At 41.3% G+C, this 135,519-nt stretch overlaps 2 protein-coding genes across 2 annotated transcripts; one reads left to right on the forward strand and one right to left on the reverse strand.

The window, feature by feature from the left end:
• The first annotated feature begins 10,409 nt into the window (after positions 1-10,409).
• LOC109030282 (carbohydrate sulfotransferase 11) lies at positions 10,410-22,041 on the forward strand. Its single transcript, XM_019041165.2, has 4 exons — positions 10,410-10,777; positions 13,088-13,284; positions 13,821-14,218; positions 18,985-22,041. Exons 1-4 carry the CDS (start codon positions 10,666-10,668, stop codon positions 19,262-19,264), a joined length of 987 nt encoding a protein of 328 aa, XP_018896710.1. The 5' UTR covers positions 10,410-10,665; the 3' UTR covers positions 19,265-22,041.
• Positions 22,042-22,217: 176 nt separating this feature from the next.
• LOC109030281 (ribonucleoprotein PTB-binding 1) lies at positions 22,218-112,099 on the reverse strand. Its single transcript, XM_019041164.2, has 8 exons — positions 110,806-112,099; positions 34,440-34,734; positions 32,384-32,631; positions 31,504-31,686; positions 30,966-31,059; positions 30,219-30,350; positions 29,666-29,829; positions 22,218-28,828 (listed from the first exon to the last, which is right to left on the reverse strand). The coding sequence occupies exons 1-8, from the start codon at positions 111,040-111,042 to the stop codon at positions 28,049-28,051; spliced, it is 2,133 nt and encodes a 710-aa protein (XP_018896709.1). The 5' UTR covers positions 111,043-112,099; the 3' UTR covers positions 22,218-28,048.
• Positions 112,100-135,519: the final 23,420 nt, after the last annotated feature.

Raw genomic sequence — 135,519 nt, forward strand, 5'->3', positions numbered from 1 at the left:
CAGTAAACGCGTCTTATGCACCTCTCCCTCGCTGGCACGTTCATTTGACGGTTTTCATAGATGTTTCAAAACGAAGCGGCCCATGGGCGGCAAGTACGTAAATCCGGCCCTCTGTGAAGGTGCGAATAATTTAATCGAAAGGAACTTTGTGCATAGGATTTGCATACATCATAGTTCCTTTTGATTGTATTCATTTTTATATACTGATTACTTTCGGCGGGAAAAGAAGAAGCAGGGCTTTACTTTCCCCTCTCCAGACTTTACCGCTTCAGTAACTGGTAAAATAATAATGCATGATGCGTGCGTCGAGTCTCGCGTGCGGGTCATGCCGCACAGTGGATGGAGTCAATTCCAAAGGTCGGACATGAAATTTTTGCCCAAAACTGCAAATTTTGATCTTAAATTCGTCACATTTTAACATTCAATGGGTTTCTGAGAGAAGAAAATTTTACGAGGAAACCAACGGTTCAACTTTCAGCACCTCAAAGTTTTGTATAAACGGAGTTGTAAGCGTTTGAAGTTTCCAAATTTTGTCCGACCTCTCCTATTGACTCGATCCACTGTGTGCCGCCTGGCCCGAACCACGAGCCCTCATAATCATGACTAATAAGATTATTAAAGTCTCGCATCCACCCAATTAGTTACCCACATGCTTTTACACGAGGCTGCAAAGGAAGAGGCTACTGTAAAAATTAGAATTGAGATTTCAGGCAGTCTGATATCTCAGTTCTAATTTACGCAGTTTGCGCCCAATAACATCGAGGGGCAACCGAATTTGATGGAATGGATTCAGATCGAGTTTATTATTCACAGAGGTAGGGTCACTGGTTGAAAATTATTTGAGGGATCAAGGACATCTAAAATTACAGTTTTTCTTAATTCTTTGCAGCGGGGTTTTTTTTTTTGGTGCGTATGCATTAAATAGGGAATGGCTCCTAAGGGAATGAGGGACTTCGAAACCATGAAAGTCCGTTTCCTGGGGTCCCGAAGTAGCATTTTTCAACTGAAAAATCGCCATATATTACGATTTCATCGGCGATATATTGCGATTTTATCGGCGATAAAGTCGCTAGGATCATCAACATCTAAGCGATTAGGTATGCTCGATCTTGTTGCAGCAGAATCGCGACTTTATCACCCGGCAATTTATCACGATATTATCGAATTAAAAATCGGGATTTACGGCGATTTAATCTCGATTTTATCGACGCAAATTGATCGCAATTTTATCGAATTAAAAATTGCTATACGTAGCGATTTAATCACTGTATGTAAAATAAGAAACAAGAAAAAAGGTCTATAAATATGTTTTTTTAACTGAACAAGTTCAATATATTAGCATGTCAACATGGGATCACTTTTGAAATCAATTTTTGAAACGACTTTTGGGTAGAATAAGACACAGAGGGGCTCCTTATGCCAATATCTCAGCCAAAATTTGAGCAGCACATTCAATGATGTGGACAATAACGCCTTGATACAACTATTCGTACTCTTAGGATGCGCGTGTTGCATATATAAAAATTGAAGGCGCTACGGTCACCCTAGACCACGAAGCAGTGCACGCAGCTATGCGGTGTGTGGCGCACCGGCACAAATAAGCGTTACATGAAATTTTCGAATGAAAACTGTAAGGACAGGAGAGGAAAGGATGTTTTGGCTCAATTTCAGTTATCAGGATATTATATTTTACCGCCTCGATCACCGCGAGGCGTGACTGCGTGCGTCACTGCGAGAGTGCGAGCACTACTGCTTCATGAACCATGGGTTAGAATGCCGAAGCGCCTTCAATTTTTGGCATGCAACACGGACGTCCATAGAACCCGAATAGTTGCATCAAGACGTCAGTGCTGATATCATTGTCCTCTGCTCGTACAGCAGTATTGACGCTTTAGGTAAAACCGCCGTATGAACGCTGGCGAGTTGACGAATTTTTTCCGATGATATACGAATTTCTGGGACAACTTGTAAGCTCTTTCTTATTAAACTTTTAGAGATTTTATGCGCAGTTTAACCTAATGATTCAGAAAATTTAAAGGAAATGTATTCCAAACTTTCTTTAAAAATAGAGATTTATCAGAAGAAAAACGGCAACGTCTGGATCTTTATACGATGTTTTTCCGTCGCGGCAAACTTGCTTTGGACGGCTGTCATATAGGGCTGGCACTGGTGGTCTGGGACACCTTGCATAAACTTTGCAACGCTATATCATGCCTCTGATCGTTTATCGTAGTATCGACAACAGTCTCAATCCCGAGTAACATCAACTGATGAAATTGTGCTCCAAAATATAAAAACAGACGGATTAAAGTTATTTTTATAATGAACAACTTCAAAAGAATAGCACTTTTAACAGGAAAAAAATTCAAACGTTGCAGCAATGCATCATCGCTGCCAAGATGAGCTTTGAACTTAAGCTGAAACTGTCCCCTGGTAAAAATTGGCAGTAGAATCTGTGTTCCAAAATACCATAGACCTACAGCCGGCTGTAAGATTTCCAATAGCTTCTATAGCCGGCTACGCAATTTCTTATAGCCTTTTATGGCCGATGGCGATTAAGCAACTCACAGCCAGGCGATAAAGTGTATGCTAAATGTTACTAATTACGGATGCTAGGACTTTGTGAGTTTTTGGAATACTGCTCTCTTTTTGGGCCATAGTATCTTGATTTATTTTGCGAGGAAAGCTCCGTACTTTTGAAGGATGCCTGTCATTCTTAATATATTAGAGCGCCTTCAGTTTCGTATGATACTGTGCAATACCTCTGGTGTGAAATAGTTGCTTCAAGCGCCGTGGCACGCTGCTGCGCGACAGGCGGGCAGCCAGTGCGAAACGCGTATTGGCGCCTACAAACCTAACAGGGATACTTCACGCGTTGCGCAATGCGTGAAGTATCCCTGTTAGGTTTGTAGGCGCCAGTGCGTCGCCGCTCCGCTTTGTGTTAGGCTCTAATATTTAATCCGGCGGAGTCAGCGTTATTCAACTCATGATTTTGAAATGTTTGCACATCCTGTATGGATTATTCTCATTGTAATTGATGAAAAAAAAATATGTATTAAAGGAAAATATAACGTGTGTTTTGTCAATATTAAGGTGATTCCGTATCAAAGTTAATGATTTCCAAAGCACACGAATTTCTACACAATTTCCTATAGCCTTTTATAATCGATGGCGAAAAAGCAACAGCCAGGCGATAAAGTGTACAGCCCGGCAATAGGAACTATAGCCCGGCTGCATAATTTTTTATCGCTTCGTATAGCCCGGCCGTATGATTTTCCCCGCATTCTACAGCCAGCTATATGATTTTCTGTAGCCTTATTTAGTCGGCTATAAGAATTCCAATGGTATTTTGAAACGCAGCTCTTATCGCCAATTTTTACCAGGGTCATGGGAGTATTGTTTCATCTGTAGGTTTCGTTTGTGATGGATTTAAAGGAAATCCCCGCGTTTCAAAAAAAGAGGGCACTCTTTGAACAGGCTGTCCTCTGTCTTCTTGATTGTCAGGAGTTTTATATCCTCAGACTCCTTTTTAAAAAAAATTTCACCGAGGACTCGGACCCCATGAAAAATGCCTGTGATGCGCCACTGGGTGCAGGGTATGTTTTAAGACCACAAATAATATCTTAACTTATTTTCGATGCATTTAAAACACTTTTCCATCTAATTGCTTAATTTGATTTCTTTGAGTTTAAAAATACTCACGCATTTTGAATTCAGCAAACACTTATTTATGCAAAAATAATGAAGGCGGGTAGCGTTAATTAAAATGAGATAGAGATAACTTCTCGCAGATGTACCAACTTCGTCGGACAATCGCTTATTATCTGGACAAAGAATCTTCGCAATAATGAGACGAACATATTATAATGTATTCATCCTTCATTATTAAATCCAGTGTTTTTAATTTTAGACTCGAGCCATGCGAACTTTTTCGCAAGCTATGTAAATTTGGGGAAGGGTAAGGGGAGGGGGGAGGTTGTGCATTACCCACGGTAGTTTCAGAAACGGAGCTCCGTCCCTACCTTTTCTCATTTGTTTCCATCTCCATTTTGATGGTGGAGAACACTCACAATCAGTTGCAGGGTCCCATCAGGTTTCCGCTCCAGCCCCCTCCCATCCTCTCATTAGAGGGTCAAAATTGCTTTACGTATGTAAAACATTCGCCGATAGCTCTGGTCGAGAGAGATAAGTTTCCACAGTTTCGAGTAGTTACGACAGTTGATTTTACTAATAAGAAACTATTAGTTAGATGCATCATCAGAAAATTTGAACCGTTACCCGTTAGGTCCTTAATTGTTATTTATTTATTCATAAAATAAAACTGTGACATATCTACCAATTTTGTTGATAATGGCTTAAGTCTATATGAGGGGCTTGGAGCGCTAAGTGCATGCTAGTGCATGCTAAGTGCAGTTTTTGCTATTTTGAGAAATACGTGTTTGAAATTTCGAAATTACATGGATCCTTATGGCGGAGAGAAAGTCCAAACTGACTTTTTGATGCTTATAAATTGGAATTTGAGAGCGAATTTTTCACAGATAATGCATTAAGACTCGTTTTACTTTGAACCATTAATACCTCCATTTTTTCAACAACTGCAAGTATGCGCCTAGTCCTTTAAGCCCCTTATATATGTCAGGTCTCATCGTTGGCATAAGTACTTCTCCGAATGTGAGGAGCATCGTGAAATGACGGACCAAGTACATACTTGGGTACTCCTTAGCTGCCAAGAGGCGGAAGATTAAATTAATAAATTTTGCAGGAAACGCAAAGCCGCGACACACCCTTCCGCTTTTTTTTGCGCATGAATCGCGATCGCTGTGGTCAGCGTTGGATCCTCACCCTCTCATTTTTTCCTCAGAGTTCAATGGCCACTGCAGAGTATACTAATATGTGGAAAGATCTTTTTCCTGCAGCTAATGTCGCGGAGTAACGTCATTTCTTTGCAACTGCATTAGGCGGAGCTACATTATCACAGTTTTTGTGTCCTATGGTGTGGACCCCAGGTGGCAGAGAGCAGGGGACAGGATTAGGGGATGCCAAAGGCATGGCCGGATTAAGGGGGTGGCCACATGGGCCGCCGCCCATGGCGGCAAATCTATAGAGGGCGGTGAATTTTGCAATTTTTTTAAATGTAGGTAAAAAAAAAATACAAACGAGAAGAGGCGACAGAATCTCTAATTTTCTGAGAGTACAGTAATTTCTACTTTTGTCGTCTTTCAGTGATACAAGAGACAACAGCACCTTTAATTAGTCGAGTTAAGAGAGAAACCAAACACGCAATTTGACCTGGAACGGCGCGACTTACCTAGAGAGAAATGATGACGAGGACTTGAGATGAAAAGGAGAAGCCCTCGGCGCGGCGATCGGCATGTAACACATATTAGCGCCTACAAGACGGCACGAATACTTCACGCATTGCATCAAACACAGTGCAGTCATTGCGAACAGCGTGAAATGGATAGCGCCTACAAGAATGCATGAATACCTCACGCACTGCGGCAAACACAGTGCGGTCTGCGAGACGCGGCGGCGGAAATTAAAATCATTAATCCACATTTATGTTTGTTCTTTCATAATTTTTTCGTTCATTTCTTATGAATGGAAGGCCTTGTCCACACAGAGATAGGTTTACGAAACTTAACTTTCGCGCAAAGTTCCGTGAACTTTTGCTAGTAGTGTTGACAGGGCTTTCCCAAAAAATGTGTTCAACACCAGTAAACGCGTCTTATGCACCCATCCCCCGCTGGCACGTTCATTTGATGGTTTTCATTGATGTTTCAAAACGAGGGGGCGGCAAAATACTAGTGGCCCATGGGCGGCAAGTAGGTAACCGGCCCTGGCCAAAGGAGCACGAGATCAATTATTCGAGTATTTAGTGTCGATCACCCAGGATACCACTCCTCTCCGGAGAATCTACATCAATTTTGCAACCAAAGAGCAACTTTTGCGGAGGGGGCACCGCCCCCTATTTTTAGGGAGTTACTTTTGGGCGTTGGGTGGGTCAATTATAACTCCTAAGGGCCAATTAAGGTTTCCATTGGCTGTGCTCGCTTCAATTTGGATGCAATCAATTTGCGATTTGGAAAGGAACCCCGACTTTTAAAATTCCCTGGTAAAAATTGGCAGTAGAATCTGTGTTCCAAAATACCATAGACCTAAAGCCGGCTGTAAGATTTCCAATAGCTTCTGTAGCTGGCTGTACAATTTCTTATAGCCTTTTATAGCCTATGGCGATTAAGCAACAGCCAGACGATAAAGTTTATGCTAAACGTTACTAAATACGGATATTAGGACTGAGTTAGTTTCTGGACTACCGCTCTCTTTTTGTGCCGTAGTATCTTGATTTATTTTGCGAGGAAAGCTCCGTACTTTTGAAGGATTCCTGTCATTCTTAATATGTTTGAGCGCCTTCAATGTCTTATGATACTGTGCAATACCTCTGGTGTGAAATAGTTGCTTCAGACGCCGTGGCACGCTGCGGCGCAGCGGGCGGGCAGAACGCGCATTGGTGCCTACAAACCTAGCAGGGATACTTCACGCATTGCGCAATGCGTGAAGTATTCCTGTTAGGTTTGTAGGCGCCAGTGCGTCGCCGCTCCGCTTTGTGTTAGGCTCTAATATTTAATCTCAAGGAGTCAGCGTTTTTCAACTCATGACTTTGAAATGTTTGCACACTCTGTATGGATTATTCTCATTTTAATTGATGAAAAAAATATGTTTCAAATGAAAATATAACGTGTGTTTTGTAAATATTAAGGTAGTTCCATACCAAACTTAATGATTTCCAAAGCACAAGAATTTCTACACAATTTCTTATAGCCTTTTATAGCCAATGGCGATAAAGTGCAAAGCCCGGCGATAGGAAATATAGCCCGACTGTATAATTTTTTATAACTTCGTGTAGCCTAGGGTGCGTCAAAAAAAATGAAAGTCTGAAATGTTCCGCTCCCCAGGCGGCAATCGATGACGTTTGGTAAAAAAACATGTTTGCCAAAATTTGGGCCAATTTCAATCATTTTAAATGGTGCCAAAGGTCAATTTTGTGATGAAATTATGATATTTTGGTTTAGACCTCGATTTCGTACAAAAAACTCCATTTTACGCTGAAATCGTGCGTTTACGAGAAAAATGTCAAAGAACTCGACTTGTAGAGGATGAAATTTTACACTAGGAGGACGTCTTTGTAACCGATAAAAATCAAATTGAACTAGAAAAACTCAACTCGGTATTTATTTTTTTGGTCCTCAGAATTTCCGAGGTCTTACTAAGTAGTGGTTTAAAAGACTCATTTTTCACGAAAATAAGTCGAAAGAGGGTATAAATGAACTGTAGGCAAGTGTTGAGGATGCAAATGTCATCAGAACTTCCTCAGTTTCAAAAAAAGTTCCAACTATTTTGCACAATCCTCCAAAAAGTGTACGACTCGAGAAGCAGGATCGTGCTATAATAGTAGGGGGAAAGTGCGGTTTGACCGGGAAAAATTGCGTAACAAACTTTCCCTATGTAATCGTCATCAGTAGGTCCCCCTGAACAACTTCCTAAAAGTTAAAAATGGCCCGACCCCGGAATATCCCTCAAAAAAGTTAAAATTGAAAATGGCGGCCGTAATAAGAGGGTCCGGGAAATCGGTATTTTAAAATGCTCATTCTGTCTCATCATGTGAGGTAGCATTTCCTATGTAATTTTGGTCGTAGATTTCATAAATGAATTCCGCAAGGCCTCTTCTGAGCTTACGTTTCTCTCGGTAGTCGTATGTTTCCTTTAATTTCCTTTATTAAATACATTTATAACATCAAATTTAAGTTTCTTGGCCATAAATACATGAAAATAAAGACACTTCACTTTCCTTGTTCCTTCGGTGAATATTTAAAAAAATGCAACCTCCTGCCTTTCACATTTGGCCGCCATCTTTGATTTGGAGCGCCCCCTTTGGCCGGAGGGCCTTGCGGAATTTATTTATGAAATCTACGACCAAAATTACATAGGAAATGCTACCTCACATGATGAGACAGAATGAGCATTTTAAAATACCGATTTCCCGGACCCTCTTATTACGGCCGCCATTTTCAATTTTAACTTTTTTGAGGGATATTCCGGGGTCGGGCCATTTTTAACTTTTAGGAAGTTGTTCAGGGGGACCTACTGATGACGATTACATAGGGAAAGTTTGTTACGCAATTTTTCCCGGTCAAACCGCACTTTCCCCCTACTATTATAGCACGATCCTGCTTCTCGAGTCGTACACTTTTTGGAGGATTGTGCAAAATAGTTGGAACTTTTTTTGAAACTGAGGAAGTTCTGATGACATTTGCATCCTCAACACTTGCCTACAGTTCATTTATACCCTCTTTCGACTTATTTTCGTGAAAAATGAGTCTTTTAAACCACTACTTAGTAAGATCTCGGAAATTCTGAGGACCAAAAAAATAAATACCGAGTTGAGTTTTTCTAGTTCAATTTGATTTTTATCGGTTACAAAGACGTCCTCCTAGTGTAAAATTTCATCCTCTACAAGTCGAGTTCTTTGACATTTTTCTCGTAAACGCACGATTTCAGCGTAAAATGGAGTTTTTTGTACGAAATCGAGGTCTAAACCAAAATATCATAATTTCATCACAAAATTGACCTTTGGCACCATTTAAAATGATTGAAATTGGCCCAAATTTTGGCAAACATGTTTTTTTACCAAACGTCATCGATTGCCGCCTGGGGAGCGGAACATTTCAGACTTTAATTTTTTTTGACGCACCCTAGTGTAGCCCGGCTATATGATTTGCTCCGCTTTCTACAGCCAGCTATATGATTTTCAATAGCCTTCTTTAGTCGGCTATAAGAACTCCTATGGTATTTTGAAACGCGCAGCTCCTATCGCCAATTTTTATCAGGGTTGAGCCCCCCCCCCCCCCCCCCTGTTTATCTCTTAAGGGTGGCAAGGGAGTCCTCGGGATCACGAAATTCGGATTCCTTCGATTCCCTCCTGGTCCCTATGACTTCGTACCACCAAAAACAACCGAGAAAACAGCCTGGTACGGGTGGTCTGGTACACCCAGTCTTATCCTGTGCTCATTCGATCTGGCAACACTTCCTACAAAATACTACGCATAGTACTACGAGAAGGTCGATGACCCGAATTCTTGATCTCTCATTGGTCCGTTCCGTCTTGAATGGTTCATTCATGAATTCCATAGGGGCTCACAGCGCATGCGCAGCACGTGACGCAAGCACGCAGCACGAGTTGGTAAACAAAGTAAACGGTGATTAACGGTTTTTTTTAAAAAATAAAAAAATAATGTATCAAATCATGGGTAATGTATTCAGCAAAGGTGTGGAGATTGAATTATCTTCTTATAAATTTTAGCAAACATTTTAAGCATAGAATGTGTCGATATATTACTTAATGGTTACTTTTTCGAGTGATAGCATATTCACAGCGTATTTTAATGTCAACTAATAATGCCTTTATTGCGTCATTGCAACGTTTCAAAATATCCCATTACATATGTCTAATTTGTTTGAGGAAAACTGAGAATCTTGACCGAAAAACTTGAGAATTTCCTTGAAAAATTCATCAAAAATTTCGAAAATAAAATTCTTCGCAGTTTTCTTTAAAAAAACAACTGTAGGGATTTGCAACGATGCAAATTTTCTGCTTTCGGAACAAACGACGTATGAGCATTCGAATGTTCCCACGGTGCCTCCCAATAAATGATTAGTTTTTTTTAAAGGAAAACTGTGAATATTTTTCCTCGGATTTTCAGATCTTTTTGATTACATTGCGAAGAACACTATCGGAAAAATTGAAATAAAAATATTCATATAATTTCTAAAATTGTCTTATTCCGTCGAGGACAACTCGGCAACATCCGGAAGCTCATACGGCGTTCCTCTTCATCTTGAAATAGATGGGAGATTCGCATTTTTCGACTTTAGCCATCGATGTAAGAAAATGAAACATGCAGACTCGTAAATTTGAACTCGCACTCAGTGGTGATTCTTGTAAAGTGGGCAACACTGTTTTTTTCCATTTAAACGCATGTAAAACAATCGATTCCTGATGAATCAACTGCCATCGAGGTACGCGTTTTTGAACTTTCACCGGCGCTGAACGCGCATTATGAATGTGACGCTAGCGAGCGCTCAATCGATATCGGCAATTTCACGTCGCGAATCAATCAGCGAGCGCGAATTATTCGGAGTGGCGCCGAAAAGCCTCCGCGGTCATCGTGAGTGAAAGGAGCGAGTCGTTGACATGACTGAGCTTTTCAGCGCTGCCCCCACCACGAATCTCTTTCCACAGACCTTGAACTTGTCAAAGGAGTCCGAAGAACCCGGGGGGGGGGGGGGGGGGGGGGGCTCGGACCCGGCGCGCGGAGTCAGGAAGTGGGAGATACCAAGAGACCAGAAGACCCAGACCTTGGAAGGAGGATGATGACCTACTTCTCCACCGATTCGAGATCGTCATATGACTCGTAAGACACACATCTCCGTGGCGAGTCCTCGAATCTAGGCTATCAAATCACGGATTTCTTCGACGTGCCGGCCACTGAATTTCGATTTTGAGTGTGTGTGTGTGTCTGTGTTTTTTTTCAGTTTTTGAGTGTGTTTCGGGTGGTGTTAAAATTCGGTAATAATGACGGAGGTCAAAGTTACCCGCTACGGACGATGGCAGCTTTCACGACTTTCCTGAAATTCGTCCTGCTCAGCTTGATCTTCCTGTCGACCAGCTCGTTTTACTACATAGATCGAATCCAAAACCTCATCAGGTCCCGACAAGGTACATTTTCAAGATACAATACTATCTCGTCAAATGCGGGGGTGAGGGCTGGGTGGAGAGGGGTATAATTGCATTATGCAACGTTCCAAAGTTTCACTCGACGTGCACCCTTATTTTTTATTTAGTAACGGGTTTATGTTTAAAATTGGAAATTTCAAAGAATATTCGTCAAATCGCTGAGAAAATCGTCAAAAAACCAAGGGAAACTTTAAACTGCTTTTGAGGAGGTGAATAAATTATTTAATGCAATTTTATAACGTTACACAATCCAATTAAGCCGTTCGGACTATCGCCCCTTTGAATGCAACTTTCAGTTGACTTCTCGTTACTCGAAAAGTATCTGAAAATCCATGAACATAGGTGATAAATTGATAACGGTATAGTATAATGGAGTGCATTGAAACTGTGGGTATTGCGGGATGCTTATCATTTGATGCAACGGTACCTACTCCAAACCAGTTTACAAAACTCTCTTAGCTTTCCAACGACTGATTCCTTCCCAAAAAATGTACAATCGAGGGTATTTTGAATCTTAAAGTCAGACTCCTATAGAAACTATGATTTTTTTTTTGTTCTTTTTAAATTTCAGAAATGCTATACCTCTCGAGAGTTTTCTGCCGTTTACATATACCGGCCTTTGACGCGTGAATAGGTACCGTTAGCTCTCCTCTCTCATGGCATCTCTGAAGAATGTCACTATTCCCTAATTCAATGCTCAAAATTCCATTGCTACATCACACTCTTATTCTGTGTATTTTAGTTTGATGAAAATGAGCTACTTCCTGACCAATTGGATGCCATGCGATCGTAACCGGACACCAAATAAGCGACCTAAAAAAGTTAGTCCTCACTCCATAGAAGCGGTTCCTTCAGTTTTCTGCATCCAAGAAAATAATTTTTTTCTATGTGTATATGACCCTCCATGGCAGAAGGGACCTCAGCTCTCACAAACTCAAAATTGGATAAATTTATGCAAAACGGCCTATGTGCGAATTGATTAAATCTAATGATACTGTGAAGCGTGCGAACCCAATGAAGACGGTTTCCCTTGCTTGCGAATTCATTTTCACATATTTCCTATTAGAATTAATGTGTCCGATTGCTTTGGTATACCAGACAGGGCCGGATTAAGGGGGTGGCCACATGGGCCTTGGCCCATGGCGGGAAAATTAAGGGGCGGCAAATTTTGCAATTTTTTTAAATGCAGGTACAAAAAAATCGGATTCAGAAAAAAATTACAAACAAGAAAAGGTGACAAAATCTCTCATTTCCTGAGAGTACATTAATTTCTAATTTTGTTGTATTTATAAGCCCTCGTCGCGGCGGTCGGCATGTAACACATATTAGCGCCTACGAGACTGCATGAATACTTCACGCATTGCGCCAAACACAGTACGGTCAACAACGGTCGGCGGGGAACGCACAGCGCCTACAAGACTACATGAATACTTCACGCATTGCGCCAAACACAGTGTGGTCAGCGCGGCACGGCGGCGGAAGTTAAAATTATTAAACCACATTTATGTTTGTTCTTTCTTAATTTTTTAGTTCATTTCTTACAAATGAAAGGCCTTGTCCCCACAGAGATAGGTTTACGGAACTGAACTTCGCGCGAAGTTCCGTGAACTTTTGCCGGTAGTGTTAACAGGGCTTACGCAAAAAATGTGTCCAACACGAGTGAGCGCGTCTTATGCACCCTTCTCCCTCCGGCACGTTCACTTGATGGTTTTTATTGATGCTTCAAAATGAATTAGAGGAGGGCGGCAAAATACAGTCGGCCCATGGGCGGCAAGTAGGTAAATCCGGCCATGATACCAGAATTAGATTTCGGTCTAACTATCAAAATCCGATTTTCTACTTGACTCGGAAAAAAAAGCTGTTTGCTAAAAATTTCGTGTTCATGGACCAATAAGACCCCTTTTTCTGTGGCCGCACAGTGGATCGAGTCAATCAGAGAGGTCGGACATGAAATTTTTGACTAAAACTGCATATTTTGGTGTTCATGTAGTCACATTTTAAATTAAAAGGGGTGCTCCTAGAAGAAAATTTCACGAAGAAACCAATGGAAGCTCTTTTAGAACCTCAAAGTTATGTATAAACGGAGTTATAAGCGTTCTTTCCAAATTTTGTCCGACCTCTCCTATTGACTCGATCCACAGTTGGCCGATACCAAGCTGTTTTCTCCTACCTAAACGGTGAAATTCCTCTATTTTTCCATGTATAATTTACCGCACTTCAGCGCCACTAGCTATGTGACGACCAACTTTACGCCTTTATGTGGTTGACCTTTGTCGATGGTTCGTGTTTCAGGTGACCTGGAAGAGGAACCGCTCAACAGTTGGTTGCTCGCTCGATACGTCTACTTCGAGCGTCAAGAACACTTGAACAACATGTGCCGCCTTCACTCTAGTCATTACGCGCACACGAACATGCGGGAGGACACTCAGTTGCTCGAACACATTCTAGTCGACCGAAAACATAAACTACTCTACTGTTACGTTCCTAAGGTACCCAGATTTTTAAAGTTAAATTGCAATTTTTTACAATTTTTTGGCGATATAATCGCTAGGATCATAACATCTGAGCTTGTCGCAATTCAAATCATCGTTGAAACTTATCACGAACACTGCTACTTGCACTGCGTCAAGAAGAAAGGAACCAAGTCACATCAAATATTGCCAACTTTAATCGGGAAATTTAATTTTTTACATGAAAACGGATGAGCGGATTTTTGTGCAAATTTTAGGGAATTTTTTGCATGGTTCAAAGGAAATTCCTTAAAATTTTCAAAGGAATCCGCCTAAACGCTCTTTTGTAAAACATTAAATTATCCAGTTATATAAATGTGGCAATAGCTGCTGTGGCTTGGTTCCTGTCTGCTAAACGCGGTCCACTTGGGCACTTTAATTTCGCCTTCACATTCGCCACATAGGCAGAAAACATACCCTGGAGCGCGAATAGTTATCTGTTCGGGTGCCTTTATACTCCTTGTCCTTTCAAACTACTTGGCCACCACAATGACCGCTTCTTCGTATGTTTCCAGGTGGCATGCACAAATTGGAAGCGGGTGCTGATGGTTCTATCGGGTCTGTCGAATTCCTCGGACGCGTCGGCGATCCCGGCCGACGTGGCCCACAAACCCGGGACCATCACCCGGCTGAGCGACCTGGACCCGGAGGAGGCCCAACTCCTGCTCGACACCTACACCAAGTTCATCTTCGTCCGTCACCCGTTCGAGCGGCTCCTCTCGGCCTACCGCAACAAGCTCGAGCAGCACTGGCTCAGCTCCAAGTACTTCCAGTCCCGATTCGGACGGCACATCGTCAAGCACTACCGCCCCAACCCCACCAACCACTCCCTCCTCTGGGGGGATGACGTCACCTTCCAGGAATTCGTCACATTCCTCATCGCCAGGGAGAACATGACCGCCAACGAGCATTGGTAAGATTTCAGAATTTCATTTTTAGGACCATTAGAGAATTTGCGGGTGTCTGAAATTTGATGAATTTCGTGTTTTAGCGTTCACTTCCGAGGGAAGTGAACACGAGGATACCCTTGGTTCATGAGTTGAACAATTATTGGAGAGGATATGACAAAATGATCTAATCTGCTAAAATACGTGTGTTTAAATGGGAAATGCCGCCAGATGACGTCACTGGGCGGTGCATTTCCCCACTTTTCAATCTATTTTTATACTATTTCCCATATCAGAAAAAAAATTATAAAAAATACTGTGAAATCAGCTCTTTAAGCACTTTCAGATGAAGCAAAAGAAAAAAAAATTGCATGCAAATTCTCCATTGGACCGCGTCAAGCAGAAAGGAACCAAGCCACAGCTTGTGATACTTTGGCCGGAAGGCCAAAGTATCACAAGCGCCATGCGACGTCTCAAAATTTCCGCTGCAATTTTATTTTTTTACAGTGAAATTGAAATTAGAGTCGTCAGACATGAATTTTTTGACAAAAGCTGTAAATTTTGATGTTATTTTGTCACATTTTAAAGTTCCAAGGGTGCTACAAGAAAACAATTTTACGAGGAAACCAGTGGAACCACTTTTAGAACCTCAAAGTTTTGTTTAAACGGAGTTATGAGCGTTTAAAGTTTCCAAATTGTGTCCGACCTCTCCTACTGATTTGATCCACTGTGCGATCCACTGTGCCACTTGTGCTCGAGGCTGAACATTTCTGGAAAATTACATTGATTTAAATAGGGCGAAAATGGGCAGCTCCGCAAAGTACCTAATTCCTTTTTTGGCTATCAAATGCGCTCAAATAAAAATAACTTGACCTTTACTAACGAGAGGACCTAAACATCTATCGTGAGTGAGGAAATCACATTTCCGATCCATGGGGCGGGGGCTATTACGTGTTACTCTTATGATTTCATATAGATGGCCAAAGTGCGAGACCAAGTATCTCCATTGCGGTGTTTCAAAATTTCCGCTCCTATTCCAATTATTCGAAGAAAAATAAGTCACAATTCATAGCTTGAAATTTATGAAGAATATTTGGCTAACTGAGAAGAAAAATTAAGAAAGTTTTCTGAGAAAACAATGAAGTATGACAAGGAAGTCTGCAACGTCGCAAGCAGATATTCGTGGTTTCGTACTTTAGCCATCGACGATTATTGAATAGAGTAAGATGTGGGCAGCAGGGCGAAAGAACCCTTGATCTCCACCCCCTATCGTTCCAAAAAATTATAATTTTTCAATTAAATGAAAATTTCTCTTTAAATCTGAAATTTCGTCATTTTGAGAGGACCATCCACTTCTGGAAAAATTATCCCTTACGCCAATTACGTACGCCACGGCCCTGCAGAGTGTAGCAAGGAATAATCAGGAGAGTGATAATTTATTTTCTCTGTCATATCGGCTGCTTAAAATGAAAGGGTGCGGACATAGGAGGAGTATAGAGAAGGGGGGAGGGGAGGAGTTGATTGAGCGATCCGTTCTGGTGACACTCCAAAATCGCGAGTGGTGCAAATACTGTCGTGCTAAGTAAGAACGCCGTATCAGCCATCAGGCGTTGCCAAATTTCCTTCGACAAATCACGAATTTTCAGGTAAATTTTTGAATATTTCTCCACCGATTCTTCACAAGATTTTGTTCATAATTTGATCTAAAAAGTCTGAAAATTTCGAGGAGAAATATTCATAATTTTTTTCAAAAATAAATATTTTTAAAGAAGGAATTCGGCAACATTCGAATGCCGTACGACGTTCATACTTAGCACGGCAGAATAGTTCTGCGGTCGACCCAACGAGCCGTGCCACCCACTTGACACATTTTTTTTTTCGCGAGTGAAACGGGTGCATCGCACGGATACGCGAGCATTGCGATGTGCCAAAACTTGCCTAGAGAGAGGTAATTCCACACAGATGAGATGTACGTGCTCGTGTCGGTGTGAGCCCACTTTCACTTCGAATATTATGAGAGCGAGAGAGAGAGAAAGGGCGGACACGGGCATGCCCAACTTTTTCGGGCACACCTTACACCTAAAATCATTCACTCTGTGCGCTGAATTGAGAGACATCGAAGGCGTTAAACGATTGACACTTCGAAGAGATGGGAATGGGAGTGGGGGGGGGGGGGGGGCAAACATTTAAGGAGTCATATTTTAGTCTAATCGAAGAAGTCAACGAATGGTCCATAGCCAGAGAAATACGCGTTATGATTTACAACGCCAAAAAAAAAGGCATGAAGTTATGCTAGAAGTGCGAATGTGTATTCCGCCGTGCTAATAAGGAAGAACATCGTATGAACACTTGAAAGTTGCCAAATTTCCTTCGATAATTTTTTTTTTTTTTTTTTTTTTTTTTTTTTTTTTTTTTTAGGAAAGCTGTGAATATTTTTCCTTGAAATTTTAAGGAACTTTAAGTGAAATCAAAATTATCTGAAAAATTGGAAGAAAAATATTTTCAATTTTTCTCGAAAATTCGTGATTTACTAAAAGAAATTTGGCAACGCCATTGGTTTTTTTTCAATCAACCTGCTCTTCTTACTTAGTCTGAAAATAAAAAGCTCTTAAAGTTGATTTCACATGGCGGAATACCTCTATGCTCCATTATGAAGAGTCCACATTTGAAATACTTTACGCATTGCGTCAAACGCAGTGCGGTCAACAGCGGTCGACGTGAAACGCATAGCGCCTACAAGACTGCATGAATACTTCAGGCATTGCGTCAAACTTACAATTAGTGCAGTCAGCAGCGGTCGACGTGAAACGCATAGCGCCTGCAAGACTGTATGAATACTTCACGCATTGCGCCAAGCACAGTGCGGTCAGCGCGGCGCGGCGGCGGCGGAAGTTAAAATTAATAAAACACATTTATGTTTGTTCTTTCATAATTTTTTCGTTCATTTCCTATAAATGGAGGGCCTTGTCCACAAGGAGATAGGTTTACGAAACTTAACTTTCGCGCAAAGTTCCGTGAACTTTTGCTAGTAGTGTTGACAGGGCTTTCCCAAAAAATGTGTTCTACACCAGTAAACGCGTCTTATGCACCCCTCCCCCGCTGGCACGTTCATTTGATGGTTTTCATTGATGTTTCAAAACTAATGAGAAGGGGGCGGCAAAATACTAGCGGCCCATGGGCGGCAAGTAGGTAACCGGCCCTGATGACAAGTGCTTCAAAATGTTCACTCTTATTGGTTTTCCAAGGGAAAATGATTTACCTGATACCTAATTTTTTAAATCTAAAAATTGTCTTACAGTTCCTCTTGAAAAGGGGAGGGAAATTACCCCTTTCGGTAGGTAGCCGGCAAAGGCGGAATGCGGCTTCTTAAGAGCGTTACTCTGAAGAAGCCATTTGAATTTCGGCAACAACGCACTGAGCTATAAATTTTCTGGCTTATCCATAAAAGCACCTATCTTCATTGGAAAATCAATGGCACTCATCCTGTTTCTAAAGAGTCAAACAAGTTTGCTCCTCCTCGCGTAATGAATGCAGATCATTTGGATAGGGCGACAATGAAGAGAGAAAAGATGGGGGGGGGGGGGGTGGTCCCGGGTCCAGGGCTTCTCCCCAGGGAAATAATGCAACACTAGGTAATAATGTTTTTAGCAGCATGATTTCGGAAGTTCCTTTCACCAAGCTTATGATCCAATCCATCCGAAAATATCGTCCACGAGTAAAATTATAGTCATTCATTTAAAAAATTCGTTGGTTCCCAGCGATCCAAAGTCGTACAAAAAAAGATGAAGAATAAGAAGGGGGGGGGGGGGTTTGCTAGAATATACGAGATGGGAAGCACTTTAGTTAATTCACGGGTGTATCACTAAACAATTGTTTTGGTTGCGTAAGAAAATGATTTAGAACTGACTGAGGAAACTTCTGTGGAATTTTGAATGACAATTGAGAATTGACCTAAATTTTTCAACAATGAAGAAGCACTATCTCTGTTCCGTTCAAGAAACAACATACGTCCTCTTTATTACATATTTTTCCTATTCCAATAAAAGCTTTGAGGAATTATCCAGAAATAGTGATTCCTTAATACAAAACATGGTCGAATTTACCTCGCATCTCTGACAACTCTCACACGATTCGGCTATAAAAATTTCCTTCAATTGGGAGAATATGCAATATCACTTGCAGGTGGGGCGAAAAAGTTAATCCAATCCGATCACATAAAACCCATAATCGACCACTCATAATGAGGATGTAAGTGTCGAAAGCAGCTTTCGTCATATCGGTGGCTAAAGTCGGAGAACACGTACTGTCTCCAATTGCGATGTTGCAAATTTTATCTCCACTCATGTTTCACACTCTTTTAGTTTTTTAAAAGAAAAAATTAAATTAAAAAAAAAAAAAAAAAAAAAAAATATGGAAAAATTCCGTGAATTTTCTTAGCTGACAAAGAACTTTAAGGAGATACTTGCGTGGTTTCCTCTTAAAAGTAAACAATCAGAGAATTGTAGACATCAATGAGAATTCTCATTTTTCAACCTTGATAAGCCTCTTAGCTCTCTTCCGTTCAGATGTTTTATGTGGCAGAGATCAAAATAATTTTTTGCAAATTATAAAGACAAGATAAAATTTTAAAATTGGGTACTCTTTTCCATGATTATCATTATTGCTCTCATTCATTCATTTCTATTGGGGGGGGGGGGGGGTGGTTGGTGTTGAGAATATATATAAAGTCAGCATTACTACCTGGTGGTTCAAGTTGGGGAAAAGTTATTATCTTTTTTTTTTTTGGTTCTAGGTTGCCAATTGAAGATCTTTGCAGACCTTGCTACATTAACTACGACTTCATTGGAAAGTACGAAACGCTGTATGAGGATGCCGAGTATTTACTGAAACACATCGGAGAGCCTCTCCTGAAGTTTCCACGAGGTCCGGGCTCCAATACCTCCTCCCAACTCAATAAATACTACACAACACTGACATCGGATATGATTAAGCAGCTTTACGACATTTTCCAGATGGATTTCAAAATGTTTGCATATAATTTGCAGGACTTCCTTGGTTATGAGGTTGGCTAGGAATAATCATCAAAAAAATCTGATGCTACCAAGTACCAACCCTGATCAGAAATATATTTTTGAAAATGTTACGTGTAGGATAGATATTGAAGAGCTAAAAATCATTGATTTATTTAAGTTGGTATGAGGTTCTTCGGTTGCAAGTTACATGTTTCTTTACAATGCTTCATCAGTTTCTAGGAGGAAGCCAAAAACTTATCCTGAGGGTAGAAATAAAATTTCACTTACCTGATTGTGATCACTGAGCCATGCTTGATGTAGGTAGTTCATTAATTCATAGATTAACCACACTTAATTTTAAGTTTGAGGAGGGATTCGATAACTGAGGATGCATCAAAGATGCAAGAGAGTAAGATCATTTTTTCCTCAGTGGCGAACCTATCAGACTCTAAAGTAATTCAAATTGAATTTTTGAGAAATGTTAGAAAATCAGTCGTAACTTCCTGAAGGCTAGTTTGAACTGTCACTTTACTTACGTACAACATGTGTCGAGTTGTATGTAACTGATTCGACTTTTTGCCATTGAAAGTACTCTTTAGGAAGATCCTTGACAAAATCAGCATTTAAATTACAATGCATTTAAGACTTTTTTTTTTTAGTTTGTTCACGGAAATGCGAAAATGGCAAGAACTTCTTTTTAAGAACTTGCATGGGTATCGTTTCAGTATACTGATATACTATCGTATAAATATATTAAAAAAAACTGATTCATGGAATTCTTCTATGCAATAAGGAATTGGATCTCATACTAAATTGGCATTTTATAGATGGTCTGTCAATGAGCATTTGTCGTTAAAAACTGCGCTAAGTGACTATTTCAAACAAAAAACAATTGCACAAATTGTGCAAGTTGGAAGTTAGGGCTGATATAATTTTAGATACCATTTATGTTCAATAAAGGTGTAATCTGATAAAAAATAGAACTATGTACATAGGTATCTTCCATAGAGTTAGTTACTCATGTAATTTCTTTTTCCCTCGTAGTTTCCTCGTTTAGAATTAGAAATAGGAAGATGACTGATAACACAAGACTGCTTAATTTAAGGTTTACTCATAGATGGCAAATTGTAAATACTTATTTATAAAATGTTTTAAAACTCATTCGAGTGTTGGTATGTTATTTCTGAGCTAAGCTTAAAGCATGACCTTTTCTTAAAATATTTTTCAATAATTAATTGCCATTTGATTGACCAACAAAAGAGCTAACACCTCTTGAGACTATAGGTTTGCAGCTACCTGTATGAATGTGATAGCTTTTGTGTACTATTTTGTTGGAAACGTTCAGTTATTTATCAACGAAAATGATGGCTCAGTTCTGAAAGCACGCAACTCAGTACCTATGTCAGTCTTCAAACCGCAGCAAAATTGAATAATGAGGGTTGTTTTTTTATTTACAAACCAAAGAATATGATGAGCACCATGGTTTACGCCTGAATGCAAAATATACTCAGCCTCTTTAATCTCCTTGAAGTAAACATTTTTATGACAGGTGCTTTCAGATTTCAGCCATAGAAAAGGAAGAGAAGAGTGTTACGTGATAGATTTGGTAAGAGTTCAGCCTGAACTGGAGTTTGAGATAAGAAAAAAAGGTGTGTGATTTCAAGATTCTCTGGATTCAAGTGTTGGGTTTTTTTCAGAAACTGAATTCATGCTGCCTAAGAGTCCCGACTGCTAACCTACTTTGTTGACTAGTTAACCACAACTTTTAATTGGCGAAAGTCGAGTCAAGCTAGCTACTGGCCATGCCTGGAGTATTTCTATATTTTTTAGCTTTAACTATCTTCGGTATTCTATACGCTTGAGTAGTTGAGTTCAGCAACACAACTTTCTTAACTAGAGCTGATAGGACAAACGAAATCAGTACTCTTAGAAAAAGCGGAACACAAATTTTTCATACTCGTTTTATTCTGCATTTTTGACGCTCCCTCTACGTGACATTCGCGTTCCTGTCTGTCTGTCACTTGTGTTCCAAGAAGCAGACTACCGCTGCTTTCTCACGTAATGTGGTAAAAACAATCATTGAATTCACAAATGTAAAAGAGAACGATTTTGAAAAATTAACTTCCGCACTTTTCAAACGTAAGTACTAATTCATGAGAAGGCAAACGTACTTCAATTCAATGATGCACTCTGAAGGATCACACAGCTACGAATCAGTTGTGTGTGGTTTAGAATCAGATTTCAAAGGTTGTATCTTACTGATGAGGTAATAAAAATATGATCCATTGAAAAGCATCTACTGAACCTGATAACAATATATTTTAAAATACCCCATGCATGATGTCAAACTCTGTGTAGAAGCACACCATGAACTCATCATTGATCCACAAAATAAAGCCGGTGCTGATATCACTAATCACTGATAGATAAGATCAAGATGGGAGGGACGGACCATGCTACACAGTAACTTGATGGATGGTATTATCTCTTATGAGCCTTCACGTTCCTCATGAGAAACAAGTACAGGATTTGAGCAGATTTTGTAATTTGTTACATATTTATATGATTTGACTCTTTGTACTTGATTTCGAGACGCAAGCAACTGACCCACAGTGATAGGAGTTATTTTAATTCCACCTGCAAAAACAGTGGAGCTGAATTAATCAGCTAATAGGCTGTTAAAACTGACTTAGTAAGATTACTCAGACTTTGATGCAGAAGTCGGGCTGATAGTAACAGAGAGAGGTGCAAAAATACCATCTAGGAATGATCATTGAATTGTTGGTGCGCAATACCTGTCTCATGAAAGCTAGCTATTTTATATCCTTAAAAGAACAAAATACTTTAAAAGATGAAAGATAAAAAGTAGAAAAAGGAACAGAAAGAGAAGAGAGGGTAAAAGAGAGAAGAAAAATAGAGATACTGTCAAGAAAATTTTCTACCGTCCAATAATAACATCAAGAAGACTTGGAGACAATGAGAAGCGAGAGAACAAATAATAAAAGCGATAAAATATGATAAAGTGGCATGTATAATCCGAAAAATAAAATGATAGATGCACATTCATAAAAGTTGTCGGAGAAAGAGTTTACAAAGAAATTGAGTAAATAATTAAAAAAATATATAAAATAAGACCTTAACATCTAAGGAAAAATGAAAACATTGCTCGAAAATGAAAAGTTCACAATTAAAAAGGAGAATTAAAATCAAAGAAAAATGAAGGCTTTTGCAAATCATAAGAGACTAAAAATTCTAGTAGAACTCAATGGGTTAAGCTATATGTATACAAATGCGTTTCGCATTGAATGAACTTAATAACTAGAAAGATACAAACACAGAAGAAAAATATGTCATTACACAATGAATAAAAGTTTCGAAGGGCTTTTGTTCAAGAAGATCAAACCGCAAAAAGAACAGTTGAATGCGGAAATCTCAACTTCAAAAATGGGAAACGAACATAAAATTTTTATGAGGTTAAACCCAGTTAACAATGAAGTGAATTTCCAACTTTTCAGAAGACAAGATTTTGGAAGTTTTTACCAAAGGGGCCGGGCCGTTCATAAAATACGTAACACAAATGGCCGGTTCAAGCACGTATTACTAGTGCATTGAACGGAAAAGGGGGGCGGCATTATGTACTGCTAGAATGGGAGCGAGGCGCCGATTATTAAAAAAAAAACTAAAGTGAAAAATCAACTTGAAGTGGTAATTTTTCATCCATAATTCATCACAAAACGCTAATTTGAGTGAGAGTCAAACAGAGCGTTACATAATTTTTATGGGTGTCGCAAACCCATGTTACGGGCTGCAATTATGATGAGGAGGGGGAAAAGTCCTAATTTCAGCGTTACGTATTTGATGCACGGCTCCAAAGCGGTCGACAAAAAACACTACTGAATAAGTCAACATTAACTGTTGCCTGGTTTTAGTCACAAGAAAGTAGAAGAAATTTCTCAAAATCAAATAGTTCTTCGCAGAAAAAAGTGTCTCATCAAATAATCGAGTTAATGAATTTGCCGTAATAAAGAGTGTTCACAATAAAAAAATAAAATAAAAAAAATAGAAACTGTTCAAACGGACAGAATCTCTTGCATCATCGTATTGTGATGAAATAAAATGAAGTACTTGCATAAGATTGTGCTTGAATTAGACGATTTCTTTGTATTTTAGAAACTTAGAGCAGATCTACCTCATTGATAAAAATTGTTCTTGTGACCAGAGGAGAAAAAATATTAAGGAAAACGGACTAGAGAAATTATGATGGCGCATTCATTTTAAAAACATGAGACACACTGGAGAAGATAAAATAAAAAGAAGTATGAATTGATTCATAGCTGAAGAGCATTAAGTTGAAGTTTTTAACCCAAAAAGAGACATCTTAAACATATAAAAGGTGAGTATTGAAAAGTGATCAGAGAATGTTGGAGAGACTTGTAAGGAAATCTACTAAGTTTGATCTTAGTAAACAAAAAAGCCTCAGTCTTCAGAACATAAAACAGATACAGAAATGAAATACTTAAAATTAAATTACTGAAAAGAGAAAAGAAATTGTATGATAATATTTAAGGAAAAATCAAAGTTGAGAGAAGAGGAAAGGGAAAGCCTCCGGCATTACGATTTGAAGCTAACTGTTCCAAGGGCTCAATTCACTCTGATCGACAAAATTAAATTATATTAGCAAACAGAGGAAGAATCCTTCAGAGACATAACTTAGAAAAGATAAAAAGAGAGAAAAAGAAAGACTTGAATCGTTAACAATTGATGTAAAAAGCTCGGAGAACATACTTTTTTTTTTTTTACGAAAACACAATAAAATAAAATTTATTAATAACTCTACAACAAGTTATGAAAAATAAGGCAATTTGAACAAATAAGTCAACAAATTACATTAAAACTTAGCACTTTGATCAGACAAAGGAGAAGCAGGAAATTCCATAGTGTCTTTACAATCAATGACATTTTCTTGAGATCTTTTAAGATTTAATTGAAAAATTTTCATTGAGAGAGGTAAAGATTTTTCAGAGTCTAAGTTCAAATACAAAAACGATAAAATACGAAAAACGATGTAACAGAATTATAATCTGATGATTTTCCTTGCGGAGCTTCCTTGTTTTACAATGCAGCAATTTAGTCTATCATACTAATACATTCATAATGGGAAGTACACTTAATGTGAATTTTTCTACTATTAACTATTTTTAAAAACAAGTTTACTTGTAAGCCAACAGGAAACTTGAACATTTGACAAGTTGAGAGGTCAGACCGAAGGATCTCTTAAGTATGTATGACCTAAGTATCTCTGACCCTCGAAAATTTGCTGACCACTGGTAGTGAGAAAAACATGACTTGATATATTGTGATTTAGTTTGAAAGAGAAAAGATTTTGATACTTCTTTGAGGAGCCACTAATTCACTCTTAAATTACAGGTGTTAAATGGTCATGACCTCAATTTTTCAAGGTTGCTTGCAAGTCACTTTAAGTTCTCATAAATCAACAAAGCAAAGAATACATGAGGCTAACAACAATTTTTTGGTAATTTAAGTAAAGCTTAAGTCTAATACCAGCTTATTTTAGAAAGAAAATCGAATTTTTCAACAATGGGAATCTCTAATATTAAATTTAATTTTAAAAAAATACATAAAGTTGGTCAGGGCTAACAAAAATCAAAATTTAAAATGTTGGTGGCATTGTCTCTGGTTACTTTTTTATATAGGTACCAATAATGTTGCAAGATCATTTTCAAAATTTGGGGAAAAATTTAATGAGAATAAAAAAAAGGTTTCACTTGCAAGATGCTTGCAAATGGTATGGACTTGATCTTTCCTCGTCAATCATCATAACTGTTACTGAGCATTTGAGGACAAAAGGAATGGGCCCTCTTCATAGTTAAAAAATTGAGTCACTTAAGAGATGCAAGCAAAAAGGAGATGTGTTAATACGCAAGACCAAATAATTAAAAATTTCACAGGTCTAATACAGTAAGCACCGAAATAAAGTTTACATTTAAAGAAAAAAAAAAGAGAAAGTAACTGCCCTCTACACTGTATAAATCTACTGGCAGCTTTCATATAAACCATGGTTGTCATTAATGAGAAAAGTTTAGCGGTATTATTTTCAATAAAAGTTTAATTTTAATAAAGTAGGGTTGAGCTCTTTCACAAGTGAACTTTGGATTTGCTATGTGATGATCAAATTGAATACTATTGCAAGCTCTTCAGAGTGAAACAAGGGGTTTCTTAAAGCTTGTTACTTTTTATGGTAACTATTTGGAGATAGAGTATTATGGAAATTCATTGAGCAAATAGTTCTGCTTCCGCTGTAAAAGCGAGTCGGACAGGATTTAGTTTTTTAACTTTGACTGAAAGAGCTGTGACAATACGTAACTGCAAAACACATCTTTCAACATACATGAATAAGAATTCAGCGGAAATGAATAAAAATCATAACAGCAGTTAAGGGTCACATTTATAAACACATCGACAGCAAGTTTCATTATCAACAAGTAAAAAATTAGACAGCACTTTGCAAAAAGGAACCAGAGCTCATTGGGACTTTACTACATACCATTGATTATTTGTTTCATAGGACTGTGCAAAGCTGATTTTAAAAATAAGCTCTTTATTCAAATTGAGTTCCAAAACTTTGTACAATCTACGTTGTGCAAAATGAAGATCTCGAAAAAGTCAAACAATGATGAGAGAGATACACCAAAATAGAGCAAATTAAAATAAAAAAATTTCGTTTCCGGTATTAAGGCAGCGAAAATGCTGCTGCTCCGCTAAAAAGGTGAGATGAAGAGCTTGATTAAACGGAATCAACGCACTAGAAATAAATTAAATAAAATAAGGGTTCCTACTGAAATAACATATCGATTAATAGACACTGAGATTCTGAGGCTTTACGATTATATTCAGTCCATAAAATATTTCACCTAGATATTTCCTACTACAATGGAGATAAAATAGGGAAAATGACTATTAAGTACCCATTAAATGTTGTCTGTAATAAATAAGGCAGGTGGGAAATTAATGCAATGCTGAAAGCTGGCTTTCTGATTAGTTGAGCTTGATTTAAGGGTAGGAAAAAGTACCCTGGTTCTTCAACACAGTAAGTTAGCATATTTTTATTTAACATAACGCAAAATGCCCGAGCAAAAAAATCTCAAAAATATCCGGGAGGTTGTTCATTCAAGTTTCGTTACTAAATGAAATGGTATTTTACAGTAGTTACATTTAAAGCAAGGACATAGAGAGTTTAAGTATTTTGAACTCTAATTTACAAAGCGTGATGATAAATGTCTGGTCAAAATGAAATATAATATTCTTTTTTTAATGTGAGATTTAAGAGGTTACATTGAACCGAAAGGAAACTTGTACTGGGGATAACTTTTACAGTATGTCTGTATGATCAACAAAATCCTTAGTAAAGGAGCTACTGTACACGAAAAAAAAATGAATAAATAAAAATAAAGCGAGAAAATTTTTGAGTATTACCGAGGATATTTCTTTAACAAATCTAAAGTAACAAAAAATAGCTAACAAGTCTAAGGATTTTCAGAACAAAATTGATATTTCTTCACATCAAAAAGAAAAAAAAATGATAATAAAAAAATAGTGCCTACAATAAATTGTGATACAGGCATTCATAAAGATAATAAAAAAAGGGACGATACCCACTTGTAAAACCAAGTGTTTGGTAAGAGGCCATTGATTTTTTTTTTTAAAAAAAAGAAAAAATTAAAAATATAAGACAGAAATATTAAGAGAGAAAATTAAAAAGGACAGCGTTGAAAAGAAACAATAATCTAACAGACTTGTAAGTCTTTCGTGAAAGGACAAAATAAATTTACAGCTAAAATAGAATTCCTAAAAACAAAAAGGAACTATGTTCAATTCATTCGTCAACTGAAAATGAAAAACTTAAATTTATGAGTCAATTGAAGAACTAACGTTGAGGAGCAGAGCTACAGTATCACAATTAAACTCAGTCAGTGAGCCACAAAGTAAGGGCAGCGTTGATTCAAATGATATTTTACAAAAGATTTTAGGAAAACTACATTGATAAAGATCTTTACACATTGGGTTACTGAAGAACAGTAGAGCAAATCAATGAGTTGAAATGAGACATTGTAAAATACCACTCATTCCTCTTTCATTCGTTCTTGAACATACAAAAAACGTTCTGCATACGTACTGAGTTCAATTAACGATTGCAAAATTCAGGATGAGAAGACATTGTTCACAATTACTGCAAATGATTTAGTCATTGCAGCAATGCTCAAGAACATAGAGATAAATGGCCTGCTTTTTTCGACCACTCTCTACAAGATGAAATTATAAAAAATGTAAATTTGTGATGAGTTACATTAGATTTTCTAGGAAATTGCGACTTTAAAAATGTATGCCTCAGTTATTTGAGAATTTACAAAGTCAGAAGAAAACGCTTATAACAATTTTTACGCTGATTTTGTACTAAGAAAAGGCTACATGGATATCTGAAGACACAAATGAGTGAGGAAGAGTTTCCAGCAAGCGACTTTCGCTGAAATACTTTGGTGTACATTTTTATAAACGCTCGATTCATACTCAAGATAACAATGAAGAGAAATCTGGTTTGTGTTTGATTCCAGAATTGTACCACATTATTGATCAAAATGTGAATTTTTGGCAAAAGGCGCTCTTTTGCACATAGTTTATACAATATTTAGTACCGGGTGATTAAGACTACTGTACAGCACTGATCTTCATTCTGATGACAGATCGAAATGTTTTTCCGCAGGAAAAATAAGTTAGGAGATCACTATGCACAAATCACAATGAGGTAAAAAGTAAGTAGCTTCCGCCTCAGTTCTTCTTCTTCCTCTTAAAGTAAGAGTCAGCGTAGTGTCCACCAATGCCCTGTGAATGCTGACCAATGTAGTTACCTTCTGGACTTGGTTCAGGCGATGGTAGAAAACGCCTCTTCTGACCGATAGGCGTGGACAGCTGAGGTGGTGGGGGTGATGCAAGGACGGTCGCTGGCTGAGACCAGATTAAACCGGGGGCTCCAAAGGGGGAGAATAAAGATTGAGGGCTTGGTGAGGATAAGAAGGTAGGGGAGGCTCCCCATGAGGGAAAGAGGCTTTGACTGTGAGCCACAGGGACAGAAATAGAAGTGGGTAGAAGAGTTTGGGGTTGTAGAGTTTGAGGAGCTGACCACGTCGTATCCGACGAGGAGAATTGGAAAGGAACTGCAGGTGGGGGAGGTGTCCCGGGATAGCTCTGACCCATACTTCGTAGAGATGTCAGAAGCTGGTTCAGGGACTGGGGGTTGGTTATCACATTCATGAGGTTCTGTTGAACCTCTAGGGGCAAATTAGCGGCAAGATCTGGTACGAAACTTGATTGCGGAGGAGCCATTGGATACGCTGCTCTTGGTGCATCTTGCACCAAAGGTGGCGGAGGGAAACTCGCTGTGTGGGGTGGCATCTGACGCAATAAGCCATTCCAAAGATTAACCTGACTCTCGGCATCAGTTGTCGTTGTAACAGATAATGTATGAGGAGCAATTTCACCGACTGGCGGACTTACGCTCACAACACTGCTGGGGCCATTCGGTGGTGTTGGATTAGATGCTAATCCAATCTGAAAACAGAGGTAGAAAAACAAAGATTAAAAAGAGGTTCACTTATTTTTTGACCTTCGTAGAGTCCATTTTGTTAAGTCAAACTAGCCGCGTACCAAGATTAATTTTGACCTGAACGGATTTTTTTCTCCGTGGCTTCGCCTCTTATCACGAAATAAATGCAAAATTTTTCGGTCAGGCAGCGACATATCTGCAGGCAATCATCAAAGATTTCAATGATTTTTTCCAAATTGAATGTTTTTACTTTCCAATTCTCCCCAATTTTTCAGTACTATTTTTAGTCTTAGATCTTAATGATGTTACTGAATGAAATAGCTCAACCTTGCGAAATTTTCAAAAGCAGCAGATATTCCTAACAATAGCACAATGTTAAACCAGAATTTAGTCTCCTTGAGGAGTTGACGTGAGTCACAGTACAAGTCTCAGGAGTTTTAAAGTTTCTACTAAATAAAAAAGAAGAGAAATTTTTGTGATTTTGAAAACATTAAAGGAACCAGCAACTTTAACTCAATTTCTGAACGTTTCTTCATAGTTCCTGAAAATGCACCTGGTTTTCCAAACATCTTGCAAAAAATAATGCGGTAAATGTAATGCTGCATTTGACGAAACATTTGAATCAGAATAGAAATAACATTCTGATTTTATGATCTAATGTTACTCTGTGTATTCAATGAAATTAATTTAGTTCATTTAAATCATGTGGATAAATACAAGAAATATTCTTGCAGTAGTTACGTTTTACTTAAATATAATTTCTTCCAAAAAGATTAAAAAAAATTCTTATGATATGACACAATAAATTATAAATAGCTTCAGGAGTTTGTGAGTGTACTTACTTTCTGATTAGGTTTCAGATAGGAAATATTCTGCGGAAGAGTGGAGCCGTTTTTCCGAGGAACTGAGGGTAATGATGGTGTAGGCGTCTTATTTGAGTCAACACCATTAGTCGGAGTGAACCTATTAGGATTAGTTGAATTGGTTCCATTACGCTGAGGACCACCTGAAAGAAAAGGAGCTGTTTTTAGTCATAGGAAACTTTTCAAAAAGTTGCCTGAAAATGAAGGTTGGAGCTTTCTTTTCTTGGCATAATCCGCTGTTAAGAGCTATAGGTGCAATATTCATTTACAGTTGAGGGATGTTATCATTCCATTTTTTAGTGAAAGGAAAAGTAAGAGCAGCACCGTGTTTCATTTTACGAGAAGTATTTTTTTATTTCATTACTTAGAAATTGATGGGTGAAAATGCTGCCTTCCTGTCAAAATTATTTCTGTTGCTGTGAATCAAAGGTTACGATTAATTTATCTGGCAGTGTAGAATTATTTGATCTCCACGTTTTCTTCACAGGCGAGAAGTAATGTAAAAATTTATATGTTTTGGAAAATGTCGTACCTTTGGCTGGATTAACGGTTCCATTAGTTCCTGCAGTGGGCACTGTCGGTTTCTTGACAGTTTCAGTTTCTGACCCTCCATTCTGGGTCGCTTGGATTTGAGATAGAATAATACTTTGGAGGTTTTGAGCGACTGTAAAGAGAGAAGGAACTATTAGAAATTGGGATCATTTCAGATGGTGAAAATGTTGTGTATATAATAGCTCATGGCTGTTGCTTCATTTGAATAGACACTTCTTGTGGATACCTAAAACTAACCTCATCGGAGCTCCTGATCATGAATGCATCTTGCTGTTCACGAGAACTTAGTCAAAATTTTAGTGGAATATTTTACATCGGTACTGAATAGTTCTTTGCTCTTCTAATGAGGTATCATAATTTTGTTCTTGGCACAGTTTTGTTATGAATGAAATTGCAACAATTAAAGATTCTTTTAAGGGAAAAATACAGTGAAAGCTCGCCAAGTCGAATTGTGTAGGGACCGAAAAAAAATTCGACTGAGGCAGCATTTTGTCTTAACCGTAGTTCAACTCAGCAAGCTTTTACTATAATTTCATTGATTCTAAACCAGCAAGACAAAATACTGCTTTGGGGTAATATTTATCAGCTCAATGCATAAGCTGAAGAACATAATTATTACAGATAAAACATAATGAGACATGTTTAGGGGGCAAACTGAATCTAGGGCTGACAAGACGTGGTTTCAGAATTTCAAAGGGGGATGGAAATAAAGCTGACGAGTACTTACAGATTGGATTTTGTTTTGAAATATTTTGCAGAGACTGGACAATCGTCTGACAAGATGGCTCTGGTAACAGTCCAGCACCTTTGCCTTTTGATGACTGTAAAAATAAAAATGTGATAAAGAAAAGATATTAGACACAGAATTTAACATAAGAAAAAGAATAAAGTAGGTGAGTTAAATAATTTTGTGTACGACTGAAGGCTAAAGAACATTGGAGATGACTGATTGCATGGAGAAGGAGTATTATGTAGGTACGGGTACTAGTTAAGTGCCAATTCTCTGATTCTACATACCTCATCTTTTTACAATTTACTGTTTCTAGAAATAAATTATTTTCAAGAGATCTACAGCTTTTGGTCTGGGTTGGAAGACAAATCAATGTTAACATACTGATGTACATGTCAGTGCAAGGCATTTTGTATGTTTTCTCTGTCACATTTTTCAACCCTTAAAGAATGGTCCAATACCTGTTAAAGCTTCAGAATTTAAGTAAATAGAAAAAATAAAACTTGACATAAGAAACTGTTGGAAAGTAACTTACCGTATCATTGAGAAGCTTTAAGTACAAATTAATCGCATGTACTCCTGGTATGTAGTAACTAATCCTAATTGCCTGGCCTCTTAAAACGTATCCATTCAAAGAGACTTGAGCTACTTCGGCCTCTTCAGCATTACTGTACTCAACAAGACCCCAATCTTGAGGATAACCATTTTTTAAGGCGATCTGCAAAAAAAGAATGCGGGGAGAGAATATTAGTAATCAGAAATCGAATCATTCTTTTACTGAACTGGGATTACCCTCCAAAAAATCAGAGGATTCACTTACACAAGAGTACGGAGGCTCACAATGATGGTAGTTGTAATGCCCCCCTATTTTTTTTTTATTAACACGGAAGAAAACTCATTGAACTTAGATCTAAACTGAAGTTTTAAAATGCAATTTTTATATAGGTTCTGTCTTATAGGTTCTGTACATTGTCATTCTTTATCGCAATTAGCAATTGAAAAATATGAGTTTAAAAAACTGTGAAATAAGTGTCGAAAGGATATTGATGACAGAGTTGAAGACGGCGTACCTCCATTACAACGTATCAAAATCTCCGATGACGTTATTTTTCCAAAAATATTAACCAAACAGCTCATTTCTCAAAATTTTCTGCGAATATTTTTTCGTTAAGGAAGAGAAGTCACAGAGGATTTCACAAAAAAAAATTAGCGCAAACAAAGTTTGGTAAAAATCTCATCTAATTAAGCGAGGTGGTTCATTCGATTTTTTAAATGGCTGAAGCAGTTACAATATGAAGAGGCAGTCAAATAAAAATTGATACCTAGTTATATGAAATCAACGTATGAATTCAACTACTCAAGGATTGAAATGTTTCATTGTTGAGATATTTAATTGGTAACAAAGCAAAACTAACCTGACAATACGGAGGATTGACAACTGAGGAAAATACTTTTCGAAATTCACTCATATCCCTGAAGTCTTTGGGTAGTTTATCAACATACAAGCATTTTGAATGAAGAGATTCAAAGGTTAATAAGCGGCTATCCAGCCAGTCACAGACTAAACTCCAGCCTTCTAAGTATTTTCCGTCTAGACAACTCTTCGCTTGAAGAGCTGAGTCTTTTGAAGTGTATTCAACAAAGCCATATCCTTTGCTTTCACCTGAAAACATAGAAAATCATCGGTCAAATGAAGTATAGAAATACACGAGAGTATGTTTACTTTTATATAAATCCACACTGAAACCAGAAAAACATCGAGATCCAGCTTGCAGAATTTTAAGTCTCTGTTCCACAATCTAGACATTTGGTCTCTACGTAATCACGGTTTCGACTGCAAAAGACGAGGAAAGGGGGAAAAACTGGCTTTAAAATGCCTCTTGTGCTGCAAAATTTTGAGAAGGGTTTAGGTGCAAAATAGTTGTAAGGCGAGTTTTGCCCCATCCAACTTTTCTACTCTTCGTTAAAGTCTCTGAATCAGCCGAAAAGACTTCACATTCTCTTTCATCTTGTGGACATCCATCTTTCAGCTGATTCTTAGACGCACATTCAAATTTTTAATTTCAAAAGCGTTCCTGATGTTTATCTTATCTAGTTTGTAAAAGCTCCTCTATTATCAAGATGATTTGCAGATTTGGAAATGTCGTTCAATAACGTGTGGTCAATAACGGCGACTCAGTTGCAATAGTATAAACCTTTTTCCGCAAAATTTGGAGAAGAAACAGTCTCTCAGGTAAAAGAAGAGGTTCCTGGAACAAAGTCCTTAAATGTTTTATTTCCTGACGAATCCCGGCAGGGTTGCCACACAATTTAGAAAATGAAATTCCCTGACACATTTTGGCTAACATTTGCCCTGACAATTGAGGATACGCTAGATGGTTAAAAAGACTAAATTAGAAATAAGTTTCCAGGCAAAATTTGTTGTTCGAAACGTCAAACCCATATTAAAAAGCAAACATAGGTGACTTGATGATGTTTCGCGACATTTTCGTCATTTTTCCTGATATTTCCCAAACTTTTTCTTGACGTTTCCCAGTATTCCCGACTGTGGCAACCGCGTAGTCATTCAGAACGTCAAACCCATACTAAAAAGCAAATATAGGCGACTTGATAATTTTTCCCTGACTGTGTCACCGCTTCTGCCATGGTAAGGAAGAACGCCGTATGAACATTCGAGAGTTGCCAAAATTACTTTTATAGAATGTTTATTTTTGAGGATAGTTATGAATAATTTTCCATTACATTTTCAGAATCTTCAGGTGAAATTGCGAACAAAATTATCAGAAAATAGGGAAGAAAATATTCATAAGTTTACCAGAAAACTAGCGTTTTATGCATGGTGTCTAGTTTTCTTGGCAAAGCTCATTCCCTGATTTTTCCCTAATTTTCCTTGATTTTCAGGAGCTCATTCCCGGATGAGAAACCGAAGTTTTCTCCCACTTTCTGGGGATTTTCTTGGAAAAAAGGACATAATTTTCCAGAGTTTTAGATATGCATATCGATTTTAATTCATCTTACAGCCATTTTTTTGGCGCACGTCAGATTAGACCGCCAAATTTGAAAACGAAATGATCCCTGGGTGGTTCGAGAACAGATTCCCGGTTTCTGGAACAGATTCCCGGTTTCTGGAACAGATTCCCTGGTTTTCCCGGTAAATTTTCATTCCCTGATGGATCCCGGGTTTTCCCGGTTTTTAAAAAACTAGACACCATGGTTTTATGGAAGGGACTTTGGCAGTGGCGTGGCATGAATAATCGATCTTCGATATCTCGTCATTTGAAGCTATGGTAAAGAATCGATTACTATGGTGTTCGCTGCGAACACCCTGATAATCGATCTTTTTTCATAGGTTTAAATGGCATAATAATTGATAGATCGCAATTCACGCCACTTCACTGGACTTTGGCAACGCCTGAAGGTTGTTACGGCGTTTTTCCTTGGCACGGTGTAGAAACCATGAGTTGGACTCACCAGTCTTTTCGCTGATCATGAGGAAATGTCTCCTGATCTCGCCGAAGGGGCGGACGAGGTCCGTGAACTGGGACTCGGTCATGGTGAGGGGGAGTCGGGCGACGCAGAGCATGCCGTCGGTGGGGCCCGGGCTCACGGGGATCTTCTGGCCCCGCAGGAAGAAGTTCTTGTTCGGGTCCCACTCCTCCAGCATCTCCGGGTCTTCCAGGATCACTTTGGCTGCCTTCGAGCCGGTCCCGCCGTTTTGGATGTGCACGCACTGCACCGGGAAGTCGCACAGCATGTCGCGGATTTCCTGCAACAAAAAAGGGAACGACCACTGATTAGTTCGGAGCGTTAGAAAGCATGATAAGACGCAGTTTCCCGCAGGAAGGAACGTAACTTCATTCCAAGGTTGCAAAATTGACTCAAACAATGAAATTTTGTACGAGATTTTTTTGTACCCCAGCAATTTATGTCGAAAACTTGTCTGATTTGTGCATAAGATCATGAGAAAAATTGGTGAAATTTTCAGTTAAAAACATCTAAGTTTCTCCGGGTAAAAATGCAATTTGCAAGGAAAAAGGCAACATTGATTAAATTCGAGAGAAGCTTACTTTCGATTGCAAATTTCGTTTCAGATTTTTGGAAGAGCACGAACGAGCAATTTTTCGTGAAATTTCCTTCACCCCTCACAAGATTCATAAACAAGTCGAAGAATATATTTCGGTTAGTTTTCCTCTGGAGAACAAAACACGATCGGAGATTTTTAAACATTGCGACGAGGCTACACATATTTCAACTTAAACCATCTACACGCAGATCCTAGAGCCAAGAGAGAGTTTTCCAACTTTTCCATAATCGCAGCCAAAATGAGCCAGCTTCAGAAGTTTTTGAAGCGCGAGGAGGGGGCAAGATCGGGAAATCGTTTCTTGGTCGATCGTCCTCGGAATTGAAGTTGGTTGACGACGACAACGGTTCAACAAACGCAAAATATGCAAACCGGTTACGGTCAGCTGCCGAACTGCGCGCGCGGTGCGTTGCCGCAGCCTCCGAAAAATGAATCACTCGACGTAATAACCGAAAGAGTCCTCTCCCTTTATGAGCCGTGAACTCCATAAGAATTCATCTATTCCAGGGATCACCAGATGAAGCTTCCGCTCGTTTCCCGCATTCTCGCGATATGAAATAATTCGAGTTTTGATGCTCGATTTAAAAACTGAGACCTGAGGTGGAGAAAGGAAAGGAAAGGAAAAGAAGGGAAAAAGAGAAAGACAAAAAGTCGAAGTGTCTAAGTGTCGGAGTATGTTCGCAGGATGTTTATAGCATTAAGGAAAAAACAGTTCCTGTCTTTTTCGGTCAACGGCCGACTGGCGATCATTAAAAAAATTCGATTTTGACTGTTAGTTTTAAATTAGAGTTTAAAATCTTTAGCTTCCTTCTCCAAATTTCGAGCTCAAGGGCTAATTCCATTTTTCTAAAACTTCTTTTGACCAGGGCCGGATTTTCTTACTTGCCGCCCATGGGCCGCCTGTTTTTTGCCGCCCCCTTCTCATTCGTTTTGAAACATCAATAAAAACCATCAAGTGAACGTGCCGGAGGGGAAGAGGCGTATAAGACGCGTTTACTCGTGTTGGTCATATTTTTTGCGAAAGCCCCGTCAACACTACTAGAAAAAGTTCACGGAACTTGGCGCGAAAGTTAAGTTCCGTAAACCTATCTCTGTTTGGACAAGGCCCTCCATTTATAAGAAATGAACCAAAAAATTATGAAAGAACAAACATAAATGTGATTTAATAATTTTAACTTCCGCTGCCGCGCCGCGCTGACCGCTGCTGCACGCACTGTTTGACGCAATGCTTGCAGTATTCATGCAGTCTTGTAGGCGCTATAAGTTTCACGCTGCCGGCTGCTGACCACAGCGACCGCACTGTCTTTGGCGCAATGCGTGAAGTATTCACGCAGTCTTGTAGGCGCTAATATGTGTTACATGCCGATCGCCGCGCCGAGGGCTTCTCTTTTTCATCTCACGTTCTCGTCATCATTGCTCTCTGCACCGCGCCGCCGTTCCAGGCCGAATTCCACGTGAGATTTCTCTCTTAGTCTTAACTCGACTAATGAAAGGTGCTGTCTATTGTATCACAGAAAGACTACAAAATTAGAGATATACTCTCGGGAAATGAGAGACTTTGTCACCTTTTCTCGTTCGTATATTTTTTCTCTGAATCCGATTTTTCTTTATAGCTTAATTTAAAAAAATTGCAAAATTTGCCGCCATGGGCCCATGTGGCCACCCCCTTAATCCGTCCCTGCTTTTGACCGAGTTTTGTCCCGATTTTCGAGTATCATCTGGTATACAAAAAATACTTAAACTTCTTGACTGAAGGCGAGAATTCAAAGGTTCTGAAGCAAAATTCCCTGACCTCTTGCGAGCTTTTCACCCTTGATGGATAATGCTGTTGACCGAAGCAGGAGCGGAACTCCAGCAGTTTCGCCAAAATTTTACCGTGTGCCTTACGTTATTTCGTCTGTAAATCAACGATACGGCGTTTTACATCTCGCTGACCGCTAATTCGACTGCCAATCTCCCCATTTCGAATGTTTCGATCAACCGCGGCGTACCGAACCGATGTACTGTCGTTCTGAGGAAAAACGCAGTATGAACCCTCTGCCGTTGCCAAATTTCTTTTGACAAATCACTAATTTTCAGGAAAATTCGTCAACATTCTCCATTAAATTTTTCAGAGCATTATGTCCGTAATTTGATCTACATGGTCTGAAAAGTTCAACGCAAAATAAGCATAACTCTCTTCAAAAATAAACATTTTCAGAGTGGAAATTTGGCAACCTTCGACTGCTCATACGGCGTTTATCCTTAGCACGGGAGTGTGGCTCTGTAACGAGAGAGCTGCGGTTAATCCCTGTTGCGGAGGGATACCGCGGGGATAAGTCGCACAGTGGATCGAGTCAGTCAGAGAGGTCGGACAGGAAATTTTGAACTAAAACTGCAAATTTTCATGCTTATTTCGGCACATTTTAAATTTTAAGGGGTGCTACAGAAAGAAAATTTCACGAGGAAACCAATGAAACCACTTTCAGAACCTCAAAATTGTGTATGAACGGAGTTATAAGCGTTTGAAGTTTCCAAATTTTGTCCGACCTCCCGCATTGACTCGATCCACCGTGCGGCAGGGCCGAGCATCGGTATAACCTCTCATTAAGTCTCGCTCCGCGTCCATTAGCGTAATTGTTCCGGCCTTTGATTTCGGATCGGGCAGGTGATTCGGTCAACGTCGGACACATAAGCCTGTCTTTTGTCGCGCCGATTCCCGATTCCAATCTGCCGACCGATGTTCTAGCGGTGACTCGCCGCGGAGTGTCCCCCCGGAATAAAATTACAACTTCGGTCGGGGGTGAACGTTAACCACGAGCGCAAAATATTGGTGCGAAAATAATGCGCGATACAGTGAAGCGATTCGATCAGGGATACAGAAGACGCCCGATCGATCGGTGAGGACATTTTTGTCCAAAACGACACCGAAGAAAAAACTTTCGGAGACAATTCCGACGATTTGTCGAGCTTTTCGACTTTTCGAGAGACGTTTCGACGCGTGTTTACATGCAAGATCTTAATTTTGAAATCTTTTGAAAAAAAAGAGAAAAAAAATACAAATCCAATTTTGAAGTATCTTATAGAATTCTCGTATATTTGTTGCGGGCTACACGCGCAGCCCTTGTAAAAATCATCAAACTGTTACTTTGAATCTCTGCTCTTGCGAAGGGGCTGTTGAATGGTGGGCAGTACTAAGACCCGATCAACCGTTGACCAATCACAACAAAAATATCTGACCAGGTTATTTAACGCAAGACGCAGGGCGTTCAAACAAATTTTACTATTCAAGAATTGTTGGAATGAAGTCATCTTAACACGATCCTGCGACTAGCGCTACTAACCCATACAATTCACTTCTAATGCGAGTCAGCTTAGGAGTGAAGCAAGGGAGCTCTGAACAGTGTTCACTATCACTATCAACAAGTGATTGCATTCGTGGGCTGCGGCTGGTTTGCCTCAGATTTTTAAGGCGGGCCATAAAGCTAAACAGTTGGAAAATGCATTGCACAGGACGTGCTTTGTTCAAGATTTCAACTTCAAGACGCTCCCGCTCTATTAGGGGAGAGTGATGTTCACAACGTTGCCAAACATTTTTTTTTTTTAAAGTAAATGGGAGCGAGCTATTAATGACACTAAACAAAAAGATTTTAGAATATCTTGCGATTTTCTTGAGTCTTTGAGAATCAATAGACCGCGTGTAAACCTATTGACAGACATCGTCAACTTAAGGTCCGCCTTCAATTCCGCAACGTAGGCAACCAATCACTGCTAATCGAATAAAGCGAGAGCACTCCTATTTTTTCCTTTAAATTTTCAGTTGATTTTATTTCCGCAGTAAACCAAGGGACGAAGGGAAAGAACTGGATGTCCTTGAAATAAGTCCTGGAAGATTCTCAAAAGTTTCAAATTTTCCGTGGGTCCTTCCCTGCGTCCTTCTCTGACTTTAAGGTGTCCCTTGAGTCTTCCTCTGGAGCGCTTAATTCACTCTCACAGGTTAAAAAATCATTCAAAGCCCATAAATATCAAACTCGGACACCCTTCTTTTCTCTTTCTTCTCCAAAGAGAGTCATGAAAAAAGAGAATTTAAAAGCCCTCTTTCTGTTGTGCCTTCCTACGAAATTCAGTTCAAAATAGCAAACTGGTACACTGGAAAAAAAAAACACATTGGATCTAGAGTCCAGACTCTTTAAAAACATCGACAAGAAAAAATACTCTTGATTCAATGAGATTTAAGCTTAAATCAAGAACCAAGCCTCTTAATTTAAGCGGATTTCGTTATGATTCAAGCAAAAATCCGATTGAATCAAGAGCATTATTTCTTGTCAATGTTTTCAAGAGTCTGGACTCTAGATCCAATGTGGTTTTTTTCCAGTGATTGACTGAGGACAGTGGATTTTGGTGAGCGTATTTTTTACTCGTAAAGAACCCCGAGATCGAAACAAGTACATTTGGCAAGGGAGGGCAGCCAAGGGGTAAACAAGCGAGACCAAGGAGGTTTAATAGACGCCGCTTTAAGAAATTACCAGCGCCGGGGAAGTCAAGTGCAACCCCTGTTCCCTGTTCCTTATTAAAGCGTGAAGCTCGAAATAGAACCGGAGGAGTCCAGGACCAGCTCCTCGCCGTCGGGGGCTGCGGGGCTGGGGTCCGGGGGGGGGGAGGAGGGCGGGAGCTGAGTCATTTCGAGGCCTTCTTCGTCTGGTTCTTTGTCTCCGAATGTTTTCTCTCCCCGCGCTCTGAATCATCGTCGCGTATCTGTATCGCGACGGGAATATGAACCGCTGGGTTCTAGTCTGGCTACGCGATAGTGGGGGGTGTCCAGCTGCGGTCATTTGCGCCGGAAGTGGACATCGGGATATCGGAGGGGGCCACGGCCCCCTCTGTTCACGAGGGAGGAAAGAAGTAGTGAAATACATTTTATTTTCGAGCGGTGCATAATAGAAGGAGCTAATAAGAGGGGCCAGACATGAAACTTTTGGCTAAAATTTCAAATTCTGATGTTAATTTCGTCACAAATTCAATTTCAAGAGGTGTTCCTGACAGGCAATTTTACGAAAAAACCAATGAAACTACAATTGAACCCTTTGATTTCGTATTTCTAAAAATATGAGCTTTTAAAGTTTCCAGGTTTTGTCCAGCTTCTCCTAGTGACTCAGTCACTGTGCGGTGCTCTGGCGACTTTGGCTATAAACACCTCGAAAAGATATACAGAAAATAAAAAGGGGAGGGGGTGAAGAGGGGGATGGGGTGAAGAGGGGAGGACGAGGCGAAGGGGGAAACTTGGAAAAGGACAGTTTTAGTGTCAAAAAGAGAAATTGCCTCCACCGTAAGATGGAGGGAACCGAGGCTTGCATTAATGCGATGGATTCCAATGAGCTTTTTGAGGAGTGGAAACGCGCCTTGAAAGTCCGAACGGAAATAGGGGGGAAGAATCTTACGAGCCTACGTTTCTCTTGACTAAAATGACAAAAATTTTCCGAACTGTTTGACCAGTGATCTATCTTTGTGAATAAGAGTAAAAAAATAGTAAAATTACTATTTCATCAAATTCTGAGGGGGTCACTTTTTCAAAGTTGCACCAGTTGGCATGGAATGACCCAATTTGCATCACACATTTTGATTTAACTTTAAAAAAAGCTTGGAAATTTTAATCGAAGTTATGAGTCTCTTAATTCTTTGTCCCGGCACTCGTAAAAAACCCGAACGAAAGAGGAACAACAGAGCAAAAGGAAGAGATTTTAGTCTTCTATTGAGATCACCATTCTTCGTTCATTATTTCATCGTTTTCCGCACGAGTTAAAACATTTTTCCATTAAATTTCTCCAACTTATTAACCAACATGGAGACACCTTGTCGACAATGTACATTCAAAAAGCTCTCATTATGTTTGGTAATCTGAGAGATTAGTCTATTAAAATGCAGTTCCGAGGCTATCCGATCGGACTGAAAGTATCAGCTTGAATGTTTTCTTTCTGACGTCTGATAAGTCCCTGAGAAAAAGGGGTGATGATACAGCCGGTATGGAATGAATCTCTCTCATGACAGACCCCATGTGCGCGTGATCGCAGCAGACATCGGAGTTGACGAATCTCATGTTCAAGGATTTCTTTATCCCTGACACCATGTGGCGTGTGAGTGAATGTGAGAATTCCTTTGCAATCTAACTCCCATAGGGAGCTGAGTCAGTGTACGCAGTTGAGACTGTAGGCGGTTTCCTTGCAAAGTAAACACAGATATCACTGGCGAGACCAGAAAAACTTGTGCTAAAATAAAAGAATCTGCAAAATAAAGCGCACAAGTTGATCAATTCCAAACAGCGGAATACCTCTTTTGGAAACTTTGGGGCATTATTCCAGCAACGATAGAAGGTCGAAAAAAAATTTCCGATGTAGCTTAAGCTCTTTGTTTCAGGGTACAATAGCCACAAAGGCACGAATTAAGACTTAGATAATTATTTTTTTATAGGGATTGCCGGCAAGATATCCGGATTTTGTCAGAGATTTTCCTGCGCCGAAAAAGCCCCGATTTTTATTTTGGATAATTAATAGAATTAAACTTAAAAATCATTTTTACAACGAGTATATAACTTTCAAAGCATATAATGGCAGCGTGGTCAAAATGAGAATCTGAATCATAATTTGGCATTCATCATCGTTCAACCTTGGAGCGCTTCATTGCAAAGCCGAAACGGAGGCGATCATACTTATTTCTTGCAGTCATTTTTCAATCAGCAAAACATTCTTTGTTGAGGCAATCCGCAGGGGACATACTTCGGTCATAAAACACGGCTTGAAGTTTCGATTTTTATTTAAACTACCTCTTCGAGAATCAAACTGCCCAGCACAAGGATTGTGTGACTTACTTCGGTTGAATACGCTGAAAATTATAACCAACGTCAGGTGATCTGTCCACGTTCTCACTTATGTTTCTATCATGCAATTTCCATGGAAATGATAAATGATATCTGTAAAGTTGGTCAATGTATTTCGTCAGTCTTCTGTGGCACGAATCTGTGGGATATTTTTATGAAAAAGATCAATGATATGCCTTGTTTTTCATCCACGGTGCGTAAAACAGAAACAGAGAGGAGGCAAAGGTCAATATTTTCTTTCTCTCCTATAAATACGAAATTCATTTTGATAATGAAAATCAAAGTGAAAAGTCGTCGATCGTTTCATGACAGATTGCAGGAGTTTTGGCGGGAAAAGATCTAAAGCCTCTTTTTACGTAACTGGCCATCATTGGTCGACAAATTCTGAATCCAATTAGAATAAAAGAGCAGAGAAAAAAGGCAGTCCATTGAGGGTCACGGTCAACAGCGCCGAAAATAGCATGATACCTACATCATGCGAAATTGAAATTCTATGCAACTCATTACCACGATGCTGCAAACAATGTGGAAAAAATTATAAAATTGTGAGAATTGCTTTGCGAGCGAAATCAGCCTTCGTCACTAGATCGCCAGGGAAGGCGGAAGAGAGTATCAGAGTAAGGGTTCAAATTATATATAGAATTTGTCTATGGTCCGCGGGGCCCTTGAAATTTTCGCGTATCATCACGCCTTCTTCTAAGTTTAATTGTTTACATTTTTCTCCGGGTGTTCAAAGCCAAAGCCTCGCGTATAGAGATCTTCTTGGCGCCGAATCAATACGTCTTTCGATGTCAATGTCGATCCGTCTTTGTTTGATTACTTTCAGTTTAATTTAGTGAATCCGTCCAATTTGCGTAGTGTAGTGGTCTAGTTACACTCGAAGAGGTAACGAAATTGTGATGGTGTAATTATAAGCTTGCCGAATGGAAAAAAACCTTGCGCACTGTGTGAAAGAAAAAACTCGATGAAAACAACGTTTTTCCCCCTAAGATTCTTGCAGCAAAAAATGTTATGTTTCTCTATTATTTATACAGTATCAAAAATATAGCACGTGTATAGACATCATAAAGGCGTCCATCTGCGAGGAGAGATTGTATCAGTGGCAGCGGTTATGTCGTTTCTGAAAATGGTCAACTTTTTCGACTCCAGTCCAAGAATTTTTCAGACGGAGTAAAAAGTTCAGTTAGGTCAGCTGCTCAGCAGTCTCCGAAGAGATTGTTTTGATTCAGAACAATTTCCTTCTTAGAACACCTCAAACTCGCTCCATCGCATCATTTTTTTTTTTTTGCCTCCTCGTTTGCTGTGTCAAGTTACGTTTCAGTGGTGCAAGTATATATCTTGATACACTTGTTGAGCGGCTTATATTTACCCAACTAATTGCTCAATGGGGCCTCATAGGGACTCTTTTTATCACAGAATAAGTGCTTCAACTTCAAAATGATAAGACCTTCTCCTGAATGAGTGTCTGAATTGTAATAACAGCCAAAAAGTATTCATACCGAAATCGAAAAACGCCCGATGTTATTTAATTGAGTCTTTCCTTCTCTACAAAATTTCAAATTAAACTGCATTTTGCAATTAGGAGCCATAGTTTCTGGCTCAATTAAGAAACAACGTATGTACTATTAGTCTCCCTGTGCACATTAGTGATTTTGCGAATGAGCGAGGAATCGTAGTTCCTGATTGCAAATTTAGTCCAACGGTTTCAACAAAGAAGTGAACCTTTGACTGTTTCAAAACGTCAATCCATAGTCAACAAGTTTTTCGCAGATTCCATGACGCACAGTGGATCAAGTCAATCAGAGAGGTCGGACATGAAATTTTGAACTAAAACTGCAAATTTTATTCGTTTTGTTTGTTCATTTCGCCACATTTTAAATTTCGAGGGGTGCTTCCGGAAGAAAATTGTCCGGAAGAATCCAATGAAACCACTTAGAACCTCAAATTTTTGTATAAACGGAGTTATAAGCGTTTAACGTTCACTGGAAAAAAAACACATTGGATCTAGAGTCTTGAAAACATTGACAAGAAAAAATACTCTTGACTCAATCGGATTTTTGCTTGAATCAACAAGAAAATCCGCTTAAATTAAGAGGCTTGGTTCTTCATTTAGGCTAGATTCTGATTGAATCAAGAGTACTTTTTCTTGTCGATGTTTTTAAGAGTTTGGACCCTAGATCCAATGTGGTTTTTTTCCCCCAGTGTTTCCAAATTATGTCCGACCTCCCCCATTGACTCGATCCACCGGATGACGTTTCTTCAGGGTTTTTCTCATGCCAAAAAGTTCCCTCATAATAATTCGCGGTATTCCAGATTGCAAGACACCCTAGTATTTGACGACCATCCGAAGAACAAGCCAGACATTGACCTCTCCCTTCTCTTCTTACTCCATGCAGATTCCCATTTCCCAGCGTCCCAAACAGCCACAGAGCTCGAAAACCAGCTAATCGCCTCCATCTCTCATTTGGGTCGGAAGAGACGATGAATCATGACCTGGGGACCGGAGGGGGGCGATATTTCCCATGCGTGTTCGCCTCGCGCCCTGCGGAAGTGCCGATCCGCGACTCGAACGCCGACCGCCACCTCGACTTCGCTTCGGTTAATGGTCCGATCCGTTGTCGGGTTGGTCAACGCGCGGTGCTCAACGGTCAACAATCCACCGAAACGAAGCGGGCGCGAGCTCCGAGGCGAGACGCCGCGCCGCGTGCAAATGATGCGTCTCCTCGACTCGCTAAAAATCGGCGAGAGCGGTTAATTTTGCACCGACTTTACGACTTAACGCCGTGATGCCAGATAGGACCATAGAGATAAAAAGGAGGTGTTTGCATCTTGAGGTTTGTTTACCCTGTGACGTAGGTCGGCAGGTACAACCTGGCCAGCGAAATCCGGAATTCGAAATATGAAAAACGGACCATAATGTCCGATTTTTTCACTTAAATCAACTCATTATATAATTTCAAGCACTTTTTATAGAATGACTTTTTTCCTTAAATTACACCATTTCCAAGAAAATCGACAGGATAAACGTCGCTGTACCGACCTACGTCATCAAATCATCAAAAAAATTCCAAGATGCCCGAAATGCAAACGCAAACACCTCTTTTTTTTTCTCTATGAGATAGGTTGGGTGGCTCTCAGATGAGGGGTCGTTCATAAAATACGTGACGCCATATGAAGGAAGGGAGGGTTGAAGGATAGGGATGGACGTCATAGCAGCGTTACGCGGGGTGGGGGGGGGGGGGGGGTGGGTGGTTGTCCCGAAAATGGGGGTGGCGATGGACACTTCCGATGTAGGACACAGTTTCAACTGAATCTAGGGAAAGCACGGATTGAGAACACTGTTTGAAAGTTCAAAACTCCCCTACCTCATTTCCTCCGCCTAGAGTTCCATTATACAGTGCGATAAGACTGGTGGAGTCCACTTCTGTCTGAATGGCTCCCGTATTTTGAGCTCTCGCAGGACCAAAAAAGTCACAGGAGATTACATTTGCAAAGAGGAGGAACGGAGGAGAGAATTATGAGTGCGACAAGGAAGAGATGGAATAGAGGGAAGGGAAACGGGACTGAACTGATCAGATATTGCCGAAAACCGTAAAAACTGGGTTATCTTTTGAAAAGAGTTGTGGCTCTATAACCCGAGTTGTCGTGACTCTCCCTGAATAGAGATTCTACCCCGCGATTTTTCCACAAAAAGCCTACTCCTGCTAAAATTCCGTAACAAAACATCTCTCAGCACTAGTGCACTACAACAAAACCTGATTTCAACGGCTCTTCCGGTCTTTATCAAGTTGAGGCAAGCAGGACAGGGCCAAACCCCCTGCATTAAAAAAGGACTTAAACTCAGGTCAATTTCGGTGAATTTTGATGAATTTCAGGAAATTTCAAGAGGTTGTGTGAAGTTTTGTTGCCCCCGCCCCCTTTAGACAAAATTCGGCCTCCCACGAGCAACTTTTGCCCTCTGAATTTGACTTTGACTGAACTTGACTCCGACCACTGCAACTCGGGCGGGAAACCTTCAACTGGACCGAGTTCATCGAAAAGGAACCAACCCACATTCAGTTGAAACTGAGAAAAAGAGGATTGAAGTTTTAATCGTGCATAAGGCTCAATGTGGAAAATAAACTTTACCCCTCTTTTCACACACTAATTTCTTTTTTTCGACTTCCAGATTTTGGCAGGAGAAAATAAACGACTGGTGGAACTTAAAAACATCCATGACTGAATTTTTTCGAAAATGTGAAATGGTTCCTTTCTGATGAACTCGGTCCAACTTTTCCGGGCTCAAGCGACAACCCCGACGACTCCGAGCGCCTGGCTCGAGAACAAAAAAACCCAATCCGGACGAGATGACTCTCATTAAAACTGAAAAAAAATCCGCGGAGCCTGAAGATCACAGCGGATAAGAGGACGGCACCCCCCCCCTTCCCCCCCCCCCGGGGGGGGGTTTAAAGGTAGACATATTGTTTTTCGGGTCGCGCCGTAGCCGTCCCTTCCCATCCCGCTCGACTTGAGTTTTGATGAAGAGCTGCACGCGAGTTGGACGGCGACCAAATAAAATTAATTTTGACACAATTGTAGCATTAATCTCTCGGGGGGCGGGAGGGGGCGAGGGGCACGATCCGGGCGGGGACGGGAGCGCTGTCTATTGTTGTTTACAATCCGTCTGGGATGTTGCTGACTCGTCGCAGACGACAGGACCGTCTGTGTCTCCTGCCTGGCGACATATCTCCAGAAAGAGAGCTTAAGTGGATTTCCATATGAGCCACGGTTAGCGCATGCTCTTATTTGTTCCGAGGCTCATCTCAAAATTCACTTACTGTTAACACGGCGGATCTAGTAGGTGGTCGCGGTGCAGTGGCAGCGGTTGGAGCGCGTTCCCGGAGACAAAATATCTCAGGTCTCGCGGCTTAGCGTTCCACGCGATGAGGGAACGTCTGAATAGCGCAGTATGACGAGCAGTCAGGGGCTTATGGGCGGAACTAGTGGGGAGCTGGGGGATAGGCCTGCATGTGCCTGCCTCTCCCTGCCAGTGTGTACTGAGCCCCTACGGACAAAGCTACGGATTTTGCGAGGTAACTACGTAACATTTCCGCCATCTTTGCTATCGTAAAACGAACGATTTTTCGGTAGGGAAAGCTTAAAATCGCTTAGGGGACTATAAAGTATCAGAATTTTCCCGAGAGTGTCTTTCTGGACTCCTCTCGCGGCTGGGAGAATGCCCTGGGCTGACTTTCCATGTCCCCCACAAAAGGAAAAAGAATAATCCCTGGGTCAGCCCACGTTTATTGAAGGGGCTCAGACCCTCCCCCCCTGGAACGATGCCTTCCTGTGCCCCCCAGGCCCTCGCCATTAGGATCCTCTTTGAATAAACCCCTGATAATGGATAAAAACTGCTTCCTGGTTCCGCCGATGTATGTAAGAGGGGCGGATAGAGAGTGGGTGAATGATAGTGTTTTAAAATTTTCTGACTTCGTTAAGACGTATCATGTTTTTAGAGATCAGGTAAAACTTTTCCTTCACTGGAAAAGAACACATTGGATCTAGAGTCGAGACTCTTAAAAACATCGACAAGAAAAAGAACTCTTGATTCAATCAGAATCTAGCTTAAATCAAGAACCAAGCCTCTTGATTTAAGCGGATTTCGTTTTGATTCAAGCAAAAATCCGATTGAATCAAAAGTATTTTCTCTTGTCAATGTTTTCAAGAGTCTGGACTCTAGATCCAATGTGCTTTCTTTCCAGTGTTTTATAAACAGTCTTGGGCTTGAACACCTCGTTTGCTTACAAGTTTAATCTGCAGATAGAGGGTATAAGTGTATTTAAAGATAGTTATTGTAAGAAATACGACCAATCTGTGAAAAATCCGAGAATTTCTTCTCCAGGATCCCGACCGACAATAAACTCAAACGAAAATAAATCCTCGGTGCTCCCGCTTTTAAATCTCTCCATACGCTACGGAAGCCAGCACCATATTCATATTTGAACCGGGTTCAAAACTACAATCGGAGGCCGGCTCCAGATTTCCCGGAATGGGAGAAATCCAGCAAAGTTGGCAGCGGGCCTGGTATGCCCTGCGCGGGTGGGGGCCTCCATAAACATATAAATAATAAGAAAAGGCAATAAATAAAATTTGCGAGCCTCTATTCGGAGCAATATCCTTATCTTCAGTGGCGTGGCGAGCTTTGCGATACATCGATTGATCTGCCATTAGAACCTATTAAATAGGATCGATAAACGGGGAAGTTCGCAACGGAAACCTTAATAATCGATTCTTCACCACAACAGGGTGTCTACGGATTTAAGGATTTAAGAAAACCAATTTCAGGACTTTTTCAGGACCTTTTTAGAACTTTTTTTGGATTTTCGGAGTATTTTTGCTAAGTCAGGGTCTACACTTACAGCTAATTTTAATGGAAATCGAGTTCATCTTTCTACACTTTGACTGACGAAAACCGTGAATTTTTCAATTTTTCGGGACCTCGAGTTAAATTTCCGGACTTATTCGCGACTTCGGGACCGGTCATGCAAATTCCGGACTTTTTCAGAAATTTCGGGACTTTCGGGAACTGTACTGCCGTGCTAAGGGAGAACGCCGTATGAGCCTTCGAGCGTTGCCAAGTTTCTTCCGATAAAAGTCGAATTAACTGAGAAAATTGTGAATATTATTTTCGGCAATTTTCAGACAATTTTGTATGCAATTTCGTCCAAAATACCTAAAAATTTCGAGGAAAAATATGCATGAATGTTGTCAAAAATACATGTTTTATCAAGGAAAATTTGGCAACTCTCGAACGTTCATACGGCGTTCTTCCTTAGCACGGTAGGGTAGACACCCTGTGCTTCAAGTGGGGCAATATCGATACTCGATTATTCACGCCTCGCCCCTTCTCTTCGCCCTCCCCCGACCCATCTTCTTCTGGCACTAGTTTGATTTCCATCAAAATTCCGACAAAGAAAAAAAACCCTGGATAGAAATCTGCGCCCACGAGTCCCGTCTTCAATTGAAATAAGTGAGAATAGCTCGGATTCTGGGTCAGAGTCCCCAGGGATGGATGGGGATATTCGTTTCGATCGGACGATAATAACGCGCGACGGGCGATAGACGCCGGAGGCTGTCCGTGTCCGTGATAAACCATCAATCAAAACAACAGACTAGACGCTGGTCGCTGAATTGCCGGTTGGTTTGGACCCCCGGTAGCAGAGATTCCGAAAATCGTTCCGTGGGTGGGAATAGATAGCGTAAAGGTTGAAAAATTACGGATATCGGGCAGTTAAGGGAAAAAATAGGGGGCTGTCCATAAATGACGGGAGGATTCTTTCTCCTTCGTCAAATGTTGCGTAAATTTCGGGCAGTTTAAACCCCTGAAGAAATTTCTTATCATTCATAACTTTATTCAACTCAGTCGAATTTGTGAAATGGTGGAGGGGAGAGGGGAAGAGCACAAAAAATAACTAAAAATCCGTCTGAATATTTTCGCAGACTGCATTTATTTAGTCATTTGGACCTGCAAATTCTGGCTCATCTGAAAAAACATTTATGTGCATAGGGAAGCTAATGGCACATACGTTGTTTTTAAACCGGGCTAGAATTTGTAGTTCCAAATTGCAAAATCCAGTCCAATTATCTTTTCAGTTCTTCAGCAGAGGCAAATTCAGTAAATTAAATGATTCAACACAGTCCCAGAAAAAGTAGGAAGTGACTTTTGAAAAACAAAATTTTTACAAATATTTATAGGACGTTTGGCACGATAAACCGAACGAATCAACTGAGAGAGTTATAAGGTTACAACGTGGCAACTCCGATCGAATCAAAAAAATGTCACGTTAATATTTTATAGAAGGGGGCGGAGTTAATTTTCCTCGGTTTCCACACTCTTCGCAGCGTATTAGCGTTGTGATAAATCGGCTATCGGGTTGCGTTCGGGATTTGAATCGCGTAGCTGAGGAACGGCGCAGATCCGTAAATTAGAAACGATCGCACTTGAGAGATCTCAAAACAAAAAGGGGAACCTCCCACGTTGTCGCTTGGTGAAAAAGTCAGCTGTGCACAGCCTCGTAAGGATTAAAAAAAGGAGAAATTAATTATTGATGAAACTCTTGTTTTATCGATCCTGATCCTAATATTCTAAATTCTATTGGTAGAAATTAAAAGACAAGGAAAAACATTTGTCATAATAAAAATTTCCGACAAATCTAGCTTGAAAGACAGCATGGAGATACGCGAATGACAGATCCCACGTGGAGATTGTTCATTTTCATTTAAATACATCCAACTGCATGTAATCGCGAAAGACTGAAAAAACGACGACTGCTGAATCTCCGGGTCTAAAATTACAACTCCTCGAACTGCGCGACATTAAAGTCTCTGTTGTTATTATACTTGTGAGCGGGGCCGTTGCTTTAATGGGCTCTACGGAAGCTACTGGGACGCAAAAGTGACCCGGCCGAGGCAGACATTAGCTACTTTCAAAGAGCCCCCCTGCCTCCCCACCCCCATACCTTAGGTGACCCGGGGGGTAGAACTTTTTCGAACCCCATTGTCGAAAGTTGTACACGCTTACTCCGGAATAATATCTCGGTCGTTCGTCGTTTTTTACGACTTTCTGTTTTTGGGTCTTGGCTCCGAGGGTTTGATTACCGACTGGACAGGAGCTCAAGAGCTGGCTAACATCCAGCGAGACCCAAATTTTAGGTTCCAAGCGGTTTTCTGCGTGAGATTTTCTTGACAGCCCTGACCAACACGACAGAAATTCACCCATGATGAAGCTTAATAAGCCTCGATTTGTATTATTCTGTTTGGAGATGCGGGTTCAGACGATTGACCAATGGTTTTCAAAAAAGTCGCTCGACAAAGCAGATCGAACTCACTGTTAGTCGAAACTACTTTCAACAGCCCGGTTCAACAAATCGCGACCAGATTTTAGATTGCCTGGACAAGGTGCAATTTAAAAATAAAAAACGGAGGAAAAAATCAAAACCTCCAGCAAAATCCTCCGAAATTTTCAAGACTTTTCGGGGTTTTTTTAAACGTACTTTTCTCGGTTTTCTCGGACCATCACTACTCTGGGTACACACTAGCTTGGCGAGTGGAGTCCTACGTCGCGTTGCGTCATTCGAGGGTCAATTTCGCTGTTAACATTAAACCAAGAAAGATTGCGCTTGGAAGTATATCCGGTTATTATTTCGTCGCCTTCCGGCCAAAATATCACAAGCAGCCTGCGTCGTTTCAAAATTTCCGCCGCCATTTTATTCTTTTACAGAGAATGGTTTGTTGGTTGAATCTGTTTGAAAATTTCACTGAATTTTATCGACAGCACAGAGAAAATTCAGTGTAATTTTCGGACAACTTCATTAAGAACAATTTCTCTGTAAAAAACTAAAACGGCGACGGATATTTTTAAACGTAGCATGGCGCTTGTAATACTTTGGCCGAAAGGTGACGATTTGCTTATCCAAAATGTTTTCAACAATCAAAACACGATTCTATGACATGGGTTGAATCGACCCGACGAAGGAAATTTTAAAGGTGCAGAAGTCCCCCCATCTAAATAGAGACAACTCGAGGGACTCGCTGGAACAGACTTCAAAGGAACTTAGGCTAAATTAGAGCGGATCGAAGACATAAACAATGGGAGCCGGCGTGGCGTAACACCAGATTACTCCGGGCTTGATGCGACTTCGACACGAATAAACACGGCCCTCCGACATTAATGTTTACACACGGGAAATTTGAAATATTTCAGACTTGATGCACCGCGAACGGGGGAGGATTATAATAACTTAGAAACAACACGGCCGCGCCATGTTCGCGGCGCGGTTCCGCGCTGCGTTCGACATTTATCAATGGGATAGCATTAAGTAAATCAGTCGTATCCACGTTGAGAGTTAAGGAAAAAAGACTTACGAGCAATACTCTGCCGTGCTAAGGAAGAACGCCGTATGAACATTCGAGAGTTGCCAAATTTACTTCGATAAAATGTTCATTTTTGAAGAAAGTTATGAATATTTTTCCTTGAAATTTTCAGAATCTTCAGGTGAAATTGTGAACAAAATGATCTGAAAAATTGGGAGGAAAATATTCACAAGTTTACCAGAAAATTCGCGTTCTATGAAAGGAAATTTGGCAACGCCTGAAGGTTCATACGACTGCCGTGCTTGGGAAAAACGCCGTATCAACCTTCTTCAGTTCTTTAATTTGGCACGAATTTTTAGGAAAACTTGTCAATATTATCAGATCAATGGTTCAGAGATTTTGTTCATAATTATACCTAAATTATATTGTAATTTTAAGAGAAACTATAACTCTCCTCAAAAATGAAGATTTTAGTTGAGGAACTTTGGCGACCTTTGAATGTTCATACGGCGTTTTTCCTTGGCGCGGCAGGGTTGCTTAAGGTTCCTCATTCCTTCCTTTCCTCAAGATGGTAATAATAACTTGAAAAAAGGTGAGGGAGGAAGAAGAGGACTAAATGTTAAAGCCCAGGAGAAAAATAAAGATGGGAAAGAAATGAGAGATGAGGAAGGAGAAGAAAATGGTGATAAGAAGGATTTGGAGAAAAATTAAGGCTGAATGAGAGGAAAAAGAAGAGAGGGGGAAGAAGTAAACGAAAAGAGAGTTATATTCCTTATTTTCTTCATCTTTACATTTAGATCCTTTCTTCTTCGTCATAATATTACTTCATTCGTCGCCAAATTCTTGTTACCCTCCTCTTCCTTTCTCTTCTTTCTCTCTACCTCTGCGCCTCCCTTCCTTTCTTCGTCGTCTTCTTCTTCGTTTCTTTTTTCGTCTCCTCCCAATTTCGCATAATTCCTATTGAACATGTTAGAAGTCTTCAGCAATTGCACACGTCTAATTTCAAAATTATCAATAGAAAAATATATGAATATTAATATTAATATATATAATTATCGAATAAATATGACTGGTTTGCTCAGTTCTACCCAATTAACAAGGGGTCGCTTCTTCATATCACAATTTTTTCGCTCCCATTAATTAATAGCGTGGCCAACATGTGGGGAGAAGAAAGGAGAGACGGAAATAACACAAAGCGGTAATTGCGGCTAGATAAATAAACGCAGAATATGACGCCCGCAAAAATATTCCTTGCATGTTGCATGAGCATTAATTGCAGACAAAAAATAGCAAAAATAGAAAAACGGAAAAAAGAAAACTCGTATATTTTCGGTACCGCACGGCTGCTTTGTCTGGTTCCTTTCTTCGAGTCTTTGCAGCTGGAATTAGACCGGCTGTCTCAAGTTCAGATCTACGATACGGTTTATAACGAATGGTGTTCCGAGAAAGAAACTTAGAAGATGGAATTCTTCACAAATCAAAGTGCGGAGTCAGCGTTGTAAAATTGCTACGATCGGGAACGAACACGTCCCGCCTGCTTGGGACCTGACGTTCCCCGTGAAAAAACCTGGAAAAATGGCTTTTCTCTGCTCACATTTCGATGCACGGATAGAATACGGATTTTTGGAAAAAACATGAAAAGGTTCCTCTACGAGTCAGTTTTCCAGAGAGTTTTGACGCAACTTTATCTAATGCACGTGGAAAGTTTCAAGCAAAGAGAAGACTCATAACCATCATCAGACAGGGTAAAAAGTTCCCCTGCATTTCAAGATTTCCTGACTTTTCCATGTACAGTGTTTCTCTAGGGCAATAATTCTCATGAAAGTTCTTTATACAAAAAATTATTTCAGCGCTTCACTTAACGCCAAAGACCATTGAAACAAAAAAAACACGTAAAATTCAGGAACTTAAAAACGGTTTTAAGGTTCTGCAGCAAACTTCTCTGAAGTTTTGGGAAATTGCCACCTTTCAGAGGTTAATAATTCATCGGTGGGAATTTGGTAACTTCTGAAAGCTCACAGGGCGGGTTTTCCTCAGCGCGGCATCATCGCAATGCTCCTGCGTCGTTTTTACAAAAGAACAGCTCAATCGGTCCGGTCTGAGTAATGAATTGGATGCTCCCTTCGCGGGGTCCTGATTTGTAGGCGGCAGGCAGTTCGGACCGCGGAGCGAGTTGCCAAAGAATAGCCCGCTCATGAAGATAAATGAAAACGCGAAGAATTAGTAATTGCGGAATGCCTGGAAATTATACGGAAATAATACGGCCGACATTAGCGGCGATCTCGACAAGACATCTCAAAGCGGTCGGACAAAATGAGCGGCTTTAATACCTTGTTAACCCCCTTTGGACCCCCCCCCCTCCCCCCACCCGACAGCGCCTCGAAACTAAGATTTTATGAGGTGAAGTCTGGCTCAATGACATGTTTATCAAAGGTGAACTGCGTTGCCGATGAGACGAATTTAAAGTGTGCTTCCAACAGAAGCTCCGGAAAAGATTCGCGTGTACGACCGTGTTACGGATAAATGTCGTGGAAAAATTCGAATGGTGCCGTGATTTCGCGCCCCCCCCCCCCCCCCCCCCAAGGAAAAAAATAAAGCTCATAGCTAGTCACGAATATTTTTCTTTACTATGTTCGAACAAACAGGATGAAATTGTTCATAGATGTCCTATGCGGTATGCGATTGGCGTACAGTAGACTCTGGATTATCCGGATTAATTGGTGCCGGGCCCGATCCGGATAAAGAAAAAAAATCCGGATAATAATAGTAAACACGAACACCACCAACCAACACTACAGTATTCTTATTATATATATATATCGTGTACATACCAACACAAATTTAAAAGGTTAACGCCAAATTGAACGACTCAATGGTGATTGTGAATGGTAGCCGACAACGATAAATTCCAATACAACGATTTTCGCGCGCAATGCGTGAAGTATTCATACGGTCTTGTAGCCGCTAATGGGCGTTTTAGGCTAACTAACCGACTGCACTTCGTTTGGCGTAATGCGAGAAGTATTCATGCAATCTATTAGGCGCTGATGCGTTCCACGCCGACCTCACTGATTGGCGCAATGCGTGAAGTATTCCTTCAGCCTTGCAGGCGCCAATATGCCTTGCGACCGCTTCTCCGCGGATCCGCTCACTTATCGGAATGCGCACGTAGTTACATGGTTGCAAAATCGATCCGGATAATCCAGAGTATACTGTGTCTAGAAAAGCGAATCTAGAAAATGAAATTCCCTGACATTTCCCCGTTTTCCCTAACAAATTTTGGTGAAATTCCCTGACAGTTAAAAATATGCCAGGTGGCTTAAGAGACATAATTAGAAATAATTTTTAGGCAAAAGTTGTTGTTAGAAACGTCAAACCCACTCTAGAAAACAAATAAAGGCAACTAAAAAAATTTCCCTTGACATTTTCACCTTTTTCCTTGACGTTTCCAGGTTTTCCTGATATTTCCCGGTTTATCCTGCCTGTGGCAATCACCATAGGCGGTTCTAGACATTCATGCTTGGGGGTGCCCAGAGGTGGAAAATGTCGGAGACCGGCCCCGAAGGGGACGGTCGCTCAGGGGAGGCCTAAGTTTCGGCCCTCAAGTTTTACCCCTTTCCTACCCTCCTTTCGTTTTCTCTCTCCTTCCTTTCTACTTAAATATCTATACATTTAATGTAGAACATTTTTAGCAAAACTTTCCATCAAAACTACAGTCTTACCATAAAAAAACAGTAGATTCTTTGTAAAACACGGCTATCAACATTAATTCTGTTTAAAACATTTTTAATTAATTGCTGGGATTTTTTCTCAGTGTGCGCGAATACAGAATCTTTAAACCCTGGTAAAAATTGGCGATAGGAGCTGCGTTTCAAAATACCATAGGGGTTCTTATAGACGGCTAAAGAGGGCTATTGAAAATCATATAGCTGGCTGTAGAAAGCTGAGCAACTCATATAGCCGGGCTACACGAAGCTATAACAAAGTATACAGTCGGGCTATAGTTCCTATCGCCGGGCTAAACACATTCTCGCCATTGGCTATAAAAGACTATAAGAAATTGTGTAGAAATTCGTGTGCTTTGGAAATCATTAAGATTGATACGGAACTACCTACCTTAATATTTACAAAACACACTATTTATATTTTCCTATAAAACATATTTTTTTTCATCAATTAAAATGAGATGGTCCATACAGAGTGTGCAAACATTTCAAAATCATGAGCTGAAAAACGCCGACTCCGCGAGATTAAATATTAGAGCCTAACACAAAGCGGAGCGGCGACGCATTGGTGCCTACAAACCTAACAGGGATACTTCACGCATTGCGCGGCGACGCACTGGCGCCTACAAACCTAACAGGGATACTTCACGCATCGCGCGGCGACGCACTGGCGCCTAACAACCTAACAGGGATACTTCACGCATTGCGCAATGCGTGAAGTATCCCTGTTAGGTTTGTAGGCGCCAATGCGCGTTTCGCGCTCTCTGCCCGCCCGCCGCGCCGCAGCGTGCCGAGGCGTCTGAAGCAACTATTTCACACCAGAGGTATTGCACAGTATCATACGAAACTGAAGGCGCTCTAATATATTAGGAATGGCAGGCATCCATCAAAAGTACGGAGCACAGTGCAGTGTCCTTATGGCGCGTAGGGACAAAAATCATAGCTCGCAGACAAAAGCACATAGAGAGGTGAAATTTGGTATGAAAGGTCTTGAACATATAGACTATCGTTAGATGAGGTCAAATTTTGTTAATGACACTTTGGGGCGGGAGGAGGGGGGCGGGAGTACTGATACTTGAAGGCGAGTGTTTGGGCGGTAGAGACCGAACTCATAGCTCAAAGACAGAAAGACATAGAAAAGTGAAATTTGATATGAGACCTCCTATACATATGTGCTATTGTCGGATGGGGTCAAAATTTCATAATGACACTTGTGGCGGGGTGAGGGGGGCGGAAGCAGTGATACTTGAAGACGTGCGTTTGGGCGGTAGGGACAAACATTTTAGTCCGAAGTTGGTAGCACATACAGAAGTGAAATTTGGGTGCGACCTCTTCTACCGATAGGCCATCGTTAGATGAGGTCAAATTTTTTAAATGACACTTCCGGCGGGGAGGGGTGGAGCGGTCGCAAAGTTACTAAATAGTGAGCGTTCGGGCGGTAGGAACCGAACTCGTAGCTCAAAGACGGATGGACAGAGAGATGGAAAATTTGACATGAGACCTCCTATTCATACAGTCTATCGTTAGATGGGATTAAGTTCTTAAAGCAGCACCTGGAGGGGGGAGGGCTGTAACAATTATAGTGAGATCGATTCTGGTCGGAAAAAGACGGTCACGGCACATTCCCCATGATTTGATCTGAAATTACTGGTTAACAACAGGCCCTGTTACCTTTACCCAGATTAAACCTTTTTAACACGTATTATAATTTTTTTTTAAATTTTTGTGTGAGAAAAAAGTCGCAAGAACAAAAAATGCTCAAGCACTGTGATTATCCGAGGGAAAATCGGCTATTCCGAAAAATTGGAGGACGACGCGGAAAGACGGATAGAATTTTCGGGGGGGGGGGGGGCATGTATTAGAGTATTGTATAGAATGAACATCATGTCTAATAACCACATGTGTATGTAACTTTTTTTTTCTTTGTCGGAAAGGAATCATGAAGTTCGCCTTAAACAGAGACCGTATCATGCAGTTCAACGAGTATACCCGATTCCCGACTTGAGGTCACAAAACCGACGATTTCGTCGGTGTGTGACAATTGGAATGTGTTCTGAATCTGGAAGGTATTTTGAACAACATATCAAAAAATTACGTTGATATATTTTGATATATTATTTTAATCTATGTTTAAAGACATGATCATAAGCCAATATGCCGCTCAGTGCGCGCCTGAGCCCTGACTTGAGGTCACAAAAATGACGATTCCGTCGATTTGTGGCAGTATGTGGCTTAAAACTTAACATATTCTGAATCTGGAGGGTGTTTTGAACAACATATCAAAAGATTGCGTTGATATATTTTGATATATTTTTTTAATCTATGTTTAAAGACACGGTAATTAGCCAATATGCCGCTCACTGCGCGCCTGAGCCCTGACTTGAGGTCACAAAAATGACGATTCCGTCGATTTGTGGCAGTTTGTGGCTTAAAACTAAACATATTCTGAATCTGGAAGGTATTCTGAACAACATATCAAAAAATTGCGTTGATATATTTTGATATATTTTTTTAATCTCTGTTTAAAGATATCATCACATCTCATTTATCGATCACGTGGCTGATTTCTGACATGAAAGGGCGGACGCCATATTTGTCGTTAAATTTGAGGTCCAATTGAGTAGAAATCAAATAGATTATGGATTTGAAACATCATTTTAACAACTTATCAAAAAACACGGCTGAACTCATGCATGCACACTGGCTCTCTTTGGTTTCACGTATGGCTGTTATAAAAACAAGCCAATATGCCGCTCAGTGCGCGCCTAAGCCCTGACTTGAGGTCACAAAAATGACGATTCCGTCGATTTGTGGCAGTTTGTGGCTAAAAACTAAACATATTCTGAATCTGGAAGGTATTCTGAACAACATATCAAAAAATTGCGTTGATATATTTTGATATATTTTTTTAATCTACATTTGAAGATGCGTATATGGAATAAATCGAATTTTTGGCATCATCAACGGAAGACCGGACTGAGAGGCCCTTAATTTAAGAATTTAAAATAATCAACATAGTTTTTGTATAGACAAACATACCTTGTACCTAAACATTCTACCTTGTTCCGTTCTGATTAGGATAATATCAGTTATCACCCGTCATAACACATGATGCCCGCTGCTGGATCTCTGCTAATTGTGCATCCGCGCAGGTTCCGTGATTTCCCCTCCCCCTCCCTCCCTTTTAATAACATTTTCATGTCAAGAAACTTCGAATTTTTTCTTCCCATCCATCTATTTCTTCAATCCAACGGTCATTTTTATTATTCGACAAAGTCGAATTTTCGATTTTTGTCCATGGGACACTGCACTGTGGGAGCTTTCCTCGCAAAATAAATTAAGATACTACGGCGATAAAAGAGAGCGGTAGTTTAAAAACTAACTAAGTCTTAGTATCCGTATTTAGTAACGTTTAGCATAAACTTTATCGTCCGGCTGTTACTTAATCGCCATCGGCTATAAAAGGCTATAAGAAATTGTACAGCCGGCTACAGAAGCTATTGGAAATTTTACAGCCGGCCTTAGGTCAATGGTATTTTGGAACACAGATTTTACTGCCAATTTTTACCAGGGAAAGCAGTAATTTCACGGTTCCGATAACCGTACTTAATTTTTGCTTGGGGGTGCCCGGCACCCACTGGCACCCCCGTATGGCAATCACTGGAAAAAGAAAACACATTGGATCTAGAGTCCAGACTCTTGAAAACATTGACAAGAAAAAGGACTCTTGATTAGATCAGATTTAAGCTGAAATCTAAAGGAAATCCGCTCAAATTAAGAGGCTGCGTTCTTGATTTAGGCTTAAATCTGATTTAATCAAGAGTATTTTTTCTTGCCGATGTTTTTAAGAGTCTGGACTCTAGATCCATCAAAATGTTTTTTTCCAGTGCTGACATTTTTGCCTTTTTCCTTGACGTGTCCAGGTTTTCCTGACATTTCCCGGTTTATCCTGCCTGTGGCAATCCTGGATCTGCCAGTCCACACCTGTGCGAAAAGTTCCGAAAAAAACGGAGAGTATTGCTAAGCTTCCTTTGCGGTTTGCCCTCATGTTTGATGTTATTCATCAGTCAACAATTTTCGAATAAATTCGTTTTTGAAAGCGACAACAAAGCCGGCGGCCGGATCTTCGAGAACATATTCCAGCTCACGAGCGGCGGGGGACGCGGAGTGCATCTCGAGGAACTGCAGCTAATATTGGCAAAGGCATGGAAAACAATAAATTAGATTTATAATTGCGTCAAAAATAAACCGCGGAGGGGCTGTCCGACTCGCGTATCGCGTTTCCCGATGAACCCATCATTTTCGGGCGCCATGAAAACGTCACCGCGACTCGACTGCGGTGATCGATTATCGATATTTCCCCATTTGAAGCTATGGTAAAGAATCGATTATTAAACGAACACCCTACCTATCGATCCTTTTGCATATGTTTAAATGGTAGACCAATCGATATATCGTAAAGCACGCCGCGCTGTCCGTCCTCTCGCTCGCCGAGCGGATGTCAAAAGCTCGACGATGCACCGAAAACCCCGCTCCAAGCTCGGGAAATAATCACGTTTAGTCGGGATTGATAACTGTGGATTTATCAAATTATCGCTCTGACGGAAGATTTGATTTGCCCTATTCTTCCGAATCAAACTGGCGTCGAAAGGGAGTTATTTAGGCCACCCGCGCTGAGGGTCAGTGGCGCTAATACTAGAATTGGGTTTTCACTTTTGTCTGACAGACTTAGATTTTACGTTTGTGGAATTCCGAGCATTCTACAGACGAGGGCACTTTAAAAATCGGAAAAAGGGGAGGAAAAAGAAAAAGAATACGAGAAAAATGGAGAAACGTAGGGGTAGGAGGAAGTAGAAAGAGAAGAAAAAGAAAGAGAAAACCAAGATGACGAGGAATTGGGAGGAAACAGGAGAAAAAAGAGACGAATGTCTTTTCATGGCTTCATCTTCCTTTTCTTGATCATTTCAGTATTCTTCTTCTCCTTCATTGCCTTTTCCACTTACATTAGGGTTCTTTCTCCACTACCCCTAATTCCTGGTTCTTCATTAATTTTACGACCCTATAAAATTTAGTTTTCGACGTTTATCCTGGTCGCTGAGACCTCTGCTCTCGTATTACCGTGTTTTAGTGTATTCTCCGAAGGCAACGCACTTTTTGTTCTATTGGATTAGGTACCTAGATACAAAGATTTCTTAGTCATTTCATTACCTAATTCCCGGACTTTTCCTGGCTCCAAAATTTCCGGAAGATTTTTCCTGACCTTCGGAAAAACTTCTACTTCTACGCTGACTTTCGTTCAACGCTGCTCGCTAAAGTCAAGATGGATTTTTTCGCTGGTTCGCTCGTACATGTATGATTATTAGACAGTCCCGGAAAATTTTGATAACTTCTATTGGCCTCACAATTACGCACGGACTTCACCCGGTGGCCGTAAATTCCCTGACTTTCCAAATTTTCCGAAAACCCTGAGGATGGCCACCAGAGCATCACCGTGATTCTCCCATCTCTCACGTCAAAAGAAGTAAAGTATGAGACCGTCTTGTACTATTATCCGCGCGCAATTCATCTTGGTACCTCGGCTCAACTAGAGTACCTATATAGCGAGAGTACAGACAAATGTGAAACTCCGAAAATCCGTCAGGCCTTCACCGATGCCTCCGCAAATAAAGTTAGGGCCCAGAAAAGCAGCCAACCTATGAATTTCAATCATCCAGAGCGATTTATTAGAAAAATTGTTACGAACCATCGTTTATAAAGCACGTATTTGACTTAGTTTTTGCATAAATTCACTCATTTATGTGGGACAACGCTCATTTAGGTACTTTCTTAGCCATCTTCGTTAGAACTGGAATCTACAGACTGGCAGTGAAATTTTGTGCGTGAAGAGTTGGTTAGAAGGGTGGCTGCACTTTGGGCCCTAGGCCTTCCATGAAGTGATCTGTCCATACTCTCGCTATACAGGTGCTCAAGGCTCAACCACGGTCGCTCACCGCCGAAAAAGACGGCGTCCAGCAGCGCAGCCGGCGACAGGTTCCATTTGCCGCGAGAAAAAAATAGGACCGCCGAATCGAATCGAAATCGAGTGGGGAATCCACGACGACCACGAGGCGAGGATTAATAAATTCGGCCACGGTGGAGGAGCCGGCGCGAGGATCGAGATGCGCGAATAGTAATTGAGCCGGGGGGTCCGGGGACGGGGGGCGGGGGGCTCGGGGAGACGACCTTGAGGGGGGCACTGCCTCGGCGCGCCGGCTACGAACGCGCCACGGCCGCCCCGACACTCGCCAGCGACCCTGATCGTGATCCTGATCTTCGCAGGCCGTGGATGCGACTGCCGCGGGTTCGTCGGGGGATCAGCGGGTCACTGCGGTCAGGGTTCGTCTTCGCGCAAAAGCACAAAACTGGGATACAGTGAGTCAATAGGGTGTCTAGTATTTCTTAATTTTAAAGAATCCTGATTTTTCCTGATATTTCATAAAAAAATTCCTGATTTTTTCATTTTGAAAATTCCCGATATTTTCCTGATTTTTCGACGACTCCTGGCACGGTAGGCAAAATGCAGTAATACTTCTCCGCTGAGGAAATTCGCGTTAGAAAAATTCCTGATAAAACGTCAGATTTTTCCGATTTTCCTGATATTTTCCTGATCGGCCAAGATTCCTGATATTTTCCGGTTTTACCTGATGCTAGACACCCTGGTCAATATGTCTTTTACAAGAACATAAAGTAATTGGGATATTTTAAAAAAACCGCGGAGGGTTCAATTGTGTTCGTGTCGCAGGCAGGTAGTTGTCGCCGACAAATTGCTATCTATTTGTGTTGAATTAAAAAAATGTGAAAATTAGGAAGTAAAAAAACATGATAGGAAGTACTGGTGATAATGCTTTCCTTCTTGAAAGCACGGTACCAGCTGGCACACTCGCGAATGAGTCGGCCGGCAAATTGCATTCTGTGCATTGTGCTAAATAAAGAAATGTAAAAATTCAGAAGTAAAAAAAGAAAGATGTAAAGTACTAAAGACAATGACCGAATGAATTTTAGCAGACTTTTTTATTCAGACTTCATTTTATAGCACCGGTTGGTTACCAACTCTTGCGTGTATTGAAATCAGTGGCTTAAGTTGGGTTTGGTTGGGTCACGCAACTAAACGAACTTCCCGGCAAAGCGGAGAGTATCGTCCGGACTTGAAGGCGTTCTAATCCGAGGTCTCATTCTCAAGGGTTCTCCGCCATTCATATAGTTACTAATCGACGTAATTTATCGCACTTTGACGGGTTAACACGCATAACGCTTACAAATTGCCGGTGACACACGCATGGACTAACTACCAAGTAATTGGTTTCATCAATCAGTGGACCCGATCAGTTTTTATTTTTTTTTTTTTTTAAAAAAAACCCCGGTCTCTCTTTGCGAACAAAATGCTTTGAAGTTTCTTCAGAGGACGTCATTTGGTACGAGAAAACCCAACCCGCGAAAAAAGTTTTGAGCAAACTTTGGAAATCTACTCCCAAAATTTCTTGAGCGCTGGCACGACATTCAGACAGGTTTTTGGAGGAAAATGGCACGTCAAGGCGCAGTCAATGAGAGCGCTATTTTTCTCTCCATGCCGGATTCCTTTCCTTCTAATATTCGGCGCAGAGATTCCCGCCAAAAGAACAACGCCAGCCCAACTCCCACGCAAGACAGGTTCATCGCTGGCGTTGAATGATTTCTATACTGCAGCACAGCGGGGGAATGCTATCCAAGCACAGCACATTCCTGCGCGAACTCCGATAATGCCTCTCTTTCATACGATTGGGGTCCCACGTCAAGATTCGGCTGGTTAGCGCCGTCCGTTAAACTTGACCCTCAATGTTCTGGATGCGTCCTTGGAGCATTGAAGGTTTGACCCATACAAAGGCGAATCATCACTCAGGTAGCTAATAAAATACTTTGCTCCACGATCAGCGAGAAAGACAAATTGCTTTATGGTTAGAGTGACGTCACTTTTTCGTTTTAAAATCGTGCGTATTTCGACGCAATTCGGCAGTAAAAAATAACGTGTAAAGACGGGTAGGATTCCGAGAATATTTCTACCTCCGGACTGTGGAGACGGATACGAATGCACTTAACTTACACATAGTTAGAATACTGGAAGAAGGACGAGCTGTCGAAAATTTCCAAATAAAACCACAGTGAACTCACCTGAAACAGAAAAGAAAAGGGTAAAAATTAGTTGGGCTCATTGAAAACATCTTGCAGACAAGCAGTTTTTATGATAAATTAAATACTTTGACTTATCATGGTTAGTTCAATTTATTACTTTCCAAAAATCATACGACAAGGTCATAATGGGTCAGTTGCGCTGGTCGAAGAATTGTATTTTAATGCTTGATTCTTGTGGATTAGCTAAAAATAATAAGAGCTGTCCACACAGCAACTCCGTACGTTCGATATTAACCGAGATATCGCCCTTTGAAAAATCACGTTTTTGAAGTCATCTGCTGCGGTATTGACATCCTTGGTTTCTTCCACCTTGCTTTCATCCGAGTTTCACGTGGTGCAAATGTGCGTCACACTGACTGATGAATGCTGAGTGGAATAAACCAAGGGTGTCACTACCGCGGTGGATGACGTCAAAACCCCGACTTTTCAAAGGGCGATATATCGGTTAATATTGAACGTAGAAAGTTTCTGTTTCGACTGATCTGGTAATTTTTAGCTAATCTACAAGAATCAAGCATCAAAACACGATTCTGTGACCAGCGACACTGACACATTCAGTGCATTTTTTATTGTGATTTTTCAGCAGAGGAGTCAGTCCATACATCCCGGATCCCTACACGAACTCGACGCATGCGCCGAATGGTAATATGCACTCTGCACTTGCGGGTGTACGGTGCATAGTGCACTCCAACCACCGTGTAACTTCCTGAGCGTGCAGAACTGCAGGAGGGAGAAGTCCCGGTCGGCAAGTGCGCGAACTTGAACGTTGGAATCGGCCAAAGCATCTTGAAATACTGTTTCCCACGATTGCCAAGTCGGAACTCGCAAAAAAACCCTGCGAAGAAATCAATGTGGCGGAAAGGCTCTTTGAGATGCGGTTCCCACCCTTATCGTTGAATCAAAAGCTGAGAACAAGGCTGACAGCGAAAACGGTGCAAAGATTCCCTGGTGTCCAGGATGTTTTATGAGATCGTTCTCCAACGTTCTCCAGACAGGGAGTAAGGGTTTTCGCGTTACTTGACGACTGCATTACTCGTTTCTCTTAGAGAATCTAATTGTAACATCCCTAATAGCTAGCAAACGCTGGTAGCCGCCGCGGACGCTTTTAATTGTGACGCGCTAGAAAACTGTTCGTTCCATAAATCGAGCGACATGAGCCCAAAATTCTTCGACAGTAGTGCAGTATTCGGAAAAATTTCTTGGGTTTTCCTGGACGTTAAAAAAAAAAAAAAAAAAAAAAAAAAAAAAAAAAAAAAAAAAAAATCGCGGACTTCGAAAATTTAGATTTTTGACGATCTCTGCTGTGCTATTAAGAACGGCGTATGAACCTACAGATGTTGCCATTTTTCCTTCAGTAAAAAACGAATTATCTAAAAAAATTGTGAATACTCTTCAGAATTTTTCAGGCATTTATGTTCCCAATTGTACCTAAATATCTGAAAATGTCGAGGAAAAAGTTACTTAACTTTCCTTAGAAATAGGTACATGTTTTACAGAGGGAAATCAGGCAACTTTTTAAGGTTCATGCGGCGTTCTTCCTTTGCACGGCACACCTGACTTCAGGGTGTCCACTAAAACAGGCTGGCTCAAAATCAGTACTTTTTCGATACATTCCCAAAAAATTCAGTACTTTTTCAGCACCTCCATTTGACGAAATTCGAAAAATTTCAAAAATTACAATTTCTTGCTCAAATTGAAACAAAAATGACCAAAAAATGAAGAAAATTCCGGACTTTTTGCGGAATTTTCGCACCTTTTCAGTACTTCCAGACCCTCCTTTGAAATTCAGTTTTATTTCCGGACTTATAGACACTCTGACAATCTCGATTACCTCGATATTGCTAGTTGCCCTGGGACTCCGGAAAAACTCCAAGGTGCCCTGTCCGCGCGAATCGTGAGCTGACAACGCGGGCCGCGCTAACGGGATTCGACCGTGGTCCGTGCTATGGCCGCGCTCAGCGCCGCGATGATGCTTGGGAATCAGCGCCAGTTGAACGCTCCGGCAGTCCCACAACAAAACCATCGTCTCGCGGAAAAACGCCTTATCAACTTCCGAACGTTGCCAAATCGTCTCCAATCCAATATTCATTTCAACGAAAAGTCGTGATGATAAATCCTCGAAATTTTCAGAAACGATACATCAAAGTGCAACTGAATTTCTCTGAAAAATTCTTGAAAGAAAAGTTAGGAGGTATCCATGGTATTTTGATTAATAGAAGAGGCGATTCCGCAACTTCCGAGTATTCTTACGGCGTTTTTCCGTAGCGCGGCAGAACAGGAGCGTCTTCGCCATTTACCACTCGATTACGGCATAGAGCAACAGTGTTGCCATATCGTATTGTAAAAAATCACGATTTCGGAGAGGAGGTACTTTTAGGGAGAGTATGGACACTGATCCTATCTACCCCTACCATAAAAAAAAAAGAAAAAAGGTTTTTTGGCCAACCTGTGACGATTGAATCTCGAAATGGGCAAGCGATCAAAAATTTAAACCAAGTTCCAACTCCGGCCTTTGATATGCTATTCCCTGGTCATTGGTCATTCATTGGTCATTTTTCCTCCTTAAGGTGACCATCCCCCCCCCCCCCATTTTCTTCAGCCCCACAATAATTACTCTCTAAGGCTAAGACGGTTTGCATAGATTTAGAGAAATTACAGCACGGTATGGAAACCTTGCTGAGTACCGTCGATGCTTTTAAAGCGATTAAAAAAATTCCGTCAAAACACGGTGTAGGCAACTCAATCGCCGATTTGCTAAAAACGCGCGCGTCGCATTTTAAATTTTCACTTCAAAACTTGACTGTCTCGTGAAAAATCCAACCGCAGATTCGCTAGAGATTGATCAAACGAAAAAATGAGATCTCTCAACTCTGTGTGTGTGGGGGGGGGGGGGGGGGGACCACTTTGAGGCTATGCAAAAACAAATGCAAGTGTTAAGATAGGACTCGATCGAACAAATTTAAAAAGCGTGCCTTGCGATCAGCGTTGGAAGATGGGAGATGGGTGAATAACCCGGGGCACTGATTCGTATTTAGGTGGTCGAATATCACGATTAGTCAGCATAAAACTATACACTTAATTGGACCACATTTTGCAATTAGCGAGAACAAATTTCGGTCGCATTTTAAAAACAACAAATGTGCCATTGAATCTGATGCGCAAAAATTTTAAAATCGTACTTTATGATTCGACAACACGGTCACACGGGAGATACGTCCCCGGGGAGAATATTGTTTGGGCGGAAGTAATCGTAGGTGTAAAAGTTGCCGGCTACTTTGATGTGTGTTGCCTCCTGCGGCTGTGGGACAGGCTCGAAGACCCGCGTCGCTAATTTGTCGATTATCGCCTCACTCCCCGGTCCCCCGCCAAAATTCACCCTCGTTGCCAGCTCAAACGTAGATTGGACTGTTCTGCCGTGCTAAGGAAAAACGCCGTATGAGCCATCAGGCGTTGCTAAATTTCTCCTGGCAAATCACTAATTCTCAGGAAAATTTTTGAATGTATGTCTACAAATTCTCAGATAATTTTGGTTGTAATTTGATCTAAGTAAAATGTCTGAAAATACCAAGGAAAAATGTTCATAGTATTCCTGAAAAATAAACATTTTATCGACGGAAATTTCGCAACTCTCGAATGTTCATACGGCGTTCTTCCTTAGCACGGCAGTGTTTGCAATTGGACACTAGAATTTTGGGTTCAGTTTTTAAACAACTTACGGACCATTAGTTTCCCTACGAATTTAGGTGTTTTAAAGGATTAGCAAGAAATTGTAGTTCCTGATAACAAAATATAGTCTAATTTGAAGGAATTTGAAGTGTGCCCAGATATGCGGAGAGTTCCAAACTTCAATCCGTTGTTCACCATACTTCATGATCAGTTCGCCCTAGAGACTAAAAAAGACACTAGGGAAAAAATCAGTTTACCTGTACCCACCAAAATTAAGCCTTCCCCCGATTACACGCCCTACAACCAGAGGTTTAAGGTGGGAAAGGCACTAAAAAGTAAAAATAAAATAAAACTGTAGGTACAAGTCGAAAACGACCCATCTCCTTTTTTGTAGAAAACTCATGCATACTGATTTTGCTGAAAATTTAGTGCTTTTGGTTTATAGAATCTCTTTTAATAACGTACTCAGAATAATGTTTATATGTTATATTGAATCATTTCCCCTTGCTTTTTGATACACTCTTTCCCTGATTTTGTTCACCTTAATTCAGCGCCCATCCTTAAAATTCCCTTAAAATCCCTTCTATCGGCGATTTAAAGTGTACAATCATTTCTCCTTGCACTGGAAAAAAAAAACACATTGGATCTAGAGTCCAGACTCTTACAAACATCGACAAGAAAAAGCACTCTTGATTCAATCAGAATCTAGCTTAAATCAAGAACCAAGCCTCTTAATTTGAGCGGATTTCCTTTGGATTTAAGCAAAAATCTGATTGAATCAAGAGTATTTTTTCTTGTCAATGTTTTCAAGAGTCTGGACTCTAGATCCAATGTGTTTTTTTTTTTTCCAGTGTGGTTTTTCATACACACTTTCCTCAGTTTCATTCCACTTTCCCTGACTTTATTCACCTTAACACAGCGCACAACCTTAGAATTCCTTTACCTTGATCCCTTCAATCAGCGATAAAGGTCGTACGAGGCCACTCTTCCAACAGCCTCTTCATCAAAATTTAATTTTAAATTTAAATTCGTAGTAGTTGACCGCGGCAGCGGCAAAGTCAACGTATGCAAAGCGATGTCCTGCGGTGGGTTTAAGGCTCCGGCTCAGGGAAGCCGCGGAAATGACCTTAATTTTTCGCGCCGGCCACCGGCGAGGCGCGGCGACTCTAATCCCTGGAGAAGTGTCTAACTTTATGAATACCGTCGAAGAATTCAAGCGGGAGGCGGTGCCAAGGCAGGCGGACAGGAGCGATCCGAGAGCTGAAATTATTCGGATTCGTCAGGCGATTGGCGTGCGGCCGTACTGCGGGCGCCAAGAAAAAAATCTTTAGTTCTGAATACTAATCCTACCCGGGGAACACGCGACAAAAGCGACATGCTTGTCCCGTAAACACCACCGCGCAGGCTTCAATTAACACAGGAATGTGTGCGACGACCGCGGGTTTTGTTCCGAACTGGGGACCGTGGTTAAGTGGGTCACAAGGGATCGGGTGTGAAAATCACCTATAATTAAGACTGTTCGCGGAGGCAGGGATCGGAGCGTGGGGCCGAAAAACTCGGAATTGAGTCGGTGATAAGATTGCATTGTTGGTCGCATTCAGGGTGTCCACTGGTACACTATCATTAAACTTCCTTCAGGGTGTTTACTTAAACAGGCTGGCCAAAAATTAGTACTTTTTCGGTACATTCCAAAGAATTTCAGTACCTCCTTAACAGAAAAATTCAGTACTTTTTCAGTGCCTCCATTTAACAAAATTCCGAAAATTAAAAACATTTGAATTTCTTGCTCAAATTGCGACAAAAAATGACAAGAAAATGAAAAAATTCCAGACCTTTTTGTGGGATTTCCGTACTTTTTCAGTACTTCCGGTACATTCCAAAGAATTTCAGTACCTCCTCAGCAGAAAAATTCAGTACTTTTACAGTACCTCCAGTTGACGAAATTCAGAAGATTTAAAAAAATTGAATTTCTTATTCAAATTGCGACAAAAAATGACAAAAAGATGAAAAAATTCCGAACCTTTTTGTGGAATTTCCGTACTTATTCAGTACTTCCGGGCTACCCTTAAAAAATCAGTAATATTTCCGGAAATTACGAAATTGTAGACACCCTGCCCTTGCTTTCCAGTGCTTCTTCCTTGCTCCTTCTTTAATTTTCCCTAACTTTCCCGAAAACCGAATTTCCGGGGTTTATTTTCCCCAAAGTTCGCGTGTAGATAGGCTTGTTTCGCGTGATGCTACTCCAAGAGGGTATACTACATTACGCGAAAGGAGTCGCATATTATGGGTTTGAAACGAAAACTAAACCGAAGTTCGAGGAACTTATTAGAATTAGTTTGCTTACTTCTCACTAATTCGGAAAACAAACAATGCATGAAAGGGGGCCAAACCTCGCAGCGAATGTCAACGCGAGAAAGTTCGTCACGAGGTGACTGGTCTCTGCACGATGTTTGAACGAAGAACGACTGATCTCCAAGTTTTCTGAAGAAATACGAATTTAACAATGAGAAAATCAATCCGCAAATCTGATGAATTCTTTTGGTTCCAATGATTCTCACATGGACGGATCACAGCACTTCGAAATCCTCAACCAACATCTGAAGTGTGGGAACTGCAAAACACCTTAAGTCTAGTTAAGACGGAGCGACAGTTGCTCCCATTTTACAGACATATACGCCTTAGAACAGCGATTTTTGACGTACATAGATATCAAATTTTTGAGAAAAAATCTACGAAATCTACATACAGGCAAAGGTCGGTTCTTTAACGGTCCACATCACCATGCACAATGTAAACAATGCCTGATGGCACTTTGAATGTTTGGACATTCCATTCTTTAAGCGATCTATACAACCCTTCCACCACCAAAGCTTCGCAGAAACCCTTACGGGAACGACATTGTTTTAACCGCCGACAGTCCAGCATCCAACAGAATTGGATTCCAATGAACGCCACAGCCGAAAATCAGGTACGGGCCAGCATTCGTGGAGAAGCATATCAATAAGGAAAACCGTCACATGAACATTCAGGGGTTGCCAAACTTCCCTAGGTATAACGCGAATTTCCCGGGAGTAATTGCGAATATTTTTCTAGGAATTTTTAAAATAATTTTAGCTACAATTAATACAGTGTGTTTGAAAATTTCGGGGAAAATCATTGCTAACATAATCTGTTACTGAATATTTTGTAGGGGGTGATTTGGCAGCGTTGGGATGTCCATACGGCGTTTTTCCTCGTGGACCGGGACGGGGAAGAAGGTGCGAGTCGAGCGAGCGCAACAAAGAGCGCAGCTGGAGGAGCGAAAAAACGTGAGGAAGAAGAAGGAAAATTAGCGACGGACAATAGCACGGTCGGCCGAGTGCCATTCGGTCGCGGCCGGCGGCTGCGCGGTCCGCGGTTCGATGTCCGCTGCACGCCGCGTCGCGACGCGCCACGCGCCGCACGGTGGCCCGCCACTGTCGGCAGGTGGATCCGAAGACAAAAACAATAGTGTATTTTCTTCGGAAAATACACTAAAATAGACCGTCCAATAAGCATTCAACTTCGTGGATTCCTCGTTCCATGGTGTCGAGAATTCTTGACCATGCTCATACCCTGATTTCTCCTTGATTTTCCCCTGGGTTTCAGCTTATTCCTTGGTGACGAATGGGAATCGAACACCGTGAAAAAAATGTTCGTGCTATATAGAAATACCGCCCGTTCCGGGATCAGACACCGAAAGTTCTAGGTGCTGAAGCCGTACCTCTGACTGCTTTGGGCACCCGGAACTATCGGCCTCTGAGCCAGGGACGTGGACGGTATGTCTGTATAGCCCGTAAGTCCGTAAGTACAGTTTCCACGGCCGGAGTTTTTTTTTCAGTGAAGTTTTCGCTCACTTTGCCGAGATCTTCCTGGGGGAAAACGATAGAATTCACCGGAGTGCCAGATAAGAATATCGTTTAGGCCGATTCTTTGGCGCACATATTAAGTTTTAATTCCAAAGGCGTTCTCGTTCCTGATGTTTATACTGTATCAGAGTGCACACTCATACGTGAGTGAGTGTAGTGAAATCGGCGGCCTTAGTACTGTTGGTTTCGGATAGGCGACTAAACTAACTGCCTGGCAAAGCGGGGAGTATAGCCCGGATTTGAAGGCGCTTCTAGCAGAATTCAAGCTTTCTAAGTTTTCTCATTGACGAAACTTCTACTTTGTCGATGCAACTTATTGCAGTTTGACGAGTTAACCGTCATCCGCTTGCAAATTTTCGGGGATCCCACATGAATCTAAATTTTACAAAACGCAACGGAAAATTTTGAAGAAAAACGGATGCCACTGAGCGGCCGAACGAGGACGATTTTGCTCCTCGGCGGGCGCAGCGCAGTTCGCAGCGTGGTGCTGGAGCCAGAGCCAAGAGCACCAGCCACTCCGCACTCCAGCCAGGGCACCGGCCGTCCAGCCGACTGAAAAACCAGCTCGAGAACGCCTGTTCGCTGTTCCTATTGGCCCTTTTACCTTGATGGTAGATTGACCCCGCAGCCATCAGTTCAGTGGACCCCGCGAGCTGCGACCGAGTCGGCAATCTTCGCTATTACGCACGACTCCCCCCGCCCCCCACCACCACCATCACCCATCTCGACACACTCCTTTTACACTTCGTTCATGAATACTTGCTCGCATCCATGCGCAATTCTCTTTTCACGGGCACTGCTAGCAAGCTTTTCCATCGACCAGTTTTGGGGAAAATAGTTCGAATATCTTTCAAGAGAGTACATTTGGATTACATTTTGCAATAAGGACCCACTATTTCTGCTCATTTAGTAACGACATATATGCCATTAGTTTCCCTATGCAGATATGTGCTTTGATGGGAGAGCCAGAGATGGTGGTTCCTTATTGCAAAATGTAATCCATTTGTAGCGTATAAATGTACTCTCTTCATAAAAATTATAGAAGAAGAATGCTCACTGGGAAATTTGCTTCTGATCAACTCCTTCATTTTCGGATTTGAGGAGATATTAAACAATTGTTAAAAAATAGGGGGAGACACTGCATACAGATGATTCAAAATGACAAATTGAGGTTTAATTTCCTTACATCATCGATCATCGTAAAATCTTTGAGGCAGGGGGCTTAAGTTATTTAAAGGAGGGTATATTTCCCCGAGGGCGGAAAACTTGTCCAAAACGGGCCTATAATGATAAAATTGACCAACATTTCCCCAGATTTCGGGGATGGGAGGGCGGGGGATTGCCCTTTCTGCCCTTCCGAAATGTCGCAACGAAGACCACCAGATTTTTTTCGTCCATCGCCTCCTCCTACTCTTTCTCACTGTCTTTAACACACACCGTTTGACATTAGTGGGAAAATTGATACGGCAAACGAAAGTTTAAATGAAAATAAGACGCCGAAATGTTTCGGTGTCCCGAAAAAGGAACAAGGACCTTTATCGATTCGCGAAGAATAAATATCGGTTCTGTGGGATTCACGTGGGACGCGCGCAGCGGGGGAACACGGGTCCCGGGTCACCGGGCTGACAAAAAAAGGAACGCCTTTTGCGCGGGGCACTTTCAATTAGGATCCAGATTTGACAGGCGAGCTTCGGGGAGAGCTTCGACCCGCGAGGGTCGCTAGGACCTCGGGTCGGGTCGGGCTACGACTGGAGGTGACGTCAAAGGGACGCGGCCGATATTCGACGTTGTCGGTGTCCACGCTAAAGTGACGTAATTCGGGTACAAAAGCTCCAAGACGGAGACAATACGTCGTTCCCCGCACGAAGGAACGTAACTCCATTCCAAGGTTGCAAAATTGACTGAAACAATTCAATTTTTTACGGGAGTAAACTTGCATAATTATCTTTAAAAATTTGTCTGATTTTCGCTAAAAATCAGAAGAAAAAATTGTGAAATTTTCAGTTCGGGATTCCTAAAATTATCCTGGTAAAAGTTCACTTTGCGCGGGAAAATTGGGCAACATGGAAATGCAGTTACGTTCTTTCGTGAAAAAAAAACGTCGAATATACAGGATATCCCAAATGTCTAGCGCAGATATTTTCGGAGTCGATTTTGGGAATCAAAATAGGACTTTATATTAATATTCGATACCGTATGCTCAAAAATCCTCCCTTCAGAGATACAGCCCCACATAAATTGATCCGAGCCCCGTTTCTTCTTTATTGTTACGATAGATGTGTTATGAATAAAAATTGGCACTTCTGTGTTCTTCAACACGCTGTGTATTTTCTGGCCTGAAAAAAAACCGACATTAGAATCGAGGGGGATTTTGGGGGAGAGGCTGTAACTCTGAATGGGGACATTTTCTCGAAAAAGTCTTACTTTGATCCCACGCATCGATTCTGTAAATATTCACTTCTAACTTAGAGAAAGCCTATATTTTGGAGTCTCTGATCGCTATCTTATCAACAGTGAAAAGTTACTTCTGAAAGTCAACGCTTAGATTCCCCTGATGATGGCTGGCGACCAAAGAATTGATGAGTAGCTCGTTTCGCATTTCCGACCTGACGTAAAAAAACTCGCATAGAAAGGCGCTCATCCCGATATTCATCAGTCATCATTGGAAGAATTTCATTTGATTTCTCCTCAACAAGTTGCTTATCAACCATCCTCAGGTAAACAATAGAATTGACCTCCGAATATAACTTTAACCACATGCCGAATATAACTTTAACCTCATGCCGAATTACATGGCTTGGATTGTTAGTGCGGGATATCTAAAGTTCATTGACTGAAGATAAAATGGTACCCTCGCCCTCCTACAGAACTATTTAAAGTCATCTCTTCAAAAAATCCCAAAAGCTTACGTTCATCTGCGTTCTCTGCCCTTTCTCAAAGAGCTGGCATTTTTCCGGAGGAAATATTTTCCAATTTTACAGGCAATTCGGCAACGGTTTACTAATATTACCCGTACTCGTCTTGGTGGTGCCATCGAACAACAAAAATGTCTGCAGGAAATTGGGAACGCTCCTCCCCTCGCCCTCCCGGCGTGGCTCCGCAAAGGCTCATCTCATTCAGTGGATCATGTTTAATTTGAAATCGACGGGATAGACTGCCAAGCTGAAAATTATTGGACTTCCAAACGGTCGGAGCTGAGAAAATGCTCTGCGCAGAGCCGGAGTTTTCTTCTTTTTCTTTTCAATCATTGGCATTTTAAGGTTTCTTCGGTCTTGTAGCGCTCTCCCTTTCAAATTAAAATAAAACAAGAGATGCAAGAGATAGCGCGGATTTTCAGGAACGCTTTGAGCTTTCGGCGAGAGACTTACGAACAAAAAATAATTTTCAATACAATTTTCCTTATTTTACTTGTTACGATATAAGTTTCCTACCGTCCATTTACAAAAATTACTGAGACATTTTAACACATGTTTAAAAACATTTTAGAGCATTTGCTAAAAGTAAAATGCTATGGTGTGAGCAGAAACATTCACCGTGTCTCTGAATTCGTAAAAAATTATGAAAAGCGTCGAAATAGTTGTCGTAAAAAGTCTTGAGGAAAGATCCCCGTATCCTACCGCGAAAGCCGTGGGCAGATCTCAGATTTCGCCTGCAAAATCGAACGTATGCAACCCGGCTCACCGCGGAGTTAAAATAGTTGCATGTTGGGTTCGAACCCAACTTAGAATATTCTTCCATTTGTTCACGCTCACAGCAGATGAACTGTCTGAGTGCAAGTCTGCACGTGACCCTACGAAACTCGGCTTGGCTAGTTTGACACTTAAGAATATTCGGGGACCTCTCGCTCGATTAGAGACATTAAGCCGTCGCGACAATGTTTCATCACAAACCTCGCGCCGTTTGTCACGCGTGAATGAGCGAAAAAAGGAACGGCTACGACCTCTCTTGCCGAAAGTGTCGTCCCTACCGACGCTGCCAACAAGTGTAAAAATTAATTGTCATTTAGCTGATGAGATCAGTTTTTGATGAGCTTGTCCACGAACTCGAGAGGGAAGGATTTCCTGACTTTTTCAGGGTTTTCTTGACCAATATAATTCTCTGACGCCGGCAATTTGCACGCGTCGAACTGAAAAAAAAAAAAAAAAATGCCTGGCATCAATTCCACTCCAAAGGACAGAGCTTGGAATATTTTTTTTCGATATCAAGAAAAGTTGCAACTCTGTATTGACACTAATTCCTCTGTTCACTAATCAGATTACTCTCGGTCTGATTTGGCAAACAGCGCTGGTTTTTCAAGATTTGGAGATTTTTCTAATATCCAGCCTACAGTGTAAAATTCTCGAGCTTCTTCCTGACCTATGAAATTGCCGAATGATTCCCAGTTTTCCAGAACTGTAGGGCTCTGTATCAAGTCATTTTTGAGGAAATGCGTTTATACTTAAGCTCTAGAATTAACAGAATTCGTAGATCAATATATTCTTCCTCCTTGAATTCAACAATCGCGTATTATTTCGGACCGCTTATTTTTATTCGGTTTTCATTTTCTCATCTTTTTTTGCCTTCGTTCAGTTTTTCCACATAATATTACGATAGAAAGGGGAAACCTGAAGCGTATCAGCGATTTTTCTGCATCAAGGGTCCGGAAGAGTAGAGCGTTCCATTACGAATTTTCTACGAGTGTGCAGACCTGCATAATAAGGGGGAGATGGTATGGTAACCGAATCGATTCTTAGCATCAACTATTTTTGAGCAACCTTTAAAAAGCACTCTGAGTAATTTCATCATCAATCAAAGATACCTAACCATTCCGTCTGACACGACACAGAGTACATGCTTCTCCTTCGTTGCGAATCTTGCAATTTGGCAATACGGGTCACATGTCTCGTCATCTCCGACAGAGGGGAGACATCCCCCTCCCCCCTCTCACCCCCCTTTCGTCATACTCAGTTCTCCCGGTCGTACGACACGTTATTACACTCGCAAAATAAGAAATTGGTACGTCTCGTAATTTTTAATGGTGGCCTACCGACACCCCCTCTCCTCCCTCCACTCCACGATCTTAAAGAAACAAAAACAAAAAAAACGTCTCAGTCTAAAAGCAGATGTTAGGCGTCCTGACACAGCTAGGGATCGCTTATTTCCTCGACGCGGCATGTCATACGTCGGGTTAGGAAGGGGGAGGGGGCAAAAAAATTGGAGGGAGACTGTGCGAAAATATAAAAAAAAGAACTGCGCACCGTAAAGACAGGCGACGGTGTGTGTTAAAGTTATTTCTGCCCCTTTGGCAGATGGTTCAGACCCGACGTGCTCTGATATTTTTATGGTTTTTACTTCCACTCTTCGATAGGTAAAACTGTATCCGATACGTTAAAGGCGCAGCTGGGACCATTAAAACTGGTTTCGCACTGAACTTCGGAACAAGCGGTGTAAAGGAAGTGTTCCGAGGCAAATGTTATTTTTTTTCTCTAAAGTAGGAATTCTCGCCGATTTCATCGAGGATTGCACTGACATTTTGTGCGATACATCCGAATCGTCCATTACAGTGTCATGCACAGATATAGACAGAATTTCTTAAATGTATTTAAAATCCTTGAGTTATTATAGAAACCTCTCTCTTCAAAAGAGGATAAAGAAAGGATGATGGATTCATGAAGGATTCAAGAAGGATTCATGAAGAAGGAAAACAGGACGTTGAACCTACATGAAAATAGCGCTTTTTTGCAACATATACAAAACGTTTTGTGCCAACAAATTTAAAAGGGTGGCTACAGCTGTTAGAATCGGATCCACCGACCCACTATACGTTTTGAGTGCCCTCATAAAATACTCATTTTCTGAAAATCGATGATGAGTGCTCGGAAAAGACAAATTTTACCTTAAAACTATCTGAGCCATCATTTCACATTACAAAATAAATTCGATTTTTCAGAACTCCCTACCAGGTGCCTCGTCGAAAAATAATATACTTACTTTGAATGCACTAATTCCTCAGGAATTACAAAATGGACAGCTGAAGATTCTTAAAAACCTTGACGATAGACATTATCGGAGGTAACATCACCATAGGGATCCTCCATTGTATCGAATATGCTCCTAACAATAACAATGAAGTGATCTCTTTCAATCCTACCAATGAGAACATATGAATTTATACATAGCTTTTCAGTGACGTAACACTAAGAGCGCCTATCACGAGAATATAACTTTAATCGCCCGATGAAAAACAGATAATCCGCAACATCCATCGACATCGAACTCATGAAAAGGAAAACCGCATAACGCAAGTGTTGAACAGAAACCAGCATAAATCATTAGCGGAGTTATTAAACAGTGAAAACTCTAGGACGAATGCATTATTAATCCACTCTCGGAGCGTCTCGAGCGAGGCGCAATCACTCATACCAAAAACCGAAAACGAGCGGCAGCAGTTTACTGCCATGCTAAGGAAAAACGCCGTATGGGCCTTCAGGCGTTGCCAAATTTTCTTTGAAAAAACACGAATTTCCTTGTGAACTTATGAATATTTTTCTTCCGATTTTTTCGGGAAATTTTGTTCGCAATGTTTCCTAATGTTCCTAAAAATATCGAGGAAAAATATTCTATTTTTCCCTGTAAATACACGGAGAAAGAAATCTCGTGCGTGGGACCCGAAGTTTAGGTCATATGGATCTCTGAAGTTTTCAGATTGAGCATCTGAACACTTTTGGTCTAGCTGTCGAGGTTCGGATCACACATCTGAAACTTCAGTTCTTAAATCGGAAGTACTTCAGATGTGAGAACCGAAGTTTTTCGGTTGTGAGAACCGAAGTTTTTCGGATGTGAAAACCGAAGTACTTCAGATGTAAGAACTGAAGTTTCAGATGTATGATCCGAACCTCGACAACCAGACCTAAAGTGTTCAAATGCTCAATCTGAAAACTTCAGATATCCATATGACCTAAACTTCGGGTCCCACGCACGAGGTTTTTTTCTCCGTGTAAATATTTTATGGGAGGAAATGTGGCAACTCTCGAATGCTCATACGGCGTTTTTCCTCAGCACGGCAGTTTAGGCGGAAGAACAAGTGTAAAGATCGAGGGGCCAACCGGAACGCATCATCTCCGGAATATTTTCGACATTCCGCCTATTAAAACGAGAGCCCTGTGTTTTAAACGGCCCATATATCAAATTAATTATATCTTCATATCTTCAGTCATCTGAAGCTTTAAGCTCTGGCTGGCTCCCAAAATGCATCCCCCACCCTCTCCCCCGGACACAAGAGGAACAAGGCCTTGCCGCGGAACTGAGGTGTGCCGCATCCTGTTGCGCCAGCCTTCCCTTTTCTTCCCGGAGATGAGAGATTAGGATCGCGAAAATCCGGAGGAACTGCCGGCCGTAGTGAGGGAAAGCGCGGTAAGAAAATTCGGACGTGGCCAAATTTCCTTCAGGAAAAAATTAATTTTTTTTCATATGGTAAGCATTCATTTATGAGAATTATTCTGCCGTGCTAAGGAAAGCCGTATGAATCTTAAGGCGTTGCCAAATTTCCTCTGGCAAATCACCAATTTTCAGGAAAATTTTTGAATAATTTTCTGTCAATTTCTAATATCAATTTTGCTTGTGAATTGATCTAAATAGTCTGAAAATTTCAAGGAAAAATATTCACAATTTTCCTAAAAAATAAAAATTTTATCGTAGGAAATTTGGCTACTCTCGAATGTTCATACGGCGTTCTTCATTAGCACGGCAGTATAATGAGTTATCTCCCCTAAGAGTTTTGAGATCAGAGTTACCATGGGAATTATAGAATGAAATTCCCTGAAATTTCTCCGATTTTCCTGACACATTGTGGTGAAATTCCTTGAAAGAAGATAGCTTCCCTGACTGAAGATATGCCGGGTGGTTTAAAAGACATGATTAGAAATAAGTTTTGGGCAGAATTTGTTGTTCGAAACGTCAAATTGATTATAGAAAACAAATAATATACCTTACCCTGCCAGATACTTCAGATTAAAATGCGCATACAATGCTCAGTAAAAGATGGGACGAAAATACTCACTCGCTTCCCTGAAATTTCCTGTTTCATTAAATAGAATTTGGCAACATCGAAGAGCTTATACTGCGCTCTTCCTTAGCACGGCGGAGTAGGTCGGCCGGCGGAAACTCAGAGATGCAGCTCGAGGGGGTGAAGACAGGAGAGGGGTGACAAAAACACGGAAAACAACCCTTGGGTGATTTTCAGGGCGGAGTAAATTGATTCCGAGGATGGAGAATTGCCGTAGATAGCCCTCGGGGTCCGTAGGAGGGGAGGGGGGACGTGTTCAGCATCAAGATGCACTCACGCCCCCCCCCACCCCCCTCCAACCCCTTTAAGGCGAATATTTTCGAGAAGTATTTGGCGCTGCCCCGAGATGAGCGCTGGAAACGCGTCGATGCATAAAACCCTCCAGGACCCGTCTTTGCATTTCTATTCCTCCGCCTGCCAACTTGAAGCTCTGGAAAGGTGGGAAATTAAGTACTTCATACTTGCGGAGCATCTTGCATTGAACGAGTGTTCGCATCTTGAAGAGCTACGAATCAAAACGAGAGAAACTACTGCGAATAAATCGTGACGCAAGGTCATTCAGTACGCTAAAATACCACTAGTTCCACACTTAGGTAAAACGTCGTATGCAGTGGCGTGGCGTGAATTGCGATACATCGATTGTTATGCCATTTAAACCTATGGAAAAGGATCGATAAACAAGGTGTTCGCACTGAACACCTTAATAATAAATTCTCTATCATAGGTTTAAATAGCATAACAATCGATATATCGCAATTCACGCCACGCCACTGGTCGTACGAGATTAGCGAAATTCCTCGGACACATCACAAATCTTCGGGAAAATTCGTAAATATTTATCTTCATTTGTCAGATAATTATGTTCGTACTTTGATCTAAATGTTCTGAAAATTTCAAGGAAAAAAATTCACAACTTTCTTTAAAAAACAAGAAAAAAAATCATAACTTTCTCCCAAAATAAATATTTTCTACGAGGAAATTTGGCAACATTCGAATGCTCATATGGCGTTTTCCCACACTCAGCCTACTAACAAGCGCGATAAATAAATAGTTCCTGATATTATAGAATCGTCTAATTTCCTACGATATACCTAATTTTTAGAGACCAATCCTCGACGAAAACTCGAGTGTCTTCTCACTTGATTCTCAGATTAAGAGTCATTATTCATCTTGTTTGGAGACTCCGTTTTTCCAAGAAATGCCATTTCCACTGATCTACCGAAGTAAGTCGACGAGAAACGGTGGGAGACCGGGATCAATGGGCAAAAAGGGAGCAGGAAATGTGAATGGCGTTACGACATTACGATACTTAAACACGATGCATTTCTCGAAATGAATCATTCATGGATTCTGTAGAAGAGACTGGCACGAGGTGATTATGCGTTTGGTCGTAGTGGTGGGCGATCAATTCATCGGCACTCAACCGAGATGCATGGAAAAAGAAACCACTTCACCGATAGTTTTTCGTACAACTCTTGCAGACTGGAGGAAACTAGGGGGTACGTCCCCTGGCTGCCAGGCGACCAAACCCCCAAGGGGTGTATTATGCTCTCTGTGTTTAACTTTGCAGGTCCCTGAGGGTAAAATTTCGAAACCTAAATAAAGCAGGCTTATCTAGGGACCGTCAACTATCAATAGCTGCAAAAGTCATGGGAATCGGCCCGATGGCACGCTAGAACGAACTGCGGCAAAAAATAAAAATTAAGGGGTTCAGAGCGCTAATGGTAATCAGGGTGTTTACGACAACAGGCTAGCCAAAAATCTGTACTTTTAATGTACTTTTTCAGTATATGCCCCTCGCTCAGATTGGGACAAATATGACGAAAAAATGTCGGACCTTCTTGCGGAATTTCTGCACTTTTTCAGTACTTACGGACCGCCCTTAAAAAATCAGAACTTCTTCCGGAAATTCCGGACTTGTAGACACCCTTGTGATGACGATGATAGTAACAAACTCAGGGAATAGTTCGGCGAGATTCCAACAGTTTCATACGAAAATCAAATATACGAGTTAAAATTTAGCAACGTTGAAATTTAGATACGTCTTTTCGCTTCTTCTCGGGAACGACGCCTTGGAAAAAAACATCACTGCCCCAGACATCTCGGTCGTCCAAGGAGGGGGAATTTCAGCGCCCATGGTTCAAGGGCATACGAAGACGAGACAGGTGTCTAACACATTGCCGGGAACCGCGGCGAAGGGAGGGGGGGGGGGGGGGCTAAGTTTCGAACCATGAGGGCGCTGAAAGATAACACCAGGAATCGAGTCTCCCCCGGAAGGCTCCGGCCGGAGTGGGGTCAGAAATCAACATCCCGCGCGGGGCCGAGAAAAAACAGAACACCGGATGAGATCGCGCTTCCCTGACCCCCCCCCCCCCCCCTTCGCAGGAGCGCGCCTCCAAGAATCGAAATTTCGGCCGGATCCGATGACAGATTCCGAAGTTTGAGCGAGAGGGCGAGGAATCAGAGCGTCGGGACTTTGATTCCGGAGGCGTGAGAAATCGGAGACAAATTATTTTAGGGAGACCCCCGAACTGATGGCATCCTATACGGTAAACGTCCGTTTCCGCGGTTAACATAAATATACGTGAAACTCGTTTTTCGGAGTGGCGTGGCGTGCTTTGCGATGTATCGATTGATCGGCCATTTAAACCTATGGAAAAGGATCGATAAACAGGGTGTTCGCAGCGAACACCTTAATAATCGATTCTTCACCACTGCTTCAAATGGGGATATATCGATAGATAGCAAGGCACGCCACGCCACTGATTTTCAGCTGAAAGAACGTAACTCCTTCCAAGATGGTAAAATTGATACACCATGAGGTGCGTGTGATGGATCGAGGAATCGCGGATTCGCGATAATTCCGCAGAAAACGGAGCCGCAGCGGCTGCAAAATTTTAAGAAAATTTTGCAGCTGCGAGATCTTTTCGCAAAATTGAAGCGCTTTGTGCAGAAAGGGCCTTCTTTTGTTGCGGTGTCTTAGAATCTCCGCTAACAATACATACATTGGACTACATTTTGCAATTTGGACCTATAGATTCTAGCCCGGTTCAAAAACAACGTATGTGCCATTAGTTTTTCTATGCACATAAGTGTTTTTACAGAAGAGCCGACATTTATAGTTCCAAATTGCAAAATGCAGTCCCATTATGATTAAAGCAAATGAATGGAATTCCTCACCACTTTCAATGTATTTTCCTCGTGATTTTACGATGCTGAAAACGAAAAGCGTCAGAAAAATCACGGAATATTTTTCTCTTTAAATTAGTACCTAGTGAAGATTTCGAGACACCGCAACTAAGAAATGCCCTTTTAGCACCCAACGCCTCAGTTACGCAGCTATTTTCCTCATTTTTCCGTGCTAAGGAAAAACGCAGTATAAACCTACGGACTTAACCGAACACGTGTTCAGCCTGAATCAGTCTGACTCGGAGGAGTTTATGAAACATAAACAGACGTCGACTCACTTTCCACTGGGCTACGGTTGGATAAAATACAAATCAGTTTAACTTGGGAATATTTTCCCCCTAATATTTCAGAGAAATTTATACAAAATTTGATCCAAATAGTGTGAACATTTCACGGTGAAATATTAATAATTTCTCTAAAAAAATAATGGTTAATTATGGGCAATTTTGCGACATCCGAAGGTTTATGTAGCGTTTATCTTAGTACAGCAGTGTAGCCTTTCCTAACAATCTCAAATTTTCTGCACGAGTAGAATTTCCACCTATCGTAAAAAAAACTGCCGTTAAGAATGTTCTTATATTCCCCATTTTTTTCGTTTTTACGAAGAAAAGAACTTTATCCTCAATTTACGTGCCCGGAAATCCACTTGCATGATGTAGATGCGAAAATTAAACAGAAGATTAATCTTCCCTATAATGACTCCGGTTCTGGACCCGCTAGGCCGTTGGCAGGAGGAACCTCCTCTTTCTTTGGCGGTAGTTAACCAGAAGTCGCAGCGCCGGCCCCCTTCGCGGATGGAACAAAGAGCACGCAACAATTCGCAGGGCGTTGATCTTGGCGATTTGAGCTCTCTATGGCCTCCGCTGCTTTTATGACCACCGTCTCAATTTTGATGTATCATCTAGTCTTGAGATCTACATCATTGCACGCAGCCTTAAAATCACATTATACAACTGTGCGACCGCGGTTAGATGGGAACTTACTTTAAACTATGTGCTCATGCGAGAAATTTTTGAATGGTGGAATTTTCCTAAAATTCACCGCTTATACTTGGAGACCTAAGAGGATCTGGTTCATCGATCCGGCTAAAATGGGGGGGGGGAGGGGGAGGATTTGCTATGACGATTGGCAGAACACCCCTAAAGCGCGTGAAGACGATGTATTTTAGCAAATTAGGTTATTTTGTCATATCTTCTCCAATAATGGGCCTGTTGCATGCAAGAGATACAGCCATGCGAATAGACATTTTAGAGGTTAAATGACACGAAAATTACGATGGTCACATTAAAAAAGTCTGAAATACACTCCTTACTGCGCAATTTGCGTTGTTAGAAACGCGCTTTTTCGAATTTCCCGCGTCTGGGGGCAGTTTTCTAACGGAAACAATTAACGGCAACTCGCGGCTATTTCCGGTCAACTAAAACTGACAACAACCTAAAAATCGGAGCTCGTGATATCGTGAAATGAAATGTAGAAGGATTGCATTGGATATTTAAAAGTTGATCGATTTGGTTACCGCATAAAGCGTATATGGACCACTATAAGAGATCACGTTGGGTTTGTAAACAAACTGAAGGAAAAAATAACAACAACAACAACGATTCGGCATCTTCCGGAAATCACCTAGCCCGCCGTTTGCTCGTTTCCGGTGATTAGAAAACTGCCTCCAGACGCGGGAAAATTGAAAAAGCGCGTTCCTAACAACGCAAATTGCGCAGTAAGGAGTGTATTTCAGACTTTTTTAATGTGACCATCGTAATTTTCGTGTCATTTAACCTCTGATAAGTCTATTCGCGCGGCTGTATCTCTTGCATGCAACAGGCCCATTGTCCAATTTAGAAAGAAAGGATATCCTCGTACTCGGTTTTCCGAGCAGCATCACTTTAGAGACGAAATTCACAAAATTTAAGACACCTGCAAATTCTCTATTGCAAAGATTATAATCAATGGACCTAGGAACTACGGGTTTGGCAAGGAACAAACGGGATGAGAAAGAGGACGGAGAAAAGAATTTGAGAATGAGCCGATCAAAGATTACGAAAACTATCAATTTGAGTAATCTTCAATCCCGTTTATGACTCCATGAGGAGAGGTTGTCTTAACTCTCAATTTACACGGTGTCTAGTTTTCATGGCAAAGCTCATTCCCTGATTTTTCCCTGATTTTCAGGAGCTCATTCCTGGATGAGAAACCAAAGTTTTCTCGGGGAAAGGAAAATAATTTTCCTGAGTTTCAAATATGAATATGGATTTTAATTAATCTTACAACCATTACTTTAACGCACATTCAAAATTTTAATTCAAAAAAATGTTCCTGATGTTGATATTATCTGGTCAATGAAAGCTTCTACATTATTCCCGGTTTCTGGAACAAATTCCCAGATTTTCCCGATTTCTGGAACAAATTCCTTGATTTTCCCCTGATTTTCCCGGTAAATTTTCGTTCCCTGATGAATCCCGGCTTTGTCCAGTTTTTAAAGAACTAGACACCATGGCTTTAAAGGAACTCTACCGCTTCCTAGAGTCCCTTTATACTGAGAGTCAAGACAACACCCCCTCATGGAGTCACAAACGGGAATAAAGATTACAGAAATTGAACGTTTTTCGTAATCTTTGATCGGCCCATTCTCAAATTCCTTTCTCCGTTCCTTCTCTCATTCCGTTTGTTCCTTGCCGAACCCGTAATTCCTCGGTCCATCCCAGATTATAATCTTCGCAATTGGGGAAAAATGTAATCTTTATTCCCGTTTGTGACACTGCGAAGGCCTAAAGTACGGGAACCAATCAGAAATGGATTCACATTGTCTTGACTCTCAGTATAAAGGGACTCTACCGCTTCCTATTTCTCAGCGTGGCGGCAAGCAACGAGCAACGAGTAACGAGCGGGAGTTGTGGACGGCCTGGCGGCTGGCCGGGGCGGACGGTGGGTCTGGGTCTGGGTCGCGGCCGGTCGGGTACGGTGGGGCAGAAGAGGCAGATCCGCGGAAATCCTCCGGGGTCGTCGATCGCACTCGCACTCGCTCGAGTCTCGCCGCTCAGCGGTACCGGCCAAGGCCCGCGCTCGCCTCGCAGTTCGCCATCGCGAGCATCGCCCGCTCCACCGGCCGCCACGTAATAGCGAGCGTGAAAAAAAGGCGAAAAAAAACCGGCTCCGGGAGAGTAATAAAAACCGGCCAGGGCCCAGGACGGGGAATCGCGCCGGAAGTTTTCTACATGAGCGCGTCGCGGAAATTTTGCGCAAAAGCGAATCCGGCCGAAGATGAAGCGATAGACATGCACGCTTTAAGGGTGTCTAGAACTTTTCGAGAGCAGACTGGGAAATAAAATTCTCATTCTACGAAACAAAATTCTACGATAAAAGTAACGCATGACGCCGGCGACAGAGAAGCGAAAAGTTAAAAGGAAGGGGGGGGGGTAGTCAGGGGGTGTCGCCCCTGATCCCTGGTGATTTTGTGATTTTCATTGATAATCGGCTGTTTCTTGCAAGAGATGCGTTTTTCTTCAGACAATTATAAATTTTCCTTATTAAATGGGAGGCTTACGCAAAGCTGGACTTATGTTAGAGCGGCCTCCACTCCTCTTTAGACCCAATTAGGCCATCAACTACCCCCTCCGCCAGTGCCTTTCGTGAACAGCCACGGTGTGCGTACAGAACCAGATGCTATTTCTACACACAAAAAAAGAAGACTTTTACCGGACTATTTTCTACAACTTACTACTTCTTTCTTTTATGTCAGCTGAAATGTTGTAAATCGGTGCCTCTCTAGCGAATTGAACTATTTTCTGTATTTATTATGGGAGGGGCAAGGGGGAGGGAGGAGCGAGTAAAGGGGCTATGGACCCGCGTCTCCTAGTTACGACGCCAAAGTGTCGTCGTTGAGGCAATATCCATTTTTATGCTGCGTTCTATGATTTTTTTCTTCTCTTTCCCTAGGACGACAATTTATTTGCGCTGCTGTTTTACTGCTTGAATTAGCATTCATTTTCTTCGTCTTCCTTCGCGCCTGTCCCAGTCATGCTCTTTCCTCCTCCGAGGAGGCCGCTCTCTTCTCTTGAGTTGTTGAGCACTCTTGTTTCTTTATTTCTTCTCCCGCAGCAATCCGTGCCTTCCGAGATGCTCTATTCGCATTCTAAGTATTGCGCAATTGTTTTGCTTAGCGCGGATATTAAGATTAAGAATTTCATTCTGGTGTAATTTTGCTGGATAAACAGCTTGCTTAAGCCCGTCATTGTGAAGCTAACCCACATTACTTATTTCATTATTTTTTTTTCTTTTTATTTAAAGAAAGGAGTCGAACTATCTCATCAAATGAACCTAAATGAAATATAGCCCTCCTTCTCTGAGATAGTTATATATTCTAGCTGGTCGAAGAGGAGGTGAGAGCAGGGTGTCTTATACAATTTCATCACGATTCTCCTGATTTTTTTTCTCGTATTTTGAACAAATTGTTTCGTTTTACACGTATAAATTGACACTAAACGTATTTAATGAATTAAATCTCACTTTTACTTTTGCATGTGCTAACCGCATACAGTTCATACTTTGAATTTCCTGATCCATTATCGACTTTCCTGATACCATAAAATTTCCTGATGATTTCCGAGATTCACTGACGATAGACACCCTGGCCAGAGGTTGTCTTACGGGTGGCTTACAAAGGAAAAAGGAGGGGGTCAAAAAGTCGGTTGAAATGCTTTACGTAATACTTAAACAACCCCTTATCATTTGAAAACTGGGGCAGGAAGAGACTCCCGTGCTATGGAAAAACGCTGTAAGAACATTCTACGTCTTCTAATTTTCTCCGAGAAAATATTTTTCTTGAAGAAAGTCATGAGTATTTTTTCTTGAAACTTTCGTTAATGATAGATTATATAGTAATATAAATGTATCTGAAAACATCAAACGACAGAATTCAACAAATTTCGAGAAAATTCGTATTTTCTTTGAAGAAATTTGGCAACGCCCGAAAGTTCATACGGCGCTTTCCTTTGGCACTCCGGAGAAGGGGCGGACGTTTCCGTGAGGAAAACGGCGGAAGATCACGTACATGCACTCGTTAAATTTTTGAGATATGGTAAGAGTCTCATTTTATGCGGAGTGATGAAAGAAACTAGGGATACAAAGCTGCTGTGTGCTTTCTAAGCAGTATCACAGATCTAACGGGAGGATCGTCAAGTATTGGAAACAAACGCACAGAGACGTCGAGAACCTCTCCACCGGTGCTTTTTGAACATAGGTACTGATATCGGATATGTGCATCTGAGAATAGATTTTCCTACGTAAGGCCTTGTCCACACGAGCGCGGTTCGCGGAACTTATTCCGAGGAACTTGTTCCCGAACAAGTTCTAGCTCAGTTAAAACTTATTCCTCCAAAACCGAACTTCCCCGTACTCCGAGCTTCTTATATTTTTTCTTATGCGAATTGTTTGTTTGGTTTTTTAACGTCCTTTACATGTCTTGACATTATTTTTGTTACTTTGGCGGCCGTAATAATCTATTATTTTGCGATAATTGTATAGTTTTATGAAGTTCCGGTTCCAGTTCGGCGAACTCGTGTGACGCATCCTCGTTTCAAGGATAAGTTCCGGAATGAGCAGTTCGTCGAATAAGTTTCTCGAACCGCGCTCGTGTGGACAGGCCTAAGGTACACGTAGAAACGACGGAATAGACTACATTTTGAAATTGGGAACTAATTTCTGGCTCATCCAAAAGCCACCTAAGCGCATAGAGAAACTAATGTTACATACGTTGTTTCTGGACTGAGCCAGAAATTGTGGTTCTTAATTGCAAAATATAATTCAAGTGGTATGCCACCTGCCACCCACGCGCACTTTTCAATAAATTTCCTCATGATTTCTTTGCCCTCAGCCTCCCTCGAATCAGGGCTGCCACAGAATTTAGAAAATAAAATTCCCTGACACATATTGGTGAAATTCCCTGACGATTGAAGATATGCAAAATGGCTAGTAAGTAAGACATTATTACGAATAGTTTTGTTGGCAGACAAAATGTATTGTTCGAAACGTCAAATCCACCATTCCAGACAGCGAATAGAGGTGACCCAACAATTATCCCTGACATTTTCCTCATTTTCCCTGACAATTCCAGGTTTACACTGGATTTTTAAAATTCTCCGACATTTCCCGGTATCCCCTGCCTCCTGCCTGGCAACCCTGTCAAATGAAAAATTGATATCTTCAGATTGAGGGGTCCACACTGCCGTGCTAAGGAATAACGCCGTATGAACATTCGAGAGTTGCCAAATTTCCTTCGATAAAATGTTCAGTTTTGAGGAAAGTTATGCACATTTTTCCTCGAAATTTTCAGATATTTTAGAGTACATTGCGTACAAAATTGTCCGAAAATGTTGGGAAAAAATATTCAAAATTTTCCCAGTAAATTCGGTTTTTATTGAATGAAACTTGGCAACGCCTGAAGGCTCATACGGCGTTTATTCTTAGCACGGAAGCATAGAGCGGTTGCAAAACACGAGTCGACGAGACGATACGGTCAATCCTCGGGAGCTTTCTGGACGATTTCAAAACAAGGGGGACTCTCTGCTGGCTGTAGGGCCTGCGAAACTCGATGCGGTGTCACCCCGATAACGGTTTTGTTATCTGCTCCGATGTCGACAACGCTAATGCGCCGCAGTGTGCTGGCACTGGCTCCCGGGAGCCCGGCCCCCCTTCCCCTGGGGGGATCGCGAGTCCCTGGGCCATGTGCGCGAGGGAACTGCGAACAGGAGACTTCGCTGCGACGGACGGAGCGACGACGCCAGGCGCGGAAGAACTTCGCTGATTGAAATATCCGCGGAATGCAGAGCTATTACACAAAACTGCTCGTAAGACATAGTTGCCGGTGCTGGAGGCAGATTATTCCAGAGCCACGAGTTGGAGCTTGCCGTACGGTGGAAAATAGCACTGGAAAAAAAACACATTCGATCTAGAGTTCAGACTATTGAAAACATTGACAAGAAAAAGGCTCTTGATTCAATCAGATTTAAGCTTAAATCAAAAGGAAATCCGCTCAAATTAAGAGGCTTGGTTCTTGATTTAAGCTTAAATCTGATTGAATCAAGAGTATTTTTTCTTGTCGATGTTTTTAAGAGTCTGGACTCTAGATCCATTTTTTTTTTTTTTTTCCAGTGAGACCTTCGGGAATAGACTTTTATCCTCACCGGATGACGACCATCGGTGACGTGTTGAGTAGTCTACTCGACGGATCAAAACCAGTTTGAAAATTCCTGGGGTAAAATGTCCGATTAGAAAGCAAACACCTTCCAAAACGAACTCTTCCAAAATTAACCCGTATCCGTTACTGCTTTCAAAAATAAAAGCGGACTCCATCTAATTTTTTTTCTTTTTCGATTTTGAAATTTTTGTGGTACTGTATGTACCAGTGAATGTATTCAGTAAAATGCATACGCAAAAGAAGCGCGATACAGGTAAAACACAAACTACCCTAGCGAAACGGAACCGTAAAAATGCGTTGCGTGAAAGAATCTGAGCGCTGGAGGATATTTCTGAATAATTTTTTTATATTCATTTGTTTTTTTTTGCAAAATTTGGGAAAAACCAAACCAACTTTGCGGAGCCAGGAAAATGAGGAAATAAAGAGGAAGTGTCGAAGTTGAAATTGCGATTTACTTTCGCTGCGAGGAACAGATGACGCAGGCATTGAAGGGAATCTAGGGTTGTCCAACAAACGCCTCTAAGAAGAGAGGGAAATGGGTTGAGGACCTGATACTCGGAGAAAAAAACCTCGTGCGTGGGACCCGAAGTTTAGGTCATATGTTTCTCTGAAGTTGTAGGATTGAGCATCTGAACACTTAAGGTCTAGCTTCCGAGGTTCGGATCACCCATCTGAAACTTCAGTTCTTACATCTGAAGTACTTCAGATGTGAGAACCGAAGTTTTTCGGATGTGAGAACCAAAGTTTTTCGGATGTGAAAACCAAAGTACTTCAGATGTAAGAACTTGGTTCGGATGTGTGATCCAAACCTCAGCAGCTGGACCTAAAGTGTTCAGATGCTAAATCCGAAAGCTTCAGAGATCCATATGACCTAAACTTCGGGTCCCACGCACAAAGTTTTTTTCTCCGTGTACGGAAAAGAGGAGATGCGAAAAGACATCCTCTATAATGCGGGAAAACAGAAAGACCCACGTTTTTAAACCCATAAACGTTGTCCCAGCAGCGTCTAGCGATCCAGCTTCACGTTGAATGACAGGAGCATCGTGGAACTGCGAGCGGTGATTGACAGCGGGTTCTACGGATCGCGGTTTTAGCGGGTGGGGGGGGGGGGGGGGGGCTTCTGGAGGGCGCGCGAACGAGGGAAGTCGCGGAAGGCGAAACAAAAAGCTCAACTGTTGAATGGGAGCGGCGCAATTGAAGGGAGGGGGAGCTAGGGTGATCGGAAGAGAGGGGACGGGGGAGTTGAACAACTTGTTGCGTCTCGGATTGTTGCGGGTGTACTGGTACTGCACTGCACACTGTGCTACACTCCACTGCACCACTGCGGCCATTATGTAGACTTCCGCCGCACAATAGGGTTTTGAGCCTTTTCCACTGAGCTGAAAAGTTTTCTCAGCTTTGACAAGCTTACATTGTACTGTGAGAGCTGGTAGAGATCGGATAATGCGTGAAGCGCGAGGGGTTGAGGACAGGGAGGCGACACGGTGCATTATGAGGGGTGAAGAACCCTGCAGTTTGAATTGAGGATACAACATGACCGAGTATCTACATTTCTACATGGAGAATTTAACTGAGAATGAGGATAAACTCCTTAAGTGAGGCACCACACCAATATTGTAGTCTGAACTTACAATTAGAGAGATTCTTTAGAGCTTTTTAAGGTCGTTTGAGACAAAACTAACTCAAGTATCTTTCTCTGGGTTCTTTAGAAAGTAATTTTGGCAAACATTTTTTTTCTACATAAAAAAAAGGAAAATCTTTCAGCTACTTTTGGAAAGTTGAACCTCGCGTCTTCTCATCAAATGAAAAAGAAAAATCCTGGGTTTTTCCTGAGTTTCCGGGTTATTTAAAAAAAATTTCTGGCTTAGTTTTTTGCTGCCTATCGCTATCATAAAATGGTACATTAGCAGACTCTCCTTTAACCAAGACCTACACCTACAGCATCACTGCAATCTGAACTTGGAGAGCTTTTTCAAGGTGCCCATTATTTTTTAACTTTGAAAGATCCTGAAATTTTCCCGATTTTTTCAGATATTTCAAAAAAAATTCCTGATTTTTTTCGTTTTGAAAATCCCTGATATTTTCCTGATTTTTCTCGACTCCTGGCACGGTAGGCAAAAAGTAGTAAGACTTTCTCCGCTGAGGAGATTCGCGTACCAAAAACTCTTGATAAAACGTCCGACTTTTCCGATTTTCCTGACTTTTTTCTGATCGGCCAAAATTCCTGATATTTTCCGGTTTTTCCTGATGCTAGACACCCTGTTGATACAAACTGAGGAAATGAAACTGGTGGTAGAATCGGGCTCATATTGTCCATTTTTTTCATACACTCTCGGCCATCTTTATTTCGCCGAGGAGTGACCCATCGAGCGACGGAACGTAATCGCCCGATATGCTTCTAGTTCATTGAATGCCCCCCGCAAACCCCGCCGTCCCCCCGAGACAGAGACTATCATCCTCCGAGACGGCCGGCGTCACTGCACTACTTAATTCAAACGATACGTGTCACGCAACTTTAACAATTTAGAGGAAACACAAGTGCGGAGAGTCGTAGTTTGAGACTTAATCAGGAGGGAGGGATACGCCTTCATCAAGACGGCAGGAGCTTTTCAGTCCTCGCTGAAGTATTTTCATGTCGGATTGTCGCTGATCATCTTGAAATATTCTTACACGGAAAAAAATAGTGTGCTGATTTAAATATTGCTAAAAAAAAGTGAACTGCAATAGTTGAAAAGTGAAGTTGACTGCAATATTTCAACGTAGATTTCACAAAAAAATTGCTACTTTTACCACTAATTTAAGCTGCTTTAACCATGGGGGTGGTTAAAGTATCACTATTTTCTTGTAAAATCTACATTGAAACGTTACGTCACTTTTTTTTAGCAATTGAATTGTTAAATCAGCAATTTAATTTTTTCCGTGAAAGCATATTCGAAGTCGCATCAAGTTAAGTAAGAGTTGGTTTAAAACTTCGTGTAAATTTAGCATTGGCGGATCCAGCGAATTGGAAACATCGTTCTACTCCATTTAAATCTGCGGAAATGTATCGATTCTTGGAGAGGCCAGGTTCGCCACCAAGAATCGATTATTTAACATAGGTTTAAAGGGGAGAATCAGGTGTTGCCAAATTGCTGGATCCGCCTCTGAATTTAGGCACGAATAGTTACAGGTGTGAGGAAATCTGTTACAGAGATCAATCATCTGAAGACTTTAAATCTAAAAATATTACAAGCAAACTTACAAAATGCTGCCGTGAGCATTGATATTTTCAAAATGTCAAGACCATGAAATTGAACTCACCTGCAACAAAAAGAAAACAAAAATCATGTTAAAATTGGCATTAATTATGGTTTAACATGGAATGAAAATTTTAGCTGAACAATAAGTCAAAACAGTCGTTTCTAACTATCTTTAAAAAAGGATAAGATCCATCGCCCCTCCCATACGCGATTATAAATAACGGCATTTTTTAAAAAATATTGAAATATTTATGTGCACATAAATATTTACCGAATGCTTGTAAATCTTATCCCAATGGTGGCATTGGTTAAAATTTTCCTACTGGGGTGAAACGGACTTGAAGTGCACATTATTAATCGGAAAATGGACAAGCGAGATTATTTTGGACTTCCGTCGAATATTTTTGTCATTGACACCTGTCCGGATGAGTAAAAACTTACTTTCTACCCTGATCGTTACTTGTCGGTTAAATAGCCTCAAATATTTGCAATTTCCCAGATTAAAGATAGAAATTGTGGACGTAGCGTTTACAGGAGCATGAAACTTTATTGACCGAAGAAGATGAATTACGGTCAATCTACCGTGAAGACTGAAGACGCTCCATTTCATGATGAAAAATCTTCGACGCCCGATGAAAAACGGGGAATTCTTGAAACATTTGAGTTGTAACCTCCTGACCAAGTTATATTTTCTTCGACAGGCATAAACAGTATGAGCACCTCTTTTTACTAAAATTCAATCTGGAGAATTGTGCCGATGCCATCACTGCTAACGTGTTCATTTCAATAACCCGTAATCTTCAGCACATAGAGATCCGACCCAAACACTGAAAACAATGTATTTCAAGCGGGGAAAAAACACTTAAAGAAAAAGAAGTTCGATCGAACGAGAAGAACGTCCGATATCCCGTACTGATCGAACTTCCCGGTTTGTCAAAGCAAAATGCCGGTCCGTAGGATCAAACTTTCATCAGTTCGAATTTGATCAAGGTGATTGATCTTGAGTGCCGAACTTTCGGTTCGTCAAATTGTAAATTTGGTTGGACAAATCGAAAGTTCGGTTCCACAAACCGGTCCGACAAGTGTACGATTTCGCTTGCATATATGGTCAACGAGTATTATAGGTCCTATATTTCGGATTTTAGTTCTAGAAATCAAAAGTTCGGTTTAACAAACCGAAAATTTGGTAAACGGAGAGTTCTTCTGACTAACTGAATAGTTGGATCATTACGAAAAACGGAAAGTTCTGCTCATACAATCGGCCTTTTTTTTCCAGCACCGTCTTCAAAGATAAATATCAAATCCAGAAACATGAAAAAAGAGCGAATCACTATGTAAGGTGACGAGAATAATAGTGTTGAGTCCACATTATTTCGCGAGGAGAGCAAAGCCAAAAATTTCAAATATATTCAACTTGAGTAAAACATGTTTTAGCTCTAACAAAACTATCTAAGTACGTCCAATTGTCTAGGGGCGTACTTGGCACAGCGACCACAGCGAGAGCGTGCCGGCCGTCGCATCGCGGTAGAACCGCCTCCGAAACTCCGTTCGGGTGACAGTGATCCACACCCAACAATTTAACTCAGTAAGCTGTCATGTACCACACTCGGCGTCGTCAAGCCCGCGGTCCGGGACACGGCGTGATAATAGCATTGCCGTGGTTCGGCGTCAATCAGGAGCCATGGTCAGGGCGCTCGCGGGTGCGGGAAGATGATGGATGACGACGAGGGGGGTTGAAATTAAGGGAGGGGGCGGGGGAGCAGAGCCTCTCCAGACGAAGGTGTGGAGTCGAGGGGCCTCCGACGGCCGGTCAACAGAGGCAGCCCCCAGAGCTGCCGATTTTAGGGCATGGGAACAGGTTGCTCGTTCGAAACGAAAAAGCAGCTAAATTTCATTTTCACTCGTAGGACGCAGGTTACGCTGGGTGTCTCGCTTTTAGGGTGGAAACTTAATATTGACCGCCCCTCGCTATTCCAGGTTTGATAATAGAAGTCTCTTCCGCCCTCCACTGAAATGATGAAGAATTCTCCAATATAAGCATATGACAGCGGAGCAGAGAGTGTCATTCAGCCGAAATTTTGAAAATTTCCTCAAGTTTCACTCCGGAAAGTAGAAAAGGACAATAAACTAAAAATTTTTTGAGACGATTTTTCTTCAATGTAATATTGCTGTCATTTTTGAAATGAAATTGTAAATTCATCAATTATGAGTAGGAGCAACTAAAAATTTGACAAATTTATGTTGAAAGGAACTATGTTTCATGCAAAACCTATGCACATGGTTCCTCTTAGCATAAATACACGCCCACTGTTCCCGAGACATCACAATTTTAAAAAATTTCCCGCAGAGGCTCCCCAACCCCCCGTCACAAAGGCAGCACCCCTACAAAAATTTCCCAAATCTGCCCATAACGTGGTCCTTGACTTCGCTAACAGCGTAAGATAATAAACGATGATTTCAACATTTTCCGATCCGGCTAGGACACAAACTACAGCTTCACGACGCGACAATGCTAATTCGCTAAAATGCGTCAACGCAATTTTTTCTTGACCCTAGGGGTATTCTTTCCTGGCTTACCCTCCTTTTCTCGGACTAGTCGAGAGGTAAGGAAAGATGACCCTGTAAGACTACCTTTCTACCCTCTCTCAAAATCGACCACAAGCTACTTGCTGCGTAGCTAACAGTAGAAACCAGCCACCGTCTACTTCCTTTCCCCGACGCTGGAATCGAAGAGGCAACGCGGTAGTACCGGCGGCCGCTGCTCCTCAACTCGGCACTGCCACGGTCGGATGAACCCTCCCCTGCCCCCCATCCCCCCCGGTCCCCCCGTCTATTACGTGGCCTTCGAGTTCACGGAATCCACTCCGCGCCGCTCCGGCCGGCCGAGTGTTACGTTGAGACTCTTGGTTGCATCCCGGCGGCGGCGACGCGACGGTCGGGGACCTGTGCCCCTGCCCCGTCGCGGCGCGGCCGGTGCGGTCGGTTGCGCAACCGAAATGGGTAATTCACGGTTGCACCGCGCGCGGCACGCTTGCTCCGCGACTCCGCGCTGACCCCGGACCGGCATCGTCGACCCAGACCCAGAACGTGTCCCCCTGCCTTTTTACGGCGCGGCTCGTCATACCGTTCGGTTCGATGACGTGACCCAGGTCCGAGGCGTGTGACGTCACGGCGAGGATACCGTAAAGAGGATTCGCACGGTTTTTGACCGGTCGGTCGGACGTTGGAACCGTTTGGGATCTTGATGATGGGTACGTAATGACGCAAGATCGTCCGTTGAGTCGGACCATGAGCGAAATGGTTTCAGACTTGCTGAAGGCTGAGCATCATTGAAAAGGAGGAAATAAAGGAGGTGAATAAATCAAGAGGACTAGCAGGAGAGTTTCATAAAATGCTAAAAGAGGCGCGGCAAAATTTATCAAAGCGGTCGAAATTTTCGCCGGTAGTGCTTGGGGCCTTGCGAGCAGTTCCATCTGGAATGGGGAGAGGGGGGGGGGGGTATGGGCCCTGCCCTCGTCCGCCTCTAGTCCCCAGACTAAAAATTGCCCCATCACGAACATCGCGTATCGCTATGAGCTCGCGGCGACCAGCTGCGGAAGACACTGAGAAATTTAAAAAAAAATTGGGATTATAACTTCTAAAGATTGAAGGATAGCCTAGAGAAAACACGGACTGTTTTAAAGGCAAAACCAGTACTTGTGAATGGACATTGAATGGACTCGGTACTTAAAAGTTGCCGGAAAACAAAATGGAAAAAAAAATTTAAATAAATAAATGCATTGCTAGCATATTCCTTCGGTGTCAGGCAGGGCATCTGCAATCTAAGGTATTTGTGATGCCAAATTCTCAGACTTTTAAGGCTGCTTATGCGACCCTTCGAGTGAAAAATGATGGGATATTGCTACCTAGGTGCAAAGAATTTCGACTGTAGGGTCGGTACCTAGAGTAGAAAAGCAGGGTTGACTTGTGCTAAGGACGGAATGAGATTAACCCCCGTGGGCTTTTTTAGGTTTAAAAAGAGAAAAAAGAACGAGTGAGAGTATCTGTTTGGATGGCGCCACAGAAATATATAGTTTCCCCTAATTTATTCATCTAACTGTGCGTGGAAAGCCGAGAAGAAACTAGTGGTGCAACTGCAACGGTAAATCTTATCCAGGTTGCCGCGTTGGGGACGGAAAATGAAAATGCATCCAGAGCATTACACTCCAGTTAAAGGTGAGCCCAACACCTTTAATTTCGGGTTAGCAATGATGAAAAAGGGATGCAATGATGCATTTGCACTGTTGCCGGTCTGAGTCGATGCTTACATTTTTCCGACGAACGCAGTCGCGAACGCGAGGTCGGGATGCTTCCGCAACCCTCCGATACCACCCGCAATACGCGTGATGCGGATGGTATCACAAGCGCCGTGCGATGGTACTGCGTATTGCCTAATTTGCGCCTTGACCGATAGCGCTTACGATCGTCCGAATTTGAAGAACGATTTGAACCGCAAATCCTCTCGACTTGGCGGCCGCGCGAGAAATCGAGCAAAGATAATGGAAAATTGGTCTAGAACTTCTCATTTCCGCAAGGATTTCGCCGCGGACTGTGTGGATTATTCAATGAGAAATTAGTTTGACTACCGCGTTACGATTCAGAATCGCGGGTGAGCATACTAAAACACGCAAGTGCTTCCTTATGTAGCACCCCGTTTACAGCCCATAGTAAATATGTACATATGTTAGAAATAAAATAAATAAATTAGAAAGCACAAGAAATGAAATTCGTGAGGAAGTTGTAGAGGGTTCTTGAAATTTTTGCAACATCAAGAAAATAAGACAGGTGAGATATAATTTCTGAGTTAAGACAAGTTCAGCAACCAGTGTAAAACAATGTCTTTTAGTTTGTTATCAATTGTTCACTGGAAAAAAACACAATGGATCCGGAGTCCAGACTCTTAAAAACATCGACAAGAAAAAGTACTCTTGATTCAATCAGAATCTAGCTTAAATCAAGAACCAAGCCTCTTAATTTAAGCGGATTTCGTTTTGATTCATGCAAAAATCCGATTGAATCAAGAGTATTTTTTCTTGCCAACGTTTTCAAGAGTCAGGACTCCAGATCCAATGTGTTTTTTTTTCCAGTGTTACCACTGAAATCTGTAACCTTGTTTGAAATTAAATTATGGCTTTTGTGATATCTACTTTGTGACCCTGACGATGAAGCGTTTGCTTCGAAAAGCTTCGGTCAAAGTTTGTTAATAAAATGTAAGTTTTTTTAAAGAAAAATTTTACTTTATTTCTAGCACTCGGCTACACTCCTATAATACCATAATACCATGAAGTTAAGAACAGAATGGACAAATTACAAAGCTGTATGCAATAGCTGGAAAAATGTTCCTAATAAAATTCCACCATAGGTCTAGTCGATGTATTTACCCTCGCATCATACATACGAACAAAATCGCAATAAGCCTTTCATTCTATCCCACGTCGAACATGCGGGCCGAGAAAACCGGAGCCTCGCGAAACACGACGAAGCCGAATGGAGGTTAGAGGACCCATAAACCTAGATTAAAATACGAGCAGGTCAAAATAACCTCCATGAATCATTCGCAGCAGTCATTTTCGTATGGATATTGAGTCGTTTCAGGAGGAGGGGGAAATTTCGTCCGCGATAAGAAGAAAGCTTAAAAGCTCTTTTGCGTGGCCTTTCATCCGAGCGGAGGGGAGAGCGGGCACTGTCATAGCAGGGCTTCACCAAAGCGATTCCTGTTCTCAATGGGAAACGCAAAGGCGCCCGGACCGTGAATTTATCGTCTTGTTTCGTGTTAAAATTGTCGGGACATTTAGCGGGGAGCGGAATTTATAATAAATGTAACGGAAGTCGCCCAGCGCCGACCGGAAAGTCGCGTGGACATGGCGATTGGCATCGTATCGCATGCTGGGGAAACCGAGGGTGCCACGACCGTCCTCTACGGAAAAACGCCGTATTAACATTCCAGCGTTGCCAAATTGCCCCCAATAAAATAACTCATTTCGCGGAAAATTACGGTCATTTTTCCTTGAAAGCACTAGTCGTCAGAGTAACAATTGCGAATCAAATTCCCTGAAAATTTCGAAGAAAAACATTCGCAAGTCTGTGAAAAAATTCATGTTTCATGGGAAACAATGCGGCAACATCCAAAAGCTCATGCGGCTTTTTACTCTAGCACGGCAATACACTCATGATATGTTGAGTAGAGGGGGATTTCCTACTACGAAACTAGAGCATTATTGCTTCACAAAATAAGGGGGAAACACGAGAGCTGACTTTTCCCAAATACTTCCGGCATCCAGAACTGCCCGGGACAACAAACTGAAAGGACGGATTGAACTACATTTTGCGATGAGGAACTACATTTTCCACCTCATTCATAAAAGTCCCAATCTGCATTAGGAAACTATTAACTAATGGCACATATCGACGGTGAAACTACCAAACCACGTATCTCGGTTTGCGACGTCGCAAACTTCCTGTCATACTTTATTTTTTAAATGAAAAACTACTTAACGTCCAGTCTTGAAAATTTTTGTGATTTTTCCTCTTCGTGCGGAGAAAATTCTGTGAAAAGTTCAAGGAATGATATTGATTTGGTTTACTTCAAAAAAATAAAATGTGAGCGTAGATTTTTAAACACCGCAAACGAGATACGTGGTTTGGTAGTTTCACCGTCGATATGCTGTTTCTACAATGAGCCAGAGGTTGTAGTTCCTAATTGTTGCAGAAGGTAGCTGAATGTCAAACTGCGCAATAAACTTCGCTAACAGTAATTTCTCGTGTATTAATTGCTTTCAATACTTTATCTGCACCCCTGAGCCCTGAAAGCTAAAACGGACGCTAAATAAAATCATAAAATTCCAAATTGACATGCAACGCCTCAACTTCGGTTATAATATTAGGGATTTCCTGCGACTTTTCCAATTTTTGTTTCCTAAAATCTTGACAAGTCATTGATACCAATAAATCACATTGACGCAACTTTCTTTTTTCGGCACTTCTGCTTGAAAATCAGATTAAATACTTAGAAAACATATTAAAGCTTCTTGATGAGTTAAATTTTCCTTTTAGAATAACCCATACAGATCTTAATTTAAACGCAAATAATCGAAATGACGGAGACAAGCAGGACCCCTAACCCACCGGGTCGATTCATCGATGGTTATCGATTAACCTCGATCGATAAATCCCTATCTCATTGTTAGCCATGCTCTTTATCGATAAAATCACTTAAGAACCATACAAAAATCTAGGCGCAGATTCACCATAATAATCCGCGACCCAATACACGATCTTGGGAAACGCGCGACAGACAAATTGTGTAGTCGCAACCGAGATACGCCAAAAGCACTACACAGCGGTCCAACATCCCGGGGTCGAATCGGCAAACGCAAGACACCAGGGTAGCGCGGGTGGCCGACTGGCGCCTCGCTCGGGGGCGCGCGGGGCTCTCAAGACTCGGGCGTCGCGACGCGGTGCGCCCCGGGAGGCACCGCGACGCTTTTTCAGCCCCCTCCGACGCGACCCGACGGCCGTGTCCACGAGCGCGCCTTGATAGATTGTTAAGTTTTATTGATAGCCGCCCGTCGCCGCCAGATCGCTGCGGACCCGCTGCGGTACAGCTTCGGTTATCTCTCCCTGCGACAACCCCGTAAGCCAATCGGCTGCAGGTCTCCGTTTCACCCCCTCATCCCCCGTCTCCCTCCCTTGTCTAATCCGGGCTGATTAAATTCTGAAATCTGCTACCCGTGTCTCGTGCTCGGCCCGATCTTGTTATGTACCCATTGACCGGCCGTAATTTATGGCCGAGGAACTTGCGGGGCAGAATCGAGGCGTGAACGATCGATTATCGATACATCCCCATTTGAAGCTGTGGTAAAGAATCGATTATTAAGGGGTCCGTTGCGAACACCCCGCTTATCGACCCTTTTTCCATAGGTTTAAATGGGGATCAATCTTATATATCGCAGAACAAGGCACGGCTCCGATCTGGAGCCTCGCGGTTCGTTAAGATAGTCTGCGACAGGGATGACTAATGGAGATTTCGCAGGATCTCCATGGATTGCGGTTTGACTAACGTAACTAGTGTAGCTTCTCAGCACTTCGACTGAGAGGGAAAATGAAATTCTCTCAGTAAGATTTCATCTTACGAAGAAAGGTGCGATTCAATGAGATAACATTTACAACTGCGGAGACCAGACTGCATAATCGTCGAGAAGAAGGCGCCTTGTCTAACAGCCTCCACATTTTAAGAACTCTTTTTTTCATCCAAAATTTTTAGCTTTTTGCTGTTTTCGGGGGAAAATCAATCTGTCTCAGAAAATAATTTGAATTAAAAATTAAATTATTCTGGCATCTTCTTTCTCCAAAGAGAACTCGGCGATTTTCTGCAACGCGTAGAATGTTCACACACACACAAAAAAAAAACCAACACAATTTAAACACGATCAGTTTCCTCAAGAAGTCCAACACAATGCGCTGATTTATGCAGTTTTTATCTTTTGAACACACAAAAATTCCACAGGTAATGAGGTAAAATTGGTATCAACTCCCAAAATGGCAGTTTAAGGGGGAAAGTTAGCCTAAGTTGTAACGGCTGCAAAAACTATCATCCCGTAAGTTCAACATGTTCACACGTTCGCCAGATTTTCCATATTATTCACCTAGACTTTCTTTAAAATTTTCCACCAATTTCAAAAGTGATGACATTTCTCATGCGCCCACTCAGACGTGTGATCGGGCATCATCTCTGCCGTGCTGAGGAAGAAAGCCGTATGAACATTCGAGAGTTTCCAAATTTTCTTTGATAAAACATGTAATTTTGACGACATTCATGCATATTTTTCCTTGAAATTTTCAGATATTTCAGATTAAATTCAGTGCAAAATTGTCTGAAAATTTTAGAATAAAACATCTACAATTTTCCTAATGAATTCGATTTTCATCGGAGGAAACTTGGCGACGTCTGAAGGTTCATACGGCGTTCTTCCTTAGCACGGCAGATCTGCACCCCAGTAGAATCCAACAGGGCGCAATAAGTCTCTCCACTGGGGGGTCGTCCATAAATGACAACAGGCTTTTCCCGATTGTTTGGCCCCTCCCTCCCACCTACAAGTCATTTATGAACGACCCTTGACAGGACGAGCATTTTCCTCATCATGACGAGAAACTATCAAGGAAACGACTCTTTTTCCGGTAATGAATCCAATTTTTCTTTTCCCCGTCTATGGGTCGGTTTCCTAGCAAATCGCGAGCGATTCCCCTCGTCGGCACGGGAGCGTTCCACCGTTCCTCCATCGGCGGAATAAATGGGACGGAACGGAGGAGGCTGGCGCGGAAAACGGGATTAAAGGAATGGCATTTGGCGGAATATTAAAATCTCCATCTCTCGCGAGCTTCGGCGGTTGGCGCGCATTCCACGCCGGCGACGCGACGCAGCTTTGAGGCCGCGGCGCCCCGTGCTAAGGAAAAACGCAGTATAAACACTCAAATGTTGCCAAATTTATCTCTATACAATACGAATTTATCCGCGAAACTTGCGGGTTATTTCCTTTGAAACTTTCCAGAGAATTTTAATTGCGACTGGGTCTAACAAACCTGAAAATATCAGGGGAAAATACATAGAACTCTCTTCGAGAATAATTGATTTGCCGGGGGTGATTTGGCAACATTGGAGTGTTCAAATGACGTTTTTCCGAAATAACACGGTATAATATCCCAGTCCGGGGCCCAGAATGCTGGTGACTCGAGGCGTGGAATGCAAGGGACGGGGATTCAATCAGCAATGCCCTTCTCGGCGTTGAACCCTCGCAGCGTTCGCACCATGAAAACCGCCCGCATGTACGACCAGCTTAACAATTGAGCCATTGTGAGGACCAAGAATAAATTGAGCCACCTTTGGAACAAACAACGTATGATCTTTGCAACGGTGCTCGGATTGTATAGATTCTTTTTAAATTTGCAACTTGAGGATAAAGTGAGTTCGGTTCGAATTAGGGCCCGAAAATGTCCGATACTTAAACTCCTTTTTCTATGAAAATTATCAGTACATAAGAGCATCTGGTTTGCCGCACTTGCATATGAAGTTGCACAATCTGAGCAACGCTGCAGATCGTATACGTCGTTTCTTCAAATGGTGGCTCCGTCACACCCTAGCTGATACTATCCCTGCGACGTGGTAAGGGTAGTTGAACTGTTGTAAACTTTGCCTATTACTGAGATGAGTTTTCTGCGGCTTCAGATTACTAGAGTTTTCTTAACATTCTCGGGGTTTCCTCACATGGTTTCTCCTAAGTTTTCCCACACCTCTACGGTACGAAAAGCTAACTCGAGACACCAAAGTTGTAAAATGCTAAATTCGAGAATCTTGAATCAAATGACAGGAACCGCCGTAATTTAGATGCCTATCCGTAATCAAACTACGATTTTAAAACTGCAAACATTTATAGTTCCTCTTGGGTTCGACATTCAATGGCGTATTTCTTTCCAAAAACACCCCTTGGATTGTGGTATCAATGACCCAACTTAAGTATTTCGTTTACCAAGGTCCTCTATCCTATGGACGGGCACATTTAGATCGCATTTAGCAAAATGGAACCAGCTCGATTACAGTGTTGTAAAATTGTTGCGTCTTCATAATTATCTAAAAAAGTTCCTAGAACAGCAAGCTTTGGCATCCCACCAAAACAGTGTTAATTATATAGGAAAATAATTAAGTTAACTTTAACACTGTGCAAATATTTTGTATTTTTAAAAGAAAAGGAGTTTCACGACTTTGAAAACACCGTCATACGGCGCTGGTTCCTTTTGGCTAAATGCGATCCGTTGATCCTCAATCTTTAAACAGAGTCGCATGATACAGTCAGAAAATGCTACAAAATATGCTTCACTGGAAAAAATCACATTGGATCTAGAGTACAGACGCTTTAAAACATTGACAAGAAAAAGTACTCTTGATTCTATCAGATTTAAGCTTAAATCAAAAGGAAATCCGCTCAAATTGAGGCTTGGTTCAAGCAATTTTGATTTAGGCAAAAATCCGATTGAATAAAGAGTATTTTTTCTTTACGACGTTTTTAAGAGTCTGGACTGTGGATCCAATGGTTTTTTTTCCAATGTTCCAATCGCTGACTCCTTGATGATCCTCTTCACAGCTTCCCACAGACTCCCTGAGCGCTAACTCTGAGAGGGCGAGGCGGTGGGCTGGAAGGCTCTCCCCGCAAAAAAGATGCGCTGCGGGGGTTGCTAGACTCCGGGGGACGGGGGATGAAAAGCGAAGAAGAAGGATGATGCAGACAGGAGGAGAGGCACCTGTTGTTGCACGTCAAACGGCCCGAGGAGCGAGGGCGAAGGGTGGGAGCGCGGGGGAGGCGTTAGTCATGGTGGAAGACCAACAGGTTCCCCCGGTTCCCCGAGGGGAAACGGGAATGGCCTCGCATGCAACACTGTCACATCGAGCGTGAATACCTGGACGTCCCGCCATCCCGCCAAACCACCCTCCTATCTAGATCGACTGCCAATATAGGGCAGATTCAGATTATAAATGAAGAAGGGTCGCTCCCCACGACCCTTTTCTTCTTCAGTCTCCTGCGTGCCGATTATTGAAATTGATAGACAAAGCTATAGACAAAGATCACAAAAGCGATATGGAGGGAACCTATTGGTGGAAGCTGGTGGTTACAATGGACAAAGGCAGTAGGAATAGACTAACTAACGGCAACCCACGAGAAACCCGACAGTTAGTCTATCATTTTCTCCCTTAGTCTATAAGAACCACACATTTCAACCGATAGGATCGCTCCATACCCCCCATGTCTTCTTTGTCTATAGCTTTGTCTATCAATTTCAATAATCGGTCCGCAGCGGGCCACCGCTTCCACCGATAGGATCCCTACGCATCCCTTTTGTCCTCATTGTCTATAGCGTTGTCTATCAATTTCAATAATTGGCCCGCTGAGGTATGCGGGTACTGTGATTTTTTATTAAGAGGGTAACTCAGAACAGGGAAGCGCTTCTGCATGTCATTGAACGCAGGAGAAACGGCTGAATTTAATTTTCGTGCAACGGTTCAAATTTTTGCAATGACCCAAAAACATGAATGGAAAACTGTATGGTACGTCAGCGTGAAAAGCGGTTAAGTTCTGCTCTCTACAAACTGTCAGCGGTGCCTTAGTGCTTGCTGTTGTATGAGATTACAAAAAGTTCGGTGTTAAATAGATTTTTCAGAGACATCCTGGTTACGAGGGATGTTGCGACTTTCCTTTGAAGAGAAAACTTTCTTATGTGATTTTGGTTTAGCAACTTGATGGTGTGAATTTTACATCAGCATGACAAACTCATTTGGCAGACAGTACAAAAATAAATCCAAAGGAAGTTACACGAGCCACTACTTCGCTTAAGCGATTCTATCGAGTGCAAAGAAACTGATTCTAGGTATAGAAACATCTTAGTTAAGTTTTGGGCGCATTGAAAAATCCATCCAGAATAAACCCTCACTGGAAAAAAAAAACACATTGGATCTAGAGTCCAGACTCCTTAAAAACATCGACAAGAAAAAATACACTTGATTCAATCAGATATAAGCTTAAATCAAGAACAAAACCTCTTAATTTGAACGGATTTTCTTTTGATTAAAGCTTAAATCTGATTGAATCACGAGTCCTTTTACTGGTCAATGTTTTTAAGAGTCTGGACTCTAGATACAATGTTTTTTTTCCATTGCTCAGTACGAAAAAAGGGACCTCCAGAGGGAAAAATCAGGGGCACAGGTGCCTTTCTGAGTTCATTTGCAAAGCCTATGTTTATAACGGCTGATGGCGCTAAAGAATATACTTTTTAATTCTTATTTCAGTTGAAACATTAATTCATTCTTAACCTGGCAGAGTGCTGGATACCGTGATAATTAAATATGTACATAAAGTGGGCACGAATTCAGTACGATTTTACGGAAGAACTATGAGACAAACTTGTACTAAATCTACTTCATTGAAAATTTAGATAATAAAGTGGACAAAAAATAAATCAATGAGGTTGGTTACATTTTCTTTGCCGAGGAGAATTCGTTCAAGAGCGAAAAATTACCAAAACATGACTAAAATTCTTTCCCCGACCGACTGATAAAATTACATATTCAATTCCTCCAAGAGGTCTAGTGGCTGACCTTCCGACGATTTAAAATACATACTTTGAATCCCAATAACAAATCGTGAGATAGTTCCGACATCGCTCGTGAAAACCGCGGGTGAATTTTTGCCCGTGGCTATGTGGCAACAGTGCAAGGTATTCCGTGGAAAGAAAGAAAAGGAGTGCATGGAGAGGAATCTTTTCAAATAAAAAAAGAAGCTACTAGCCAATCCAAAAACATCACCTACGCTATTCCCGCAGCCGCCGAACAAAGAAGTGATCGCAAGTGATCGTTGCCGGGTTTCCGGTTGGAGGAAATTCCACGGCACCAAGCCCACAGCAGACACGAAATGCCAATGGTCGAAGACCTCTACAGCCAAAAAATATTTTTCAGACAATATTATTCAGACTAGGAGGGGGAGAGAAGGGAAAAATTAAATATTGATCCTGACTCTCGTTAAGATCAAACAAGACTCCCTCTTTGTTAGACCCAAATTTACAAACGGCTAAATGATCGAATTCTCGTGAGAATCAAATCGTCTCTTTCTTAAGAAAATCCCCCTCCCCCCCCCCCCGGACATCACCGAAAGATTGACAAAATGGCGAATTTACTATCATCATGATCCGAAGCTTAGCTGAACCTCGTTGCATTTATTGAAAACTGAGAATAAGTTGTCTTGCTCTTCAAAATTTTCTGAGATTTACCGGTTTAGAAGCAAAATACAATAAAATTTCACGAAAAATGGCAAGTTGAGGGAACCCACCTCCCGTGCAAACTTTCTGTTCGAAACTTTCTAAAAATTTAGTACAATCCTAAGATAACGGCCATGAAAATAAATATTCTACTTAATGAGAGACGAAGAGGAAACTCGACATTTGCCCGGTTCCTAAACCTAAGGCAATCCAACATCCTTAGACCCCCCATCCCCCACCAATTTCCGTCAAGACCGGCCACCCCACAATAAGTATGCCATCTTAAAAAATCAAACACCATTAATGACTGGGCGAATCAATGCCCGTGGAAACAGCTGAAAAGTACAAAACCGGCACCACGGTAAGCGAGGGAGGAAGCGTATAGGTGGTTGGTGGCCGTAACTTTACGCGGGTCCTTGGCCATTCCCAGCGTCCGGTGGCCCCTTCCCGTTGCGGCCGGCCCCTGCCGCATGGAATGACATTTCAAGCCGCCGATCGGCTAGCAGGGACTTTCCTGGAATGCCGCAAAAAATGCGCATCGGCTCAAAATGCATCTCGGCCATCGCTGCGCTTTAAAGGGAATTTTCCTTGAACGGCTTCTCGCCCGTGATAAAAACAAAGTCTACAAAAAGCTTGATTGAACTATTGAAGCCTCGATACTAGTATATGCGCTTATTTTCGAAAACTTTTCCGTGCCTCTAAGGAGGTTCTGTGGCTGAGGTCCATCTTATTTAGGGACCAGACTGCGGTTGAGGTATCACATCCCCTAAAGTCCTAGAAAAAAGCGAGACAAAATCAAATTCTTAGGATAACGTCCTGATCGTCCTGCCCTGCAAATTCACAACCGAAAGCCCCCCCCCCCCCCCCCTCGCCCCTTAAAAAACAAACCAAAATTTTTTTTCAAATCAAAAGAACCACATTCTGAAATTACGTAGGTGAAGCGGAGGAAGGAGGCATACTGCATCCTTTATGAAACGTCTGAACAAAGCCGCCGCCCCCCCCTTCCAGATGAAAAACATGGCCATAGCTCATTTGCTTGATACATACTTTTAAGGGATAGCGTCGGAGGGGGGGGGGGGGGGGTTTCCCTCGGAAAAATACCGAAGTAGAAATGAACCAAAATCCACACCCTCTACACGTGACGTCCCGATTTCGAAAGCTACGCGTTTCGAGTGAGATTGCGCAATCACAAAAAAAGATTTGCAAAATAATTGAATAATCCTGTTCTTATTATCTCATCACGTGACTGGTACGTGCAAACCCGCAGACTTTCCTCCTCGGAAATTTCCCGGTTCTCATTTTTCAAAAACAATCCCTTCAGACAATAGAAACGGGTCCATTGTCCCGAACTACACAAAAAGGGGTGAGCAGGTAAAGGGTCAAAGCCCATTCGGAAATTTTTCCCATTTTCAGTTGAAATCGAGCATGGGCCCCCTGCGGCTTGATATCAGTTTAACTTTAGAACAGTCTACGACTGCAAAACGCGAAAGTTCCCTGATTTACGCGACTGTAACAACGAAGATTAACATCTCTCAGACGCCCGTCTCTACCCTTACATTAAAATTTTCAAAAATTACCCAGACCGGGACTTTCGGAAGATTTCTCGAGGACGCGACAGTATGTGCGGTAAGTCTGCATTGATTTTCACCTTACTTTACAGTGAGATTATTGAAAGGACGCGAAATAGCTCGTAATACGTAAAGATCGTAAATCAAAGGTTCAAGAAACCCATTATTCACAAGCGCTAAATTCTCAATTCAACTCAGCTTATGAATACTCTCAGCTTGCTATTGAAATAATCTATTAGATACAGAAATTCAAGCCGTGGAAAAAATCGTAAAAATAGTGAGATAACCATAAAGTTCTGAGCAGTCCTGATTTTCCTGTTCTCGAATTTTTTTTTTTTTTTTGTAAATATTTCTGAATACATTTACTTACTTCTACCAACAATTTTTTTTTTTTTAAATTAACCCTAGATCAAAACCAAAGACAAGCACATAAGTTAACTTTTATTCTTAGGTGCTGGGTAAACCCCAGAAATCTTAGCAGAGTAATACGTAAGGATTCCCATGACAGACGGCGGCAATCCTACATACTTAACTTTAAAGTCTCTTGCATACACGAAAAAGCAAAACTAGACTTTCTTCAGACGGTATCAAACTAAAAATTTGTTCAAAAATAACGAATCTTTTTCGTTTTTGGCAGCAAGGGCAGTGCCCACGAACTTAAACTCATTTCCCATTTTGGACAACATTCAACCGATGAGCCCCTCGCACAAATCTAGCTCGAAGAAAATTCTGGTTTCATCTCCCAACCTGAAATCTAAACCTGGCCGTTTCGGCAGAAAATTGCCAACAATTAAGATTCGACCAAATAGACTAGTGTCAAATTCCTGCTCCTTTCTCGGTTAATTTTTAAATTGTTCATAGATTCTGATTCCAGCCTAGCACACCCAAGACAATAGAATCCCACCTCAGAAAACCTTTCGATGATGGCAGGCAAACTCCATAATTTCAAAGGACCAAGGATCAAAATTAACATAGAACCCAAAACAGGAGCTACATTTCAAGAAGTCAAGTTAGTTTTCTAACTGGCAACGGATCCTTGTGGCAAGAAATCCAACGCGGTCCTCTTCATCAGAAAGCACTCAAACTTTTTCAAAGAATAACAGAAAATCGAACGTGGTCGAATGTGGATGATTTTCAAAGTCTCGCACCTTTAGAGGCACGAATGAAAAGGGGCATAGAACAGTTTCAAATTGACGAACTAGTTGCAATATGCAATACAGGAAAAAAATCTTGACAACCATTTCATAATAATGAAAAGAGTAGTCGACTAAAAGTCAAAGGCAATTGCAAAAAGTTTAATAATAACGCGTTCCCGAGTTTAATGAATTTTTCAGCGCCAGCCACGAAATAATTTTCCGGTTTGATCGAAGCTACGAGAGTCTTGAATTGCATTCCCTAACCGTATGCGAATTAATTAGAGATTCCTGGGAAATACTATCCGGAAAAATGTGTTATGAGTTTCGAAAAAGGACTTCTAGAGCTCTGGCCAATCTATTTGATTTCAAAATCCCTTTGGTTTTTTGGATACTCAAGTCCTGTGGGTAGAAAACCCCGAGGATGAATTTAGAGACCATCCTTCTGGACCCCCATCTACTACTTCAGAAGATACTAAACGAAAAATTTTGAAAAAGCGAGACCACCCTAATGAAAACAGAACTTGCTGAAGATTCCTAAGCACGGCATTTGAAAGTTTCTCAGAGTTTTAAAATCTCTACCCTACGTATTCAAATGTTGTTAACTTTCAAAATGCATCCCTTCAGAGGAGAAAAAAGTATTCTGAAATAAAACGGTGAAACAGAGGCTCAATTAACTTTGATAACGCACACCAAATTAGATACAGCCCACTTCTTGATGAAAGCTTTAAAATAACAAAGTACATAAGACCTCAAGACAAGGGAAGGGTTGGAACGTCGAACACAAAGACATTACATCTACCTCGAGCTGACTCCCTTCAACTTGAAAGAAAAAACTCTGACCGTTGAACAAAGGCAAAGCCTCGGAACTACTAATACTCAATCAAAAACGTAATGAAAATACATTAAAAGCTTCAGGGTGATCCGAAAGATTCACCGAGGTGATGAAACGAAACATAAAACTCGCAAAATGTAAGAAAACGAGGAGGGACGAAAAACTCGCGCCCGAAGACTTCAAAAAAATTTTACAACAAAATGGGGATGAAATTTTCGAGATCGAGTCATAAATGAATGATTTGTTGATATGAAGGCGATCGAGCAAAGGAACTTGGAAGATTCGGTAAAGTAGGCGAGCAGAGCAGAGAAGCAACAGGCTTGAATGAAAAACCTGCCCCTTGCAAAGGCGGTCGGTTCGTAACGGAAAATTCAAATCTAAAAGTACGTTAATGTTGCGAAACTAGTAGTTCTGGAGGAAGGAAGAGTCAGTAACAGAATCGAAATAATATAGTAATGAAGGTAATGGTTGGGTGAAAATCTGTGAAATAAGATAAGAGATTCAAATTATATAATAATATGCAAAGGTGCAGTACCTCTTCTGTGACATCTCTGGGAAGATGCTTGATCAGCAGCTGTCTGTTGAGATGAAACTGATGCTTCGCTCGAAGAATTTCCTTCCGGATTTTCTCCTCTGGTTCATCATCATCCCAAAAGGCTTCCGTGCTAGCCGTGGCGAGGATTTGGGAATCATCCCAAAACTTGTGATCATCACTTTTCAACAGGTTACCACCAAAACACGCCAACGAAATGTTGTCTGGTTCTGCAGACATAATGAAAAACTGAATTAACTAAAGGCGTCGTCAGAACTGCACTAACGAACAAACACATAAACGCACTAATAAGCAGAAGAATCAACACACACGGGCATCACACAAGCAAACGCGAAACCGAATAACTGTTGAACGCCATGGTACTTATTTCAAAATCACAGCGAATCTCTTTGTTTGGGAGCGGGCGAACTACCGGCGCACGAGGGAGAATCAACACTGGCTCGGAGCGGAGCAAGAGGCAGGATTCAATCGCAGGAGCGGGTGACCGTTAGTTCAAGAGCCTCACTCATCACTCGGCCGATGGTGGCGCTCTCCCGCAGCCAACGCTCGAACTTCGCTTCATTCATCAATGAAAATAATACTACTATTTTACTACGACTCTTGTGTGTCAAAATGATAATTAATTAGTGCCTCTATTTTTTATGAAGTGTCACAGCGATAAGAGATTAGGAGCGTATATCAACGAAGAACTTGAGGCACTATTTTTTTTTTCAGTGCTTGATGTTCCAACTGCTTTCAAAGGCAGCCCTATATCCTTCCTTCAATTTTATGTATTTTTTTTTTAAATTTTGGTTTTGTGCTAAATTCGAAGATGAGAACGGACGAATCATCTGATAAATGAAACTTACTACTTTACGTAATCATATATTTTGTCAGGACTCTTCAAAAACTAAGTTGTACCTAAGTTTTTCATTGTCATCTAGATGAAGGAAATTGGAAAATTGTAAAGAATAATTGAGCCTTTCAGTGCGCTCTGGAATGATCCATTGATTTTTTTTTTTTGTTTCCTTAGAAGGTTGTATTTTGTATGTCCACCTTTGAAAATATGAAAATAAAGGTTTTTAAACAGATTTTCTTTTGGTTTTTGATTATTGCTTTCATTATACCCTGTCTCCGCCTCTCTAACTGTACCAGTTGCGTCATTGGGGAGGGGGACAAATGCTCCTCCCTCTTGCGTCTCAGAAAGCGCAGATAGAAAAAAGGAAAATGGATAAAAGTTACAAAAACTTGATTATTTTTAAACCTTTCCTGATAGGTTAGTAATCATAGCGCGAGAGAAGCTTTCGTTGTCATGCAAACGTGAAAGAAACAAGCTGAATTATTTTGACGACAAAAAAAGTCATTCCCCCCCCCCTCCTCCTCCTCCAGGTTTCGATGAAAGACGCCAGTGAACTGTTCCATAGGTTTTTCTCTACTACTATAGGTATATTCTATTGGGTACATACTTATGAAAGGTCCAACCGACTTTAAAATTGACAGGACTTTATGAACTCCTTGCCAGGAGTAGAGGTATTACGGACTAGTTTTTCCTTCATTTGGTTTTGATTTTACCGGATATAAAAGCTTTAGGACAGCTTCAAAATTTGTCAGTCTTGGTCAGTCCTTCGGTTGTGAAGGTTCTGTTTTTGCTTTCGTAGCCAAACCTCGGAAAGAAGGAGCTTTCAAGCTAAAGCGCGTGAAAGGGGAGAATGGGGTGCGCCCCCTGTGAAATCTGCAGTCCCACCCCATACGAATACGATACGAGGTATAGCTGAAGAGAGCTGCATGTGCTATGTCGTCTGCCCCCTGGCAACTTCGCAGCTCTATACATTGATATGCCTCACAATTATTTCATGTATTCTGGGGGATGTCGCCTGGCTGCTTTGCAGCCGTACCCACGGGATTTGAACTTGCTGCAATCTAAACATGAGCTAAATCCTCTGAAGGCTCAACAACTGCACCCCAAATCGCGTGTGTTGACCTCGTTGCGTCGATGTCACTACATAAGGGATTTTTAAAAACTAGGGGGTTACGGTACGTCCCCTGGCCGCATCGCGGTCCAACCCTCCGATGCGCTTCGCGCCTCAGGCTTATTGTTAGTGTATTCCTCGTTGCTTTTATGATTTGACACTACTGAGTAAAATATGGGGGACGTCCTTAGCAGCTTTGCAGTCCATGTCCGCAAGAAGTATGGGGTGTGCCCCCCCCCCCCCCGACCACTCGGGCCGCTTATATACATTTTGTTGATAACATGAGGCACTTTTCATGGACCATGAATTAACGCCCCATGGTAGGCTCACAGCCGTAACCCTCTAGACTAGACCTTCTTCAAGTGATGAGCATGGGGGTGCGCCCCCTGACACCCCCGAAATCCACCCAATAATTCGCTTGCTAATTTCGTTAATGTGATGGACCAAAAAACTAAACATGGGATTCGCCCCTTGGTAGCCAGCCTGCCTGCTACATCTCATAGGACTCGAGATTTCCTGGACGCTGAACATGGGGTACACCCCCTGACAGCTTCGCAGCCCCACCCCTTAGGACTCGAGCTTCCTTGAGTGCAAAGCGTGGGGTGCGCCCCCTGACACCTCCGGCACTGCACTTCTTAACCCGGTGTTAAAATGTAAAATCTTTGGACATGCGTTGCGCCCCCTAATAGCAGCAGGCGGTCTGGGGTGGGGCCATGGGGCAGCCCCATTCCAAAGCACCAGAGCTCCTAGGACTAGGAGTGCCCATACGATGTGCGGACTGTCCATTCTACAGTTTTTGAGAGACTAATTATGACTTTTAATACATACATATATAAGAGGCTTTTACAGTGCTCTTTGGCGCTCTGCGACTCCCAGCCGCCACAGCAGGCCCGCCACAAAGGGGGGGATACTGGGTCCCTGGTACCGGGGCCCGGGCCATGGAGGGGCCCGTGACGCAGGTGACAAACCACTACGAATTCATGTGTAACCCTTGTCTCGTAGGGAAAAGTGAAAAAATTGCCCTAAAAATTCCGCAAAAGGTGAATAAAGTTTCAAAAACACGCTAGGGCACTATAAAATTTTTCTTACTTTTTTAGAGATTTTCAAGATTTTGAGTATATGTAGAATGATATTTTTAGTAACTGTGTTTCATTTTCTTCCGTTGTCGGATGCTAAGAGGCTCCTTTCTGGGCATCCTCGACTTCAATGGCTTAACTCCCTTGCCATAGACGTACGAAAGGGGAGTCCAGGGGGGCCCGGCTCCCCATAGAATTGAAAATTATCATCTGCCCCCTCAAAAAAAAATTTATAGATGTTTTGAATGCAACAATTAGAAAGTTTTTGGTGCTGAAAGTAAACAAAAAGGCGTAATTATTCTGCAGAAATTGATGGAAAATCTCCATCATAAGAGCTTCATAATGCGTCCAAATAGATTTAAAATTTCAAAAATTTCCCGGGGGAGGCCCCCCGGACCCCCCCCCCCCTTGCTAGGGGCCCGGGCCAGAAAATTGGTACCAGGGCCCGAGATGGGATGTGGCGGGCCTGCGCCACATTCCCCTATCCTCCCAGAACCCTTCAGGGAGTTGGCACTCACGACTCACAACTTTTAATTCATGTAAAAAATTGAAAATTTACACAAATTGTAACTTTAAAAACTGTTTTTGAAAAAACGTTCATTTTTTTTAAAACAGTTTTATGTTTTTCGATGTCTTAGTATCTGTGATGTGTGAAAATTTTACGTGATAGAGCGCACCTCCTATTTACCTCATAAAATGACCCTAGGGACTTTTTCAAACTCTCTTACATGACCCAACTCCTCATGTGTGGATTACTTCTGATAATTCTCCACTATTTGTACATTTTTCCTCTTAATCCTTCCTTGTTTCCAATTCTTGCACATGGAACTCCGTTCAGGGTTAATAAAAATACACCATTGGTGGTTGCAAAATTAGAGGAGGTAACTTACTTACGATGGTTAAAGATTTTTAGGGGTATCGGAGGACAAGCCGAGTGAGAGCACAGACTTCAGTGGCGAGGCGCGATTGATCGATTATCGATATTTCCCCATGAAGCTATAGAATCGAAGTAAAGAATCGATTATTAAGGTGTTCGTTGCGAGCACCCTGTTTATCGATCCGTTTTCACAGGTTTAAATGGCAGATCAATCGATATATCGCAAAGCACGCTACGCCACGCCACTGACAGGCGTAGCCGAGGAAAGTAAGACCTAAAGGCGCTGCCCTCCTCTCCAGAGGATGTGGGCTCCTATCTACTATACTTTCGTCTTGAAGAGATCACCTGGTGAGATTTCCAGAGATGCTTTTACTTTTGATCTTTTCTCTTCCCGGAGCAAGATATTTTGGGCCTCAAGCCCCCTCTCTTAAAAAAAATCCCTGATTTCGGCATCGTTTGTAAAATGGTAGGAAAATTTATCCCGACAACCGTTTAGATTTCATTGAAAATGAGTTATTATTTTAATTTTACGGCTTCATACATCCAGCATAAAAAGCATGCCGCATAAAAACTGCTTAGCTTCATTCCCGATCGTAATAATGTTGTACATAAAGGCAAATTATTAAATAAATTAGGTAATAATAAAAACCCTGGCACGTGCAATCGTGCGTGGTGAATTTTTATTGACTATCCAACCCCTTGTTGCCCCCATCTTTTTCTCTCCTATCATTTAGGCGGCGATGGTGCCAATTCTATTTCTATCCCTCCAATCACTATTCGCACGCTGCTGTCTTTAACAAAAACACCGTATTAAGACCTATTTTAGTCAATTATCAAATGCTGCCAAATTTTCTCCAGTAAAATCTGAATATATTCAAGGAAACTTTCGAATTTTTCATTGAATTTTACTTGGAACATAATCTCGTGTATCTGAAAATTACAAAAAACTACATTACTCAGTACTCTCAGCTTAGAGCAGGAGGCTCGCAGGTACATGTTTTCCATATCGAGGTTTCACGCGAGAAAGCTAAGTAACGATTCTTTGAAGCATTGCTTCTTAAGTACTTCGTAATTTCTAAAATCTCCCATCTCCGGAATTACCACCGCCACTGACTCAGTTCACACTTGAATCAGTGAGAACGAAAACACACCAACTCGAAAACATGAATATAATCAAGATACTTACAAAACTGCACAGTAGGATAAGAAGTCCGTCGTAGAAAAATATTTTTGGTGCCTAAAGGCAAGTACGTAAGGACACTTTAATTGTCCAAGTTTGAATAGCTGCTGTAACTTCAATGACCTTTATGAAAATTGACCATTTATAATGAAAATTGAGCATTTTCGAGTTACCGAGTTGGTGTGTTTTCGTTCTCGCTGATTCACATATAGAGCCTCTCATAAAAGTCTTGCGAATATTATGAGTAACTCGATTTTTTCAAAAATGTTATTTACGACCTTTACGCCCTAAGTTTGTGATAGCTACTCTGCTCTACAGTGGAAAGGGGGAGGGTCGAGGAGGACGTTACGTTGTTTCGTTTCCAAGGGGGTCGAAAAATCAAAATTTAGCGGATGCAAAATTTAGCCCTTGTGACCCTTTTCAAAAGTAAATAGCCTTAGTGACTCTTCTCATAAGTAAATCTTTTAATTCAGGGAAATTTGGCAACATTTAAGAGAGTATACGATGTTTCTTCTTCAGCACAGTAGCAGCACATCTCCGTCGACTACAGACGGAAAGTCCTTGGGCACTTGTAAAGAGCTGTAAAGTGTTGCTTGTCGAGACGAGACGTAATCTATTTCGGAATTGGTACTTCATGTGGGAAAATGTGTAGAATAATGAACATAAAATGCCACGACGGAAATTCAGTTTATTGTGGTCATCGTTGTAAAACTTAAAATTAGCAGCAACGGCCCGAAAAGTGGGCCAGTCGACCGAGTGTTTGAAGTTTAGAGGCGAGATATCGACGATTTAGTGGCATAAATTTTGGCGTAAACCGAGCGTGCGAAAGGGTTCAGACGCTCGTCGTATGATCTTCGGAGGCACGCGAAAGATACTTTTAAAATTAAGCTCTTTCAAGCGGATCATAAGTGGCTTTTCCAACTAAATAATTAATCAAAAATATTTACAGTGCGCTCATTAATTTGAGGCGCGGTGCGGTATGCAGAATAATTCGCCTTCAATTTGGGATAATACCACATGCCTGAGCTTGAGTTGTAATGGGCCGCTAAACAGGGTAAAAATTATGATAAAGCTATTTCACGAGCAAGCAAACATCTATACATCAAATATACCCTCCTAAAATATCGGGTTCACTTAAAATTTATACCATTACTTATCTATATTTTTACTTTTACTCTGGGCCGAGAGATACGGTACATTTCAGCGGTTTTTTCCGCAAAAAATTTATTTCGTAAACCCTTAAACACATTTAATAGTATGCGAACGTAATATGTCGTGTTTGATTAGTCAAATTAAAATGGTTAATTTTTACTATCGGATTCGTATTATTTATATTATTTATACAATTCATATATTTTTTTATATTATGGGACTACTTTACTATTCGGTGTGTACTCGTACCATGTTCTACATAAAATTTCGATTAACTTGTACAGTGTTGCCGAAATTTTTACCCTGTCTAGTTGCACATTACATACAGGGTGAAAACATTCGTTCACTTATTCAAAATTTCGATAGAATCTTGAACTGATAAGATATTCTCTTTTCAACTCTACAACTTGGCGCCGCGCGTAAAAATTAGTGGAATTCGGTTCTTTCCCCAGTCATAAAACCTTCAGTTTGCACAAATCCACAGTCCAACACAAGCGCAAAAGTTAGTGCACCCCCTATTCACTCCTCATTTCACACAAGAACGTACGAATATCTTGTTCAAAGAAACTTGAGGTTACTTCCATGCGTCTCATAGTCATACGATTTGGCGCGGTGTGCGGAACGATTTGCCTTCAATTAGAGGTGATACCATACGCGCGGCGTTCGAGTTGAAACAGTTTTCCTACCAAAAAATCACCTGGAGCATGCAAGGATTACAAGGCTTTGGAGATTAGACCGTTTAATGGTAGTATTGTTGACCAAAACAAATCACTGATATTGTATTAGGAAAAATATACACATATCGAGAGCGAAGAGCATGGCCGGATTTACCTACTTGCCGCCCATGGGCCGTCTGTATTTTGCCGCCCTCTTCTCATTCATTTTGCAACATCAATAAAAACCATCAAGTGAAGGTGCCGGAGGAGGAGGGGTGCATAAACCTCGTTTACTCGTGTTGGACACATTTTTTGCGTAAGCCCTGTCAACAGTTTTAGCAAAAGTTCACGGAACTTCTCGCGAAAGTTCAGTTCCGTAAACCTATCTCTGTGGGGACAAGGCCTTTCATTTGTAAGAAATTAACTAAAAAATTAAGAGAGAACAAACATAAATGTGGTTTAATAATTTTAACTTCCGCCGCCGTGCCGCGCTGACCACACTGTGTTTGGCGCAATGCGTGAAGTATTCATGTAGTCTTGTAGGCACTGTGCGTTTCACGCCGCGCCGACCGCTGTTGACCGTACTCCGTTTGACGCAATGCGTGAAGTATTCATGCAGTCTCGTAGGCGCTAATATGTGCTACATGCCGACCGCCGCGCGCCGCGTCGAGGGCTTCTCCTTTTCATCTCGAGTCCTCGTCATCATTTCTCTTTGCGCCGCGCCGCTCCAGGCCAAATTACGTGTTTGGTTTCTCTCTTAACTCAACTAATTAAAGGTGCGCAGTCTTCTGTATCACAGAAATACGACAAGATTAGAGATTAATGAACTCTCAGGAAATGAGAGATTTTGTCACCTTTTCTTGTTTGTAATTTTTTTCTGAATCCGATTTTTTTGTACCTGCATTTAAAAAAATTGCAAAATTTCCCGCCTCCTGATTTTTCCGCCGTGGGCCGCGGCCCATGTGCCCACCCCCTTAATCCGGCCCTGGCGAAGAGAGCGAAAGAAAGGAAGAGGGCGATGAGAGAGCGAGAGAAAAAAGCTCGAAGTGAGTATTCTGTTTCATTTTCCAAAGCATTAGATTTCAAGCAAGGAAGAAATGGGGGGAGGGGGGGGGGGGGTTCCTTGCAAAGTTCCAGACTGTTAAAGATTAAATTGACAGTGTGGACCAATAAGCTGTTACTGCTCAGTATATGATCAAAACAGTTGATGTCTGAGAAACTAAAAATCAGATTCATGAAAATACATTAATACTTGAAGAATTAGTTAAAAAAATCAAAGAATTAAATACAAAGCATTCGCATACGAAAACTTTCTCAAGCAATCTTTTACGGACTTGGTTGATTCTCTGCCTAGATGTCCATTGAGGTGTACCTAATTCATAACTTTTTACGCAAGGCGTAAAGCTGTCAAGTTAGATGTTTGCGGAAGACTCTGATCATTTCTGATTTTTTACAGCCGTCTTTACTGATTATGAAAGCGAGGCGATATAGTGTGAGAGTCTAGTCTGTAAGAGCGCTTTTTCTTGGAACCGTTAAAACTTTCGATTTTTATTTCAGTTCCGTTTTTTAAGTTGTCCTTTGTTACTCATAGCAAATGCATCGTTTCGTCATTGTATTCGAGATAGTGGTGGTTTAGGACACGCTCGGTGTGCAGAGATCGACGCAAATCCTGAATAAAAAAAGTGGAAATGTGTCAAAGTGACGGGTAGTTAAAAGTAATACTCATGTTGGTATCTTCATTGCTTTCACAATCGGTTAGGACGGTGCGTTACGTAAACAGTATCTCTAAGGGATTCCCCTTTCTTTAATTACCACGTATTTTGGACCTCTTGACAAATCTCCCGAATTTATCAGATTGAAGTTCGATGATGAAATTAAAAAAATATATGCGTAAGTAAGTCCAACCACAGGTCTTCAAGACTTCTACTCACTTTTCGTAGTCGTGATCATGAGCAATGCAGATACTTTGACATGAGATTTTTTTTTATGGTACAGTGAAGTTTTGGGCAAAAGTTTCTCGAGCAATCAGTTACTCCCCCGGGTAAAGTTGAACTATGTGACGGCCATAGAGTAAGGGAATTAGGTCTATACACCAATAAAGATTTGTTCATTTGTCCTTTCTCCCTTTCTTTCTTTTTTTCTCTTTCTTTTCAATAAAACTCTTATAAGCAATGAGATTTTTCCGTGCAATTTTTGGCAGCAATTTTAAACAGGCGAGAGCGAATAATATCATTTAAAATTTCTCAAAATGATGTATTTAAAATTTCTCTATAGAAGGAGAGACTGACAAAAAAATATCCAAATTCCGATACCGATGGACGTGATCCCGACAAACCGTCAGCATTTGCATACTCTAATGTATCTAGCGCTCTGGCAATTTGCATTTCCGATAGGACGGAAAATTCCAGTAAAAGTATGTAGTTGAAAGTGGCTGAAATAATTTCTGTCGATCAGTTGAACCGGAGGCAAGGTGCGGCGACTACAGACCGTTAAGATATAGCGCTTAAGCTCTAATCCGTGGCTCAAACAATGCGTCACTCCTCCATGCATGTTATGGACCATTTCACTGGATTTCTTTCCCAGTGCGCGAAGTTTGTCATGCATTTGCTGGGCTCTTGACCCCGGCGTTGCCAAATTTTTCAGTGATCGAAAGTAGACCTACTTGAAGAAATGGATCATCGAACAAATCACACTGTCAAACTCTCAGAATGAAATCCTGAGTGTATTTGGACCGAGTTCATCAGAGAGGAACCAATCTACATTTTCTTAAAAAAAAAAATGAGTTACGAATGTTTTTAAGTTTTAGTATTTGTTTATTTTCTCCTGCCAAAATCTGAAAGTCGAAAAAAATAAATTATGTAGTTTATGAAAAGAGCGGTTAAAGTTCATTTTCCACATTGAGCTTTAAGCAGGAATAAAACTTCAAACCTCTTTTTTCCAGTTCGAACTTAATGTGGGTTGGTTCCTTTTTGATGAACTCGGTCTATTTCATTCCGGAGCCTATTTTACATCCTAAAAACCGGAGAGATATGGGTGCAGACTGCAGAGCTGCAGGCTGATTATTGACTTTGATAGACAAAGTGATAGATGAGGAAGACGAAGAGAAAATAAAGCGATCCTATTGGTGGAAGCGGAGGTTGCAATGGACAAAAGGAACCAAATAAGAGACTAGCCAATAAGGTCAATCCACGAGAGACCCTCCTAGAATATTAGTCAATCGTTTTCCCCCTTAGTCTATAACAACCACCCATTTCAACCAATGGGATTGCTCCATTTTCCGCTTTTCCGTCTCGCACCCGCTCCATGCTTTGACGGAATCGATATGAACTATACCTATGTGATGTTTGTACTAGATGCGATTTCGTCGTCTTGAATCCCGCCTTCAATTTCAGCGTATAAGCAACAAATCCACCAGTGAGTGTAAAACCTGTGTGTGTTAAAACCTTGCGGTTGAATCTCTCAGGAAAAACGCCGTATGAGCTTCCAAGCCCTGCCAAATTTCCTTTAGAAAATCACGAATTTTCGAGAAAATTTGTAAATATTTATCTTCCAGTTTTTCAGATAATCTTGTTCGCAATTTCACCTCAAGTTCCTGATAATTTCAAGGGAAAATAGCCATACTGCAGCTTTCCTGAAAAATAAACATTTTATCGAAGGAAATTTAGCAACTCTCGAATGTTCATACGGCGTTTTTCCAAAGCGCGGCAGTACAGTGTACTTTAGTTTTATTGATCCAAGTTGTAGAAATAGTGTGTGTGAATTCAAGATCGGGGCGCCTTCAATTCGCGTGATACTTACAGCTTTGCCGTTGAGTTAGTTTAGTTGCGTGACCTAACTTGACGGTCGCAATCCGTTTCCGAGCTTTGTAACCGATCAATAAACTCGAGGATATTCGATTATTGCAAGGACTTGGAATTTGTTCCAACGTCCCGAATTCACTTCTTATGTATTGATTTTTACAAGGAAAATCGTTAAATTATCTCTCTCGAGGTTCTTCCTTGAATTTTTGTCACATTGTAGGTTTGGTACATAAATGTTATCTCGGCTAATGTTCGATCGATTTTTGTGAAACTTGATAGAGTCACCTTCCGGCCAAAGTATCTCAAGCGCCATGCGACGTTTATAAATTTCCGCCGCCATTTTATTTTTTACAGAGTACTTGTTGGTTGAATCTGTTTGAAAATTCCATTGAATTTTATCGGCAGCTCAAAGAAAATCAGTAAAATTTTCGGACAGCTTCGTTGAAAAATTTCTCTGTAAGAAATAAAATGGCGGCGGAAATTTTTAAACGTCGCATGGCGCCTGTGATACTTTGACCGGACGGTGACGATATCAGTGCGTATTTTTTTACGGCAAATTTGAATTTGTAACCGAATTTTCAAAGTTCCAAAATCCAAGATGGTGGACGTGACCTAAAGCGCCGTTTTGGATTTTCTGAAGGTATCTCCCCTTTCAATCAAAATATGTATTTATCTCCTGTTCATTTTCAAAACGATTTACCCTCCGCTAATATAGACGTCAATATGGGCGCGCTCTTTAATACTGCACTGATGTGTTAAGACTGCCTGCCCATTTATTAACTTATTTTTAGGCGGGTTTTTAATTTTTCACTATGAGGTCGAAAGTCTTCATGCATCATTTTAAGCATTTTCTGTCAAATTTAGCACAGGGTACAAAATTTCGTGGATTCTCTGTTACCTATCGAAGGAGAAGGGTTTCCCACAGCTCACACATCGAGTCAATTAGAGAGGTGAGACATGAACATTACTAAAACTGCAAATTTTGATGTTTATTTCGTCACATTTTAAATTTAAAGGGGTACTCTTCCGAGAGAATTTCAAGAGGAAACCAATGAAACCACTTTTAGAACCTCAAAGTTTTGTATAAACGAAGTTAAAAGCGATTAAAGTTTCCAAATTTTGTTCGACCTCTCCGATTAACTGGTTAGGGATTGGCTCAAGCTGTTTACGAGCAGATGGGATTAGCCCTTGAGGGCTAGTTAAAAGAAAAAAAAGAAAAAAAACTCGATACACTGTGCGACTCTAAGAATTGGATTATAAGCTAGACGCGACTCCACTTTCAAAATAGATTTCAAGGAGCAGCAATGAGAGAGGCCTTTAATCTCCAGTATGATCCCGCATATTTGACGTCACAAACAGGATTTCGCTTAACTTTTACCAAAGTTTACCGAGTTACCGAATGAAAACCTCACCCCACGGGAGGCTCACAAAAGAGACCATTTGCGATGAGATGAAGTTTAACCTATCAGAGTGAGAGGAGGCTTTTTTAGGGAAACCGAGTCAGCGAAAGTCTCGCGTTTGTTTTTTCAACATCAACTGATTCAAGTGTTCGAAAGTTAGTTGAGAAGTTTATTCGTGGGCTCACGTCATAATTGCCACATAGTGCTGTAATTTCAGCACTTTCCCCCTTTTAAACGCACGTAAAATATCTCTATTTAATTGCACAATCTGGCAACTATGGCTCACGTCTTCCTGGAGTTTTTCTCCCTGAAATATCCTCCGTCTTCAAGATTCCTGGCGAGTTGTGAGGTTTATCGGATTCGTACCGACTCCACACCTCCATTCAGAACAGTCATTGGAAAAACTAGGTCAAATCTCTTGTATTTTTATGACCGAACAGATAGACAACACCACTATGTAAAAATATGATAGAAACTTTTCAATAGAATAACCGATTTATGTGTTTTTAAAGTTTTATCGGAGAATTCTGCAATTTGGATCTCAAAGTAGATTTTCCTTGCTACAATCTTCATGAATTGATTTTATTGACGGTGATACTGCAAAAACACGTATCTCTGTAGGCGACGTTGTAGACTTCCTGTCATAATTTTTGTTTGTTTTTAATGGGCAAATACTCGATATTATAGCTTTCCTAATTTATGGCCTTGCTCTGTGATGAATAATCCGTTGAAATACCCAACAATAGTATTGGTTCGCTCTCTTCTGATGAAATAAAAAGGGAGCGGAGATTTTGAAACACCACAAACAAGATACGTGGTTTTACAGTTTCACCGGCAACATAATGCAGTATATTTAACTGCATCCTCTCATTAGTGTAGTGTACAGTGCCATAAAGAGGGGATCCATCCTTATAAGCGCATCATAAATCTTGTATTAAAAAAATTTGAATTTTGTTTTCACTGGGAAAATTTTCCGAAGTTAACTCTGAAAAGCTCTTTAACTTGCTGTAATACATTTTCGTCAAATATTCTAAAAATAAACTCTAGATGCTGGGCAGAACACATCAATGCACAAGACAGATTTCAATATTAGCAGCAGAAGTGAGTGGAATTCAATCTGGTGAACGCCTTCAAAGCTTCCCATGCATTTGAGCGATAACTATTCGAACACTGATGTTGTTGTATTGCCTACTCACAGTTTTGAAGGCAACTTTAGCGCACGCGTTTAGAAACGAACCTTATTGTTACTACGGTTCATTCAATAGACTTTTTGGAGCTTTGCTGTTTTACACAATGAAAGCTCTTTTTCTCTCGTTTCCTCACTTCTTCCCCTCCCACCCTCTTCTTCTCTCACTGTCCACTTCCACCTTTCCTCCTCAATAATCTACGACTGTGACCTGTTCTGGAAGGCGGAAAGCTGTAACGTTGAGACAACTTATATAGTCTAAATAAAGACTGAACCAACGTAGGAGGTTGATGTTGAAACCTCTCATCTCTCATCTTAACCCTCATAAAATGTGGTCTATTTTCCACCTAGACGACAACTATGTTTAAAACAATCTCTAGAATGGAAATATGAAAAAGCCCGAGAGAGTGAACATTATCTATGTGTGCCAGCGAGAAAATGACCTAATCTTGCCGAATTTAAGTGAAATTCACGAGTATATTTCTTCATTTATCATACTATATTCAAGCGAATTTTAGCACAGTCTGACAAATTTATTAGGATTCCTAGACGACGCTTTCGGTCATGCATTTGCGCGTCATCTCGACTAATCGAGTTATGGTCCTTTATGCACGCGCGTTCTGTCGCGTGTCGCACAACTTTGCGGGTCAATTGGCTCCGACTTGAAACGCAATTTCGAACTAACTGACGTTCAAGTGCCTTACGAGGATGCCAGATTTTAGGAGCTTCTATAGAGCTTCATTAGGCTATTTCTATATCGTTCTTTTAGCCGACGTCTTTCTAAGTTCAATTTCGATGATTAAAGTCGAAAAAATGCATATTTCAGGTTGCGACGTTGATAGTCTCCGTTCATATTTTACTTTTCTGAAGGAAAAATTGATCAACAGTTTCACTTCTTCCGAGAAATTTCTGCGTTCATCATAATAAAAAAACACACACAATTTTAAGGAAAAAGTTTAAGTGAAAACTCAACAATGCGGTGTTCGTTTTCAAATTTTAGAACACTTTGAGTTTGAAGTTTCCCCATGCTCCGTGTTTTTTAAAGCTCAGACCACTACACCGATGGTTAGTTGCAGAAAATGCGTGCGGTTTTTTAAAAAAAAGGGATATTTCTAAATTTAATGAGTGAGGGGCTTGATAGCAAAGTTGAATAAGTAGATACAGTTTTTCTTATTTTCAGAAATACGTGTTTAAAGTTTCAAAATTACATGGAGCCTTATTACGGCGGAAAGAAGCTTCAAATTCACTTTTTCACGCTTAAAAATTGAATTTAGGTAGCGAATTTTTCTCAGAAAGTCTTTTCAGACTAGTTTCAGTTGAAATCATTAATACCTCGTACCATTCAAAAACTGCACTCATCCCACTTATCTCCCAAGTCCTTCAATTTTATTGAGAGGCTTGAAGGACAAGGCGCATAAGTGCTGTTTTTGATAGTTCGGGAAATACCTACTTGTTTGAAGTTTCGAAATTACACAGGTCGCTATGGCGAGAAGAGAGTTAAAACTGACTTTTTGATGCTTAAAAATTAAAATTTAAGAGCGATTTTTTACAGAATCAGCATTAGAACTATAGTTTTAGTTGAAATCATTAATATCTCGTCCCATTCAAAAACTGCATTTATCCCACTTGTCTCCCAAGTCCTTCAATTGAAGTATGCATTTTCCGCAGTTAGCCATCGATGTAAAGGTCTAAACTTTGAAAAGCACGTAGCAGGGGATACTTTAAAGTGTTCTAAACTTCTAATACAAGCACCTTGATATTGAATTATTAGGGGTCCGGAATTTGACGATTTTTGTTTCATTATTTTTTGTTTACTAAGTGAATCAAAGCACGTGGTCGTGAATATCCTCGGTTTTCGAATGAAAAAATATCGGAGGAGTTTTGTAAGTTTACTAATCTACCGTGCTAAGGAAAAACGCCGTAGGAACATTCGCGAGTTGCCAAATTTCCTCCGATAGAATGTGTATTTTTAAGGAGATTTGTGAGTATTTTTCCTTGAAATCCTCAGGAACTTTAGGTGAAATTGTGAGCAAAATAATCTGAAAAATGGGAAGAAAAATAATCATAAGTTTTCTCGAAAATTTGTGTTTAATCGAAGAGAATTTGGCAACGCCTGAAGGTTCATACGGCGCTTTTCCTTAGCTCTGCAGTAATAGACTCGCACATTTTACATGAAAAATGGGAAATTCTACATTCTATTCTGCTGAAACAACATTATCCTCCGACATGGGATTTCCCTATACGGCAAGACATACCCCTGGTTTTCATATGGATTGACTGCTGAATTAAAATACCTGGTTTTGAACACTTTTATTTCTCAACTAGGAGGCCCCCTGGCCCCTTGGTCGCTACGCGGCCCAATTCCCAAGAGCTGCTTCTTACTCTTCTTACTCTCCTTCCTCACCCCGTCCATCGGCTTTCTTTAAAATGACTCTATTAGAATTTTTCCACCTACGAACTTTGGACCCCAGCCCATCGACCGTCTTACTCCCCTTCCTCACCCCATCCACCGACTGTCTTCTTAGATTCTATTAGAAATGATTCTATTATAATTGTCCCACTTGCGGACTTTGGACCCCAGCCCATTGACCGTTTTACTCCCTTTCCACACCCCGTCCATCGAGCATCTTAAAAGTGATTTTATTAGAATAATGAGGATATCTTGTCCACTCTAATGATGAAGACAATTGCGTGTATGATTATGATAATAATATGAAAAAACAAGTGGTATTCCTCTCGTTTACCGAGGACAAAAGAGTTTCCAAGAACCTCCGGGATTCCAGAGATACAGGTAAAAAAAGGGTCTGGAAAGGGCTCATCGGAAGCAATCTCTCTACAGCCTCGGAGATCGGGATTTTTCGAGAGTGTGGTATAAAGAGGGAGACCGGGGGGGGGGGGGGGTGAAATTTTCCTATAAAAAGAACGAGATTTGACACTTAAAATCAGTTATCGCGTCGTCACCTTCGTTTCGGAATTCCTTCAAGTTATAATCAATTCCAGGGGCATAGCTTTAGGGTGCTTCGGGAAGATCCGTCCCTGCATCCCCCCCCCCCTCGGAAAAGTTGGAGCGGCTCAACACCATTGGACCCCTCCGTGAAAGGTAAGTAGACCCTTCCATTCGTTTGATTGATGTTTAACATTGGTCTTGGATATTGTGCCCATTTTAAATATTGTGAATGGTGTCTTAGTTAAGTCTGGTAACCCAAGTAGCATTTCTCAGCGGAAAAATCGCGAAAATTGCGATTTTATCGGCGATAAAATCGCCAGGATTATCAACATTTGAGCGATTATCCTCGATCTTATCGCGATGAAATCGCGCTTTTATCGCCCGACAATCGATCGCGATTAATGGCGATTTCATCTCGATTTCATCGACAAAAATTGATCAGGACTTTATCGAACCAAAATTGCGATGTGTAGGGATTTAATCGTCATGAATCGTAATTTTTAATGCGATAATATCTCGATATATTGCCACCGATATAATCGCGATATCCAATACCGATAAAATCGCTATTTATCCCGATCACTGCTACTTGGGAAGTGGTATTGTCATTCATTTACCTACTTACGCTCAGTCTGTTACCATGTACTTTTCTATGAGCTTCGTATATTATTTTTAGCTTTTTATTTTGAATTACTTTAACTTCTTTATTTTGTTTATACTGATCTGTTTTTATGATAATTTTTTGACATGCATTCCTCGGAAGCTTGTGCTTTCAAAGATGTGAACTTTTTGACCGCATTTTGCTTTACCGTAACAATTTATTGCCCTCTTTTCTAATTGAAAAGAAAATACCGAAAATAATATTTGAAGGACACGAAAGATGTTTTTTATCTATGTAAATCCGTGGATACTAATGCTTGTAGAGCCAAGAATATTGAAGCCTTTCTCAGTACCTATGCGTAGAAAACCTTTGTACTTTTCAGTCGCCCCCTACCTCCCGCACCTTAGGGAGCAGGGGGCAGATCAGACAATGCAGAGGGAACGATATTAAGACCAGGATGAAATACTTCAACTACTATATAAAAACTCGCATTACGTGAGTTGCAAGAGAAATTATTCCCAGCTCAAAATCCTGCATCTCTGTGAGTGCGGAGGATAGACATCATGAATGAACCTCTGGTTCTAGTGCTCCATAATTCACAAATGCAATCGTATATTTTACCAATAAATGGAGAAAAACAGAAGAAGGACGCTGTAAAGAACTGCCACATTCGATGGAGGGAAAAGTCCTAAAATCAAGGAGAAAAAACTGTCCTAAATTCAGCAAATACGCTTCGGCGTTGAACCGACATTTATAAACCTACTTGGAAAATTTAAGAGAACTCGAGGGAAAACCGCATTGACTTGGAGAAGCCTGAAAATGAAATCCTATGTAGTGATAGTGCCAGTGGTAAGAAGGATCAAAATAATCAATGATACCATTTCATTAGCCAAGAAAAAAAGAAAAAAAAAAAAAGAAAAGAAAAAAAAACCTATACCAAATATTAACTAAAGGAAAAACTCCATGACGAATTAAACGTGACTGTAGGTATTTTCAAGCACCTAGATGGACAAAAATGCAATGAATTGCGCTTACAGTGCACTCTCAGTGGAAAATAAAGCAAAAAGTAACTTCATTAATAGTCCTCGGACAGAGGTAGAAAATTCAAGAAAAAATCTTTTTAAAACGAGAAATATGGCTTTAGGAACCAGCCACATACTGATGCCAAAGGAACTGAATTTTTCTTCAAAAGAGTTTGAAGGCATCTCAATGGCGGTCCCATGCGTTAATCAATCTCTATGTCTAGATTTAAAAAAATGTTACGAGGAGTACACAACAAATCCGTCCGTCGACGAAGATTTTTAGGGCTTCAAATCGATCAAATTCTTGAAGCTCTACAAAAGCTAGTTTGGTTTCGACTCATAAGCCGCAGCAGAAATTTTAGAGAGGAAAGCACATTCCCAGGATAACTCGCTCCTCAGTGCGAACATTCTCCCCTTTAAAGAGAATGAAAAATTAATTTATTTATTAAAAATGGCATGCACGTTACAGAGTCGCGAGTTTGCCTTCACTTCCTGAGCATGAATATTCATCTGATTATACGGGCATATTTAAAACTATATGCAGAAGAGATTAAAAAGAAACAAAATGCACGATCTAAACTTTTCCTGAGGTCATGATAGCTGCAAGTTTAATCCAGAAAATAGGCTCAATTTTCAGAACGTCCGTCCCTTTCCGAGGAAGAAAATCCCCAGCCCGGAAATTCTAAGGACTCTCTTCAAGGATTCTCGCACTGATTCTGCGAAACGAGTGAATGCACGCACCCGGAACGGGTGGCGCCAAATCTGACCCCAAAGATGGGGAAGACCTGGAGGTTATAGGGTCCGTCGGCGTTAGCCCCCAGCGTAGAAATTCCAGACCAAGAAAGGCGACAGGCAAAGAATGCAACGTTTATGTAATTGATCTGATTCTGGTTCCAGAATTAAACTGCTCATTGAAGTTTGAATGAAACCAATAGCGAAGTCACTGGTCCTTAAAACTTTAAGAACGATCAATATTAACGATTATAATTTCAAAAAACGCGAGAAGAAAAATGCAATAGCGTAATTCCTTCGAGACATGCACCATAAAAATAGAAAAAAAATAAAACTAAATTCCTTGCGGTGAATAGATAATACAGAGAACTCAGAGAACCAACAAATATTATACTCGCCGAGACAAACGTCAAATCGTGCGTTTTGCACGATAGACCCATCAACTTGATCTCGTCGGATATAATTTGACAATCATAAGCAAAAAATTAAGAAATCGACAGAACAAATTCTGTGGAAACCAACTGAAAAAAGTGAAGGAGAAAGAGCACACTTCCAAATAAGAGATATTCAAAGTTAAAAGTTGAAAGTATCTTACTGTACCTAGTGCTTTATGATCGATTAGAATGAAAGAGACATGACTTTGAAGAAGCCTTTGCCTAATAGTTTGATAAGTCGTTGTAAGAGGAACCCTATGTAACGCTTCTCCCCCTCTCCTCCCACCGCAAATAAAAAGCCATCATAATAAAGTAGATCATGTAAGTAGGTATAGGTACACTTGAAGAACGTCGAACCAATAGGGCATACATTGATCACAAATAGTACGCATTGAAAGCTCATACCAAAACGGTTGTCGAAAAAATTGGAAAATGGAGAGACTTAAACGAAAGAAGAGGAAACTTAACGTAACTTAAACTTAAACTTAAGCTTTGGCTTAGTAAGAAGAATCCCTCCGAATAAAGACCGGGCACGCACAAATTATTCCGATAAGCACAACCTTACGTAAAGAGGGCTATTCCGGTACTGAAGATTAAAATGCTGAAAAAGGAGTAAATAAAATTTACCATGATGAGAAATAAAGGAGGTGAATGTATAAAAAGAAGGCCCGCAAAGAAAGAGAGAAAAATGTAAAGGCTGCGTATAATTTCGTCCTCTTTGGTCTTGATAATAATGAGGAAGATATTGATCGACCAATGACGATCTATTCGTTCCCGGAGAAAGAACATACATCTTACAGTTTCATCCACCATGGAAACGAAGAGGACAAATCGAGCCACGGAATCCGACTTTGAGCGAAAACAGTACACCTACTCGAAGGAGAAAAAATTGAACTTGCGCCGAATACGACGCATCAGCCCACTTGGTTAATCAACGCGACAACGCCTGAGGTGCACTGCCCGAGTCATATGATTTTAGCGGATGAATAAGTTGATGAATAAGACTGTACTACGAGAGAAAGCTGGGCGTAGTAAGGCCAAGGGCAGAGCGCGTAAAAAACTTTTCATGAATGAATCGGAAAAAGAGAGCGCGTGAGAAGGAGGAGCCACGCGAGGCTCGCACTATAAACGTAACCTTGGCGACGAAAACGTTTTATTGGTTCTTATCAATACTCGTAACTCATTGTCAGTCGCATATAAACGCGAACGACACCTACCGATTTAACCAGTGCTCATGGGTGGGTCCAAGGAGGGGGGCGTAGGGGGCTTATACGCCCTCCCCCCCCCCCCTGTCCGCCAGGAAAAAAGGAGGAAGAAAAGGAAAGAGAGATTTACGGAAGGAACGGAGGAAAGAAGAAGGAAGGACGCTTATATTTGGTTATTTTTCAATGACGAAAATGACTTAAACTAAGATGTGTTAAAATTTCAAAAATATTCTAGGGTGAGACCCCCTCCCCCCAGACCTCCTTTCCATCACCCCATTCAAAGTGTCTGGACCCGCCTATGTGATTGCATTGCTTCACCTTTAATTTGTTCCATTCTCGTGGGACTTGGGCATGCTACGAAACTGATACATTCTGAGCAACCATATGTGGTTTTGTGTCATCAAGAGCTTTTAGATTGTGGTCAATCAAGGTAATACCAACTTTTGCCGTACTGATCGAAACATCTCTAATAATAGAGAGCAAAACGGCGGCGAAATGATATGGTGACTGAATAGAGGGCTGTAGCCTGTTTTTGGAGAGCATCAACATAGGTGCACCTGGGTGCGGTACCTATATCTTTAATTTCCATTTTGTCTCGATGATTTCATTTTCTCCTTTTTTTCTTTTTGTTAAATAAAATACCTTCCCCTCTCCGAGAAAAGGGAGGCAGGGCCGGATTAAGGGGTTGGCCGCATGGCGGCTAATTTTGCAATTTTTTTAAATGTAGCTATAAAGAAAAATCGGATTCAGAAAAAAAAATTACAAACGAGAAAGGTGACAAAATCTCTCATTTCCTGAGAGTATATCTCTAATTTTGTCGTCCTTCTGTGATACAATAGACGGCACCTTTAATTAGTCGAGTTAAGACTAAGAGAGAAACCGAACACGGAATTTGGCCTGGAACGGCGCGGCGCAGAGAGCAATGATGACGAGAACGTGAGATGAAAAGGAGAAACCCTCGGCGCGGCGGTCGGCATGTAAACATATTAGCGCCTACAAGACTGCATGAATACTTCACGCATTGCGCCATAGACAGTGCGGTCGCTGCGGTCAGCAGCGGGCAGCGTGAAACGCATAGCGCCTACAAGACTGCATGAATACTTCTCGCATTGCGTCAAACACAGTGCGGTCAGCGCGGCGCGGCGGCGGAAGTTAAAATTATTAAACCACATTTATGTTTGTTCTTTCATAATTGTTTGGTTCATCTCTTATCAATGGAGGGCCTTGTCCATACAGAGATAGGTTTACGGAACTTAACTTTCGCGTCAAGTTCGGTGAACTTTTGCTAGTAGTGTTGACAGGGCTTTCGCAAAAAATGTGACCAACACGAGTAAACGCGTCTTATACGCCTCTTTCCCTCCGGCACGTTCACTTGATGGTTTTTATTGATGTTTCAAAACGAATGAGAAGGGGGCGGCAAAATACAGGCGGCCCATGGGCGGCACGTAAGTAAATCCGGCCCTGAAGGAAGGATCGAGAAAGTTGTGCGCTGGAGGTGTGAAGTTAAGTTAGGGCACTAACATATGCAGCTTGTATGAATATTTAGCAAGGAGAAGTTCATGTCATGTTTTTTATAGCATGCTAATTATTTCAGTCCGTCTCAGGTCATTAAAACTCATGGAATAAGTGCGGTTGAGGTTCAGCGTCTTAAGCACGATCTACCGAAGGCACAATTACCTACCTACTTTTCCGCGAAACGCATACTTATTTTCCTTCAACGATGATGAGAAGCTCCTCTCAGTTTCCTCTTTTCTCTACTTTCTCTGAAGCCTTCCAACGATGTTGTATCCTTTGTGCAAAGAGGTTCTAGGCTACTTCCGAAAGAGCTGTTACGAGAATATAAGGACTCGCTTTGACCTCAAGAAAAAAAAGACAATTTCTAAAGAGTGTCTGTGATAACATTTGGCTGCATTCCCGTTTCCGATCTTTTTTTTTTCTTTTTTTTTACTTCAAGTAGCCCAAAAGATCTAACTCTAACCCTAATCAGTCCTAAGAACACCGTCCCTACTTTCCTACTCTACATAAGTACCCTACACTCCAAATTCTTTCCATCTATAGCACCTGGACATCAATTCCCTATATATTTCCCCAATTTTTCTCCTGAAACCTAATCATTTCCCCGACTACCTACAATTTTCTTAGATCCATTGATACGTAGATGTTCCCACTTGTCACATCCAAACATCGAATAATCCCCCTCATTGAAGATCTAATGAAATTGATAAACTTGCATGATTTTGATCGGCCACAATTCATATTATTTCTCCCGTGGAACGGCAATGGTAAAATAATGCCAATGTGAAAAAACGCCCGAAAATACATCCATAAGTACCAATGCTACGACACGATGATAATTCACTCGCGTATGTGCTAACTTCGGCCCTCGTTAATCCGGACACAGCCGCGCCACACAGTGGATCAAGTCAATGAGAGAGGTCGGACAAAATTTGGAAACTTTAAAAGCTAATAACTCAGTTCATACAGAACTTTGAGGTTTTAAAAATGGTACCCTTGGTTTCCTCGTAAAATGTTCTCGCAAGATGCACCCCTTACTATTCAAAATTTAGCCAAATTAAACATCAAAATTTGCAGTTTTAGTTGAAAATTTCATGTCCGACCTCTCTGGTTTTCTCGATCCACTTTGAGCCACCGCGTTGAGGGTAATTTTCTTCACCTCGCTCATCGCTCGTTCCTTTGATCAAATTCCACTCTGGCGGTGCCCCTGGTTAATTAATTACGCCGCCATTGTCTCCAAAAATGTGCTCAGCCGAAGCCCATTCGCAGTCGAAAGAAAAACAAATTGCCTCCCGGATGGAGCTAATTATCGGAGGCCGGCTTTCCTCTAATTTTATCAAGTGCTTAATTATTCGCAAACCAACAAAGGCTCTCCCGACAGTATCCGACTGTTCAATTTTTTCCTACGTCATCTCACCCACCTCATCATATTTTTTTGTTGAATATTCCTACCTAAGATCTTGACGGAACGTTTCTACTTTACCGATTTTAGCCGTTTGCAGAAGATAGGGAAATCCCGGAAAATTGATTTTGGTGTCTTTCAAGAAATATCATGAGCTAGGCAGAGATATTAAGGATGCGAAACATTTTCCCCATTCAAGCCTTCATCACAGACAATGGACATTCCGCGGGAATTCCCTTCGGTATTTTTGACCAGTCGAACCCATAGTATACTTAGCATGCCAAGGACCAAAGGAAATTTATGCATGGCGCCCATGAGCCCATCTGTTACTTATACTAGGTGCCTAAGGGGTTCGGACACCCCCTCCCCCGAAAACGTTCTTATACAGAGGTCATTTTCCGCCATTTTTAGAAATACTTACCATAAATGGAGATGTTGCATGTGTAAGGAATTTGCGATTTGACTGTTGATTCTTCTGTGGGTAAAAGTTGGCGAGAAACACGATGATGCCACTGGTTTTCTCTAAATCAACTCCCAAGCTTAAAAAAGCTCTCAAGTTAAGGCCAAAATGGAGGGGATATCCCACACTATCCTGAGAGTCCACCTCTACATCAAGACAAACTCCACGCAAAGATCGGGAGCAAATACATTCGTGTTTTCAGTTTTGGAGTCCCTAAATTCGTCCATCTAAATTCGCAGAGAATGCAAACTTTCCGGGCTGTTTACTGGGAGTCGAAGGCAGGGAGAGAAAGATGATGTGCAGATTCTGAAGGAATGGTATAGTGGAGGCTTGGTTTCTGGAGTCTAGAGAGGCAGGAACACTTCCGGGCGATGTTTAACAGTGTCTAATAATGTGTGCGGCAGCATTAATAACATAGCTGGAAGATGTATAGTGCAAGTCTTGCCCTAGCGGGAGACGGATAAAAAGGCAACAACAAATAAAAAGAATAATCAGAATTACATGTAATTGAATTAAAATATCCGAATACTTTATGATATGCTTGAAAGCGACAATAGTAAACTCTTCTTCGTCGTGTCTAATCAATCCCACTTTCCGTCACCGGCAGATCAAAAAGCGTGATACAACTATTTCAACTCTTGCGTAGCCCAAATTGCATAGCTCCCGAATTGAAGGAAAACTGAGTTTATCGCTCATTTTAACTTCTTTCACTCGATTTGTCCGTTTGAATTGATAGCGATTTTTGATAGGAACATACGCCTCTCCGAAGATGAGAGCACGTATATTCTATCAGTTTTTTCAAATAAAAAATACCACGCGTATAGACTGGGGTTTATGCGAGAAGACAGACGCAACGCGCGCTTGTGACGTTTGCCGTTGGGGATGGAGAAATGAAACCAATGCTAGTGAATAGATAAGCTTGAACCTCATTTTGAGAAGAACTCCAGCTCAAAAAGAGATATAATATTACCTTTCATACGTACAAAAAAGTTCAATGAATTTTTTGCAGGAGTAATGAGAAGTTTCAAGTCTGCCGCAATGCGGTAACGTGATAACAGTTTCATACTTTATCTTTGGAGGGAGAGCTTTCCCGACGTACTCG

The sequence above is a fragment of the Bemisia tabaci genome, chromosome 8, assembly GCF_918797505.1.
Source record: "Bemisia tabaci chromosome 8, PGI_BMITA_v3".
NCBI classification, from domain to species: Eukaryota; Metazoa; Arthropoda; class Insecta; order Hemiptera; family Aleyrodidae; genus Bemisia; species Bemisia tabaci.

Bases quoted from the DNA above. Each gene is read 5' to 3' on its own strand.
- LOC109030281 (XM_019041164.2), bottom strand. From the start codon at position 111,042: ATGTCTGCAGAACCAGACAACATTTCGTTGGCGTGTTTTGGTGGTAAC. The intron at 31,687-32,383 runs GTTAGTTTTGCT...CTTTTTTTGCAG, and splicing joins TCAATCCTCCGTATTGTCAG to ATCGCCTTAAAAAATGGTTA. The intron at 28,829-29,665 runs GTAAGTACACTC...CTCTGTTTTCAG, and splicing joins ATCTGAAACCTAATCAGAAA to ATTGGATTAGCATCTAATCC.
- LOC109030282 (XM_019041165.2), top strand. From the start codon at position 10,666: ATGGCAGCTTTCACGACTTTCCTGAAATTCGTCCTGCTCAGCTTGATC. The intron at 10,778-13,087 runs GTACATTTTCAA...TTCGTGTTTCAG, and splicing joins CCTCATCAGGTCCCGACAAG to GTGACCTGGAAGAGGAACCG. The intron at 13,285-13,820 runs GTACCCAGATTT...GTATGTTTCCAG, and splicing joins TCTACTGTTACGTTCCTAAG to GTGGCATGCACAAATTGGAA.